Genomic DNA, 101,447 nt, shown 5'->3' with positions numbered 1-101,447 from the left:
TGGGCCGCCGCTCGCCCCGCACCGGCGGCGGGTGCGCGGGGCCCGGCGGGGCGGGCGCCGGGTCGGGCCGGGCCTGCTCGGCGCGGCGCGGCGCGGCCGGCCGGTTGCCATGGCAGCAGCCAGGCGGCGCGGCGGCGCGCGCGGCCGGCGGGGCGCGGCGCGGCGCGGCCCTGGAGCGTACCATGTGCGCCCGGCGGCGGGAGGCGGCGGAGGGGCCACGACGGCGGCGGCTGCTCCTACCCTGCTAGCTCCGCCACGGCGGGCCCGGCGACCAGGAGCCGCTGCGTCAATGTAACGGCGGCGGCGGGGCGGACGGGAGGGTGGGGGGGGCGCCGCTGAGTGGCATTTCCACGCCGCGCGTGGCTGCCAGCCGCGGGGAAGGGGGAGGGGGGGGGCGGGGGGCGGGCGGGAGGCGTTAAAATGGCGGCGCGCAGCCGGCCCCCGCGCTAAACCGGCCCCCGTGGCTCGCCCCGTGCCGCCGCGCGTGGCACGGTGCGGCCGCCCGCTGCCTGCTAGCGCCGCCGCCGCTGAGGTAAGGCCGGGCCCGGCCGCGGGGGGCCGGCTGCCCCCCACCGAGCCGCGCGGCGCCCAGGGACGGGTCTGGCGCGCTCCGGGGAGGGGCGGGGGGGGGGGCGGCGGCGGCGGCGGCTCGTCCCGCGGCCGGGGCTCGGCGGCCGCTGGCGGTTGTCCCGGGAGCGGCGGCGGGCTGGTCCGGGGGTGCCGGCGGGGCTCCTTGGCGGCGCATCGCTCCTTTGTCTGCTGGCGGCGGGCTGGCCGGCCGGCCGCGGCCCTGCTCAGCCGGATGCGGGAGCGTCTGCGGAGGGTGGCTGGCGCGTCGCGGTGCATTGCCAGGGTGTCGTTTCGTTCTTAAAAAACCCCCCAAACCCAAAGCTAAAAAACCCCGCAGCAAAACTAATTTTTGTAGCCGAAAGTGTTCCAGGCGCTGTCTTACCCACGGACGCCTCGTAGCGTAGCGAAATGGACTCAACTCAGACAGGGTTGAAGCGGACTTTTACTTCTGAAAAAGCAGCACAAACTAACTGGAGGACTCCCCTGCCGCTACAGCCATGAGAGAGGGGCCTGAGGGGAGGGGGGATTCCCCCCCCCCGTTTTGGGGGTTTTTTTTTTGGACTCTTATGAAGACATGCGCATTTGTTCATTCTTGCCACCGCACTGGAGTCTGCCTAGAAACAAAGAACACAGCCTGGCGAAGTTGATGCTGGCTCTGAAAGTGTCTGGCTTTCCTCCCCCCCCCCATTTACTTGTACTGTAGTTAAAAGCCTCAAGATATTTCCTTGAATTATTTCCATGTGCCTGCTGATGGACCCCCCCCACTTCCACCCTTGCCCCCCTCGACCCTACCGGGCCAGGTCTACGCATTTCAGAAAGTGCAGCCATGATAGATAGAGCAACTTCTCCCATTTTCACCCAGCCCCGTGGTATGACAGTTTGCAGTAGGTGTGCCTTCTGACGGGGAGCCACCCCCTTGCTGAATCATCGTGGAGCGATGGCCGGACAGCTCGTCCGCTTGGGGAACAAAATATTCCCCTGTGGAGCATGAGGCAGTGGTGAGGCGAGACGCAAGTAAGAGACCTGTTAGCATTCGGCTCAGGCGCGGGCGAACGTTGCAGGGAGAAAACCTTTCCGTTTCATGGCAGCGGGAGCTGCGGATGCGGTTTTGAGCTCAAAGGCAAGACGTGCGCTGCTGTAAGGAACATCCCCTGCCTTTGAGGTAGTGAAACTCCGAGGGCCTGATCCTGCAGCTGTTGCTTCTCTGAAAACTCCTTTCTTGCACGGATAGGCTCTGTGCGAGATCAACACCTGGCTCAGAGAGTGACGTGTGAATTCGTGGTATTGTGGAGCAGTGGTTATTAGCAGTAATCCTGTAATGCATTTGCACAGACAAGCGTGTAAGCAGTAGTGTCGTGTCCGTGCTATTTGCCTAAAACTATTTTTGTTCTGCACTGGTGAAAGTAATTGCCTTTGTTACCGCAAGGAAATAATGACTTTACTTTTGAGGGGCTTGGGGTGCGCGTGTGTCAGATGCTGAAGTGTTGCTAGGTATCCCTGCCTTTATTCAAAGGATGCCAAAAAGTATAGGAGTGAGAGGTGGGATGAGCAATTTTGAGCTGGGGTGTATCAGGCAAGACTAAATTGCAGCAGTTGTTGGACATGTAATGTCATCCTGTAATTAGAGCGAGGTAATAGTCTATACCATGTTGAAACTATCAAGTGTCTGAGTTGGAGCCATCTGATTTAAGCTAGTTCTTCTGGGATTATGCAGAAGCAGAAGTAATGCAGTTAAAGTTTCCATACAGCAGCTTCCATGGGGTTGCAGAGATGTTTTCCCCCTATGGGTCCTCCTTGCGGGTATTTTGCTTTTAAGGTAGTACGTGGAGGCTGCAATGGTGCTGCTCTCCAGGTTGGAGAAATGCCTTACGTGGTACAGTCCTGCTCCTTGGAGCTTTATTTACAAATGAAGGTCCAAATCATGCATCTCAGTCCTGGGGGGGGGGGGGGGGGGGAACTCCTGAAGGAAGGACTTAGGGGTTCAGCTTTGTGCAGAACTGAAGGATTTAAAGGACTCTGTAATTTGGTCTTAAAACTTCCCTGCCCCCACTGCTCTTTATACCCCAAAAAAGATGTGTGTTAGCAAGTGGTCTGGTGGAGAGCCTGCAGGCTGTGGTCTTTCCAGCGCTCCTGCCAGTGGGGCAGGATCCTCATGGGGCTCTCGAGCTGCTCTGGTTTGCTGTAGGGTTGTACTAGTGCGGAGCCATGGCGGTACAAAGCTGGGAGGCTGTGCAGAGTTACGATGTGTGGGCACCAGCCCTTCTCACAGATGCTAATTTCCCCTGGTGTGTGCATGTGTATATATATAGACATGATACATACTTAAATTAAGTCATTTTAAAGTAGTGATGGCCCAGAAAAGTTTGAGAGCTATTTCAGTGTTTGAGTGTTTCTCTTTGAAAGACAATGGACTCTGCAGAAGCTTCTAGGTATATGGGATGTGCTTACAGCAGGAGAAGGTGCAGACTGCTCTTGGGGGCAGTCAGCCTTCCCAGAAGCGGCCGAGTTTTACGTATGCACCTGGTTCAGCCTGTATACAGCTATATGTCTGTAGCGGGTCTGGGCTGTCTTCCAGGCAGTCTGGGATATACTGTCAGGGGCCCAAAGCAGACCTGGTGGTCAGCGAGGAAATTAGCCCCTTGGTGCTGTAACCTCTGTGCTGCTCAGCCTCCTGCAGCATCTGGCCAGGTCAGGAGAAGTCAGGGTGCCACATCCTTCCCACCGCTGTGGGGGAGTGAGGGATCCCCATGGAGAAAGAGGGAGTGGATCTGGGGCTGCCATTCCTCCCTTCCAGTGCTGCTCACGTATTGCAGGAAGGTTACTGACAAGTAGGGATGCTGGGCAGTTGTTCATCTGAGGTGCTGGGGTGTCGCATCCACACAGAGGATTTTCTAGTGGTTTTCGTGCCCAGTTCCACTTCACGAGCAGCAGTGGCCTGCTCTGCCTCCTCCTTCTCTGTTGGGGAATGGCTGGCATGAGGCTTAAATGTTATTCTTAGATTTTTACAGAGCTAGAAGTTTTCTCCTGGGCTTGCCCCATCTTAACAAGATGAATACATGGAACTTAGAGTTTTGCACTTATGCTGCCACCAGAAGTGAGGTTTTGAGAGGCTGTTCTGCGCGTTTAAGGGAATCTCAAAGTGGGACTTAAAAACTTGTGATTGCAAAGGGGGGGAGGTTGGCTTTCTTACCTTTTGCAGTATAGCTTGCAAATCAGTTTTGAAGCTGGTACTGTGGTGGAAAAAGTGGTCCTGCTTCCAGCCCTTTGCTCCAGTCTTTTCATCATCCTTGTGGATTAAGAATAACCTTGCAGAATAACAAGAAAGAAAGCGATGCTCATTTTAGCCATCACTCCTTCCTTGGTTCGCTTCTCCATGTGGCCATGTTGGCACAAGGACCTGGGGTGCACAGGCAGGACAGGATGAGGCTGGACTGCTGCTTTCATTAGCAGCACTGGCTTATGCTGAGTTAAACTGATGGCAAAACTGCATTGCTAGTGTCTTGCAAAGGTATCTTTCTTCACGCACAAGTCAAACCATGGCTTAACTAGTCACCGGTGCCTGCAGCTTAGTCAGGAGCCTGAAAGCAAACGAAGATTTTCTTTGTGGCTAGTGCAGGCACAGGTGATGATGATGAATCTGCAGTCAGGATTTGGTGACTGATGCCTGCAGCGGGACACCCCTGCCGTGCTGGTGGTGAGAGCTTGGCTTTGGCAGTGGAGCAAACCATTGTGTGACTCAGACGTGTTGGGAAAGAGTACGCAGCCTTCATAGGAGCAGGCTTTTCTGACCATGAACGTACTAGAAGTCACGTGTGGAAACTAAAATGAGTACTAGAAACATGAGGCTGCTCACTGAGAGGGAGGCTGTGCATTGAAAAGCAGAGTTTGCTTAGATTTCGGTTTCCAAAGGTAGTCATAGGAGCTGTGGCTCTCTTGCTGTGCTCTGAAAACAGAGTGCAAACATCCAACCAAAGAAGAACTGCCACCACAGACAGACATGGCACTGCACATTTGGGTTACCCTGGTCCAGCCTCCAAGCACCCAGCAGGAAAAACGTGAGAAAAATCTTTTGCAACATGATAGAAACACTTAGTTGGGGAGTGATCGCAGCCTGAAAGCGGAGGGGAGAGAATGTCTTTATTGAACAGTGTGTGTTTGCTCTTAAAATCCCTTAAAAGCTCTGAAGCTCAAGCTTGCTTGATTTGTTGTGTTTGCCATATGTAATATTACAGTGAGAAGCTTCAATTCAGTGTGGATGAGTTGATGCAGGAGTTGTTCCCTTTTAGGTGATAGGGAACCAGTTACTCTTGTGTAATGCACTGGTTTGCTTGTTAGACTGTTTTGTGAGTTTCTTTTTAATCAGTGTATTCCAGACCTCTGGGCAGTGCATGCATCCTTCTCTAGGGCAATGCTCAGGTCCTAATTTGCCATATGATTTAAGTACAGACTTGTCTCTCTTGCTGAAGTGCAGTCTTTAAGCCGGAGCACTTATAATAACAAAACATTTTGTAATTCTCTGTTCACCTTTAATGCAGCATCACAGGTACCCCAGACGTTGTATGCATGTCTGCTCCTGGAATGGAGTTCCTCGTTGTGTCCCCTAAGTATAGAAATGGGATAATTGATCCTTTTAGTTTGTTTTCTCTAGGTTCCCATGTGTGTGTAAATTGCTGCTCCGGGATGGATGGTTTGCCTGAATTTGTGCTTGTAATGCTTTTGCAGTTGGGCACCTCTTGCCTGCTAAGCTGTGGCAGTGTGTGTTGTTCTTTTAAAAGGTGTGCATCCTCCCCTTTTTCCATGACATCTTCCAGGAAGCATTGTCTACCCAGAGCGATGTTATCTTCCCCCATTTTAAATGGTGTCAGCAGATACTTATTTTTTCCCTTCTCCCGTCCCGATGCTAAGTACCCACCATGGGAATGAGTTGTCTTGTATTACTCACATGGAGCAAATCTGTGGCTTGGCCTCCAAATTACATGGCCCTGCTCAGCAAGGGTGAGGTCCTCTGGAGCCCAAGTAAAGGTGCCAGCATCTCTTCGCCTGCTTTTTTTTTTTTTGTGAAACACGTAGGCCGATAGCAAGCTGAAAAACTGGTGGCCTTCAGAGCTGGGTATTTTATGTTGAAGCCTTCTGAATACATAAAATCAGAGAGAATGTGTCTGTGTAATCCGATCTGCTCTTGAAAGCCTCGCGGAGGGCTGCATGCTGCAGACATAAGCTGTGTCAATAAGAACTCTATTCACCCTCAGAAAACAGCCTCGTGATCGGGTTTGACTGGCAGGCTTCCTAAGGGAGGGCCTTTTTTTGGGAAAGAGCTCCGATTTTTTGGCGGCACTTCTGACTGCCTTTTCGGACTCCGACTTATTGTTCTTTCCTTGGCGTGATAGACTTGGATTTTTTTGCTGGGAGGTTGCTGGGGTACAGGGAGGACTTCATGCAGCATGATAACGGGGGTGCGGGGGGAAGTTTCCTCTCTCGCAGTGCAACCCATCCGCCAAAGCAGCATTTAGGAGCGTGAAGGTGATGGATTTAAAAGAATGTGAGGTAGGACTGGAGGTCGCTGTGTGCAGGAGAGGGTACTCATGGGCATGCGCAGGGTACTTTCTTGCAAAACAGTGGCACAAAATACTTGTCCTTGTAAAAGTCTTGGATGGTAATGCACAAAATGTGTGGTTGTGCACGTTTATGTGCTTTTTTTCCACTCGGTTCTGCAGATGTCTGTATTACCCAGAAGTGGTGTTGGGTGAAATTCTGCTTTCCGTAATGCTGGCATAAATCTGCTGCGAAGGCAGTGTTGTACTAATGGCTGTAATTTGCTGGTTGCTATTATTTTTTTAAAAAAATTCACACAAATCTTATTCTGCTTTATGATGAAGTATTCTACATCTGGCATGTAATCTTTTAAAATCTTGTAGGAAAAATCTGCCTGAGCTAGTAAAAATGATGCTTATAAGATTTCCTGAAAGCAGAGTTCTAATCAAAATATCAGGTTCTGAGCTGCTGCTTAGTGTATAGCATTTGTGTAAATGGCATTTTCTGCTGCATTACTTGTGTGATACTCAGTGTTTGCTCTGCTAAGGTCTTAAAGCCATTCTCTTTGACATTGAGTTACCAGTTTTAACAAAAGAGATGCCGGACTGTCAGTTTTGCATGTTTCTTTTTTCTTGCAGGTCCCTTGGTCTATCTGTCACTTTTTTTAAAGCTCCAGCTCCTTACTCAAGTGATGATTTGAAAATTAGCTCATCTGTATGTCTTTCTGGGTTATTCCTGTAGCTGCAAATGAAAGATTGAAAATATAATTAGGATGTAATATGCACAAGCTCAAAAAAAACCCAACCCGACAAAAAACAAAGTAATGCAAAGCTATTATTTAAAAGAAATGCAATTATGTTTTGAGCCAATTGAGGCTTGACTTAATTTCTCAGGGTTTGCTGGTGATGATGCGGTGAAACCAAAATTAACTCCTGAAATATGCCTGTCCTGAGTCAGGAGTTTGGCTGGTTAAAATCAAGAGAGCCACGGAAAGAAGGGGAATCCCCTTACAGGGGAGCCTGGCCCTGTGCGGTTTGCAAGTGGGTGCAGCATTTGGGGTGATTCCTGCAGTCCCCATTTCTGTGGCTCTCCCCAGCTGATTCCCCTTCAATAAAGGCCTGATCTTGCCTGCGAGAGCTTTAATAACAAACTCTGACTGGTTTAGGTGGGATTGGCCCCTGGGCAAACGGCGTGCAGACCCGGGCGGCTGTGGACCAGCGAGCGTGGGCAGGAAACACTGGTTTCGCTGCTGCTGCTGCTTGCTGCTCATAACGCGGGAGGCCGCAGCTGGGTAATTTGTTTTTACTTCCTGTTCCCAATCTGTTTGGGTCAAAAGCAGCGGTGTTTTTCCATATTAAGGTGTTTGGCTTCGTTCTGCAAGGCAGCAATAAATTTCACACCACGCACAACATGTTTCTTTTATTTCAGAGACTCTTTATTGCTGCCTTTGACTTTTAATTTGGATGGTGAAACCTTTATTAGTACCTTTTTTGTTGCATAGACCTGCTTTTCAAGGAAAACAGAAAGCTTTTTTTTCCCCTTTCTTTCTGTTTTGGAAAGGGCCTTTGAAATAGCTCGCAGGTCTGTAGCTGAGCAGAGGGAGCCGGCAGGTCTGGCTGCCATGGCTGGCTCCTTGGCAGGCTCATGGGGAGATGGGGACACCTCAGCCTGCTTCTGTGCTCCTTGGTCACGAGGAGATAATGCTGCCGGAGTTAATTGGGATGCTGGGACTTAACTCATTAATGTTTGTGAAGCGTTTGGCCGTCTTTTGATGGAAGGTCCTGGGACTGCAGGGCAGGGGGTGGTGGTTGTGCTGCGCAGGGCTGTGATGCCAGGAGGGATGTGTGTGGGTTGATGGACTGGTCGTTAAAGTGGTCCTAAAGGTTGGAATGGTGATCTGCCAAACGTCCCTGGCTCGCTGATGGGGAAACCTGCCCTGTAAAGGAAAACCGGCTCCTGCAAAAGAGCATCGCCCACTCTGAGCCATGGCTGGCTGCTGGGCTGCCGCTAGGAGTTGTTCTCCTGAGCACTGGGTTAGTCCACAGCATGCAAAGTGTTACTACAGGCCACAAGATACAAAACTGATGGAGAAGAGAGGGTTGGGTCCTTCCCTGGCCTGGCTGGGCAGCAAAAGGGCATCGGGTTTCTTTCCCCAAAATCTGGTCAAAACTCTTCATCAGTGCTGTTCACTCTTCTTAATCAAGCCGCTCAGTTGTAGGATCTCCTACCCTGTCTACAGCCAGCAAGTCAGGATGGATAGATCTTTTTATAGCCTTACCAGGTATCAGCAGGATCCTTTTAAATACAGTCTGAATGTTTTTAAATAAATGGTAATGAGCAGTGCTGGCCCAGGGGGCTTATGTTGCATCTTCAGATACATTTCAGTAAAGTTATTTTTGAGGTACAAAAAAGAAACAGTAGCATGGAGCCATCCATAGGGTTACAGGTGGTCTATCCTTCTTTCTTTGAAGTCTCCAGATGCTGGCATTGTATCAGACCGAGGAAGCCAGAGCGCAGAGGTATCTTGTGAAGTGCCTCCATGCCCTTGGACAGACTGCCCAGGTTTTGGCACTGGCATCTCCACCTTGTCTTTGCTGCACTTGACTCCCGGATCCACAACCGAATGCCTCCATCCTAGGTCCTTGGCTTTTCTCCAGATCAAATCTACCACCTGTGAATTTGGCTTGACTTAATTAACTCAGTGAAGTGCTTGGTGTGACAACCCTGTTGCCCTTCGTTGAGCATAGCCGTGGTAACGAGTTAACGTCGGCTGTGCCCCGAGTGCCCAGGCATGATCTGGCTAATGCAGTAGCACCTTTCACGCGGTGCTTGAGGAAGCTACGCTACAGGTCATGTAAATGAGGCCAACCAGAGTGGGCTCTGCAGGAGGAACAACGAGCCCCTTCCCTCCTGCATATCTGCAGTGAGGTGACACCTCCCCTTCTGGATGCAACCAGCCTCCTCCACCTTGCTCAGAAGTGCAGGCAGGCTGTCCCCACTCCTCCCCTGCCTGTTCTGCGCACCCCCTTGGACCAGTCTGCCTAGGGCAGCTGGCTTGGGTGGCTCTCACCCGGGACTGACCTCCTTCACTATGATTTTCAGGGACTCCAGAGCATGTGGGTTGAATAGCTGTGATCCACATTTCTTCTGAGACTGAGGAAATGAGTAGGGCACGTGGGGCGGATTCTGCATGAGGTTGTATCAGCCTTGCTGAAGGGAGAGACCTGCTGGGTTGGGGACTTTCCAGCTCTGGTGACTGTGTTGTAGTATGACGCATTCAGTAGCTGATGCTTAGATACCAAGGTTGGAATGAGGATGCTGCTGCTGAAAGGCAAATTCATTCTGTGTCCTATGTTAGGTGGAAGGTTATCCTTCTGACAAGACCCTGAGATCCATTCATAAGGTACAGGGAAGTTTCTGGTGTGTCTAACAACAGATTTATTCATTTTCTGTACAGTGCCACCATCTTGTTCCTCTAGAGATACCAGGATTTGTAAATTCAGCCCAGCTGTAGAGTGTGTCCTAGATGCCCTTAGTTGGGCGATTACACCATTTTGCATGCCAACTTACATGAGAAACAGTTTCTCCCCCAGGTCTTGGAGCATCTCCACCTGCTCAGGCAACCTGGGGGATGCAGTACCTGGTGACTTCTGGATGGGAAGAGCGTTTACTTGCACAATGCTGCGGGATTCATCCCTATCATAGGGTCTGCACCCAGTTCTTCCTGTGTGTTTATAATGTATATGACTTTCAGTGTACACAAGGAGAGGAGCAAACTTGTGGGGAATGTGTGTATTTGGGGGAATTGTGGATGCCTCTTGAGAGAGGGGCATTGCTGAGGCAGAGCCGTTGGCTGCTCAAGCTCCTCGGCTGTGCTGAGTGCCCTTGGCCTCCATGGGTGCCATGAGGAGCTGAGCCTGCTGTTTCATGCCCTTCAGATGTGTTTTGGCACTGAAAGGTGCACTCTCTTTCCTCCTTGCTGCTGTCCTCATTCCTCTGCCTTGTGCTCGGTCTCATGAATGCTTGTCCTGGCTGAGGGAGAGGGCAGGAACGAGGCCTGGGACCCATGGGAGGGCAGAGCTGGCCTGGCCGATGCAGCCTGTACTTGGGTCAGCTGGAAATGGTGGTGAAAGCTGAGCTGCAGGATGCCCAGGCCTGCAGGAGAGCGTCTGCATGGGTGGAGCTGAGCTGGTCACTGATGGCCGTTTACAAGGTGCTGGGTTTTTTTTAATTCAATAAAATGCTAACTATTATAGTTATGTACTGGTTAATAAGAGTAATGCTTAATACAGCCATTGCATAAGACCGTTAGCTAAGGCAGGTGCCTTTTACCAGCAGTAACTCCCTTTTTGAAACAAAAGGACTGGACAGTTGAGATGGACTGATCCCATGCTACAGTAATTCACCACAAACTACATTTCAAATAACTGCCCGCCGATTCCTGCTGTGTAGGCTTGGGGATGTGTTGGCTTGCCCTCCTGCTGTGGGGACCAGGAGAGCAAACAAGGAGGGCTGGAGCTCGGGGCCACAGCCCAGCCAAGCACTGCAGATTTGGGGCTGACAGGCAGGGATTTGCAGTTTGTTTGCTGCGGAGCTCCCTTTCTTTCAGTAAAATGTAGATGCAAACGTGTGAGAAGCTTTTAGCTCGAACATTCATGATGTTCAGCAGCAAACACGTGGCTGGTGATTTGCTTGACTGAAGGCTTTCTTTTAAGTATCCTTAGATACTTGTTTGGCAATAGAACATTTGGGGGGAGGAATCCTACAGCTGAACTGTAACTTTTAAATTTCAAAAGGAGTTTTTCCTCCTGAAAGTAAACCTGTGGCTGACTTCGCTCCTATTACTGTGCTCCATCTTCAGTTTGTTGGCGCTGGCTTTAAAACCATTAAATTCATAGAGGGGTAGTGCAGAGCAATGTCTTCAGTTTGAGTCCAAATGTTAGTGAGGCGCAACCCAAATTCAAAATCGAGTTTTGGTCACCAGCAGCAGACACTTTTTGTTGGTCCCCTTTGCCTGTGATGTGGGCTGGTGCTGTGGTGTGGCCAGGCTGGAGAGCGCTGTCGGCTCCCTTTCCTCGGCAGAGCCCTGGGCTGAGTGGCACCCGCTCCTTCTGCAGGACTAACGCTGCTGCGTGAGTGAGACTTTCCCTTGCCTGTTGATAGGCAAAAAAGCCATTAGGACCGCAGAACTTGTTCGCAGAGTTATGCAGCAATTACTTAAAAAAAACCCGGAAGATAGGATGCTTGCTAAATTAACACTACAAATGCTTCTTTTTTTTTTTTTTAAGACGCCTAGTACAACAAAACTGCCGAGGGGCAGAAGTCCATTATGCTGATTATAGTCCAAATATAACATCCTTGTGATAGGCAGAAAGTGAAGCTGACTACAAATGGGAATGATATGGGGAGGAAGGTAAAAAACTTAATATTCTGAATGATAGAAGAATGAATTTAAATTCATTTAATGTCAGTAATCTTTGTATTATTAGCCGTAATCTGCTTCTGAGAAGCATACAGGCTTGACTTTTTTTTTTTCCCCCTCCTCTCCATAGAGCTGCATTAATAAGAACAAAGTGTTTCTCCTGACCTCTGCCTTTAGACTATGAGCTCCCAAGAGCACAAATTTTTCTTCTGTATTTTTGGACAGCATCTGCAGGTAGTGAAAGCTGCCACAAATAAATAGCAATGCGGGGAGCATGTTACTGCAGTCCCAGATCACTTAGCAAGGGTCTAATCCTGCATGATGCTTACAGGAGGGTGGAACTAGGGCTACAGTCTGATATTGAGTGTGTGGGTGTTTTTAGGATGGTCTTAAACTTGTATGTTGCCAAAGTGGTTCTCAGCAGGGTGATATCGGGAGGAAGCTCACTGAGCTGGGAGAGCGAGAGGGGCTGCTGGCTGCTGTATTTTTGGATGTACATCTTTCTGGGGGGTGTACCGGAGGGGAGATATGAATGCAACAGTATTGATGTACTTGATATACTATTGTTAGCTGTATTGCGGAGACAAAGAGATGAGACTGGCCTTAGGATTGTTGTTTTGAGCCTTTAATGTGGGGAGAGAGTGCTGTGGCACAGCGGCAGCATCCGACACCTTTGGGTGGGAGGTTATCACGATCAACTTCGTGCACCTCCCTGTTCTGAGAGAGAGAGAGCTGGTGCGCACGGGTTTGCTTAGGTTTCTGAGAGAATGTGACGTTGCTCATCCTGGAGATTCAGGCAACCGAAACGAGAGAGAGAGAGAGAATTAACGCATGAGATCTACTTGCTCATGACCTGAATCCCCTAATCACAGCCTCACATAAGTGAAGGTCTTAGGCTGGGTTGAGGGCATCTCCACACAAGAAAATGTACATCTGCCCTCCGCCTCCCAGAATTAGAGCTTACTCGTGATGAAATATAGTTGTAAGGACCTTAAACCTTGCCTTAAACCGGACCCGCTGTGTGTGACATTGCTTCCCCTGTGACAGGCACGCAGTAGGCGCCTTGGTGAAAATAGGTCTGTGCTACCTGAGCTCCCCGTCCCCAGGAAACTTCTTCTGGGTGCCAGAAGCACATCCCGGTGAGTCCATGCCTTTTGGAAGCCGTCCTTAATTTGATGGATTTGGATTAGAGCCTTAGTTGTATTTAATTTAAGCTTTGTGCTGCAACTTTCTGTCCTTTAATCTGGGAAGTAACATTGTGGCGGTTCCAGCAACAGTGTCGCCACTTTCACTGACCCTGTAATTTGCTTTTGACCATAGAAGTTTTTCGTAGGGTGCCTCACTAATGCCAAGCCAGTGGTAATCCCACGCTTTCAGCTTCGTTTTCGGTTTGTTCCAGGTTGTAAGACTGGAGCCAGCAATGTAAGTCTAGCTGTTTTTTCACGTAGGTGACGAAACTGAAAAATCAATTTAAAAAAAAAAAAAAAGAATTTATTCCACTTTGGGTGGCTTCAACAAAAAAAACTGAAAAAATTGTCATCCTGTTTTTGACATGGAGGTGAAAGGAAGAGCTTTTTTTGGTGGAAAGATACATAGCTTGTTTATTTATTAGATGAGAGGTAGAGAGGTTTCTGCTGAGGGGTGGAGGAAAAAAAGAAAAGAAAAACAAGGAGGGAAGAAGCCCAATGCTCCTTGCCTTTTGTAAAGAAATGCTTCAGTTTTTCTTTTGAAGTAGTCTGGAAATTCAGGTTAGTCACTGTAAAACTGAATAAATAATTTCTCACAAAAGCACTGCCTAGCTTGCAATCATAGCAGATAGAAAGGCAGATTAAAATATTTCATAAAAGGCACCTTTGGCTCAAATCCGTAGTAGTGTAACTGAGGGAGCATCTCTGATTTTTCTGTTACCTGAGGATCTGGCTTTTATCTTGTTTTTAATCTGTTTTCTTCTCCCTCCCCTCCTCCTCCCACGCTATGAAAGGTGCGTCTGTATGGAGGATTTCTTGCAGCACACATTCAAGGACTGTTTCGGAGCTCAGAGAATTTGATCCAGAGGCTCCTCCGAGCCTTGGTGGGGTTTTGTTTTTACAGCGCCTGTGAACCAGGAGAGTATTGGTTCAGCATCGGGTCAGATACAGATAAATCAGGGTTTTGAACATTGCTCGCAAACACTTAAAGAAAAAACTGTGCAAATGTCTTTGAGAGCCAAGAAACACCTGTGTTGTTGTCTGAAGGTTGAATCCACAGCTAGCTGCCTTCTTGGAATAAGCTGATAACAGATTAGTTGCTAATATCTCGTTCACGAGTTGATATTTCCACTGCTGCTGTTGATATGTGACCGGGGTCGAGGTTTTTGGGTCACAAGGTGGAGTGCATGAGCCAGATCCTACTTGGTCTTGATACCCTGTTTATATGTTGTGTTTGGGCAAGACAGGACAAGCTGTTGTCTGTTCATCTCCAGCCTGTGACTCCTGCGTGTTGGCCACATGGGGTGGGGACAGCAAGGAACGTGCCAAGTGTGACATACTGGAAGAGCCATAAGCTAGCTCTTACTTTGACCGTATCATTGCAGCAAGTCACTTGGCTCTGCCTGGTGAGGTACTGTTGGAGGGTGACATGGCAGCTGGTTGAAGTCCTTCGTCTTCAATTAGTGTCCTGTATTGATGTTTTGTGTTTCTGCTGAAGGATGAGTAAGTGCTCAAGGCCAGGTTGGACGGGGCTTTGAGCAACTCGATCTAGTGGAAGGTATTCCTGCCCATGGCAGGGGGGGTTGGAACTAGATGATTTTTAAAGGTCCCTTCCAACCCGAACTATTCTGTTCTAGCCTTTAGATGAAGCTGGATGTATCAATCATGGATATGGTTTTGGTGCAAGGCCAGGGCTGCATCTGAGAAAACTTCGGGGACTGTTGATTGAAGGTTTGTGTCCTGTTGGGTGAGCTCTGGAGTAGGGGTTTACCTTGCAGAACATAAAGCGCGTTTCGCATTTGCTTTTTGGCTCTTGAACGTATGTGTGTTTTTGAAGAACATGCAGTTCTGAGGGAGCCTCCCGTCAATAATCATTAGCGTTTGTGCAGCATGATCAAAAGAGTCTCCTTGCTCTGCAGGCTGAAGGGGAGACTGAGTGTAGACAGGCCCACGTTGGAGTCCCTGTGTGTTCACTGTGCCATTAAGGTAAAGAATTAAGCTTGCAGAAGAGGAACGAGGTCAGGTCTAGACCAAGAAGTAGACTCTGGAATCCAGCCAAGAGTGTAAGTAAGGTTTTTCCTGTAACAGCATCCTAGATGTGGCAGTTGTGGATGACTTGGCTGAAACGAGGCTGACATCTGTAGGTCAGGCCTGATTAAAAGGGAAGGAGGGTAGAGAATAGCTCTGTGGAGTAAAGAGGATTTAAAGATAACGGCGGGGGGAGACGTGTGGCCCTTACTTGCAGAATTTGGTTTGGCCTTGGGAATCTCGCCCTGCCTGGGAGCAGGGAGAACCTGGTCCCTGGGTTCTTTGTTAGCCCCCAGAACACTGTGGCTGCTGCTCCCTTCTTCCCCGGTTCATGCACGTCTTCTGACCGATCCCGTCACCCTAAGTCTGACTTTTTTGATAGAAGTCTGACTTAAGCTTTCCTATTCTGCTGTTCAAGGGAAGCCTTCCACACAAGTCTTTGGCTTGCTGTGAAATGCTACCATGAAGACAACACCCAGCCCTCCCTTTGTTGTGTTACAGGGTTAAGTGTCCAGGTCTCTTGCTTGGTGCAGATGAAAGGTGCTGTATTGCTGAGCCGTGCTGTGTTGCTGAGTGTTATGTGTTGGAGGCTGCTTCAGAAAATGTTTCTGTGTTCCTTTTGACATCTGTTGCATCTTCCTGTCCCACCCGCAGTTGTGCTGGTGGCTGAGGATGCTGGAGACTCTCTCTTTGCTGAGAGAGGAGGAAAGAGGAAGATGATAGCACTTCAGAAGCAATAACCCCTGTGCTTTAGTAGAGCAGCATATTGTGTCCAAAACTGTGGTTCACGACCAGTAGCTGCTGCTTAACTTACACATTGAGCATGTTGCTCTCAGAAGTGCTTTGACACCAAAGATCCCCATTGTTTGGGATGGGTGACCTGAGGCACAGAGGGGTGAGGTGACACTGCAAACAGTAGTATGAAGGAGCATGCCGCCGCCACAGTCAGGAGTGCAATTTATCTGTACTTCTTGCTTGGAGACCTGCAGGGGCTGGTCTGCTGTTCTGATTTTTCCATGATGATTCCTTTCAGTGGAAAAATGGCTTGTTTGATTAGATGAAAACTTCTGTGGTAAAAATCTGAAAGGAAAAGGGTGCTTGGCTTCTCCCTGAAGCAGGAGTTTTAGTTTCTAAATGAAAAATTTTTTTAACAAGATAAAAATAGAGAATTACTTTGTTGGGAAAGTACTTCCCTACCAGCTCTGCTGGGCGGCCTTCAGCTGTGAGGAAGTGGGGAAATTACCCTCAGCTCCCTTGGACCACAACCAGCCCTGGTGGTTTTCCAGTGAAGTAATTAGAGTTTACTTTACCAGGGCTGCGCTTTGGCCCTTGAAATTTAAGGGGTATATGAATCTGTATGAAAACTTAATTTTAAATCCTGCCAGACACGGCTTCCCTCCCTGTAGGACCTGCCACCTGCACGGCACTGCATCGTGAAGCGCATACCATGTTGCATGGCATGGTTCTTCACATTCAGGTGCTCAGTCCAGCTAAGCAGCACTGACAGCTGTGATGACCGCTCACATCAATCCATTAATAACTTTTTTACTCAGGGAAATAACAGCATAAGCACTAGTGCCCTTGCATAGAGTTCTGGGTATCTCTGTCAGGAGACTGGCAATTATTTGATGATTTTGTAGAAAATAAATTATCTCGGCTTTCACTGTAGTCCCTAAATTCATTTTCAGCTGTGACAAGAGCCAGGATTTAAGCCTGGGTCCCCAAAAGTAAAATGCAGTTAATTAGCCCACTCCATCATGTAGCCGTTCTCAGTTAACAAAGGCAGTACGTTCAGCCAGACAGTTCCTGCTCACAAGTGATGCTAACCTTTTGAGCTGCATGTATGGCAGAGTGTGCTTGCTCAAAGCCTGAAGCCCTTGTTTGCATCCCTTTTCAGCAGTGCTTCTTAACCCCTCTGCGCAGCCCCATTGTAATGCTGCCTGTCTCCAGTTGAGAGACTTCTGGCACCAGTATGTGTGTTAAGCTTGAATGATGGTTTGTGTTACGGCAATGGCTGTGGGGTCCTACCAGGGTCAGAGTCTGCTGCACAATAAAGGGGGAGAGAGTTTCTACCCTGAGGAGCTTGTAGTCCTCAGGGCAAATACTCATGGTGATGTGACATTAGTGTTATTAACTGTAACTTATGAACAGGGCTCAAGCAATGTCAGAGGGGCAAAGTGAGATAGCCGAAACCGCTTGATTTCTGGGCTGGAATAAGGATGTGTGAGCCCTCGTCTGGAGTCCTGGCTTGCTGTTCCCACCAGACCAGATCTCCTCGCTGGCTGGAAGCTTGTTTGCATCAGACACTGATAAGCAAGAGCTTGGCACTGAATGCCGCTGCGGTGGATCAGGTGTGGTGAGGTGTAGCTTGAAATAAACCAGCAAGAAAGAAGAACTGCTGTCACGGGGGGACTCTGCTGCACTGCTCCTGGCAGATCAGGGGAGGTGTTGGACATTTTTGCTTGCAATCTCTCCATTGATTTGGATTTAGAGGCTGGGGCAAGGCAGCATGCTTCCTGAGCAAGGCAGGCTGTTGTGAAGTTTTCCTACCTGGTCACTGACCTCAGGTAGGTCACTTAACTCTGTTCTTCTGCAAAGGGACTGCTTGGGTTAAAGTTTCTTGACGGTTGAGTCCTTTGCAGTATCATGATGTTGTACAGTTTCAAAATACTATTTTTCTTCCTTGTGCAAATATCTAAATTTGACTGTTGCCCCTGCAATGTCATGAGATTTAGTAAACTGGGGAGAGGGACAGTCCTTAGTCTAGGTATAACCATTGGCTGTAGTCTGTAAGAATGTGTCTGCAGTTTAAAAAGCATAGGGCCTTATTTTCAGACCCTGTCATCTATTTAGATCCAGGCTGTTCAGTACTTGGCTGCTTCCTGAAATCTACACTTGCTGGTATTGTAATCCAGAGCTTCTGTGTGCAGGCAGTGCCATTTGGTTGAATGCAGTCCTTGCAGAAAAAATCATCTGTATGTAGATACTAGAATGTGAACAGCGACGGCTGTGTGAGTGGATAGTGGGTCAAGACCCCCTGAAAATAGAAACATATTGATGTTGTTAGCAAAAGCTGTGGAGCGTGTTTTCCTTGAAAATTGTTATTCAATATTGTCCTTGGTGTCTTTTGAATTAAACATACCGTAAGAGTCTGTTTGCTGGAATTTTGGCTGTTCTGGAGGATTAGATATTGGGTAGTCATTATCAACAGCCAGAGAAGGTAGCATGACCTACTGAACAGACAGCAAGATGCATAGGCACTAGCAGCAGGGAAATCTATGACAAGAGAACGCATGGAAAAAATATGTACAATACTTGTACAGCCAGCCCTTATGCAGCAAATAAAGCAAGGTCTTGCTGACCTTGGCAGCTATACAGGGCAGCCCTTGCATAAGAATGACTTGTGCTTAATATACTAGAGAAATTATTCAGGGACAAATATTCCTGTTTTCTGCGGCACTGGGGAAGCTATCTTCTTCCATCTCCAGTTGCAACACAGAAACACAAATGCATTGCAGACAGGATAAGAGGAGCATCCGACACTCCTCAAGCACTTCCAGTTCTGCTTCCCATGGCCTGGAGAAGGAAATCTGGTACTGTCCTCCTGGCAAAGCTGGACGCTTCCAGCAGCCACCTTTGAGAGTTGGCAGTGGCTGGATATAAAGGCAGCATGATGGGTGCCTTCCTTAATTAGTCCGTGCAGTTTGTGTCTGCTAATAAGAGATGTGCTAGACTCAAGGATCAGAGGAGTGCTTTGCTCTCCATGTTGTGCTGCGGTGAGGCAAGCAGAGGGACCTAGACCTGCAGGCTGGTTAAATGCTGGGAAATACTGAGCTGGTAAAGCTTTGCTTTCCCTGATAGACCTGTCAGCATTTGCCGTGCCCCAGTGCTTGTGTGCAGCTCTTGGACAGGCCAACCCCAGCTCACCTGCTGCTCAGCGTGGGCAGGAGTTGCGATGAAGCCTATACACGGTGGCTCCTCGCATCAGAGCCCAGTCTTCCTCCAGCCGAGATGGAGGTGGGACAGATGGATGGCAAGCTGGCTGGAGTCTCCGCTCCCCGTGTCCTGGGGCCAGGCCAGTCCTCGTGCCACCACCAGGGTCAGGTCTGCGCCTGTGCATCTCTGCCGGTGGCGTTGCTTACTAAACCTTGCTACTTACTCAGTACCACTGTTTTTCATGGGTTTTCCTTTCTTTTCCTGTTCCACTGGAGAGATCAGCCCTGTAAACGCCTGTGTTCAAGAGCAAAGCTATCTTGAGAGTTTTGGCAGAGCAAGGTCTCCGAGGTCTCCCTATCAGGAGAGGGCCAGAGATGGTGTTTGTTGATTTTGATCATGGGAAATGTAATTAATGCGGGTATAAAGTGTTAAATGTTAAATTAAAATGGGAGATTTAAAAGCAGTCAATAGATCAATTCTGAGGCTGGGATGAAATGCTCAGACTTTCAAACAATAATCAGTTTTCCGATAAAATCTCCACTGTGTGTAATTAAAGGGGTTGAAATATTAAATCAGGTGTTAAGGCAGTGATATTTAGATGATGTTGAAAGAACAAAGATCCAGACAAAAAGAGCCCTCCTGTCTGCAGGCAGAGCCCCCGGCTGGGCAGAAATGGTGTGGAGCTCGGGGGATGTACTGAACTAGCGACTAAAACTACAAAAAGAGGAGAATGATGGGACAACTGGAAAAATCCATACTGCAGTGCTGAATATCTGCCTGGATGGAGATGAGACCATTCGGACGTGATAGCTCCCCAGTAGTCTGATAGCGCTTCTAAGACCTTGGTCCATCCATGTGTACAAACATCTGCACCTGACGTCCTCTTATTGGCGAGTCAGCCTTCCAGAGGAGTGAGGACAGCATGTTAAAACCCACCCCAGCAGGAAGTACTGCCCTAGGAAAGACTTAGAGTTAAAAATACTAATTACCAACTGCTACCATGTTTCAGTGATATCCCAGCTAATCAATAAGAGCAAAGGCATGCAATTGATGTTTTGTTGAGAGGCAGAGTAGCAATTAAGGAGAGGGGTAAAGTTAGGCTCAGCGCTACTGCCGGTGGGATATATGGGGTGTCCTAGGGCACGTGGCATTTCCAGGACATTTCTTTGAAGTTTGTGTTTTTCCCTTGCCCTATAATCCATAAAGAAATAAGCAGAAAAGGCTCCAGAGTAGCAATTCCCTAGCTTAACTGGCCTATGAGTAATGATACCAAACAAGTTCTGCTTTAGAGGCAGCATCAGGCTTCGTTCTTCCAGTCAGCTTAATTTTCTGATGCTGCGTGCTGTGCAGGAGGTTGTAGGAAGCATCCATTCCCCGAATATGTATCTTTGCTGTCATCCCTAAAGGGATAATTCAGAATATGGGACAGACATAATATTTACTGCGGGCACTGCACCTGTCAAGGTAACATTACCATGGGATGGAGGGTAAAAAACACTTCTCTGCTAGATAAGATGAATAAACTGGCTCATTAGCTCTGCGCACTTATTTGCTAACCTTGTCCTGTACCTGTGATGTGATTATCTGTGAAGATGTAGCTGTAAGGCTCTCCAGAGCCTTGAAAGATGCATGTTTTAAGAGTATGTTCTCATTTTGTTTTATAATCCCGGTGGCAGCCTCTGCTGTGCAGTTCCTGAGGTTTAAATGCTGATTAGGTTAATGGATTGTAATGTAACCCCACCCAGTTGGTCATCAGTCCCTTGAAAATGCCTTGTGATTGTGATCATTATTGCTTAATTGCAAGCCCTGCCTTACCCATGGATTGAGCCAGGCTTGAGCTTACCTTGCTCCTTGCAGAGCAAGGGTGAAGAGCGGGCAGGGAGGTGTCTGCAGAGGAGCACTCTTGGAGATTTTATATAAAGGTCTCTAAAGTTTCCACGGTGGCATAGCTGGGCAAACGTAACCTGATCTTTGGAAAAGTGCCTTTGTGCTGTAGCCTACAGAAGAGCTTCTTTATTAACAAAGCCTGAATGTGGGTTAGTTAAATTGTAGCCCTTGTATTCAAGGTCACTTTTAACTTTTTTTAATTGTGAGCTTTCTCGCAAGTCTGGGGTTGCAAATTAGACTTGCTGCGTCGAGCTCCCAGGAAGGGTTGGAAATTGTGGCATTTCATCTCGCAGTTACTCTGTGTCACCCCGACCCTCCCCTTTATCTAAGAGGAAAATAAGCTTTGTAAACTGCCATACGTAGATTTTAACTTCATCGCTGATACTAGAAGTCTGTAAAAGGATGTGTCTCTGGGAAGAGACTGATGCTCAGTCTGCAGCATATCATAAAACCAACCGGGGGGAGGCAGGGAGATAAGGGCATGATTGTGGCCAAGGACTCCAAAGGAGATCTTCCTCCTTCATGTGAGACATGGTGGACCTGTGGAGGTCCTTGCCAAAGGGTGTTGTGGGCACATGAAGCTTGCCCAAGTGCTGAGGAGACTGGGCAAGTACTAAGTGAGGAGGTGATTGGGGAATAGTGAGCAGGCAAACCATAGCAAGCTCAGGAAGTCCTCAGAGTTAGAAATAGTGGGATGCCGGAGAGCATTGGGGTGGGAGATCATGCATGTCTGCCTTGCTGTTACTCTTGGGCATCTGTGGGTGCTGCTGGCTCATTGTCTTCAGCTGGGCTTCAGGTGGAAGGAGGGTCGTTCCTCCACTGTCCTGGTGCTTGGGGGGGGCTTGCCCTCTCTGCCCGCACCTGCCTGCGGACAGGAGCAGAGGAAGGACTCGCAGGCAGCATACCACTCTGAAACATCGTGTTTGAGGACTTGCATGCTGGAGGGGAAGTCCAGCCTCCCGTGACTGCCTGTCAAGGAGCATTTTCTTGCCCTCCCTGAACCATTCCTGTGGTTCTGGTTCCAGGCTGCTGGGTTGTTTCCACCTACATCTTCAGCAGAAGTAGGAGACCTGCAGCTCTGGGCAGCACAGGAGGGGTGAAAGGGTGCTTTGCACCTTGTCCTGCACACTTTCCCCCTACTTAGCCTTCCCTTACTCCTTTCTTAGAGAGAATATCAAGGAGCAAAGCAGAGATGCTAGCCTCTGGACTTGTTGGATGCCTTGATGTTCCCTAAACTATACCCCCACCAGATATTCCCCTGGGTTAACTCTGTCCTTGCAGATTTTAAGGTGAAACTCCTTGCAGTCTCATTCCTAGCGGGCAGAGTTGGAATCTTGAGCTCTGGTGATCCTGGCAGAGCAACGTGTACATGGTGCCTGTGTCTAGTCCCAGTCCTGTTTTTCCTGACCTGAATGTATGGAACAGCTTGTTCTCTGCTGTCTGTTAACCCTTACAAAAGATGCTTCCTCTTGTTCTCCTTTGTTCTGCTTTGGCTGTGCTTGACAGGGTCAGCTCTGCGCTCCGGGTTTAGGGGCAGAGCCTGCGAGGGAGTTAATTGCTGAGTGATGATGGCTCTCCCTAGCTGAAGATCTGCTCCCATGAGCTATTTAAGTCTCTGTTTCTTGTATCTCTGTGCCAATCAGATTAGCTGGTGCCAGGAAACAGACCACGGCCTGCTTGCTCCTGAATGCACCCTTTTTCCTCCTTACCTGTTTATCCCAGTCAAGCCACTTCCCTTCTCCGCCTTGCTTCTTTTATTTAGCTTTGTTCCTTCCTTTTCATTTTCACAGCCTTACTTTGGCCCATCTCTCCTTTCCCCGAGGCTGTCTCGCTGGGTTTTGACATCCAGCCTCAACAACAGAGTAAATCCCGTTCCCTGTCGTACTGCTGGCTGCTCCCTTTGCAGCGCTGTGTGCTCCCCTGCGTTGCTGCATCAGGCTTTTCTTGCTCTTGATTCCCTCCACAATGCTTACCCTGTTGTAACTTGGATTCCCTTTAATGTGCAGAATTAGAGAGATCTCAAGTTTAGCGGAGCTGCTGAAGGCACTCATCTTCCCAGGAAAGGAAAACAGGTTAAGGAGGGGAGCATGGCTAAGAGCTGCCCAGCTGCAATCAGTCCCCGGGGCTGCTGCTGCCTGTGCTGTCTGTGCGCCCCCAGGCATCGCTCTGCTCTTCTTCCAGCCAGACCCTTCCACTCTCTTGCTGCTGATTTCGGCAAGGGATTCACTGCTGCAAAAATAAGCTCAAAACCCCCTCAAGCTCACAGGACCAAGCGTTCCAGCCTGGCCATGTGTGCCAAAACAGGCCCGTCCCCTGCCTCTTGCAAGGCCCCACCTTTATCCTTATTCTAAAAATAAAATGCAAGGACATTCCTTCCTAGTTACTCTGTTCTGTTATTCTGACCTCATTAGACTTTCCCAATAGAAAATTTCATTGAACTCCTCTATTAGCGGTGAAAACAAACAAGACCATTGGACTTCCTCTGGAAAAAATGCATCTATATCACAGGGAATTGCAGGGAGCCAAATTTCCACTGCTGAGTTTGTGCTGTACGCATATGTTCCCTCGTATGCATTTAGTAAACAAAGTTGTCTTCACACTTAGAAGAATTTAAAACAATTTATCCTTTATATCTGATTTGCCTCCCTGATTTGAAATAAATTGCTTCTGTAATGTTATAAGAAGCAAAGTGCTGTTAGCTGGAGTTGTAAGAACAGCCGCTTTTTTCCAGATCCCCCCAAGCTAAATATATTTTGAGGCTTATATATGTGCATGTACGTAGGAATGATAGCCAGGTGATGGATTGCTAAGCTACATCATAAATTCAGTTTGTTGGACACCTTTGATTACCTCCTCTGCACTCTGCCCGTAATCATTCTCCTTCAAACATCCTTCTAATGTTCTTAACAGCAGCCAATTAAAACAAAGACTCCACTTGCCATCTATCCTCTCTTCCCTCTGCCATCACCCAAGCTCCTTCCCTTGGGTGGGGGGAAATAAGTGCATTGATGGATGGTGGTTCAGATTTGTTTTGGTTTTTTTTGCCTGCTGCTTTAAAAGTCAGCTGGGACAGACACCCAACCAGGCAGGGGTGGGTGCTTGTGTGTTTGCACGTTGCTGGCCATGAGTGGCTAGGGGCTGTGGGGTGGTGGCAGGAAGGACGGGGCACATGGAAGGCACTGTTCATCTGTACATCTGCTCTGGCTAACTAGAGCCCACCTTCTCAGACTCCTGGTTCTGATTCAGTAGTTTCATGCTGAGTCAGATGCCTTCTGGAAGAAAAGCGTGCCACGGGCCTTAAGTGGGAAATTGGAAGTAATTCAGGTCACTAAGACTTCCACATGGGAGAGAAGTTGGAGGCTGTCATGTTACAGATGTAGGAAGGTAAGGAGAGAATTGAAGATCTGAGGACTTCAGCTGGCATCCATGACTCAGGCATCTAAGGGGAACAGAGGATGTTCAGTCCCTGAAAAGTTGATTCATCCACCTGGCAGTGAGATGAAGAGCAATGAATAACAGATTTTGGGGTGTGTGGAAGGCAGGAGAGGCCAACACAGTAACTGAACGGCTTGGGAAGTGCCTCAAGGGCGACTTTGACTTCCCCTTGCCTTTTTTGGGGCTTAGCTGTGTTGGCTTCTCTCCATGTGCATCCCCAATGCCTCTGTGTCCCACAGGGGCACCAGGCAGACAGCCTCTGGCCACTAGCTGAGCGAGTGGCACGTGGTGCCAAAGTATGCTGCCAAAACTGGCCCTTACACCTTCCAGGTGCCTCTTGGCTCGGCTACTCCCCTGCATGTACAGCAGTACCTCCCTTCCATGCTGGGAGGGTGCTTATTGCTGCGCAAGCAAGATTGGAGTTGTTGGACATGCCTTTCATCCTGTTGCAGCCTGCTGGATTAATGGGGCAGATATATTTGTGTTTGCATGCTTTCTGCTCCCTCTCCTGTATCCTATTTCATACTGTAATGACTGTGGGGTCTCAGACAGATCTATTCGTCTAGTGCTTATACAGCCTTTACTATAGTAGTTTCTTAATGCCTGGTTGCCGTTCCTGGGTTTTATCTGCCAGACCTCACTGAGAGATAGGGACGTAATGGCTCCTGTTTGCAGAGGGATTAAGTGACTTGTCACTTGTGGCACCCATGGCAGCAGCACGGTTTGAGCCCCTGTTTCCAGGGTCCCAGTCTGGCACTTACAGACTAGAGCATCTTTCCTGTCTAAGTGGTGACCTGCGGTGGTTACCTGCGTGACAATAATGCCTTTGGGGTTTGGGACTAGGCTGCTCTGGATTTTCACTGGCATATGGAAGTGGAAAATATGCTCTCAGTTTTCGCTATGTTTGCTTTTCCTGATTTCCTGCATGTTCTAACTTCTTTCTTTTAATCCTGAAAGAAATTATCCTAAATACATTGGATGCTTTTGTTACCGGTCTTTCAGTCTCCTTCTGTCATCACGTATTTGATTTGCAACCTGAGGATGCTGTTAGAGGTCTGAGTTGAGGAATAAGTCGAGGCTTCCCTTTTCCCCAAGTCCTGAATCGTTTCACAAATGTTTCTTGAGTACCTTTGGCATGGTATGCCCTTCCGCGTAGTCCATAAATGATAGGTGTTTTCATTATTGTGCATGAGTCCTCATTTTTAACACATCGTGTAATTCAGATGGACTTGAATGTAGTAGCATAAAGACTTTGGAGGCCTGCCCTGTGCAAAGGGGAAAATTACTGTCTGGCCCAGAGCGGTGGCTTTGTGATGATTGCATTGTATTCTGGTGTTCTGTGTTTGTACCAAACTGGTTTGCTGCCAAGTTACTTATGGCTTATCCAAGCGCTCAGTACAAAGAATGTTAAAAGAAAAACTATTTTTGTTTTCTGTGAATTCTTCCAGCTGAGAAAGAATTCAAACCACTGTCCAAATGCTGTCTCCTCGTTCTTCAGGCCTGTGGTCACCAGGTAGGACAGCTAACACGTGAGTGTGTGAACCTATAGTGTGTGTGGGAGCACATATGTGCTTTGAGGAGATGCAGTATGGGACCCAAATGGAAAATGCCTTACTGTTGGAGAAAATCTGTCTCCTTGAGCAGCAGGCTCTGTGATTGAGAAGTCTGAAGTGGGAATTTTCCAGGCACAAATAACGTGCGCATGGGCAGAGGCACCTACGTGGTGCCAGACCTGGGCAGGTCTCCTCTGTGTATGCAGCAAGTCTCCCAAAAGCCCCAGGCCTCCTCTGCAGCACGGTGAATGGCTGAGCTGGGCTCCTATTTCAGTATTTCTGCTTCTTAACGGAGTATATTGCCTGGCTCGAGGGCTGGGGCTGTGCTTGGAGCTTAGGAGAGGCCCGTAGGTTGTTCCTGCCAGCAGAATCCCATGAAGGGCAGTTGGGTAAAGGCATTCCCTCCCCTCAGCTGTCCCCATCGGCCTGCCCAAACATGCGCAGACATTTATCTGATTGGCAAGGACCTTGGGGGTTTCTTGAACACTGAGTAGGATAATCAGATAGATTGTGGGATACATCTGCTTGATCCTATTTCTTACGATTACGTGGTGGGGAACAAGCCTTAATGAGCCTTGGCCTTTCCTGTCTCCTCTGTAAATTAGTTTGACTCAATTGAGCTCTCTTTGTGTGAGACAGCTCTCTTTGTGCTTGGAGATGGAAGCATCTACCTCTGAAGCTGGCTGTGCTTTGAGACGGGGTTTGGATTAGCTGACCTCCAGAGATCCCTGCCAACTTTTTTTTTTCTTTTGTGTTTGCAGCTGGTGTAATTGTGGTCCTAACCCCTCCCAAGCAGTGCTGGCACTGGGAGGGGATTTAGCACCACTTCACAGCCGTGCAGTAGCTGCTTCTGCACCACAGAGGAAATGCTTCTTTTGGGTTAGCCACCCTGCTCTAATGCGGCTCCCTGGCCCTTGGCATCAGGAAGCTGCCTCCCATAGGAGGCTAGAAGGGATTTGCCAGGCAGGTCCCAATAGAAGAGAGCATCCTTCTCCATGTATCTGTAGCTGGGGAGCAATGGGCACTGTGCTGGAGCCTGGCTCAAGCAAAACTCCCACTTGGCTGTCTGATCAGCAGAGCATCCCCCAGGAATGCCCATGTCCCCCAGGTGTGGGATCGCAGTGGATCTCCATCACTCCTAGCAGAGGAATAGGAAAGGGGTCTTGTCCTCTAACTGGTCCTGAATAAGCTGATGGCAGGAAATCAAAAGCCCAAAAGAACAAAAATGTGCGTGTGTGGTTATTCTAACAACAAATCTATTCAGTGAAATGGGGAAGTTCCCTCTGAAGCACCACATGGTGCCCTGGAACACCCTATGGAAAGGTATTTGTTCTGCCAAGGCACGTGCGTGGGTCCAGCACAGCAAGCTTCTGTGACTTTGTTCAAAGACAAACAAACAAACAAAAAAGCTCCTTAAATTGCAATGTTTTTGTAATGTGTTTTTGGCTTAGAAATCCCCAGCAGATAGTGGCAAATAGCTCCCAGCCGTTTGCCTGTGGAAGCATTTTGGAGAAGAGCTAATCCCATAGGAGCAAAGGGGAGAGGAGTTTTGAACTTTGGTGGACAGGAGATGATGGAGGTTGACAAAGAAGGAAAACAGATTGTGAAGATTTCAGGTGGCTGAGGGAATAGGAGCACCATAGTCCACAGTGAAGAATGGTAGATTTCAGAAACAAAGGGTTTTTTTTTTCAAATATTTCCTTAAACTTGGCATTTATTTTTCATGTGATGGTTTGCTGCAGGGTGTAAATGTGGAGAATTGCATGTACGCAAGGGAGGATAGAGTTCCCCAAGTTTATTTGTACTTTTTTTTTCTCTGCAGTGAAGGGCTTCCTTCCCTCACAGTGCTTTATTTTATCTCCCCCGCCGCCCTCCAGTTCCTCAGCTGCACCTCTCCAGGTAAGAGAGGTGCCTAGGTCAGGCTGGGCATGCCAGGGCAGCTAAGAGCAGTGGGGAGCACCCAGAGGCGAGTGATGGACAATCCATTTTCCCCGAGGACGGCAGCACTGCTGTCCCTGCAGAGCACCGCAGCTATCTTCTGGGGTGCCGTAAATCCAGGATCTTTAGCAAGGCAAGCTTCCTAAGAGGTGGGACGCAGTACATGCAACTTCAGCCTTCCTCACTGAAGAGCAGGAGGATTTTTCTTGTGCTGCTCTTTCCACAGAGGTCACAACCAGTAACCCACACTCTGCAAAGTCGCTCTAAGCCAGCAGCATGAGTGAGTGTGGGGGAAGAAGGATGAGCATTAGTGTCTCCTTCAGCATGGAGACGTGTGGTATTTGCATGCCCAAACATCCACCTTGTGCATGCAGCCACTTCTGTAGCAGGTCTGTGTCCTGCCAACAAGGCTTTTCCATTGCAGCAGCATCGGGGGGTTGTTTTATTTGCGCATGTGGCTTCTGGGTTCTGCTGTCCTCTTCTGAACAGACGGCACTCAGGGCTGAGTTGACTCTTTGGCACACGGTGTGATCCCTGGTGATTCACGGCCCCCAACATCTGCGGTTAGACCTTGAACATAAACTTTTCATGCATGGCCATGGTAGAGGAAACCTGCTCCTTTTCTGAGTAACTGGTAAAAGAACAAAAGAAGGTTTATTTTTCCTCTAGCTGTAAAGGTCTACCTTAAATTAAGTAAACTGTTCCCTGAGGGAGAAAGTGTCCAGGTACAGAATGTTCACAAAGGAAATATTCAAAGTGTCTACCATGTCCCTAAAGTGTTTGCTTTAAAGTATGAGGGCCAGAGCAGAAAAATAGAATATTATTTTCTAATTCAAAAGCAAAAATACCTCTTGCAGGTGGCAGAAAATAAATTGACCTCCTTCGGGCTTGATACTGCAGCCCATTAAGCGCACAGGCGATGAGAAGCTATGGAGAAGCTGCCGTTTGCAGAGATGGCTCCTGTCCCAAGTGCACAGCCCGTGTGAGCATGGGGGGTGGGAACCAGCCGATGTCAGAGGCAGCCCCGCTGCGTTCAAACTGTCGGTGTTGCAACAGCAGAGGAATTGGAGTCTATAGGAATCTGAGCGCTGCTGGGTTTTAAGTGATACAGGGTAAGAGCCTTGCTAATTGGGACTTCAGCAATGGAGGATCCATGCCTTGACCTTACGGGTGTTATTTTTGTGCTTTCTTTTGCTGTTGTACAGCCTTGCTAGTTCCCCTTTTGAATGAGTCCCAAGTGAAGCAGAGCTGCCCTGTGATCCGACCATGGCAACACCTAACTTGCCATGGGCTTTTGTGAGGTCCAAAATGAGCTTCTCTAATGTCAGCCAACTGAACTAATGTCATCGTGTTCCTGGCTCGGTGGGCCCTAGATGAAGATTTTTTCTTTTTTTTTCCTCCTCACTGATTCTGAAAGCTCCTCACAAACATGGGTTATCTTTTCTCATGCATTGCTGCCAATAAATATACCAGTATAGCACTCCCCAGTAAAATCTTGCCCTTGACTATACCTTTTTGGTTCCTTTGAAGAGCAAGGATGCAGCCTCATGTGTTCTTCTTTATTACTGCTGTGAAAATGGAGGAGAAAGAAAGGGCTGGGGAAGATGCTCAGACTTGGTTTTCCATGGGAATGTGAAAATTCTGTTGGGGGGTGGTGGTATTCTCCTAAAGACTTTTGTTTCTCTTTCAGAGCAAAACAGTTCAATGTGCTATTTTCAATGTTCCCATTTCTCTTTGCCATGCAGTGTTTCCAGGAACACAGGGTTTATTTGGAAGATTTTTTTGACAGTGGAAACATCTCGCTGCTGTTTGAGTGAGGAGTTCCCCATCCCAGCTTATCAAGGAGGGGGTGGTGGGTGCGCCAAGCTCTTCTGTACTCATTAAGGTGCAATGAAAAGCTGAGGTTACAGAATCATCTCAAAGGTGTAAGGTCTGATGAATAAGAGTGTCATCTGTGCTGCCAGCTGAATTTAGTGCTTTGAGTAAAGGCCATAAAAAAAAAAAGTCTTTTTTTGCTCCAACAATATCTAGACATGCAGAGAACATTGATAGTTCAGGGATGGGATGTAAGTTGTAGTGACAGTTTCTCCATTGCTGTGCCTCTGGGGTATTCGTCCATCCAGGCTGGCTGGGTCTGAGCTTTCATTGACCATAACTTTCAAAACTGGGTAAAGCGTGCTGCAACCTGGCAGTATATGGCTGAACTCAGACTCAGGAGAGCGGGTCCTTGGTTCCTCTGTCACATGCTGGTGGCTCGTGTTGAGGAGAGGAGCATGGACAGCATCATATATGCTAAAGAAGGGGCACGGCTGGAACTTGGCTTTGGGAAAGCCCCAGTGTCCCCTCACTTCAGGCGAAGGCGAATAGCTGCCGTTCTCATTCACTAGGACTGTCACTTAGGGCAACAGGACTTTTGCTTCTCATCTGAGCAGTTGTGACCCGGAAATCCTTGAGGAACAATAAATAAGGAACCCACCTTGCCACTTCTAATGAGTCATTTTTTTCTTCTCAGAAAAACCCCAAACCTCTTTAAATAGCATCATTTACACTTGGGAGCTGCTTGAATCCACCCTGTCACATAAATTACCATTTCTGAACTTGGCTGTCAGGAAGCATCCTCATGAGTTGACATCCATAGGGGGTGTCAGTTGAAGGGGATCAGTTTCATGGAAAAGGAGGAGGAATTCAAGTGTCAAGTGAATACACTCATCCTTGTGTTACCTTATGCAGCGAGGGCATCTCAGTCCCGCCAGAGGTGAGCCCCAGCGTGACCTTCGCTCCTCAGAGTGCCCTTGTTCCCCTTCACTTTGGTAGCTGCAAGGCCGGGTCTGACATCTGGAGCAAGCCACATCCTCCTGCATCTCAGACAATTAGAGCCTGGCCCAGCAAGTGGCCCTGGAGCAGAGGCTTCAGGGATATTATAGTTTTCTTACAGGGATAAAGGCCATGGGCTTTTCTCTCTGCTCTGCCGCTGATGTTGAAACGAGATTGGCCCATCTGGCAGCAGAGGAGATGAGCTTTGCCAGACAGATCTGGCTTGCTGAGCAGCAGCGCTGAGAAGGGTTCAACAGGCAGCACCTACCCTTTATTGTATTTCCTGCATGCTAATGAAGCCTGTGTTTTCTGGAGCTACTTTTTAACCTTGTTGTATGTTGGTTTTGGCATGGATGCTTTTATTCCTCCCATTTGAAATAAGCGGGAGAACAATGTGAATAAAATGCCAGTTCCCCCCCCCCCCCCCCCCCCCCCCAAAAAAAAAAAAAGGGTAATACAAGAGAATTGTAAGGATGCATTGTGGTGAGAATGGTTGCAATTGTTTGCTGCCAGGAGTTGAAACATGGAGAACTGAAGCTTTATAGTGTCAGTGGCAGGTTCCTGTCTGATGTGTGTTACCCTTTGGTGGCGTGCATGGGAGCCTTGCTGCAGCAGTATACAGCACTGGGTGTGATGTCAGCCCTGCGTGCACGTGTTTTCGGCTTTCCCTGTGGCCACATGGAGAGGGAATTTGCAGCAATCCAAACATTGACAGAACTGTATTTGTTGACTTGCAGAAAAGCATAGCTCGTGCTCCTCTGTCTGGGCTGTGATCACGTAAGCTGAAATGCGATGACTGCTGCCTGTGCTTGCTGGCCTCCCAGTGTCGATAAACCTGCAAACCAGATTCATTTATTTAGGCCCTGATTCAGCAAAGCACTTAAGTACATGCTTCAGGCTTTCTTCTTTCCAGTAACATTGTCGGCATGCTCAAAGTTAAGCATGTGCTTAAGTGCTCTCCTTTGCACTCACCACAGCAAACAAGTGATGGGGGCAGTGTGTGCTGCTGCTATGCTCTGCAGGTTGGCATGCAGGCTGCAGAATTGAGGCCTCAGGTATTAACATTTTATTCATTTATTTGTCTCCCCTCAGTACAGGAGCCCTAGTCCCAGGTTCTGAGATGATTTTCTGTCCTTCTGCAGGAAGGTGGGTTGTTTCTGTAGCACAGAATATTCCTTGTGTCCCGCTCTTGTGTGTTGAACAGACGAGTGTGCCCTTCTGCTGGGCATGGGGCAGGGGGTCTCTTCTCATTTTCCATCAGCAGGACATCAGCAAGTATTTCTTCAGAATTTTTTTTCTTTCCCCTAAGAGTTGTAAAAGAATAATATGAGTACCTCTGTGTGTGTGCACCTGTGTGCTCCTGAGCTACACGGGTCAGAGGGTGAATGTTTGGTTTATTATGTTCTTCAGGATTTCTCAAGGTGGAAGGGCTGGGAAGTGGCAGATGTTACTACATTATTTGTGCATCTTGCCGTAACTGCATTAAGTTCAGACCCACCATATTCAGGCCCCAGTGCTAACAGACCCTCACTTCCCCAGCTGTGGAATAGACACTTAATCCACAAGGTGGTTGTATTTCAGTCTGCTCAGAGCAGCTTCTGAGAGAGCATTCTTTCTAATCCCCACCCATATCTGACCTGTTCTAGCTCGTTTTTAAGAGCTGCACCCAGCCAGTCCCTAGCTCCATGCAGAAAGGTTTCTGCACATCTTTTCCTGCTTGCTGAGCTCATTTGGACAGGGAGCCCACACATCAGTGACTGGGATTCCTGTATAAATTTGCCCCGTTTGCAAAATCGGAATTGATTTAGAGCATCTCTGTTCCTTACGAAACCCAGAAGACATGAGTATGGCTACATGTGCTTTTTTTCCTTCCCTTTGAAGTTTAAAACATGCCTAGCAAATCTGATGTTTGTAGTCTCTGTTCCCCACCTGATGTGCAAAATGCAAAGGTCCTTCCAGAAGCATGGGTCAGACTAACTTTTGTGCTGATGCTGCAAGCCGGATTGCAAGGATCTGGGCAGTTTTTGTTAAGAACTTGACTTTAATTAGCCTAGAAAATACTTGCAATGTAGGTTTAACAAATGTTGTTTTTTTTAATGTGAAATAATTTGATCTGTGAATCAAACAGCCTCCGTGCCCCACCCCCTGCTGCTGCTGACAGCCTCTTCCCACACTTCTTCCTTGGTAGCACTGTTTGACTGTTCCAGCCCCAGTAGGTTTCAGTTATTGCAATTACACTGATCAGTAACACACCAATAATAAAAGAGGAATTTAAGCTTCCTTTTCTTGTAGTTGAAGGCTCTTCTCCTGCAAAAGCTTGAAGTCTTAATAGCAGTCACACGAGCAACATCCCGCGCCTGTCAAGTGTTTGCAAAACTGGGCGGCAGTACTTCAGGAAGATAAAGGGCTAGATTTTGGGAACTTGGAAACAGCCCAATCCTATCAGGCGGCATTGGTACAGCTAATATTAGAATGGGAAGCTCTAGGGACGGCTTAACATTTTAGTGGATGCCAAGGAAGCCTTGAATAGGAATGCATTGAAAGTTGCATGTTGTATAACACAAGTTGCTGGAGTTGGAGTAATTCAAGTTGCCTTTAGTCTGGTGGAAAACTACAGCTGTGAGCAATGAGTTAATTTTTTCCGTGTGTGTGTGTGGCTTAGGTTTCCCTGTTGGGTTTGCTTTTAGTTTTGTAGGAGTGACTGTGAACCAGTCGTTTGTCTTCATGTGCCATCCCAGGCTGCTGCTGCAACAGCTCTGCAGCTAGTGATGGGTTAAATAAAACACCTTAAAAATGCAAAGTGGTTATGGGGCTGAGCTGTAGCAGCTCCTGCTTTGTATACAAGAAAGCCACCGGCTGCTCTTCCTGCCTGAACGTTTCCTACAGAAAAGGGGGGGGGGAAGGGCGGTTGGGGGGGGGGGCGGAATTTTGAAAAAGACTAAGGAGCAAAATATCCTTCCCTAGTCTGGGAGGGCTGCTTGGTGGATGCAGTCCACCCCGCGCTGCTGGCACTGCGGGACGCCTTGCCGGGGTGGCCGGGGCATCGCCGGCTACGCGCGGCGCGGCGCCGAGGCTGGACGGAGGCTGGGCTCGGCCCGTCCCCGCCCGGGCCGCCGCGAGTGTCCTCCGGCCTTGGGCCGCCCCGCGGGCCGGGCCGTGGGGCTGAGGCGCTTTTCCGTGCGGCGGGCACAAAACCCAGCGTCTACCAGCCTGGGCCGCTATGAAACGGTCTCTTTTATTGGTCGGCTGCCCGGGCCTGCTGCTGCAACGGTAAACGCCATTGGTCGCTTCCCTCCTCCCATGCGCAGCTTGGTGCGGGAAATGCCCCTGGTATCGACAATGGCTGCCGGGGCCGCGCCGCACCGCCGGGGGCCGGGCAGCCCCGCGCCCGCCTGAGCGGGGGCGACCGTCGGCTCGTGGCTGATTCTATTTCTCTTTTTCCTGCAGGTTGCTGAAAAGTGCCTTTCCTGAAGCCACCGCTGCTTGGATTTCTGTCTAGGGCTGCCTCTCTCTGCCCCTCGCCCCCCTCTCTTTTTAATTCGGCGTTGCTTGCGGTTCGTGCCCTGACGGCAACTCCTCCAGCCTTGCCCTTTTTTTTTTTTTTCTTTCCCTCCCCATTTACACGCAGTTTGCTCAGCCATTTTATTTTTTTTTCCTTCCCCCGAGTATGTAGCAATTATTTAAAAGAAAAGAAAGAGGAAAAAAAAAATCAGACGTCCTTTTGCTCGTTTTGATGCTTGCGAACCGTAATTTTTAGAAGCAAGAACTAGAAGGAAAAAAAAACCCCGAAGTTTTCTCCCCAAGGACCGAGACCATTCCACAAACTGAAGTGCTGCCAGCAGCATATGCTTTTTGCAAGAATAATTGAAACCATTAACTGGAGAGCACAGAATTCTTTTGAAAGTCTGCCAGTTATTTGCAAGTAACTTCGGCAGTGGCACAAAATATAACACTTATATTTTAACTTCTACAATTGCACTTTTAGGAGCTGGCCTCTAATTTGATTTTCAGTTGTTCTGATAAGATTTCTATTTTATGATTGGCTTTATGTTTAATTCTTGTTTAAACAAACACGATTTGACTTAAATGAAAACCTAAGTGCTGATGAATAGGAGTTCTACCAAAGCAACAAGTTAGTTATTTCTTCACGTTTAACTTGAATTCACTTTTTTACCCTTTTTTTAAAAAAAAAAGAAGAAAAAAAAAGATCAGCAGTAAATATTGCCCTGAAGAAGGGTGTGATTGCTTGCATTTTAATTTTTGGTTTTTTTAATATGGCTGTAAACGTTTCCCTTGTTCGTGATACAAAATGGCTGACGTTAGAAGTGTGTCGAGAGTTTCAGAGAGGTACTTGTTCTCGGTCTGATGCAGAGTGCAAGTTCGCCCATCCGTCACGGAGTTGCCATGTGGAAAATGGTCGAGTTATTGCCTGCTTTGACTCCCTAAAGGTGAGGACTGTCTAACGCGTGCATTACCTAAGCTCACTTGCTTTTCTCTCTCTTCCGAATGGCTCGGTGTGCTGGGGTATGGGATGTGCAGAACAACTGTTTATTGCTCTGTTTCTGCAGGGAGGATGCTGCTGGTGCAGGATGTAGCTCCTGAAATCTAGGTTGGGTCTGACATCAAGTGCAGTTGCCTGGAATGCCAGGCATCGCAGGGAGAGAGAGGATTTTATCCAGAGCGTTTTCTGATGGTAGCTCAGGTCTGATATAGCTGTCCTCGAAATGGAGAATGCACGTTGTAGGCAGCAAATGTAACTGAAATGAGAAAAGTAGAGAACTGAAACCCGGTGCTTTGTGTCCAGAGCACGTCGGCTGTGGATTCGGCGCAGGGATCTGAAATGTGCTTTTAATGAGCAGATGTGAAAGCAGCATTTTAAGATAATGAATCAGCTTTATGTGTATTTCCTGGAGACAGAATTGCAGATGCACTCTAACGCCGTCCTGTAGATGAGGAACAGCCAAAATATTTGGAGAGCAGTGCTCTCAGAAAAATGGGCGTTGGGAGAATGCTTTCCACAAGGGACAGGCAAACACGGTGGCTCTGCTAGGCCTGTCCGAGTTACAGCTGAGCCTTCTCGCTAGTGCTTATCTTTGCAGAGTCGATTTTGCAGGCAGTAGATGGCTCTTGGTTGCTTGTTGCTGTTGGATCTCCAGGGGTGACTTTAAAAATTTACCAAATACCCGGGGTCTGAGTCGGGACGGGGAAGGGGCAGAAGGGGAGATGGGCATCTCTGTTCGGGGTCGCTTCACTGCAGTTCTCAGGAAAGGAACATCCACTTCTTTTTTTCTTTTTCCCAAAAGTGTGACTCAAAGGTGTTTTAAATAGGATGGTAAAAACCCTGAGACAAATATGGATAACTGATTGCTTTTGAGAACTCTTGACATTGTGTTTAATGTTTTGATCAGAGTAATTAACCTGTTTGAGTTTCTAGAAGGAATCTGGTAAATTTTACAAGCTTAAAAGTTTTTCCTTGAACTTCAACTGTTGCTTGAAAAGATTTGGGTTTGTTTTTATGAACATAATGAGTAACAGAACTGGTGGAATTATATATGCACAGGTTCAGACCAGGGCTCCATCCGGTCTAACACGGGTTTACCCATTTTATTACTGTTTGTGGTTTCTTCATACTTTCACTTCTGTTCCATTTTACCAAGAAGTTCAAGCTTCCTATTTGCATTCGGTTTTGCTCTTTTTAATGCAATGACTTTTAGTTATACAGTGACTTTCAAATGTTCATTTACATTGCTGGTTTGTTGACAGTGAGAGACAAAAATATTTTTATCAGAGGGGAAAAAAAGTCATGTTCTTTATGCCCTTGAAACTTTTGAATTGTAGCCAGTGGCCGTGCAGATACTTTGAATGAAGAGATTAATATGTTTACATTTTATAGCATTTATTTGTGAACTGAAAGGAGTGCTGTCATACCATGTAGGGTAGTACCATGTCCCTTGCAGAACTTGCCTGGTGTTTGCAGCGTCCTGGGGAGGTGTCCGCTGTGCAGCCACCTAGCTTGGCTCGGCTCTGAGCTGCACTGTAGTCCAGTGTCAGCCAGTGGGTGATGCTTCCCCATGTGTGCTGGTTGGGGTGCAGTGTCTGCAGCACGCCCAGGCTCTCTGTGCTGGCCCTTCTCTGCACAGCTGGGACCGTGAGATGTGCAGGACCAAGTGTATGGGCAGCTGGGGTTCAAATCTCACCCGCTGGCACGAGCGAACACTTCTCCCGCTTCAGCAGTGGGGAATGGGATGGGGAACACCATGTTGAGAAAGCAAAAAATGCCAAAGGAGTAGAGTATGATCTTCTACAGCTCAGTGTGTTTCCTGTGTAGCTGGCTGTTAACTAATGTTCTCGTTGCAGTTTCTTCTTGACACAGTAGCAGATGCCCAGTATGTGCTAGTTAAGTGGCCTGAATTTTCCAGGGAACAGATTTTCCAGATTTTTCAGGCTTATGAAAGCCTCGTGGAGGGCCGACAGCTCTGCCTTTGGGAAGTACACTGGGAGGAGAGGTCAGACTGTGCAGAGCACATGGCCAAGGGTTGATGGTGGGGCTGATTCTGCACCCCACTTCTCAAACAAGAAGTGGGTCTTGAAGCCCTTACTTCCTCCAGCCCTGTGGCTCTGGTTGTTCTCGCTGGGCAGAGCCCCAGTTCTGCTGTACCATGAAGAGGTGCAGTCCCCAACGCCGCAGCCTCTGTGTGTGTGTGTACACCATGCATTTCCCAGTGGAGATAACCGCCCTGGTGACTAAACTCTAGAACAATGGTCTTTCTGTTCTTGGGCTGGAGCTGGGCTTGCAAAGCCCTGTTTGCAATGGTATTGAGGGGCTCGTGGTCATAACGGTGGCCTCCCGTACTGGTGACTAGAGAGATGTTACGTTCTTAGACCTGTTAAAAAGAGGCTTTTCTTGCCCAACCTGTGGACATCTTTGTGCGCTCAGCCGCTGTTTCCCTCCGGCAGCTGTTGAACACTGACCCTCTCTCCTGCGGATGGCTCGATAGCTGCATAGTGCTCCTTTCATCTTTTCACGCCCTGCATTAGCAGAACATCTGTGTTGCTTTATTGGAGACAGGATATAGGATGCTTGCAGCTAATAAGTTTTCCCGTTGTCTTGCAGTTGCCCAGGACTTTGTTCAGAGGTTGCTTATCTGCATCCATTGTGTAGTGCTGTTCCTTGTTTTTTTTCTCACAGACCTCTTAAGCCTGAACAATGCCTTCATACAGGAACTTCTGATAACCCAGTGTACAATGGTTTCACCTCACTGGTCAGGTCATGCACAGCATCTATATGCTTACTGCATCTCACTTTTTTCTTCCCCCCCCCCCAGTCTTATATAGTGGTTCTGCCTCTGTTGCAGTAGTAAGAGCAGTAATGCTTCCAGAAGCAGTCATGCTGCCTCAATGTGGGTTGTTTCACAGGTGAATGTGTGCTACCTGTAAGCTTGTGAAGAACACAGAGGACTCCTGAAGGTAATGGGGGGACTTCACTGATGCTCGGGTGGGGTTCACCAGGGCATGCTCTGCAGGAGCGTTGTGTGGTTGTGCAATGCTTTGGTCATGAAATAGTCTTGATTAGGTTGCAAGTGCAGGGCTGGATCTTGCTGTCCTGAGCTGTGGTTCTTCAAAGGGGGAGTTTGCACATTTTGTAGGCAGCAGAAGGAACCTTTCTCAAGCAGATTGATATGAAACTTAAAAATAGTCCCTTGTGAGAAGCTGTTCACAGATTTGAATTGGATGCCAAGAGAGCTCTCACTCTCTACTCACGCTCGCCCCCTCGTTATTCTGGAAGAACAGTGTTGTCTGAATTAATTTGTGTGAATGGAAGGGCAAGCTGCACTGCTCGGTGGAGGGCAGTCCAGGGGCACAAGAGCCAGCCACCGTTGGGCCACCCCCCTTCCAGAAGTGACCACGAGGGCTGCTGGGCAGCGGCCAATGCTCTGCGGTACCTCCTAGGCAGGCCCCATGGCGCCTCTGAGACGTATTAACTGAAGGATAGGAGTGTTCTGTCATCGCTGTAAACCTAGATGGCCTTTGAGTTCATTCATTGGCTTCTCTCCTGGGCTTGGTGTGCACCGTCCTGTGCGTAGCTGGTGCTTTTTGCAAAGGTCAGAACACGGTTTGCTGGCTTGTGGCAATTCATACAAAGGCTTGGCGTGGCACTGCGATGGGCTGTCTGCAAGCGCTCATCAAGTCATTAACCTTCCTATTCAGGCTGGATCAGGCAGGCGTGGTATGAGCCTGTCTGATTCTTAATTCCCTGGCCAGCAAATCGTTAGTTGTGTTCTTCAGTTTCTAAAGATGGCAGGAAGGAAAAAAAGCACCTTCTTTTGTCACTAGAAACACTAATTGAGCATTAAGCTGAGAGATAGGTATTAGGAGATAGCGATGTATTATATAAAAATATGCAGGTAATGCACACCAGGTGTTCACAGAGGTTGAACCTCAACAGAGGTTGCTGCCAGCTTATACTGCTTGCAGTTTGAGTATCTGCACTATGGACTCATGGTTTAAAAAAAAAAAATTACAAGCCCAGCTTTGTGGGATGTGTTATTGTTTTTTTTAAATTTGCTTTATGAATGTGGATGTTTCCATATGCAAATAAAAGTTTTGAAGAGCATTTTGAAAGACAAAATAGTGTGGTGAAAATTTCAGGGGTATGAATTTTGACTTTGGGAGGTCTAATTTAAAAAACATCGTTAAGCTATTGTATGTTTCAAAGCAGTTCTCTTCTATATAAAAAAAGGCAAGTTGTCTGTGAACAGGCATAAAATCAGGAGTTAAAAGTACAGTTTTGTCTAAATTGTCTGTTTTCTAAAAGAAGTGTTATTATCCGGTAACAGTATTCAAAGTCCCACGGCAATCTAAAAAGTTCACTGTGCTTGGGCAATAAATGTACCATATGATCTTGAAACTGGTGTACCTGAGGCTGTTCCTTATAGTTTTCATGCTAATTTGTACCTGTTTTCTGCTGACTTCACTAGAATTATTTCTGACTGTTACTGGTTTGCAATCAAATCTATTTTTTTAAATTTAAATAAACTCCAAACTAGGAAACAACTAAAAACACCCACTAAACTTAGCATATGGTTACTCTCTTACAGAGGAAGAAGAAAGCAAACAAAGCCATAGAGATATTTTTGGAGGCACTCTGACTGCATGTCTCAGCTCAGTGTAATGGAGATGCAAATAAACCAGATGAACAATGTTGAGCCAAGTCACCTTTGTGAGAAACCTTTACTTTCCATTCATCATTAAGGCACTTACCTGCGTAGCGACAGCATTTGGTGATGAGAAGTAGATTTGCAGCAGCTTTCTGTCTTGTCTGGATGCTCGTGTGTCTTACGGCACATCATAAGGGCTTTTTATAACTACTGAATCAAACATTGAAAAGTGGGGAAAAATGTATTTAGAATTATTTATAAGAACTGTTGCTATTGTATTTCTCTTAAAGTAGAGTGGTACTTCAAGGAGAATAAGAGAGCTTAAATGAAAAAACAATATTTAGGTCTGATCCCTTCTTGTGTATCGGTTACAACAAGCTCCATCTTTTTGCAGCGTAATTTAATTGGCACACATGCTGTGTATACTCTCTGCAATGTCTCCAGAAGGTTTTTGGCACAGCTGTGGGATGGAGACTACTGACGGAGAAGCTCACCTGGTGGTGCCTGTGGCTGAGCATCTCCCAAGCCTGCCCCAGTGTCTGGACTGCAAATGCTCTCTGTTGGGGTCAGGCTAGTAACTTGGATGGTGTGTGACCATGTTCAACTTCCCAGGGAAAGATATACCATGTTGCTTTAATCTGCCTAACTGATCTTTCTGTAGGACAGAAGTCTGTGCAGAGCATGTTTGATTTATTTAGCATTATCCATAGGTTTCTCTCATGTCCCAGCAGTCTCACTTCATTTATCTGTGACTTTTTGACAGCTGAACCATGACAGATGAGCACTGGTGAATCTTGCTATCGTGGTTTAAAAGGTTGCTGCCCTGAGCTGTCCCTTTGTTTCTCCATTGCAGGTTACTGCCTCTACAGCAGGGTTAGCAGGAGGACAGAGTGCCTTAGATGCTGAACATGAAGTCCAATGTCCGAGCTGAAATCCCCTTGGTCCTGGCTCCATGTGGATGTGCTGGGTGATGAATGCATGTAACTGGAAGCAGGCTGGTGTTATCTGGTGACTCTGCTGCAGGGGTAGCAGTAGTCAGCAAGGGACAGGAAATTCTTATTCATTGCAGCTATTTGCAAAGATGTAAGGCAGAGTCCTTGGCAGGAACTCCTTGTCTATGCTATAAAGCAAGCAGGTGATTTTTGAGGCGTGCTGTGGAGGGAGAAAGGATTGGCCTTGTCCTTATTTCCATTAGGTCCTTCTGGTGTTGTCCAGGAGTAACATGGCAAAAAAGACGGGATGTCCATAGGTTTCCTGGTGCATAGTCTAGTTTTGGTGCCACCCTGAAGGGGTGCTCCCTTATTAGCTGATTGCTGGAAGACTGGAGGAAGTCCTGAGAGTACTATGTAGCTCTGATGGAAACTGTGAGAAGTGAGACCCATCCCAGCATAGAGGGCTTCGTGGGGGCTCCTGGAGATATGAGCTGGAGGGGCCACACTGTTACTGCCAGTCAGTGCAGAGATTGCTGCCATCAGTACAGAGGTGGATGTTAAGAGCCTGTGAGAAAGCTTGCAGGGAGTTGTCTGAAAGGGAAATGCCCTCCAAAGCTATCAGTGAGACACTTGTAGTAGTAGCAGTAGTTAAATACTTGGAGTTCACATTTTCCTAATTGATTAGGCTTGGGCAACTTCCTCTTGAAAGTGTTTGTCCCTCATATGCCAGATTGGCCTACCTAACAGACCTCAGACTCTTACTCATGTGGAGGGTGCCTATTAGATGAATTTAGGTATTTGCTTTGCAGTGGGTGCTTGGCAAATCTAAGCGTCTATGTTGCTTTCCCCATGTAAAGCTGTAGGACTTGTTGCACAGGCTTGGTCAATGTGGAGACATTCATCAACTAATATCAGTAACAGTGAAAGTCACTTCTGAGCACTTTTCTCCCTATCCGCCATGTTTTCCTGTGGAGAGGAGTATGTCTCTTCTTGCCACCCTCTCCCACCTCTGGTAGATCTCTTGCATTATCCCACATCTGACTCCTTTGATGGCACAAGGCAATGTGACTCTTCCCCTGCCCAGTGTGTGGCATTGCTGAAGCCAGGCCTGGGACTGAGAGTCTCCAAGGTGGTCTTCTTGCTCTTGGGGTGGCTCTGCCCTGACGAGTATCAAAGCATCAGTGTGGAGGGACCCTGGTGGGTCTTTGGTGCCCATCTTGTGCTGCAAGGTGAATTCATTGGGACTCTTCTTCTGCCCTCCCATGGGTACCGGTAAGTGGAGTGTCTTGGCAGCCCTCCTGGAGTGCCTGAGGGGTGGGCAGCCCCCCCTGAGGCAAGACCAGGGTTTGACTCATCAGGGGGACGCAGAACAGATCTCCTGTCTGTGGCAGTGCACGGTCACAGGGTAACACCAGGTCTGGCTTTGTGTTTGTAGAAATGTCCTCTAAAGGTCTTCTGTTTCTGAACATGGAGAGCACTCTCTGTGCCCCAGACCTCATGACCCCACATATCTCTTGAGGGCTTGCCCGCAAAGGGGCAGATGCCTTTGCTGTTACCCCATGTTTGGGGGTGCCAGTCTCATGCATGGTGTCCCTGGGTCAGGTTCAAGAGGCTGGCAGAGGTGTGGGTGCAGGCTGGCATGTTGGGAGGCACTCTTGGTGCAAGGGGCAGGCACAGGACCACCGTCCTTCTTTTCTTTCTTCCTGCAGCTAATGAATTAATTTATTACAGCTTTTCCTTGAGCCTCAGACTTGTGTGCATTTTCCCTTGAACATGTTGGAAAGCAGAGCAGTGGCTACAAATTTGTCCCGAGACCGCACTTTGGAGGACAGCCTCTTCGGGGAGGCAGGCCAAGCAAATTCAGCAGTGTTGTTTTCCTGCCAGCCTCTCCTCTCCTCACCAGCTAGCCACGGCAATGCAGGGCCTCCGCTCCTGTTTGCAGTTCACATTGCCCCGGTCTTCTCCATGTGGCACGAGCAAACCACCATCCCCAAAAGATAAAGCCAGCAGCATTTACATTATTAATATCAGCCAAAAGTAACCTTGGTTTTCTGGTTGGGAAGATGATGGTAAAGTGCTGACTGCTGCTCACACTTGCCTAAAAAAGCAGGAGAGAAATTCTTTTGGGATGTGACTCTAAACCCTTCCGAGCTGCTGCATGCGCTTAAGCAGATACATTTTGAAACCTTTTATGGGCATATTGCAATGTTGCACGGGCCATGGCATGCCACCTCCTGCTCCTGAGGCTTACTTTCTTTTTTTAAGGGCAGAGCCCTCCAGATTGAGGTTCCAGTTCTGCAAAATACTTAAGCCTGATTTTAAGCACTGTAGAATTCCTGTGGGCAGCAAAGAGCTCCTTGTGCTGAAGTGAGCTGTTGCATCAGGTTTTGAGAGAGGGAAATGGTCCTCAGCTGTTCTCTGAAGGGGGAGAACTGCCTGTGGTTGTCTCCTCTGCCACCTTTGGCTTTCCAGTTTGGGCGAGTTTCTTTGCACGTGCTCAGTGCATGCACCTGGAGCTTGCAGTCCTGCCAAGTCTGCTTGGATCTGCAAGGACAAGCTCTGTGCCTGTGACCCAGTGCAAATGCAATGTGGTGCTCTGCAAGCCCCAAGGGTTTCCTCTGCGCTGGAAGGAGGGAGATGGGGTGCTGAAGCCCAGCTAGCAAGCTGTGGCAGCCCTTGTGTTTACTCTTGCATGGCTGTGAGTCAGAAGTTGGCCCAAGGGAGCATGGAGGGTTGTATGTTTGTACAGTAAGCTCTGGCATCTCAACATGTGCCATGCTCCAAGGTGTGGCACTGCCAGATCCACGTGGGGAAGGAAGTTCAAGCTTTACATCTTCCAGCCCTGATCTATAGCAGTAGCTAACACTGGGATTCAAATAGATGCCCCAAACCTGCAAGTCCCTATCCCTGGACAGAGTTTGGGGCAAAGAAGATCCTTGTAAACGTGGAGCCACACTTGGCCATAGTGTCCTGTCTTGCTGCTGTGTCAATGAAGCTACCTAGCTACTTCTCTTGCTCATGATTGCATTAGCCCAATGAAGCCAGCTGGGGGAGAGGCGGTGGAAGATGCTTGCGAGGAGAATGACTCTGAATGAGCATGTGGAGTTGGTGGATTTCTTCAGCGACATAGCGTCAGTTTGATGTAAGCCCTTTGCTGACAATAGCTTTCTGCCACTTGGTTCACCCATCTGAAGGAGGGTGCAGTAACATGCATTTATGTAATTGAGCTGTTTGGAAGCTTTAAAACAAATATAAACAAGATGTGCCAGGCTTTCTGGAGAGCCCATCATCTGACATCTCCCACAGAGCATTTAAGTAAGTGGTTAGGTTTCCAAGTGAGGAGCTGAGCTCTTTGAAAATCTGCCCCTATAAATATTGTTTTGCTGGCATTAAAATAAATGCTTTGAGGCACTTGGGTGAATGTTGTCCCATACAGGCACAGTTTTACTTATGGCTTATTAATGTTGTTTTATTGCTTTTCATAAAACAGCAGAGAACCAGGCACTGACTTCCTTCTTTGCCCCATGTAGCCTCTCATGCCACGTCTGATGACGGCCTTTTGATTAGAGGAAAGGCCAAGGATTTGGAAAGCCAGCTTTCAAAGCCTTGCGATGATGCAGGCCACTTTAAAGTGTTGTAATGTCAGTCTCTGTGCCTAATTGCACTTTTTGACCTCACAGGAGCAGTACAAAGAAAATGCCTTTGAAGACTGAGTGGAGCTGAGCTACTGTAGTAACAAGACTCTGGGTGTTTTAGACAGATGTCCTAACTGAGTAAGCATTTCAAACCCTGGCTCCTAAATGAATAGCTATCAAACGCAGTTAGTTCTTCTGCAAGTTTATCCGTCTGTTACGAAAGCTCCCTCTCCTGTAATGACAGTGAAAATATTCAGCTTAACCATGGCGAACGTGTTAGGAAAATAAAACCTTTTTGCTGTCCATGCAGTAGAAAGTACATGGCACAAAAGTAATGCTGATCTCTGCTCTCGGCAGCCTTGGCACTTCTGACTATGAACATCTGGTTAGTGTTTGGCCTTGGTTTTGGGTTTCAGTGATGTGGTTACTCAGTGTCCCCACCGTTAGAGGAGTTGGAGGCCGTTGATGCTGGAGTGATGGGTTTTTAACCTCTAACTCTGCTTTTTTACCTCCTCTGTCTAAAGCCAGCACCTGGGCATGGCTCTGCTGTTCTCTGTGTGCTTGAGCTCCAAGCTGGAAAGTTGGGAGCTGGAGGTGCCTTTCTGCAACATTTAGCTTAAAGCTGTGGGGAAGGTGCGTATTCCTGAGGGGGGACAGTTGGCTTGCTGGGACGTGAGTGTACTCAATCCAAGCAATTCCCCAAGTTTGTAGTGAAATGTTATGGCAGATGGCCCGCTTACAATGCGGTATATTATTAGAACCATGATCGGTGCTAATAAGGTCACTGGCAGTGGGGGAGGAGGTCAGTGTCTGATGTTGTTTGAAAGGTGGCAGCCTGCGCTCTGGGGGAGAAGTTTTCTCTTACTGTACTGGAATGTGAATGTTTAATCTGGCTGCACAGTAGACAGAAAGACCCACCGCCCAGCCCAGTGGGGATGCTGCTGGCCCCAACCCCTCACTGAGGTAGGTGTGCAGAGCACTGTTAAAAAGTGGAAACAAATTCTGCTTTAATTAACAATCCCGAGAATGGGAACCAGGAGCAGTTTAGCTAGTCCTACAGACCGGGTATGGTATCACAAGGCATTGCACAGTCAGGTGACTGATTAGTGGTGTGCACTGAGTTTTATCATGCCTCTGAACATACTCTGCATTAACACAGCACTTGCTTTTAGCTGGTCTCTCCTACACAGGTATTAAAAAAAGCCCCAAAACAACTGCTACAGACAGGAGTGTCAGGATCAGCTGAGTTGCATTAGTGATGCCCACATCTCTGCCCAGCAGTACCCACACAAGGTTCTGATGAGGATTTAAGCCGTTAGCCTAAACTGTGCTGCTTTAACTCTATTTGTCTCATTACTTCTGCTTTGAGTAAGCAGCTCTGGGGTGCTGTGAGCAGCTCTGGATGCTTATTGAGAGAAAACAGCTCTCAAACAGAGGGGCAGTTGGGAAAGCACAGAGCATCTAGCTGGGGTGGAGGAGATGGCCAGGAGCAGCACAGACGTGGCGGAGCTGCAGCCAGCCTGCCTGAGAGCACAGCCGTCATTAGATGGTGCTTCCCTAAATCCTTATTATCCGCAGGGGCACGGCTGGTGCTGGGAACAGTCACACGGAGATTAGGTCCTTAAAGAGCCCCACCACAACCGAGCAGTTTGAAAACAAAACCTCAGCGTGTAATCCTAACCATCCTGGCCGATCCTGCTGACCGGCGTTTCTTCCTCTTGCTGTCAGCTCCTGAAGGATCAGAGTGTGAGTAAAGCTTGCTTTCTTGCCATTAAGTGATGCTTGATCCCGCATGGCTGGTTCGTACAGCATTGTGCTGCGTGCAGTGCTTGGGCTCTGCTCCCGGTGTCCCTTCCACGTGGTGCTGCAGATACCAAGTGCTGGATGACTTTGGTAGAAGGAAGCGAGAGCCTCGCAGGCTTGGACATTTCAGCCCATGCAGTAGCGCTTGAGGGGCCAGGGCAGCAGGGAGTTGAAAGCCGGACGTGTAGATTGAGCCTTCAAGGAGGGCTTGGAGGGTCATCCAGATATGGCAGAGATGATGGTGTTTGAGGTCAACTGTAGGAAGGAAAGCACTTTCCTCCCCGTGAGGGAATCTTGTTTCATAAAACAGTGGATTTCCAAGACAGAGAGTTGTCTTTGGAGGGGATGTCGCTCCTTCCCAAATGGTCTAGGGGAAGGTGTTAAAGATGCATCTGGTGCTTTCTGCAGGAGCCCTCCCAAATCTTGCTCCCATGGCGCAAGACTTGCAGCCTCATGCCCTGTTTCTCCTTTCTGCTCTGTTTCCTCCTCTCCCCCAGGCTTGTTTGTCCCCGAGCCCTCCTGCAGCTCCACTGTCCTCTCCGTCCCTGTTGTTAGGTGTGGTGTCTGCGGGGACTGAACAAGGCAACCCGGGAAGTCTCTTGCCCTCCACCTCTCCTGTTGCTTCAGCAGTCATTTTTATTTCTCGGTGCATCTGGTGCGCTTGCAGATGAAGAAGTAATCATCATGGTTACTTCCCCACAGACTTTGGCTCCCCGCTGTGTCAGTCGTGTTGCCTGTAAAGCCTCTGTGGCATGCTGCAGGGTGGGAGCTGGAGCAAGGCAAGTAGGCTGAGTGACTCAGAGGCACTTGGAGGAGGAGCGCCGTCAGGGTTGATAAAAGCAGGACAGAGATGTCTGAAACCTTCACGGAGCTGCAAGAGATGGACCGTGAGGGAAGGAGGTGGGGGTGACTCCAGGGAGGAGCAGAGCGGCTCCCCGGGGCACTCTCCCATGGGACAGGGAAGCTTGGGGATGTGGCAGGGCCCCCTGCTACCCATCACTGTCGGCTTTATCAGCATCTGCTGGCTGGTGCAGCGCAGCGGGGCGCAGATTACCCCGCAGCACCAGCACAGCCTCCCTGCCAGCTCTGCGTCATGCTTCGGTCTCCGGAGCCCACTCAGACTGCTCCTGCGCCACAGCTGGGAGAGTTGAGGGGTGGGGGAAAGTCCCTTGGGGCCTGAAAGGCAAATGGGCAGGATTGCTTTTAGCTAGCGATACAGAGATGGGAAGGGCAGGCTGCCTGCTGCCAGGAGGCAGGAGCTCAGAAAGCATCAAGGGCATCGCAGCCGCAGCTGCAGCAGTCCGGCACGGAGCGGCTGGCATGCAGTCTCAGTGTGGCTGAGGCTTCCCCTAGCCACCTGGGGTTTTTCCACCAAGTCTGGTGTATTTAGACTGGAAACTCTTCAGGCTGGGACTCTCTCATTCTGTGTTTGGGTAGTAATTGGAGCAGGACCCTGAGCTGTAGCATCGATGAGTATTTGTATTCCCACAGCCAAAAATCCCCTGCTGTGGCCTTGTGCGATAAAGCACAGATTGAATTAAGAGGATTTTCATTGTTGTTGTTTTGTATTTCTCTGTGTGGGTTTTTTTGAAGAGTCCATGGTAATGTAAAATCTTTAGAAGTCTTTACTCAGAGCTCACATTAGCTAGGACAGAAATATCACTGAATTTTTTGTTGTTGTTGTTTTGATTGTGCTAATTCTTAGAGAACGATTTTAAGCATCTTTTCAGAGCTTAGCCCAGCCAGAGGAAAAGTGTTAGCACTTTCCTTAATATTTCTTCTTTCTTTGTATCAGAGGTACTTGCACAAAAGTTTGCGCAGGGATTTCCGCCAGGGCCCTATCAGAAGTCCATCTATCTTGGTTTAAGCCAGTGAGAGCATTTTTTCCAGCCGGGTGTTCGCTGACGTCGGCACTGGTCGTGCTGCATTCCAGACTCACTAATGACACTGGAGCTTCTTTGCAGCTACTCCTCTCACGTGGCTGGAGAGGCTGCAGATGTCCTCAGGAAAGGTCACTCTTCCTTGCAGAAAAAAGTCTATCCTGATCCGGTATGGGCCCATCTCACCTAAAAGCAAATGAATGTTTGCATCGCAGCTGACTCATCCTGGCTGTACCCAATCAGGGCAGTGAAAGGTCTTTTTCTTGTTGCCCTTTTAGGAAGGGATCGTGCTGTGTCTGAAGGTATCTCTTGTCAGTGGCAGAAGTAGAATACATGAGGTCAGGTGTCTGCCTGCCTGCCTAAGGAAGTCATGTTGTCAAGATTGCTTTCTAATAGAAAACAGCCTTTAAAAGCTAATCCTTGCATTCCTCCTCGTCTACAAAAGGTTGAGCATCAGGCGGTCTGTACTGCACTGGTGACCGGGACAAGGATAAGCAGCTCAGAGTAGAAGTTGAACGCAGGAGTTTGGAAAGCAGAGCAGTAATACGGAAAGGGCAGAAAAACTCCACAGTAATTTGATCAGTTTGCTTTTTTTGACTGAAGCCTGAATAAGCAAGTGTGTCCGCATGGATATGCTTTAGTTGCTTCTACCTCCCCCAGCTTTTCTCTCCTGCTCTCAAACCTAAATAAGTGTATCTGGCAGTTATTAAAAACACAGACTGCAAAACCCCAAGCAAATGAAATGAAAGCTGGGACAGACAGACGAACGGACACACATGCGTGCACACACGCGACACATTCCTTTCTTAGCTGTTCTGGCACTTATACCAGTGCCACTCAGAGGAAAATTTAGGTCAGGATTTCTGGCATGGCAAAAGTTGCATCCTGCGGGAGAAAGTGGATACATCCACCCAGTAAGGCTGTACAACCTTTTCAGTGTCCTGTCCTACAGCTCTTGTTACAGGAGAGGGAACAGATCTAATCAGCGGCTACATGGAATTAACCTTTCAGCATCTGAAATAATGGCTTCTACAAAATGCATTATCTGTTAATCCCCATTCCTGGCATTGCGTGGAGAAAACAGAACTTTCTTTCTAGATTTTGGGGTCTTTGGGCTCTACATCACGTAGTGACTCTGAATTCTGGGTCTATAGGTCAGCATGGAGTACAGGGTGAGCAGAAAGCCTCCTTGAGCAGGCTGCCTTGCAGCCTCCGTGTTGACTTATGTCCTGGGAAGGGTTTATTACTTGACTGTACGCAGTTAGGAACAAGAGCACACTTTGGCTGAGCGAGGTAGGGAGTGTGAATCTGCACGGACCCTCACGAGACTCCATAACAGACTGGGGCAACAGGGGTCTGCAAGGAGTGTTGTAATTAGGACAGGTGGAACTTTTGCTCTGGCTGAGGCTGTTTTTATAAATCCGTCATAAAGTAACAGGGTTTCAGGTATTGGCACAGAATTTGGCATCCTGTCCCTTAAGGCTGGCTGCCTGTGTGGTACTTGTGACTAGTGCATGTGAACTGCGGTTAAATATGTCCCACTGCTTGCAGTTTTAGCCCAGAACTGTATTATTGCAAAATTCTCCTTTTGCCCATAGAGATGGCAGCACATTAGCTTTGGCATTGCAAGCCCATCGTGTTTACCTCCATGGAAAAAGGCCTGTCCTATTGCTGCTGCGGCTTATTGCGCTGCTTCGTGGACTCAAATCCTAACAAACATTTACACTGCCTTAACCTCCCTTTCACTTGAGATGGTAGCAAAGATCGGTCACATATCTGTTTTCTAGTGCCAGGCACTTCTTAAAGAGCACTTCTGAAGGTGTTTTCTTAAAAGAAGAATCCCCTCTGAGACTTAAATGTGCATATGTTACTGGCTGTAATAAACAACACGCTAAAATAGATCAGTCTGCAAAAGCTAACTGAGGTGGAATATTTGCCTAGGGCAAGGCAGGCTTTTTCTTTTTGTTTGTTTTTTTCTTTGGTTTTCTTCCTTCCTTTCTCTTCAAACCTTGCTGCCTCCCAGATGAAGGAGGGCTGTGATTCAATGTTGCTTGGCCTGGATGCCCTCTTTGGAAGCCAGGGCCCGTGTGAGATGTGTGGTCCTGGCCTGCTGTGCTTAGCAGGCTGCAAGAGCTCTCTTGAAGGTGCTTTTTGTATCTGCATCTTTAATCCTCTGACCAGCAGCAAGTTCATTATACCATGGGTGTGAAATCTGAGGCCTGGCATGGACCAGAAAGATTTGGGGTCCTTGCTCAGAGACAAGTGAGAGCATGTGGAGTTGATGGCACGCGGTCAGCCCTTCTCCTGGTGGTCTGGTAGCTTCTCCGCTAAGCTGGAGCAAAGGGGAGGTGGGGTGCTGTGCACAAACCTGCCCGGCACGTCTGGCTGAAATAGGAGCACGAGGTCACAGCTTGGTCTTTGGTGGACCTAACTGTAGCCAGAGAGGCACTGCTATGGGAGAAAGTGGCTGGAGGGGTGGGCTTCAATGTGCAGCAGGGAAGAGACGAATGGGAAGCAGTGAAGGGAGCCGAGCAATGGGACAGAGAGGAGTGAGAGTAGGAGAGGAGCTGGGGACATCAGTGGGCAGCCATCAGGGTGAGGAGCAGGGGGAGCTGCCTTTGCTCTCTGTCTCTCTGCTGTTAAGCCAAGAGCAGAAAGGTGTCCTTGCCTTGGAGCATCAGAACCCCGGGCTCTGACGGATGTCTGGGAGCAAATCTTGGCTTGCAGTGGCAAGCAACTGCTCCCCTGCAGTCACCTCCTTCAGTGGCTTAAGCTAATGCACAGAGGGACTATCGCGTCCTGTTCTGACACCTCTTGGTGCTTCCAGCCAAAGGGTGGAAAGCCGGAGTGTCAGTGCCATGGTGTGCCCCAGCAGGAGTCATCAGCATGCTTAGCAGAGCCCCGCCAGCATCCTTTCCTGCTCAGGGTGCTGCTACGTTACCCCCGGCAGCCCCTCAGTAGCTGAGGCTGAAGCACATCCTGCACAGTTATTTTTTCCAGACTGAAGATTTTCCCTGGGAATTGTCAGCCCAGATGGAATTAATTTTTTTAAAGTTTTTTCATTATTTTTTTGAAAACCAGGAATCTGTTTATGCCCATTAAGCTTTTGCTTTCTGAGCAAAGCAACAACACAAACAAAAATTGGACTAATCCTCAGTTGGTAAATTGTTATATTCTGCCAAGTTCTTAAAAAAAAAAAAAAAAAAAAAAAGCAGCCACCCACAAATCTCCTTTTATTTGCAGTTTCATTTTGCTCTCCAAAACGCAGTGAGAATGAGGTTTTCTGAGCATGGCTTTGCCCTCCGCAGGACAGGAGGGAGGGTGTGGGTTGGACACTTAGTTATCAATCTCTGTGCTTCCCTGTTTGCTTTGTCCCTCGTGTAAACTCAAGGAGCGAGGCTGCCAGAGGTGGTCATGCGTCCGATATTTGTATTCATGAACACAGTGCTTTAACATTTATTCTCCTGGGCTTTAATGTACTTTGCTTGGTTCTGTCTACGTGTGGTTTGCCTGCTGCAATTGCAATATTCAACAGACACTGTAGGTAGAGGAAGGTCAGAAGCATCAACTTTCCATATGACCTTGACAGATTCAATCAGCTGGTGAAAGTTGTAGAATTGGATTATGGGATTTGCAATGAAAAAGTGGTTTAAGGGACAAGAGAAATTACACTTGGTATTTTCAAAAGCTGGCCTGGTGTAACAGCAATCAGGAGGGACAGAACTGAGGGAGACGAAAGGTGGAAGACGTATTAGAAGTTTTATTTTGTTTGTTTTTCTGTGGGGTTTTGTGGTGGTTTTTTAATACAGTACTTGTGCAATATTGTTCTAGAGACTGGCATGGTTTTTTGTAATTTATTACAGAAGAAAAATCAATGACATGCCAGTGTTTCTATCTCCCAGGTAGAATCGATTTTTTTTTAACTTACAAATAGTCCCACACTAAAACATTCACCCACAGTAATATTAACGTTGCAGGATGTCACCTGCTTCGCCTCCTACTCTAAATACATGCAGTGATCCCAGGGCTAAACAGGCTTCTAAAGGCACTGTCTTTACCGGGCGCTAAATGCCTGCCTTCGTAATTGTTATCGATCAGTTGCTTGAGCAGGTCTGTGGCCAGGAATGTCTGTAAAAGCTTATTTAGCTTGGAGAGAGCCTGTATTTGATACTGTATTAAAGAAACCTATTTTATTGTGCTTTTAACATTCCTGAACCTGGGAGAGTAGTGGAATAATACTTGGAAGACATTAAAAATGATCAGTTCAGAACTCTAAATTGATGATACTTCTATTCTGTTTTAACCTCATTTCAGATATGTGGTGGTAAGAGACTGATACGGTTCACAAAACGTAGCCTAATCAAAATGTATCGGTGGATACAAAAGAAAAGAACTCGATGAAGTCTTTATTCCTCTCTTTTGTGGAATGAGATTGCTGTTCATTGCAAGTAGTAATCTCTCAGATAAACATGTTTTTCTGTTCTGTGGCTTTACAGCTCATAAAAAATATACTTGAACAGTGCTGTACTCTTTTAATATATATTTCTTAGACTTGGTAAACACTGTCCATTGCTTGGAGCAAGCAAACCAAAAACGTTAAAATCAATACACGTTTTTCATTGAACATAACAGAGCATACCATTGGCCTGAACGAAGAGAGCTTGGCAGGAGAACAGAGCTGGAAAGAGTTGTCAAGATGTAAAAAATATAATGAAGGAGCTACAGGGCTTTTCCCCAACAAAGTAACCGCTCCGAGTTTGTAAGAACCTTCAAGTATAACAAACAGCTTGGAATGAAAATCCTGCGTGAAAGCAGGACAGCCACGACCTCTTTGTGCTGTCCTGGGGAAATTCAGCAGAACATTGCTGTATTCAGCAACGTGCAAAAGTAAAACTTCACTCACAGCAGCTCTCAGCTTCCCTAATTGCCAGGTGAATGAGGATTTGGGAGTTTAGGCTGGTGCCTGTGGCTGCTTAGTCTACTGGACTACAGTAGTTTCATGTCCCCCCTGTTTCTAATTAAAATTAAAAAAAAAAATGGTGGGGTGATGGTACTTGTTTAAATACTTGAGCTCCATGCTAACGAGCCATCCTTTCTGTACGGAGCTGGATTTGCCTGCTGAGTTCAGTGGTTTGAAGTTCTTGGCAATAGCTGTGAGTAACTGTCACTGGTTAAGGTGATACCAAAAAGGGAGACGAGGACGTAGAAACACTGCTGTCTCTGCTTTGCTTTGTTTTTCTGTCCTGCTCCGGTTTGAGCTGTGTAACAAAAACAAGCTTGACAAACGTTTTGAGGCTGCAGACTGTAAGAGTCTCCTAGATAAGCATGTTTGAATCCCAGCAGAGTGCATCTGATCTTGAGAAATGCCCTGTCCAAGTGCTTTGCAGTTTTACACACGCTATTTGAAAGGACTGGCATCTGCAGTAGGATTTGTCCATGCTGTGCGTCTATTTGTTCCCAGCATTTTGCATCTGATGACTGTCTCTTACCCTGGTGCGAGAGAAGCAATGTTATGTGCTCACTGTATTTATTTTTTTTTTTTTTTTTTTTTTTTAATATTGGTGCTGCTGTTCAGCTGCTAAATTGTTTCTGCCACACAATGGGAAGCATGTCCCCTGCTTGGGCAAAGTGCTGCTGTTCCTCACGTAACGCCCGTTGATGGAGACCTGTCCTGTTGTACGATAGGTAGATGACCAAAGCCCTGTCAGCTTGGACATGTGCCACAGCGGGTGTGCGTCTGGTGGCAAGGGGCAGCTTGCTTTCCAGTCCTATGATGGAGGAGAGGGCTTCAGCACAGTGGCACACAGGGGCACAGCCTCTTCAGCCCTCGTTTGTGTCTGTGACAGAGGTTGGCTTTTATAGACAAAGGCCAGAATGACAAAGAGATGGAGGTGTTACAGGTTTCTAGCAGTGTTTGTTCAGCAGTCCCCTCAGCTGGCTGTTGGCAGCTTTTGTCTGGACTCGAATACGTTTGCAAAAATGATGCTGATGTTTTTCTTCCTCCTGTCCTTCCTTCCATCTCCCTGCAAAGCAAAAATATCCTAGCAGGGCAGTCACATGGGTGAGATGGGGAGCCTGAAGAGCAGCACCAATGTGCTAGCCAAGGATTTTTGTGTCTGCTTCCCATTCCTTCTGCATTTTTCTGACTTACTGGGCTGAAGTGGCTGTGTTTGCCCGACTTGCTTTTTTAAGGTTGCAGAGGAATAAAATTTTTTTAAGCCCAAACCCCTACAGTTATTTTTTTACCTCCTGGTTATCCTCCTAAGGCTCTGCCCCACAGCTGTAGGGAGAGGAGAACTGGGCAGACTGGGACTGTGCATAATGCACCAGTCTCACTTCAGCGGGTTGAACACAGCACGTCTGCTTGGTTTGCTCCGAGGGCTTTCTAGCTGCCTTGCACTTGCATGTGCCACTGAGCTTTGCTTTGAGCTTTCAGTTCAAAAGGACCCAAAACTCTTGTTGTAGCTGCCGAATGTTACCTGCTTTCATTTGAAATCATGCAAAACATCAGGGTTCACTCATTTCAGTCAAAATCGAGTCTAGGCTTGCTCAGAAAGGGCTTGACCTGACATTCATTGAAGCCATGAAATTCAGTCGCTGTTTCAGCGACGAGCTGGGGCTGCCTTGAGAGTGCTGGGAGCATTGGTAGCCCTAGGAGCTTGTGATAGATATTCAGGTTTTTCCACTGAAGCTGTGTGGAAAGGCAGGTCTGACTCTTGTCCTCTGTACCCTGACAAAAGACATGTCCCTGTTCGCCTGAGCAGTCCCGGGTTGGAGCTGACACGCTGCTGCCGCAGCTCAGAGCATTGTTCAGAACAGCATAAAATCTGAAGAGGTTTCTCGAACGACTGCAGGGGAGCCGAGTTGGGCCAAAATAACACCTGGGGTGTTTTTAGCAGTTTTCTTCTCATCTGTCTGCGCAGGCTCAGGGAGGTGGCTCTTTGGACCCAGAGGTGGGAAGTTCAAAGAAGTTAGGCAGAGCTCATCCTAGAGATGTTGCAAAACTGTGGTTTGTGCTTTTTATGAGCTGTTTGAATCCTATTTCCAGCAAATTATGTATTCATGAACTGTACTCATTCCTAGGTAGAACATGCATTTCATGGGGTCTATATCATCCATACCTGGAAGCTACCAGATTAACCTTAACTCTAGCATTTTTATCCACATACATTGAAATTGAAACTTCTGTATGATAGGAAGTCTATGTTGCTTCCCTTCCCTTTGAGGCTGATAGCATTACCAGATGGCAAACTAGAAGATACGTTTTGCTTTTTCTTTTCAACTGTGATCTGTTCACAGCAGGATCCACACCATAACAGCAGTCTTTGGGCTCTCTGTAAATGGGTGTTACACCTGCATTTGAAAAATGTCAGCAACTAGCTGTGCTGTATTTTTTTTATTGCTGTTACAAGTAACTTCAGACCTCCGGCTTCTTTGTACCCAACGTTGTGTACAAATGCATGTTTGATGGCAAGTAGGAGTCCTGGCACAGGAAGGGTACAGAGCACTAGCTCTCTAGCATCCCTACAGGTGTCCAGAGAGGAGCAGAAAAAGCAGTAGAACTGGAAAGCCTTTGAGATGGATTATTTCAGAGAGAGAGGGAGGATGGAGTGCTGGCATTGGATTTGGGAGCCTTTGACGTGGCACAAATCAGTTTCCAAACAAGACAGGGAACAAAGCATAGGAGAAACTTCTATGTGACAACCCACAACAGCTTGGAAGACTGAGTTCAGTGGCAGTCTGGAAGCAGTCTTGTGCTTGGCAAGACTGTTCGGTTTGGTTTTGTTTTGTTCTGATGACTTGAATGATGGAATAGAGAGAGTACGCTTGTTAAATTGGTAGGGTGCTCTGAGCTGGGAGGAACTACAGACACTTTAGAGAACCAGATGTGGACTTGCAGATAATCTTGACAGGTTGGAAAAATAGTCCATAAAAAAGGGGTGTGAGTTCAATAAAAGCAGTACAAAATATTGCATTTAAGTGAATCAGCTGCATGATACAGGATGCAGCATAGCTGGGTAGGCAGTAGTTCTGGAAAAGGCTTGTTGAGAGTGAATCAAAAATGTTACACTGTTAGAAGGAAAGAAAATGTCATGCAGGGATGTATAAGCAGCAGTGTCATCTGCAGGACACGTGACAAAAATCTTCGTACATGCACAGCACTGGTAAGGGTTTAGCAGTGCCCCGTGCATGCACACATGTCAGCAGGGGTGCAGGCTGACTGGGGGAGCAGCCTAATGAAAGGCTTGGAGGCCGTGCTCACAAAGTTGAAAGAGCATGGTTTGCATAGTCTAGAGCAGAGAGGTTTGAGGAAGGGGGATAGATGTGACTGCAGCCTTTAAGTATGGGCCCTTCCTCAAAGCAGAAGGGAGTAACTCCTGTTCTGGCCCTCTGGAGTAAGACAAGTTTTAGGCTTTGGTTGCAGGAGGAGCAAAACTGCAGTTGAGAATCAGGAAGAGCTTTATAGCTGCAGGGAGAATGATGTGTTGGAGTCCCTTGTCTGGGAAATACACAAGTAATAGGTACAAAGAAAATAGGTGAAGTTGATCTGTGTAGGCCTAGGGGTGATGTGTCACTTCTCTATATCCTTCTAGGCCTGCTTTTTAGGATCCTTCTAGGTGGGCTAACAGCCTTCCATGAGAACACATTCGAGGAGTGCTTTGTACATAATTACACTTTAAAACCTCTCTGTAAAAGTGAGCTGCTCTAACGCCGTGAGGAGAAAAGCATTGCTATTAAGCAAAAGTTAATCTGAGGTACTGTGCCAGGGTCAATGTTCAAGGGAGGTTGCAAGGTTGTACTTCTCACTGACTCAGTTGGCAGTGTAACTTTTAACATTTCACTAGCCTGTAGAAAAGAATTGCAGATAAGGTATGTACAGAGCTAGGCTTTGAACTGCAGCAAGTGACAGCTTGGCTGCATGAACACCTATCTGAGACATAACACTCGCTAATGATCAGGCTGACTTGTTGGCTCCAACCTCCTTTGTTTTCCAGTTGAAAACATGCTATTTCCATGCTATTTGATGTTGTTTGCTGAGTGGAAGGTGTTTGCTCCAGCAGTGAGATGGACAGCCATCTCCCTTCCTCCCTCCAGCACAGCTCTCTGCCTGTGCAGAAAGAGGAGTGTGGTGCAGCATTGGAGATAGCAGGATGAGCCAGCATGCCAGTTGTTCAGCCCTGGAGCAAATTGCTTAGGGACAAACCGTAACGAGCACGAAACACTTGAGTTGGGGTGGTGGATGGACAGTGTTCCCAACACCCTGGTGGTTTGTTTTCCTGGGAGGTTATCTTTGAAGCTGCAAGTTCCTATAGGGTGGGCGAAGGACTTCAAGCTTGGGCATTACCAGATACCAAGTCTGCCTCCCAGTGTCTCTCTTTTCTTAGAGAGCAGATGACAGTAGGGGTAGACCTGGAGCAGCATGTGCTGCTCAGTACATGTTCTTAGCTGTGCTGCATGGACACAGGGATGAAGCCCAGAGCTCCCCCCTTTCTGCCTCCCACTGTTGCATGGCAATTCATGCTTTGTGGGCAGTTCTGCAGCCTGGTCTCTGTCTGCTGTCCAGATGCAGGGGCAGACACCGTGGTGGCTGAGGTTGTATTGCACATGTGAAAGCCATGCAAGGCTCTGACAGGAGTGAGGATCCCTGGCCAGGAGAAGGCCTCTGTGTGCATGTGCAGCGTGGGATGGAAAGCAGAGAGCGTTCGTGCCTCAGTGCTGGAGCAGCAGGCACTGAGTAAGCAGGGCCAGCACATCTCTGAATGTGCCTCACCACTGAGTTCTTCTTGGAGGGGTGGAAATCTGCTGCTTCATGCAGGGAAAAGTTATGCAGACAAGCTGTGTTTTGGTGCCTGGTTTTGTGCAAAACATGGAAATCCTTTCCTGCCTGGTCTCTTTTCATTCTTTTTGCTGTCAGTCGTTGCACATGTCATCAGTGTCTGTGGAAAAGACAGCATAGTCAGGGCACAAACCTACTGCAGCCTCCAGTGTGTGAAAAGCAATATTAGCTTAAAGATTTTCACATGAGAACTGCTGGTGATTGATGGGACATACAGTGCAGTCATTAAAACCAGAAATACATGTCTGCTCTGGAACCCCTCGCTGGTGTCCAGGATTAAAGAGACTGTAACAAACTGCATTACTGGTGCAAACATGAGCAAGCCGTGGGTTTGTGCTGGAAGCCTTGTTTCTGCAGCACAGTTCAGCTTACTTCAGCAGCCAATGAGAAGAGAATTTGTGCAGCATGCTTAGGGTGGGTTCATCCAGCCTGGTGCAGTACCCGGTGTGCTTTTATTTGCATCCCTCTGAGCTAGGATGCAGATGACAAGGTGCAGCCCAGCAGACTCCAAACAGCCAGGTGTAATGCAGGTTTTTCTACTGGATTTAAGTGTGCTGCCATCAGTGCTGCACTCGAAACAGCTGGCTTTGTTGCACTGCAAGCTGCTGTCACATTAGCTAGTGTCAGATGCCAGCCATTTACAGTATGCGCCATCACAGCATGACTTAAGTTGGCAACACAGAGTCAATCACATGCCAGCAGCCTACTGTAAGGGTGGGGGAGTGTGTGGAAGGAAAGGGGGAGAAGATACTCTTATAAAATCTTTTAATGATTTATTTTTAATATCCATTTTTCAAGCCTTGGGAAGTGCAGTCCATATGCTTTTCCCTCCTGGCTGTAGTTGGCAAAGAAGCTGACGAATATGGTCCTTCAGACTCCTTCCATTTTGCGAGGAGCCAGAAAATATGGCTATATTTAGCACGTTACCAAGGCCAGCAGCAGAGTGTGTTGCTGGGTGGTGATTCCCTGGCTGCAGGCTCGCGTGCCACCCGGGACAAGGTGGCAATGCACCTTCCCTGGAGTCAATACTCATGCTAAATTAACAGCAACAAACTCCTCCAGTTACAACAGGATGGCTACACTGGTCCCAGCAGGCTCAGCACGCTGCTCGCTGACACAGGTCGGTCTCTGAGCACTGTGCCCCTTCCTGACACATGCAGCGACCCGCTGCAGGTGCTAGGATGGTGCTTTTTAGTGCAACGCTCAGCTTGGAGAGTGTCTCTGCAAGGGCACTGGGGCTGTCCTGTGCCCTGTACTGAGCATTGGATGTGCTGGAGCCACAGCTAGTCACTGCAGCAAAACTGGGCCTTTTAGCATAAAGATGCTCACCTGAAACTTAGGGGGCTGACTCCTGTTGTATTTTCTCATATTGTATTCCTAGGCCACCCACGTATAAAATGGAGTTGTCCTTATTTGTCCCCAGCCCAGTATCCACACAGCAGATTTGCTACCAGTTCCCTGTTGTTTTCCCTGCTGTGTTGCAGCTGGTACTGAGAAGTGAATAATGGCAGTTCCTTTGTCCTTCTGGCGGCTTTCGTAGAGCTGAAATTGGTCTTGAAGAGTGTATGTGTTGCTGAGAAGTAGTGAACTGTGGGCATTGTGATAGAAGTGTAGAAGGGATCACCCCTACCAGTGTTGGAGTTCAGAGGATACTAGAGGTGCCCATCACTTCAGAGCAAGACATCTTGAAAGTTGTTTCATAGCTGGATGTCTAAACTGGGAACATTTTGTGTCACCGTCACATCATCAGTTCCTAAAATTCATTGTCTGAGAGATGAAGAACCTACTGTGGTGTTGGAGAGGGCAACCTGACTCAGCTGTGGCTTCTAACCTGTCCTGGTGAAATGCAGTGGTTGATTATGCTCAGGATCAAAATGATGACGAAAATGAGCTAGATTGAAGGTGTGGTTTTGAATCCAAGTGCAGCGGTGATTCATTTAGTCTTCCTGGAGCCCCAGAAGGCCTGACTGACAACCCTGCTGCACTTCACAGCCTTTGCTCTGCAGCAGCATCTGCACAGCTCTCAGTTCCTCGCAAATACATGTCCTCATTGAAACCAGTAGCACTCTGTGTGGGCACTGCTTTCTGCTCACAGCTCTGTCTGCAGGATCAAGGCCTCGTGCTGTATGTGGATTTTTAATAAAAACGTCCTGTTTGTAGAACCCCCTGTTGGAATTAAACAAACTCTGTTTTGAGAAAAAAGTAGAACGAAGCTTCACACCAAGCTGGGGTGGCTAGTATCAATGACATGCAAAATTTCAGTTGGAATAGCAAAGTCCTTTTCAAGTTGAAGAAGGCCCTGTAAGTATTGTTTACAAAAAATAGTAGCTCTTTTTTCATCTTCTCCATTCCTGCAGTGTAGAAACATCTACACAGATTTATTCCAAATTTGGTAGAAATTAGTGTTTTCCCAACCCAAAGCACTTGTGCCAAGTTTCAACCAGGAGGAATTTCTAAGGCTGATGCGTAAGCCCTCGAAGACTGGAGCTTAGAACAGACCAGCTGCCTGGCCATCGGACAACCCGCTGCTCTGCGGGGTCTGCTCCTGGTCTGCAGCAACCTGAGCAGCCCCGCAGAAGTTGTGGAGGTGAGACGCTGCAGATATGCTCTGAGCCTGAATGCTGGACTCTTGTTGGGTCCCAGGTGATGGGAAGGGCTGTGGAGGGACCTGATGCCATGCAGCTGGAAAGATGCCATGAGAAGGATGACCCAAACCTACCTAGCACTGATGAGTCTCCTTCCAGATTAATGCAGTTATTTACCTTGTAGTAGTGCTGGATTGTCTGAGCACCAGCCAGCCGCGTGGTGCCATTTTACCCTCACCTTACACAGATGTAAGAAAGTGTGTGGTGATGAAGATTCATGTGCTCCGGGCCTGTGAGCAGTTAACTCACTGCTGGGGATCTGGGGCTATTAGATTGCTGAGAAGCCAAAACAATAGCATTAAAAAGCCTCTTTCTTTTTGAGTTGGGTTGTCAGGAGCCACTGGGCTCTTCTAGGAGCAGGGCAGAGAGTTTCACTCCGCAAAGGCGGGCTGCTGAAGTTTGGGAGTGTTTTTTCCTGTCCCAGTGGGTTTAGACCATCACTTCTTGCATTTAATTATTTGCCTCTAAATAATAACAGGGAGCCAGGAGTTTTGTTTAGCGCTCTGATCTCCTTGGAGAAGATAAAGGAGCCTGTTTCTCATGATGCCCCATTGTACAGCCCCTTTCACGCCGCAGATGGGCTCTGCAGCCCTTTCCCCAGTGAAGCTGTTATCCTCACCAGGAAAGGGGGCAGAGGAAAGCACACATAAAGCTTGCAGATCTTCGACTGCTCTCCAGTGACCTGCCCCTCTCTTGGCGTGCTGAGGAGCCTGTCTGGGGGTTCAAAAGCAACCCCTGCAGCAGTGTCAGCTTTGTGCAGTGGTACCCAGACTGTCCAGCGATTCCACCTGTACATTTGTACAGGCAGATACAGATCTTAAAAATCCCCAGGGGAGCATCCTGGATGCAGGCAGGGGCCCATCCCAGAGGGTTTCCACCAGTCTGTGCCCTGGGTGCGGTGGTGTGTAATGGGTGTACCTTTGTGGACCTGGTTATGGGATTACAGCTCTGCTGTGTGTGATCCTGCCAACAGGAGCAGGTATGTGGGGTCACCCGATGTGCCCCGTTTTTGAAAGCAAACAATATATTGAGACCGAGAACTCAGTGTCCGGCCCTTGAGGAGAGTGCCAGGGACAGGCTGGGTAATGGATGGTCCTGCTCCTTTGCTGGCTGCAGGAACAATTATTAGTTACCTGTCATGCAACAGCTCTGTGGTCCCCAGGCCTGGCCTTGTTTTATTAGGCTCTGAATAGCTACAGCAGAATTACTTCCTCAAAAAAATTCACCAGAAGTTATTTATAAAATTTACGCATAAAGTTGCATAAAATGTTTCTTGTATTCTGTATGCCTCTGTTTCTTGAGGAGGGAATACACAGAGAAAGGGGGGGGGGGACTATTTTTCAAGAATTATTTCATCTTAACGACAAAATTTGTTACTAGTTTTCTGTGTTCAGTGGACTGTTGGTATTTATCTTCCTACGTCTACTTGCAAACACTGTTAAAGCAAGGCACAGTTTATAGATGTTTTTTAAAAGTGATGGTCTCAGTTGATTTGAGGTGATCTGTAACATTAGTGATCCTTTGCTTTTTAGGAGCCACTGGCTTCCCTAGTGCTTATGTTTATTTGGCGGGGGGGGGGGAGTAGTCAGGGATGCAACATACTGTGGCTTTTAACAAATGAAAGCACAAAGGGGAAATTGTTTCAGTTCTTCCTCCTGTGACTACCAGTTCTCAGCATCTCAGTACATGCATGTTGAAGATCAGAGGTGCTGCTTTACAGAGCTGTCGTCTTAATGTTTTACCCAGCCCAGCTGGGGAAGTGGTGGAGACAGTTTTGTTTCTCGCTGTCTGGTTGTCAGGGCCAATTAAGTGGTCTGGTGTTGGGAGGGAGGGGAAAAACAACCCACACAAGAAAATGGGGAATTTCTGTTGTTGTTTCTGGAGCTGTTGCCACTAACTTCTGAAAATGCTGGTATTTGTGTTAGATTTTTTTTTTTTACAACAATCATTTTAACATCAGGAAGCCTAACTTTTGGGTTTAGCTTGATAGTATTCAGTTAGTGTTAGAGCAGGAGAAGTCATGTTGCTCTTCTCTTCACCTCAGTATTGCACTTCTATAGAAAAATCACAAAAGAGGCACAGTAGCTACTAAACTGCCTCCACCTAGATGTTTGTGTTGTTACAGTAACCCAAACAATCCTTAATTAAATTTCTCTGGCTGCCCTGAGTGTTACATTCAGTGAAATGCTGTTTCATTATGTTTTTTAGGGCCGGTGTACCCGGGAGAACTGCAAATATCTCCACCCTCCCCCGCACTTAAAAACACAACTTGAAATAAATGGACGCAACAACCTGATCCAGCAGAAGACAGCCGCAGCCATGTTTGCTCAGCAAATGCAGTTCATGCTACCAGGCGCGCAGCTACAGCCAATTGTAAGTTACAGCAATGAATCGGGGTCACACTGCTCCACATTTCTTTCCTGTCTCCTCGTGGAGGACCCAGCCCTGTGCTTTGCTCAGGTGGTTGGTTGTGCTGCACGGAGTTGGGCAGCATCTTCCAGAGGGATGTCTGATGCTACCTCTGCATCTTCTTGCAAGCTGTGGCTCCCCTTTCCTCTGACAACTAAGGAGCTGTGAGATTCAGGGCATCAAGTGGAACGGTCTTGCCACCAGGTGGATATTTGACCAGTTAATTCATGTATGTTCCAGAAGTCCCAAGTGGCTCAATTCCAATGGATCCTATTTTGGATAGCTGTTTTACATTGGGGTGAGCATGCTGGAGTTCTTCCACACTGTGGCAAGGGGCCAGTTGTGTCCCTTGGACTAGATGTGTTGTACTGGTGGGCTAAAATTGGGGAAGGTTAATCCTACCCAGACCTTAATACATTTTTATGTCTGGGAGTAAGACCCATTTCACTGCATTTGTCCCAGCAGAGAGTTGTGCTAATGTCACAGCCCTGTCACTTGTTTTTCACAGTAATGCTGTTTTATACTAACAGCAGGAAAGATTTGCTTCTCTTCAGGTAGGGAGGGAAGCCTGTGGGAGACGGGTGTTTGCAGAGCAGGTAGTTCAGAGAAGCCTTCACTGCCTGTCCCTGCTGTAGCCTATCGGTTAAAACAGGTTTTCAGGCTGGAGAACCCTGTTATGCCAGGGAGAGGATGGCTTGTGTCTGCTGGCTGGTGTATCTGGGATGGGGTGACATTTGTCAGCTGAGTTTGAGTCTGTCACTATGTGTATTTTAAGAAATGTCAGAGGTCTTGAAGCAGCTTTTTGGTGCTGACATAAATAAGCTGCACGTTTTTAACCAAGAGCCTAATTAGGAATTCTCCATTTAAAGTCGGGGCTGAATGTCTTTCCTGGGGCAACATGCACTTGATGTGCAGTTGTTGGGTGAGGTTCCCCATGCTGTGCCACACGGGAGGTCTGGCTGGATCCCTAGGACAGACTCTTCCAGCCTGAAGATGTGCAAGTCTGTGTACCAACCTGCACTTGGCCTCTTGGTATCCCACCTACAGCGCCTGGCTCCTCTGCCCAAATGAGGCTTCAGACTCAGTATCCCAGCTTTGACAAGCTGGAGTGTCTCTGGTTTATCCTCACAAGAGACTGGTGGAAGGTTCTTCCTTGCTGGATGCTCTTGTGTTGTTTGGTGTAAGAGCTTGCAACGATGCTGTGTTTCAGGAGGGAAAGCTGGCCAGTGTCCCTCCGTGATGGTGCTCTACCACCATACCGGGGCATTTCCCCAGTCTGGCGTGTTCCTCCTGTCTTGTGAAGGCTCTTCCGTGTTCACCCTCACTCTGGTCATCCTGCGTGTGTGTTAGCAGCTTTATCTTCACCCTGCCATGTATGTTAGGGAAATGCTGTTTATTCTTCCCATTTCGAAGATGGAAAAGTGAGGCAGAAGAGAAAATGGGCCCCAGAAAAAAATCTTTAGTTGCTCTGCGCCTTAAACTCTAATCTGCTGTAATCTTTGCACCTCTTTTTGTGGAGTTCACTTTTCATGAAAGTACGTGCGCATGAGAAGGAAATCCTGAATTCCCACAAAATGTAGCACTGGTTTCCTAGTCCTGTACCAAAAGCAAACCTTTCCTGTTTGGGGTTTTCCTCTGTGGGGAATTCACAGTGGATGCTCTTTGGCTGGCTATTCAAAACATCTTTGGGATTTCCTCTTTGGAAAGTTCCCATCTTCCCATTTTGCAATCTTGCAGGTCCAGTTCACTCCTCCTGCAATTTCACTCCTGCCTTTTAAATTGCCTCTGAGACTGAATCTGTCGGTTTGTCTGGTTAGTACTCTCATTTCAGAGGTAACCTTATCTGATGAGAAAGGTCTCTGGTTTCTAAATTGTGCCATGAGAGAGACATGGGCAAAGAAGAAAAATAAAAATTTGTTCTGCAATGACTGCTCCCTTCCTGCTTTCCCACACTTTGTTCAGAGTAAACGAGCTTTTGGTCTAATTCCTGCTGCCCGACTTGCTCCACACCAATTTCAGGACAAACAAGAGATTGCTCTTTCACCCGCCTTTGATTTCCTGAAGATGCTGCCAGTGGAAGCAGGCTTTGAGAATTTTTTTTCTCTCTAAATGAGAAGGGTGGGGCCTCCTTCTGGCTACACATGAAATTCTTCAAAGCAGAAAGTATTATATCAGATGCAGCAGCAGAACAAATCCCATGTGATCAGAAAGCTGATCAACGGGATGCCTGCTTAATTGGGATGCTTGCCAGAGATGAGATTTGGATCAGCGTGCTTAATAGCTCCAAACAGTAGCTGAATGCTTAGACATTTTAAAGTGCATTTTCACCAGAAAAGCTACGGTGTTTAAAAAAAACAAACAAACAAACAAAACAAAACACCAACAACCAACCAACCAAAAAAAACCCAGCACTTGACATAGCAGCTTTTCACCACGCTTCCTGAAATGGCGTTGAATGTGTCTGTCTATGAGCTTGCATCTAAACATTCACCACCAGATCTTCTTGCACCACCACTGACATCCAGCAAGAGCTAATCTTCCCATTGAACCAAGAGCCAGGACCCTGATGATGGCTGTTTAATGAAGGTGCTGCTTGGAGAAGAACCATGTCCCAGCTGGGCTGCCTGCTGCATGCTGCTCACGGAAGCCTACTAGGTGTGAATTAATGGTTGCTAGTGTGAGCTTATTTCTCTGAAGTCTGTGGTTGCTCTCTGATGTTGCTGCTAACTGTTCGTGCAAAGCTGAGAATCACGTGAATGTTTGGTGCCCGTGATGCAGTTTCAAACAGACTGCTTCGTACAGCACTTTAAAACAAGTCAGGCAAGGACGTGGAGCAGACTATTTGCTCAGCATGGTGTATTTGTCTGGGAGAGACCTTGCAGAGACCATGTCGGTGCCAAGTAGGAAGACTCTACTAGAGCCTTGACTTTTGAAAGTCCAAACTCGCCTTGACTGCTGGCTTTGGTTGAGCTGTGCTGGAAGCTCTCTGCGTTGGTTTTGCGCCTCTGTCTCTGTTAGACTGTGTAAAAGTCAGGTTGAAGCCCCATCCCTGGAAACATTCAAGGTCGGTTGGATGGGGCTCTGAGCGACCTGATCTAGTTGAAGATGTCCCTGCCCACGGCAGGGGGGTTGGACTAGATGACTTTTAAAGGTCCCTTCCAACCCAAACTATTCTGTGATTCTAAGGTGAATAGAGCTGGGCTCTGGCATTGATATGGAGAGCCATTTTGGTCAATGCTGTGTCTGGTTTCTCAGATACAGTCACTTTGAGCCATGTGTGCACCAAAGTAAGACCACCCAAAAAGTGCTGCACCCTGGGCCTGATCCCTACCCTCTCCATTCTGCTTTGTCCCTTTGCAGCAGTGCGAGACAGACTTTTGGAGCTGGCCATGGAGGTGCTTCAGCACCGGCTCTAAATTGACCTGGTGGAGCAAGGCAGTGGCTTGCGTGGTGCTGCCCTGTTAGCTGTGTCTGAACAGGCAGTTGGATAGAGCATGGCAGTGTTGACACACCTGCCTCCGCACTCCTGCCCTGCAGCTGCCTCCGCTGCTGCCCTGGGAAGTTGTTTCCTCTCTCTGAGCTCGCTCTCTTTTCAAGCTCTTAATCTTTTCTTCCTGTCAAGGTCTTCGTAGCCAAGACTGTCTTGACAGCTCTGAGTTACCCATGCTCCTGAAGACAACCCAGACTTTGACCCAGCCCTGTGTCCCCTCCTGGGCCAGCGGGACCCTGCTGCTGCCCCTTGGTGCTGATGGAGGGATTAAAATACAGGGTGACCAACTCACTTGACCAGTGATGCTTGGAACAAGTGCTGGAGCAGATTTCAACAGTGTTTTGGGCATGCATTTGTTCCATGCAGCAAAAAACTGATCTATATCTCAGCCTCTAGTCAAAGGCACACTAGGAATGAATAAACACACGTACCCTGGCCAGCCAGGAGCTGGTGTCTGCCAAGAGACAGTGCTGTGGGGCATTAACACCTGACTTTTACACTACAGTAGCCCACAAATGAGAGATCCTTTGAGCTAGGAGTGTGTCTTTGCGGTCTGACTGGGGAAACGAGCATCTGTGGTGATAGGTAGCTGGATGCTTTGGCCGGTTGGATTCACTCCAGCATGTTCAGCCTTCATGTTAGAGGGGTGGTTTTACAGCCAGCCCCATGCAGTTGCATTGGAGGGGAACACAGGTTTTTGCTTTTTCTGAACAGCATCAATTATGCTTTCAGTATCAGGGTCTTCAGCTTTTTCAGTACAACATCTTTATCTTCTACATTTCTATCACCAGACTAATAAAAGCTACCGCTGTTTTTTGTGTGTTTTCTATGTGTAGCTGCTTAGCAGCGACCTGTCTCCCCTCCTTCATGCCATCAACACCTCTGTATTTATATTGGGTCTCTCATTTTCAGGCTTTCCCTTTTTAGGGTCTGAGGTAACTCAGAATCAACACTTCCTGGCTGAGACAGCACTTGTGTTCGACAAAACACCAGCCGCTCCTCTGCCTTCCTCTTCACACCTACTATGTGTTTCTTCTCTAGCTTTAGTATGATTTCTGCTACTAAGCAAATTGAATGCAACTTCTAGTTTGTTAACAAAATCAGCTGTTCCAGGTTCTCTCACCACCAGTGGTGACAAATGCCCCTCCCTGGGACCATCCCTTCTCTCTGCTCACACCTTTAACCCAGTGGCTCCTGTGCTTGGGGTCTGTGAGGAGCTCAGAGATGTCAGAGTCCTTGGCAGCGCTCCCCCCAGATGTGTTCTCACAACAGCCATTTCAGCTTTTATTTATTTATTTTAATACTCAGTAAACCAGTCTTGTGAGCTGTTACTGGTCTGAACCCCTCTGCTGCTGCACTGTAACCTGTTTCTCTCTGCTCAGGACTTACTGGTAATGTCTGCATGTGCTATGATTAATAAAAGGTAGTTTGCAAGGAAATGTGCCCCTGTATTTCCTGAACTTGCAAGAGCTTAAAGCTCTTGCTTTAAGAGGGGGGGGCAGCAGGCGTAAGTGTTGATACTTTCAATCTGGCTGTTTTGCCCTAGAGCACACCAGCAACTAAGCTGACTTTTCTTTTTAGTGTACAGTCATAATATTGATCTATCAGGTCTCCTGGCTGGATGCGATCACAAGAGGTAGATGAGGAGGCATGTTGAGGAGAGCAGTGCTGTTTGGAGTAAAAATTACAGTTGGGTTCTGGCTGCAAGGAAGAAACTCACTCGAATTCCCTCAGGACAGGCCTGGCACAGGGGACCTGCACAGACGTAAAGGGAGGAGAGATTTGGCTGGCAGCATCTTTATTACTGGTACTGATGCATGAGCCAGACTGGATTTCCCAATCCAAGACAGGCAGTTGGGGCTGGCAATGAGCGCAGCCCATCTTTTCCCCTCATCAGCCACAATAAATACAGAGCTCCCTGATGCCAGCTTACAAAGGAGCAGTTTTCAGTGCGCTTAGCACAGTTCAGACTTAAAAACCCCAGTGCTTCTAGGTTTAACGTGTTGAGCGAGGTCTGCTCGTTTTTTGGCTGTGCATCTGCTGAAAACACCTGTGTGGCTGCCAAGTGTCAGTCCTCTGCCCATGGGCAGGGTGTGGAGCAGAGCTGTCACTTTCAGTCATCGGCACCGGGCAAACAGTTCAGGTGGGCAGAAGAAGCAGTTGTGAAACCTTGGGAACGTGGCAGCAGATGCTAGGGCATGGAAATGGGTGAACAGCCAGCGGCAGTGATAAAAACCCATCCTGCTCCTTCATGCACCCCTCTGCAGGTCTCCAGGATCATGGGTAGATCCTCAATTGCTCTTCATAAACATCCTTCCTCCACTCTTCTTCAGCTTGGGTTCAGATCCCTTAGCCCTTGCCAGTCGTTCCTAGTGAGGAGAGGGATTGCTCTTGAGTGAACAGCCTTGGAGATGGGGACTGTGTTTCAGGGTCAGGACCTGCCTCCCAGTTTGTAGTGGCTTTGGTGGAGGGGCTGGTATATCATTTCTTCGCGAATGTTTTGCACCCCTTCCCACCGGTTTCTGGTGAGTTCACTCAGTGTGAAGCATTGCAAGCCCCTAGCCTTCCTCTCTGGCTGCACAAATGCCCTGGCATCCTCTGCTTGAGCAGTGGGAGGAACATCTCCCCTCCGTCTCAGAAACCAGCTAGGTCCTCGGGCTGGCTCCTGGTTGTGTTCGAGCCCAGGCAGGGGAAGCCTGCCTTAAAGGATCTCCTGAAATTCTGGAGCAATGTCTGTGCCACACCTGCTCTGTCAGGATACCCAGGACTCCTGCCGTATTGGGTGCTGGAAACACATAGGGTAGATTTGCCCGCACATTTGTGCAAGCCCCATGTGCTGCAAGGTTTGGGCTATTATGGGTATACAAAACAAGTGCTGAGAACGTGTGTTGGGCCCCAGCATAACCCTGTGCAGACTGGCCAGGCTGGAGAAACTCCTTAAAATAGCATTTACAGTGTGAATGGTGGCAGAAGTTCAGCAGATGCCACTGTAATTACTAGTGCTCACACAAAAGAAAACAGTCTAATGGATGCTGCCTTCTCACTAAAGTGTTCAGGGAGTCACAGCATTTGAAGATCCTTAAAGAACTTTTCTAGCAGCAAAAGGTGTAAAATGTCTGGGAGCCACAGAGAATTGAAAGAGAGAAGAAAATGATTTAATAAAGGGCCGTGGACTGGAGGATCTCTGGGTTTAATGGTTAAAGTCTCCCATCAGCTGAAGTGGGGCTTGACTTAGACTCAAAAGAAGGAAAATTGGAAATCCCTCCCAGAGGATTATCTGGTTCTGCTACACTTAAAGCACCAAGTGCCGCTGATTCAGGAGGCCATGTCTCCTTGTTGTGGAGGAAAGTGGGACGTATGCTGGCAGTGACCTGTCATCCCCTTTCCCATCAGCTCAGGAGCTGCTTGCTGTTACTCTGACCTTAGGAAGGGGGTATCATTAAGTTAAATATAGGTTAGGACAGCTTGGCTGGTGTTACTGTGGCTAGCTTCTTCCAGATCACAAGCAGCAAAGTGTTTCCTAGCTTATGAAAGTACTGGGATGAAGATGCTGTCGAGAAACACACTGTCCATGTGTGATTTCTTTTAGAAACCCACAGGACTAAAGGTACAAAAGTAAAAGCAAGGAGGGGATGAGGTGTGTAGCCAAAAAAATGCCCCAGGCCATTTTATAAGCACACTTGCATTTATTGCCGAGTAGAGGCTCTAGCTACCGAGGACGGCATCACGTACGCCTGCAAATGTGAGCAACTTTAACTGTAACCAGGAGTTCACAGTGGAGCAGGTGACAGAAGGGAAAATAAAAATAGTTGCAAGTCACAGGCTCCTTTCCCCAGGGGCTGCTTGAGCCCCTGCTACAGGAGCAGGAGTGCTGCCTTGCAGGCTCTGGTCTTCGGGGTGGGCAGGGGGGATTTTTCATCAGCTGGAATTGGTTTCATTCCCAAACGCACCTCAGATCTGGTGCTTTAAAGTCTCACAAACTCCCTGGCTGCAGAGGCTATTCACAGACTTTAAACTAAGCACGTGCTTAGGAGCTTTGTGTGATCTCGCCTGCCTGGCAGAACGGCAGCTCCTTTCCCAGACCGGTGCTGCTGGAGCACTTCAGGCCAGGGAGCTGCTCTGGCCACCGGCGCTGAAGCTCTGCTGCGCTTGCAGGGCCTGCCGAATGCGATTTAGGGATCAGAAGCAGTCAACATCTTTACGGCTCATTGTTCTGTCTCCTCATGGGACATCACTCCTCACAGCATAGCTGGGGTCCTGGACCTCTTGCTGGCCTACCTGGGCCATCTCATCTGGTACGATCTGTCCATGGCTCTTCCAAGCCCACGACCCACCTGCTCTTGGCAAAGCCATGAGGTCTGGCACGTTGTAAAACTAGTGAGTTTGGTGTCTTCTTGCTGCCATTCACGTGGAGCGTAGGCTCGGGATACTCCTGCAAAATTGCTTTTGCCTGAAGACTGTTGGCAGTCTGAAACAAACCCCAGGTGTGCAGAATGCTAGACCTCCAAGCATACTGTAGTAGAGATGCCTCGCCTGACTCTAAATGATCCCATTTGTCTAGCTGAGCCACACTAGCCACGATAACGTGGAGCTCAGTGCAGGCTGATAGTGAATTCAACCACGTAGCTAATGGAGTTACGTGCTTCCAGGTCCTGAAGCTGCAGCTTACCTTGAGGTCTCTGTACAGCATTGCGGTGTAGACATACAGAAGCTGAGACATTTATTTGGGAATGAAAGTCTGTTTAATTTGGGCCTGCCCTAATTGCTGGCATGAAATCCTTAATTGTGTCATTAAACTATAAAGATCATCAATATGCTTTGATCTGGCAAATAAAGATGCCTTGTGTTCAGGATGAGTCACAAATCTGTGAGTCAGGAGAAGCGAATGGATCGCAAGAAAATGGCGATAAATGAATAGATTGGAAAGCACAGCATTTTGATGTTGCTAATCAAATTGTCTAAAAGGATTGAAGTGCTGCAAGGCTTTGATGGGTAATCCATGACAGAGCTTTTTAACTAATACTTTGTTTTTCCTCTTTCTATATACAGACAACGTTTCCTGTGACTCCATCGCTTGCAACAAGCCCCACGATGGCTTTTAGTCCCTACCTGAGTCATGTTTCTCCTGGGATGGGCTTGGTTCCTGCAGAGCTTTTACCAAATACTCCTGTCCTGGTTTCTGGAAATCCTACTGTTACAGTACCAGGAGGCTCTGCTGGGCAGAAACTGATGCGTACGGATAAACTGGAGGTATTTGGACATCTGATACGATACTGCTGACGGGAATGAACAGGGCATGTGGGCCCAGCTGTTGCTCTCTGCTAGAATGACCTGATGTAGCACAGTGCAGAGTTTAACCTGCAGCTTTCCTAACACAGGGCTGCTGTTTGCTTGAGCAGACTCTCACGTGGGGCCTGATCCCAAATCCTTGGAAGTCACTGGAAATTTGGGAGCAGTCACTCTTCTGATTTCAGTGGGTGTTCGAGCAGGGCTGGGATTGTTGTTCTGTGTGTGTGATCTGTCACGCTTAAAAAATGCAAGTGGATGGTCTGCCATTTAATTTAGTTGAGTGGGAGATGTTTTGGAAGTAACAGACACTTCCCTTGTCTTGAGGTGGGCTTATTGAGTTTTTACAGAAAGCTTTAAGCATTACACTGTTGGGAATGCTGGGTACGGGGCATTGGAAAAACATCTCCTCCCCCCCCAGTTGGCTGGGCACGCTGTGACTTAGCGTTGGAGGAGTTTTAAATGTCTTTCAAACCCTAAGCAGAGGCTCTGCAGGAGATGAGGGCTGAGGACCTGAATTCAGAGGCCCCTGCAGGTGTAAATTGTAACACAGGAAGGTAGTGGAGAAGGGTGTAATTTCAAAACGCATTGTTTTGTGTTATGTACTTTATATTGCCTTGCTGATTGCTTCCATTCTCGCATGACCTCTCACCTTTCCCCACACTCAGTCTGATAGTGCGCTGGTACGTGATCTACACCACCAGCTATAGTCCTCAACAATTTCTCTTAGTTCCTCAGACAAGGAAACCTTGCAGATCCGTTTTGTGAAACCTTTTTCTCTGCCTTTGATGTGCTCATAACTTACGAGGATCTGCAAGATCTTTGTAAAGCTAGCAGTTTTGGTAACACCTTAAGAACACATTACAGTGTAATCAAACACACTGTCATGTAACCCCAGGGTCGGAGTTTTGTTGTGGAGGGCAGTGAGACTATGTGAAAGAGGCTCCTCATATTTAAGAAAAGGTACTTGTTGCAAATAACAGCAGCATGCAACATTTAGAATTAAATGTCCTATCCAAGAGTGTGCTCCATAACAAATAGATAATCCAGCTGAGATACAAATGGCAGTTTTTAACATTTAAGCTTTAGAGGCAGGGGAGGAATCTTGAGCTCCAAAAGTTTTGGCAAAATGACATTGACTTCCTGGGGTCACTTTCCATTCTGCACAAATTCTGTACTTCACTTGCATTTGGTAACGTTGTGGGGTTTTTTCATACCCTGAACTAGTTGTGAGTCGCACCACTTGTCTTTGTGACTGTTGGTATATGTGCTACCCAAGATGAGCATGGATTTAGAATACACACATAGTTTAATGTGGCCAACTGAACTGATATTCTGCGTTCAAAATACTGAATGAAGAGTAACTTGATGTCCTGCTCAACAATGTGACTTTCTTTTAAGGTTTGTCGAGAGTTTCAGCGAGGAAATTGCACACGTGGTGAGAATGATTGCCGCTATGCTCACCCTATAGATATTGCAATGATAGACACAAATGAAAATACTGTTACAGTTTGCATGGATTACATCAAAGGTCGATGCTCTAGGGAGAAATGCAAGTACTTTCATCCCCCTGCACACCTGCAAGCCAAAATCAAGGCAGCTCAACACCAGGTGAACCAGACAGCTGCAGCTGCAATGGTAAGTAGAGCTCTTCTCAAGCTGTATTTCCATTGCTAAGAGATTTCATTTGTGTCATACGTGTCGTTTGTGGAAAAGTAGAGTGCTTTGTAAATGGCTGACTAGAGAGCTGAGAGCATGTGCAATATGAATCCCATCTCTTCATCCTTTCTATGTGCTCACCACAGCATGAAGACCTGAGTGGCGTGGTACATCTCACCAGTTAAGGACAGGGTGGCGAACCCTGTGATTTTCTGTTGTGACTTCATGAGGTGACATGAATGCAAATACAGCAGCAAACACCTTCCGTGGCTAAGTCATAGGTGTCAGTTTAGCTTCCTCAGTACACAGTGAAAGCAAAGAATGCCCATCCCGTAATACATCCTTTGCAGGGAGATCCTGGCCTGTTGAGGTCAGTAGCAAAATTTCCACTGACTTCAAAGCAGACACAGACAAGGTATCAGTTGTTGAAGCATAGCAAACTGAGCAGCCTTGTGCCTGATACCTTTGCTAAGGTTTAGTGAAATGACAAGACTCAGTCCAAAGGTGACTCCTGATCTGTTTGATAACTTAGGACCTGGTAGAGATGGTCCCACCTGCATTTTAATTTGAATTGTGATTTCTACTACCTACAATTTAAAAAAGAGCCAAGGAAGACTTACCAGTTCAAATTCCTAGCTGGAGTAAATGTTTGCCAGTCTGTTGAATTCAATTTAATGGCACCTGTTTATTCCAGAGATGAGAGAGCTGGAGCTGTTCAACCTGGGGAGGGAAGAAGAGGCTCAGGGATCTTACCCATGTGTATAAATTCCTGCTGGGGAAGTAAAGAAGATGGAGGCAGACTCTTCCCTATGGTGCCCAGTGAAAGACAAGAGGCAATGGGGCATAAAATGAAATAGAGGAAATTCCATTTAAACATAAGAAAAAACTTCTTTACCATGAGGGTGGTCAAACACTGCAACGGGTTCCTCCATCCTTGGAGATGTTCGGAACCTGCCTGGACACAATCCTGAGCAAGCTGCTCTCGTTGACCCTGCTTTGAGCAAGGTGTTGGACTAGATGATTTCCAGAGGTCCCTCCCAACATCATCCATTCTGTGATTTTTTTTTTTTTTTTTTTTGGTATAACTAATATTAAAAAGGTTCTTGTCTCCTTTTTGATTTACAAGTAAGACTACTAAAATTTTTATAAATATCTTTTTTTTAAAGACAGTAAAAGAGTTTGTTTTTTATTCCTGGTGAAATGTAATGCAAAAACAAGAAGATTCTAGAAATTAAACAACTGCCCTCCTTGTAGCATCAGTATTACCTGAAAGGTAATTTGAAGAACCAGTTTATACTGCAGTATTTAGTTGTCCTGCACAGTTTGTTTATTAGATTTCTTACTATTTTTATTATTGTTGAAACAACAGCCCAGGTCTGTTGAAAAAGAACCTTCTGAAATGAAACTCTTTGGTTTTTTACAATTGAATCTTTACTTTTTCACTAATTATCTAGGACACTGCTACTTAACCAAAGCCAGTGCATGTTTTATTCATGCTGCTGGCTTCTCTTAAAAATGTAATTAACCTTACTTGTATGCTGTTAACTAGAACCTTTAAAATATTTATTGATGGCTTGTTGCATCACCCCTGCTACCAAAACAGCTTACATTATTCATTGACTTTTCAAGGTTTGATGCATTTACTATACCTGTTGAGGAATAAGACTTTAATAAAGGGAAGAATGGTGCCCAGTTTTCTTGGATCAAAAAACATATGCTAGACCAATGGGTGTACCTTCTAAAATAGATTTGGAATGACTTGAAATCTAAATTCAGAAGGTATTTCTGAGGCACCCAATCTTGCAGTTACTTGACATGCACAAGTAGTAGCTTTACTCACTCCTGCTTGGCTGAAGCCTGTGCAGCACAGTCAGATGAACTGGGTCAGGCTCAGTCCCCAGTTCAGGATGGCACTTAAGCATGTGCTTGAACCTCCCTTCTTTACCGGTGGTCCTTCCCTTGCCACGAGCGCTCCTGCTGACCTCCGCATGGCGTGTAGCTGCAGAATTAGGGCTAAAGCCCAGCGCAAGTCCACCTGCAGGTGGTAATCCCCAAGCGCTCCTCATCTGCTGTGCCAGCCGCAGTGAAGATGCTCTAGAGCATATGTCCCATGATGATATTTCTTTACTTTGAAAATTTACTGAGGCAAAATAGCTGACTAGCCGCTAGGCCAGGTAATTACTCAGCCGCCCCATGTTGTGCATGCCTCGTCTTTTTAATATATTGTATAATGCATTCTTTTTTTTTTTTTTTTTTTTTTTTTCTCTTCTCTTCGCTTCCCCCAAATGTTGCTCTTTTGACACGCCTCTGCTTGCTGTTTTTGTCACTGTGCTTGATCCCCCTCCCCGGCCCATTGCCATCATGTGCTCGCTGCCTGCTAATTAAGACTCAGCCAGCTGTCAGATCACTGAAGCGACCGCTCGAGGCAACCTTTGACCTGGTACTTGGACCTTTCACCTTCTCGCTTTGCATGTAACCATCTTAGTCTGCATGAAAGCCTTCCGCACTTGGTCTGTTGTGTTAGTGCCTGGGGAGACTGCCCATCCCGGCCAGAAATGTTGCAGTGTCCATTCAGACATGCCAATTCTGCACCCTGCACACCATCCATTAACCATCTGAGCTTTGCCTCCTGAAACCCGGATGCGTTTTGGAGGCAGTGAATAATCTTGTGGGGAGGCAGTGCTGGGTTTTGAGGTGTTTTTCCAAACAGCAGCAGCTTTGGAGTCGTGAGACATGATGTTTCGGTGAGAATTGAACTCATTAGGTCTGCAGTGTGTTGGATATGCCAGAGGACTGGGTGGTGCAGGACAGATCCAGCAACTTTTTGTGGTATGCCCAACAGCACAGCCGTGCCTGGCAGTGTCATGCTGGTACTGCCCTGCAAAATGGTGTTCTGTGCAATGGGCACAGCACAGATTTAGGACCTCTCCAGTCCTGGCGGTTCCTGACATTAAGAGAAGCAGAGGGAGAGAGCTAAGCAGCACCCATAGAGATCTGTGCTGGGAGCTGAAGCGGGTGCAGTGCAGGACTTTGGTCGCGTGTTCAGTAAGCTGGGAAGATGACTGCCACTGCAGCTGGCGCTGTCTCTGGTTCCTCCCCCCATACCACAGTGGGACAGTGTGTCAGCAAAGGCACCTCGCTGTGCGTGCTTTTTGCTTCAGGCACAGGGTCTGCTCCCCAGGCTTCTGTCTGCAAGCCATCTTCATATAAGCTACCTTTGATTATTTTCTGAGTCTCAAACATGTTTTACCTGTCTTCATGACACTCATAGTGAGGCAAAAGCCATCCTCCCAGTCTGCTGTCAGTCCTGGCTCCATAGAAGACAACTCTTTCCCGTTCACCCCAAATAATGAGGGATCCCATACATCCTACAGAAAAATGGCTCCTGTTGCCCAGCTATAGGGGGGAGTAGGAAGAGTGGACTCGGGAGCCCTGAAGCCTTCAAGTGTTGCTCCCCATTCCCGGAGCTGGGAAGCAGAAGCTGATCTGCTCCCCTTCCCCTCTGAAACCTTGGTTTTGGGTTTTTTAAGTAGTCAAGAGGCTTCCCTGTTGGAGCTTTAGACAGCAGCAGTAGGAAAGCTTGCCTAGGGACCAGCTTCTGCCAGCAGTCATGGAATTACGCTGTAAATGACATGACAGCCTCTCCCTGACACTCGTGGCTGCCACAGCCGCATCCCCAAAGCCAGTGTAGGCAGTGACCTGCGCAGTGCCTCACTGCCCTCTCTGAGGGGACGTGGTCTGGCAGAGGATGGGAAGGCCCTTTAACTCCCCTACCCTCCGGACCTACCCTACTGAACAAAACCCCATTAGATAAGTTACTTTTAATAGTCTTCCTGCTCTGAAACATCTGAAGGTTTGCAACTGTGTTGCTGGAATATGTCACCTCCTCGGAACCCTTTGGGAAGGCTGCACCAGAGCAGGATTCACAGTGGTGATAAAAGCGTGTATAATCTTCAGAGGAAACTGCTCAGATTGCTTCTGCTGCTTGCCAGGGAATGGGCGCTACCGCTGCCCTCTCTCAGATCATTTTGTATTTGTCATGCCTTAGACTGAAGCAGTGAGCCAGGTGCAGACCCAGCCCCTCTTTGCTAAGTGCAGAGGGGTGAAAGTGTGATCTGCTCCCAGGAGATAGCGATCTGAGGGGAACTTTGAGGTGCAATTAAACTGTTTGTTGCAAAGATTTAATCCAGTTCTTGTCTTGCAAAAAATAACAAGAGAGGGTTGTTAACCAGCATGTGGGAAATTTTGGCTTTGGCATGCAGTGCGTTTTTATCTGTCAGTCATGCTGAAAGATTGCTTTCCATGCCATGCAGAGAAGTGGCACAAACCTCTCTGTTCAGATGCTTCTGTTCCAGCAGAAATGTGGCTTTCCCAGCCCAAAAATGGGAGGGTGCCTGGCATTTTTGTAGTGGGAATTGTTTATTGGGATCAGTGCAGGCTCTCACATGGATACTAAAGTGAATTAACCCTTTCACCAGTGCAGATGGTCTGATCATGTTGCATAGGTTGCATACCCATGTGCGCACACAAACACACGGGCAAAAAAGAAAGTCGGAAAAGATTACTGTCAAAGGTTACTGCTACGTCTGTGATGGTCAGAGCTTGTCCAGACAGAAACTGCAAGCAGCAGGATGAGGTAAACTCACCAAGTAAGTTCTTTGCTACAAGGATTTAGACTAGCTCCTGTCCTGCAGCGGGGAGGCACTTGCTACAGAATTCAGTAATGTCAGAATGTGGCGAGGAGTCTCCCGTTGCCTTTTGTAGGTGCTGCAGGACACACTTGGGGGATTCCTTCAGAACAAGGACATGGTGCAAGACAGAAATGTCTCCCTGTGAGCTGTTACAATTCCTGCAGGTCCTGAGACCGTTACAGAAATGCTGGCCCATTTCAAATGAGACACACTTGTTTGCTCCAGTGTCCCTGCCAGATCCCTCCAGATGCAGGAGTCCTGTTGGCCCAACTTCATCACGTGCAATTTTAGACACCTCTCCCAGGCATTTGTAGATAGACCTTTCAGTGAGTGTGCTCCTGACTTGGGGCTCTTACCTCAATGCAAGGGCTGAAGAAGTGGTGAAGCCAGATTCTTCTGTCCCCCTGGGCCCTCTTGCCCCTTGATATCTGAAATTAGACAGGTTGGCAACAGGAGGAGCACATCTTCAGGGCATGCTCCTGTATGGATGCTCCCCCAGCTGCTGGGATGGGAGAGGTGATCCACAAGGCTGTGTCAAACCAGAAGCAGACCAAGACGGACTCCTGGCTCCTGTGCCCACAGGAAGGCAGAGCTGGCCTTTAGGTTGCACAACAGCTGCTGCAGTGTGCTTGTTTCTTTAGAATACTCTGGAAATGTTGCATTTATTTGTGTTTCTCCACCCAGCTGCTGTTCAGGGAGCAGTAGTGGGACTGCCCATAGCTCCTTTCCCTTGCTCCCAAGGGGCTGTAGCAGGGTACGAGGAAGGGTGATGTTAGAGAGACGATGGGGTAGACCATTGTGCCTTGACATACCTATGGCCTATTGGTGTTTGTATGCTCCCTCTGACTGCAACACTGGGCTCAGGAATTGTCCTGTAAAGAGACAGGACATCACGGCGAGGTCTCAAAGCCTTCAGCTGTTCTGCTTTTGGCACTGCCATTATGGAATAATGGGCATTTTGGGGTGGTGACAGCCTTTGGCCAAGAAGCAAGGAGTCAAAAGTCCATTATGTGCCTGGCACAGTTGCTTTGCTATAATTAATAATTTTTTTTCTGAGGCAGATTTTGGAAGCATCTGAAAAAGAATGTTTTGCAATCATGCACAGTAGGGAGCATGAATTTAAGCAGCAAGTTCTTCAGTTACTGTAAATCTGTAAAACACCTCTGATGTAAGTGGAGCTACTCCAGTCTCTACAAGCTGCAAATCTGTCCCGTGCCTGGGGGAACATTCATGTAGCCATCATTAAATAGGCGAGATGTAGATACAGTCAGATTTAACATAGATATCAATGAGGGCTTCCCTAGAAATGGAAACACTTAGATCTTTACCTAAAAGATCTCATCCTAAAATACAGATCTTAAGCGAAAGATTTTGGTGTCTGTGTCTGAGAATGTTGTCCCATGTTCGACTGCTGTTTTTTGGTACTAGCCAGAAGAGATCTGGAAAGATTGAGTCCTAATGCTGGCACTGGATGCCTGCTAGCATTAGCAGAGGATGTGTGCATGTCTGAGGGCAGTTTTGCAAATGCAATTTCTTCTTCTAATTTTCTTTTTTTAGTATTAAAACCACCCAAAAGCCACCATGTGAATAGAGATAGGATGGAGTAATGTTTTGCCTGGAAGTATCTTGCTTAACATTTCTCAGATGAGCAGTCTCCTATAGCAAATTAAATTTAAAGTGAAAGCTGTTTCTAGATGGTGACAAACTGTTGCAAGCTTTCACTTATATTCGGTTGTGTGTTGATCTTCATAATGCTTTAAAATCTCTTTACTTGTGTCCTTTCTTCCAAGTACTGTGTGTTTGTAGCCTTAATCCTTCATTAGCTAAACCTCCTCCATTACCTACCCTTCACTGCCACCTATTAAAAAAAGAGAAGAGTAATAACCCTATTTTTCAGCCATTGCTTTGCTACATGATATAGAATAACACAACTAGGCAGAAATGACCCGATTCTGCATGACTTCCACGTGCGTAAATCTCATTGACGTCAATGGGAGCGTTATGTGCAAAAGGACTGCAGGGCGTAATTAAAAAGGACCCTTTTCTATCACAATGTGGAGAGAAAAATGTGGTTTCTACTTGGGTACAATGAAAAGCTGTAAATCATTAGAAACATTCCTGTCTCCTAAGAACCTGACATACTACTTTGATGTTGAGACATGCTTGGGTGAATGATGAGTAACACTGAGAAAAGTTCCTGAGTTGGGTTAATGCTTTTTACCAAGTCTGATCATGAAACAGGTTTGACAGGCTGGAAGAAGCCTGGTGGTGTGATAGAACAAAAAGAGAGGATTTGCCTGATAGCAAGGCCCACCCAAATCTTGTTCGAACACTGGATTTGTCAATGGCTTTTTCCATTGTTAATAACGAGTGAGCAGTATTTAACTGTTGGAGGCCACCTTTTAGAAATTGGGAGCAAGTCCAAATCTGCTGGTGGTGAGCTGTGCCACTGCTGCAAGTGGTGAAGAATCGGGCCTGTTCTTGACCAGGTTGCTCAGCCTCTCTACTAACAAGTGGAAATGCATTTTACTATGAATGTAACTTTATGCGTGTAATTGGCAACAGCTACAGCTTTATCACCTGGACACATGGGTCGGCTGCACACAAGCGTGCACGTTTCCACACGTGCGCACATACACGTAGGCAGGTATTGAAACAGGCGAAGACAAGCATCCCTTTTTTTCCATGGCATTTGTTGTTTATGCTAATCTTCTTGGTTTTAGATAGTCATCTACTATATTTCTCTTACCTGGTATTTTTTTTTTAAATGCTTGTTGCCTGCAACTGCTCTTCGTAGTATCCTGTCCAGGTGATCACCTCTCCCCTTCCTTCTTCTCTTGCTTTTTTTTCCTGTGTGCCCAAGTCAGCCCTGCTGAAAAGCTCCCTTAGCATCCCTCCTCCTTCTGGACTCTGCCCCTGGTACATTTACTAACTGCTTACCTAGTGAAGTTGTGGTTTCACCTACTACTTCTACTGTGATTTAGCTGCTCTTCTCTTTCCTGTCTCTCCAAGTTGATACAGTTGCAGGTGATTTGCAGCCAAGACCCCCTATTATTTATTGCATGCTTGATCTACATCTGGGCCCCTTTCTTTACTCCACTTGTCTTTAATGACTCCCTTATCCACAGGCCCTGCCGCCTGGTGCACTTCAACCTTTACCAAAGAGGCCAGCACTTGAAAAAAACAATGGTGCCACCACAGTCTTTAACCCAAGCGTTTTCCACTACCAACAGGCTCTAGCCAACATGCAGTTGCAACAGCCTACATTCATCCCTACAGGTAAGTGTCTCCTTGCTTTCCCCAGCATTGTAGTTGTCTTTTTAATGACCTAGGCATTGAGCTAATGAGATTTGTAATAGTCCTTAGCAAAAGCATATCAGTGTGTAGTCTCCTGTTAAAAATGGATGAAAAGTTAATGTTTGTTGTTTGACTTCTTTTTCCTTCACCTACTGCAATTCAGAGCTTTTCACTTGTAAAGATTCCTTCTTAGCCTTTTTTGTTTGGTTTTGGGGTTTTTTAAGCAGTCCAACTAAGAAAAATGTCTGCATGTTTCTTGAATTCGTACTTTCTGTTTCTCCTCCTTATGGTTCAACTGGTTAATCCCAAATTAATTCTTTGACTCTTGCGTAGCACTCTACGGACTCATGTTAAAATGTCTTGTGGACCTCTGTGCCTGCTCACTTGAGGCTGCAGGTATCTTTCTGAGCTTCTATCTCAGTGACCTACATATTCCAGCAGCCATGATGTTTATAGAGGGAATGGCTCGTTTTTAGTAAATACAAATTACATAATCCTCTTTAAAGGCATATATTCCCTCTTGCTTGTCTTTTGACCAGTATGATAGCCTAAGCTTTTTAAAAGCAATTTAACTCCCAACTTTTATTGTACCTTTAAGGTCTCAGAGTAAAATTGAAAGATGCAGTTCAGTAATTCATATAGGACTCAAAATATTGATGTGGCAGATGCAACTGCTGACCAGCCAATTAACCTCTATTCACTGCAGCCAAATGAAAAACAAAACCTGCTTAGAGTAGTAAGTATTATAAGTGGCTGAATTAGGAATATTCCAGGGTTGATAGCTCATTTTTTAGTATCATTATTATCATTGCAGAGCATCATAACAAAACGAAGGCCCGATGTTTTTAATGTTTAATGCTGTATTCACTTGCCAGATGATATTTACAAAAATACACAAAGTGTTTCTCTGTGCTGGCCCCTCGAGGTGAACACGCAGCGGACCTGGACCTTGGCCTTACCGTTCCTTGGGGTCAGGGGAAAAGCTTTAGAGACAGTCCTATACTGAGACCAAACTGTCTCAGGTGTGAGTGTGGGTCCAGAGAGCTGGGACCTAAACCCTGTGCTCGCGTGGCCTTTCTGTTATGAGAGCACTTGGAGACACTCAGAACTCAGCAGCTGCCAAGATGTCTTCCAGGGAAGTAGAGTCTTGTATGGAGAGACGGAGGGAGGGACTCCAGTAGTAGCCTCCCCCCTTGTGCTCTGCAAAGTGCTCTTGGAGGGGATGGGCTGAGCTGACCTTACCACAACTGTTAGGTGCCAAGTGAAATACTTCTTCAAGAAACACTGACACCTTTGAGAATGCCAAGTCCCCCAGCTGGCTACACGCTCCTCTTCCTCAAGGTCGCAGTTGCCAAAGTTGACATAAGGACATGCATTTCTGATGCAAGCACCATAAATTAGCTTTTACCCACCACTTTCACTGTGCTGTTGTGCCCTGTCTCATGGCAATGAAATTACGCACAGGGCTGATGCGTAACAGGTCTATTTGCTGGCACCTGCTCTTGTCTGAGGACATTAATGCTGGGCAGAGCAGCAAATTTCCAGCCAGAGGACGGATCTCTGATGAATTTACGTTACGCATCCCCATTTTCCCTTATGCATCAGTCTGCAGATCTGGTCTCAGCCTTTGCAGCGCTCTGGAAAGCGAAGCAGGGAAGTGGCACGTAGCAGCTCACACCATGGGGAGGGGAAGCGAGCTGTTGCTTTTCTTAGTTTCTCCTGTTCAGTTATTGAGAGATCAACATCATGGGTTGCCATGGGGGGGAAAGTCAGGGTGTCTATTGAAAATGGCATCATCACTACAATTGTTTCAAGTCCAGAAAAAAACTGCCTCTTTCAGCTTAAACTAGAGACTTTGAATCCCGGTTCCTGTTTGCAGGAGTAAATTGCTTTTGGAAAATCGGTTTTAACATGAGTGTGACATTCCTCTAAGGGCAATTTGTTTTCTGCTGACATGATCAGAAAGAAATCAACACACCTGATACCAAAAAAACCCCCAAACAACCCTGATTTCTAGGATAGATCATATAATTTAATACCAGGGTGGGAGAAGAAATATATTCTCTACTACCCAAGAATTCAAGAATTAATTTGGTTTGCTATGATCTCTTAAAACTGAGTTTAAACTATTTATGTACGAATATGCAGAATCTGTTTGCATGTGCTTAAATACTGAATGCTGCAAAGAGAATACCTGCTTTTTAGTTAAAGTGATTTCTAACACTGAAGCTTCACTAATGAAATATCCCTTCTGTTCATCTTTCCACGCTTCAATGCATGGTGTGCAGGGTCAGTTCTGTGCATGACACCCACTGCAAGCGTTGGTAGGTTTTTCTACACAAACTTCTCAACTTTTCCTAATCTGAAAGAGACAGCAAGTTAGTATGCATCAGTGAGAACCTGGGTGGCTGAGTGGTGTGACTGTCTATCCGCTGTCTTCTTTGAGGCTTAAATGGTTGTATCCCTTTTAATTTCTGTGCAGTGCACTGTTTCGTGTGACTAATAAGAGAACACAAGATGATGTGTTCCCACCCCTATTTAGTTCCACTGCAGAGACAAAAATTTGTCACTTATATGTCTTTACAACCCATTTAAGTCATCTAACAAAAGGAAATAGCAATGGGAGGATCCTGTTGGTTTATTTTTTTTGTATCAGGCATCAGGTGGATTAGAGTTTGGATTTTCGGTTGTCCTTCTGAGGACATTTTAGGAGACTGGTTTAATAAAGGCGCTAAGGAGGAACACATCTGGCATCAGCCCCTCTGCCAGAGCAGGGCGCTGCTTGTACAGCAAGAGAAGCAGGGCTTAGACCGTGGACTGGCTAAAGATTCATCTCTTTAGTGAAGTGTCAGCTGTGCAGGTACAAGGGACTGTAGGGAGGTACTGCTGATGGTGCATATGGGATGCAGTGAGGCGGCAGGGCTGAGTACATGCTCGTTGCTGCTGCAGGGATCCAGTATGTTCAGGCTCAGCATCTGGGTCTTACGGGGAACCTGTGCAGGTCTTTGAGGGACCTTTCCCTCTGTCTACAGCTGCTGGGTAGACAGGTACACAGCACGGTGGGTGAAAGCTGAGCTTTCATCCTCCAGCCAAGGTTATACAAGACTACTAGCATCCAGGTGTGTGCCTGCTTCAGCCAGAGGGAGAGAGGCAGGAGCCCTGGGGAGGGTGCAGGGCTTTCAGGGAGTAGGTCTGAAAGCTTTGGCAGGAATGGCTAAGCACTCTGCTCTCAAACCTCCCCATCCCTATAGCGCAGGGAGGACACACCGCTTGCATGACGGGGAGCTGAGCCCTTCAAACACACCTCTGCCTGTAGGAAACCCCAACCCACATGCTCCAATGTTCCGTGGCTGGAGCGTGCCCAGCCTGCAAGCACGCACACTCCCCACCAGGGCCGGCCGTGTCTGCTGGGGTGGAGGGGAAGGCAAGTCTGCTTCCCCGCCACATGTTTGCGGGGATGGCCGGGCCTTCCCACAGGCTCCCCAGCCCCACAAACGCCCCCCTGGGTTTGGGGGATGCCTGGGTGTGCCCCGGAGCATCCCCTCCAGCACTGTGCTCTGCGGCACGCGCAGCTTCAGGAGACTGCCAAGCTCCCTGCTGCTGAGTTGTCCTTTCAGATGCTCTTTCTGCAAATTGTAGCTGTTCAGATGCATTTGTGTATTTTTTCCCTCTCAGCCCCCTCCGCTCTCCACCCCCCCCCACCCCACAAGAGGGGAGTTTTGCCAAATCCTCTAGCATTAGGGTGGAAAGGAAGCACGCTGAATTTGTACAGAGAGAGCTCGGGCTGCCAGCTGCTCATTTGCCGTGCCTCCAGCTCTGTCCCATGCCGAAACATCGTCCCCGCTAGAGAGAGGCAAGAAAACCCGGTGAAAGGGCTGCGGCAGCCGCTGCAAAGTGCATCATGTACCTCTGGTTGCTGGCGGGGATGGGGCGGGGAGGGAAGGGGACAAGCTTTCCCAGGTGGGCGGGAGGGTGCGCTTGCCAAAATGTCCCCACCCAAAGGAACGTGCACTGGCTGTGTCTAACTCCCCACAGGAGCGAGCTGACGTGGGCTTTTGCTAGCACACCCGCCCTCTCCCCCCTTTGGAAATTTGGCCCTCGGAGTCTAATACATCATTGTTCTGCTTATAAATGTACTAAGTGTTGAGAATGTTTTGGTTTTTTCCTTAATTATAATTGTAATTGGCTTTTCCCCTTCTCTCTTGTTTATTTTTTTTCCCAACGCTGTCTTGCTTTGCACTGTGATTGCATGCTGCGCCCCGATGTGTCCTTCATGACGATGTCACATGGCTTGTTGCTGTGATTCCTGCCACGCCCCCAAATCCACCACATGTTGCCATGGTTACATAAAAAACAAACAAAAAAAATATATATACGCTCCACCCTCCCGTATGTCGCTTCCATGGTTCCCTTCCGAAAGTGCCCATGATGCACGGTGCTACGCCCACCACTGTGTCTGCAGCAACAACTCCTGCCACCAGCGTCCCCTTCGCTGCAACAGCTACCGCCAATCAGGTTTGGCCCTTTCAATGGCTTTCTTTCACGTGTTCAGATCTCGAGGACTGGGCGAGGGCCGGATCCTGCGCGGGGCCGAGCGCCTTCCCGACCCACTCGGCTCAGCGCAGGCTCGGGCGCGCAGAGGCAGCGTGTGTGTGTGTGTATGTGTCTGGGGATTGGTGAGGGGGCACCGGCCGGTCCTGCCATGTGCGGGATGGACGGCAAGCCCGGCCGGAGTGTAGGGATGGGCGATTGGCAGGGGTGCAGGCGCTTCTCCAAAAACAGCACCCCCCCCGGGTCCTGAAAAACTGGGCTGTAAAACTCCTGACCATGCTGTCGCGCAAGACCTGCAGCACTTCTGCTTTCAGTCTCAAGCAGAAATACCACCCCGAGCATCCTTCCCTGTGGTATTTTGGCATGTCCTCTCCTGGCTGGAAAGTGGAAGTGAGAAAACAAAGCGGCCTCCCCCCACTGCAAGATTGGACTCTAAAAACAACCAAAGAAAACCCCAAACCAACCAAAACCCAAAAAATCAGGGGAGAGGCTATGAAGTCTGAAGCTTATTCACACCAGTAACATCACCCATCCCTACAGAAATGACTCTGGATGTGCAGTATGTGCCATTGTAGCACTGCCATAAGTGTACAGGATTTCATGCATGTCTGCCGAGCCATAATTCTCTCCAAAACTTTCCTCTGAAGATACTGAGTTGTGATGGCTGCTTCCGCACCAGTCCTGAACTGTATATGCACAACCTGTCCTAGTGATGCTTCCTGATAATTTGGTGTGCCACAACTTTTCCCAGTTAGACCAGAGACATTTCAAACTTTTTTTTTCCCCCCCCAATACTAATTTTAGTATTTTTATTTGTCATGCTCTCAGGTTTAGAGCTATTGCAAAGAAAACGGGGTGTCACTTTGTTCTGTAGGAGGCTGTTAGCCATGCCAAATGTCAGTAATATCTCAGGGGGCATCCTCTAGTCTTTTGCTAGTGCGAGGTCACGAGGCTTTCAGTAGAAGTATTGCCTGCATAAGTCCTAGGCAGTGTTTTACTGCTCGCAGTAGGGATTGCTAGTCTTTTTCTGGGCTTTGTTGTTATTTTCAGGTAGAGCAGGTCTTACTCATACTTGTATTGGTCATGAGAAGAAAGCAGAAATTCCTGTGCAGCGTTGCTCTGTGGCTGTATGAGTCCTGTTTCAGCCAGATAGTTTTAGGGCATTTCTTGTCTTACTTGTAGTCTATGGAGTTAAAATCCCAGTACAATCACCACATACTCCACGAGGCATCAGTAGTGATGCAGCTACGTTGTACTTAATGTGTGGCAAAATAAAGACATATGGGGAATGGATCCTGTTCTATAAGACACTGATGTACTTACTAACCTGATACTGAAGACAGAATGAGCAGCCTGATCTCAAGACAATGTTTTAATGTGTTGTGTTCTTTGTTTTTTTTGCTGTAGATATCCCAGTTATCAGTAGATGAACTGAGTAGCAGCATGTTTGTTTCACAGATGTAGAAGTTCTCGATAGAACAGTAAGTTCCTTTTCAGTATTTCTCTTTATGGTGGATTGCTTTGTACAAGGGCACTGCATCCCCCAAAAGGGGGGCTGACTCGGGCAGAGGGGCCAAGCCTGCGGGACCCCAGTGACTTCACGCTCTGCCAACTCAACAGAAATTCAGCAGCTGCAGCACAGATACGGACCAGCCCTGTGGTTTATAACAAGCTGTGTTTCCTTGTGTCTCAAATACCTGTTTTACCGTGTTCGCAGCCTCCCTTCTTGCATCCCCCTGAGTCTGACGGCTGTGTTTACAGGTTACTCTTGCTCTGCACGGCTCCCAGCTGCCTGCAGATGCCTCAGGGATTTGCGCTATTGATGGCAAAGACTGCTCTGGTAATGAGTCAGCTGAAAAGGTGTAACTTCTCTTTTGCTGTTAGTGGCATATTTCCTTTCCTGGGGTAAGCAGGATTGGGTCATCATCAGCTGCTGTGCATCTGCAAGGCTGGCTTGGTCTGAGCAGAGATCTGCTGTTCAGCTGCAGTGGGGGCCTGGCTCCTGGTGGGTTTCTTCAGAGGCCCTTGTATGTGTTTAAGACCAGGATGAATGCCACAAGCAACATATCCTTCACCCTACCTGCAGATCCTGGGCTTCTCTAGGCTGCTAGGTTTCTCTGAGTGGGAATGATGGAGGAGTTTGTCCTTTTTTTTGACTTACAGAGTATTATTTCACAGCTGTAGCAGCAGTGTCATTTTTCCATTGCTTTTCTTTGTGAGTGTTAGCTGATGTTCATGAGAGAAAATCCCTTGAGGGTTTCAGTTCATCACTGTATTTTTTTACCCCAAGAGAGTAAAGAGCAGTTCAGCCAATTCAACAAGAGGTCACCAGATTTTCCCAATGCAGGCCATTTAGTATACACAGATATGCAACCTGTTTCTTCCTTAGGTCACGTATTACAGGCAAGTGCTTAAATGCTGGAAATTAATTTGGCAAGCAATTCTCTAATTATATCTTTAGCAATCGACAGAAGTTACTCATCTTGGTGGTGGCCCTTATCTCTGCTGACTTTATTAAAGTACTGTAAATATAAATGACCCACTAACTGTGGCCATGGACTCCTGTTCATGTAGGGGTGAACACCAAGCTATCCCTGTTAGTGAAAATGTGCTACATTAGACAGTGTACTGCTCTTCCAAACAAAAGACAGAGACAGACGTGACACCTGACATGTTAGCCCATTTCCATAACACATGCAAAACAGCGTGTTCCAGTGGAAGGAGATCATTTGCATTGGAAGAGCCTCATTCTTGAACTCTTTGAGATTGTTTTCAGCATTTATTTCAGGAAACTTCTTTTTTGTGAATCCTTTTCACTTTTGCGTGTGTGTGTGCGCTTAAACTCACACTGTCAATAGTTAGTGATTTCAGACTAGGCGAGGACATTCCGTGGGATATATTTCTTTAGTAAGTAGGGAGCACGGCACAGTCTGTCGAACAAAGCATCGTCCGTGCTGTTAAGGACCATGAAAAACCTTTGCTTGAAAGAAGTAGGGTCAACATATTGAATTTGATGGGATTTCTTGGGGATCAGGCTACTGGGCATGGAGAGGGTCTGGGTCAGACAAGTCGCCTGTTCTTCACGAGGGCAGTGTGAGCACATGCGTGAGCCACCGCTCTGCCAGAAGCACTTCTCCTCTTAACACCTCGCAGCTGCGGGACATAAACCACCTTCGGAGGCTGGTAGAAAAGGGCTATGTCCCCCAGCATCCCCAGTGCTCACAGACCCACCAGCGGCCATTTGCATGCAGCAGCATGCATGTTTTGATCCCATTCCTGGGTTGTTAACCTCCGTGTCTGTGCATAAACTAAAGGTGAGCAAATCTCTCGGGGACACATCGTTTCATGCTACCACCCAAGCATGTGAAATTGCATGTGCTCAAATGTTTTGCCAGACAAGGACCTTGGTTGGCACTCTGCAGTGCTGAGGGGCAATTCCCAAAGCTGCTCTGAGTGGGAGTTGGATAACTGAAACACTTGCTGCTCTGGCAGACGTTTTTCTTTTCCTCCATGGGTGACAAGGTCCTGGTAGCCAGTCTGGCTAGCCTAGCTCTGCAGGAGACAAGTGTTGGGTCCTTCAGGGGAGGATTTTCACGAGTACATCCGAAGAGAGGCGATTTGCTCCCAGAAGAGGGTCCCCTGAGCACAGGGTTTCTGTGTCTGTGTTTTGGCTCTGGGCCCGATTCGCCTTTGGCTCGTGGCCCCTTAGGATCAGATTTTAATGTGACTATCTGTGGCGCTCTCCGAAGGAAACAGGGAGCTAGCAGGGGTCAGGGATTCCTTTGGCCCTCTCCTTAGTCACTTTCTACCTGCCATCCTGTCAAAAAATAAGACTATTATTCGCCCACCTCCCTCTTTCACTAGTTGTCTTGTCAGTGTGTGTGAAGCGCACTGGAAATGGAAAGCCGTAAGTGCAGATTAAAGAGGATGCCAAGTGTGTTATTAGCAATTTCACCCTAGGTCAGAAAATTAAGGGAATAAAATGTTTTCTCTCTGCAACATACTAATGGCAACCTCTTGGGCAGTGCGGTGAGGATGTAAATGTATCTTATTAGAGTGACTTTTATTAAAATATAGATGTATCTCTCTCTAACTTCTCACTCTTTCTTTGTTGTTGTTTTTTCTTTCCCCTGCAGCAGACCATGTTGAAATTCTGAACAGTAAAATTATGGAGCACCAGGACTTCTTGGTGGGAAGCTGCGCATGGCCTTTCTGTATATATCCCCTCTTCCCTCTATCGTTCTCTACCACCTCTACAGTAAGCCTGTTGCAGCCTACATGTTAACCAAAAACTGATCAATGGGAATGTCAAAAAAAAAAAAAAAAGCACTATAGAAACAATTAACAAACAGCGCTCTGTTATATGAGATATACAAGTAGAAAATTATAATAGACTTTTATAACACATTACTTTAACACACTTAATCATTTTATGACTACCATCCTGATAAGTGCATCTGCACAGCGGACTGTTGGTTTACTGTATACTATCGATGGATAAATGTTTGTCTCGTTTTTAAAGTGTTATCTTACTGTTTTGTTTACATCTTAGTCTATTGATTTGTTTTAAAGTGTACATCATTATCAACTATACTCAATACCATTTTTTCATTATTGTTATGTCTTAAGTTTTCATATACTGTAGGTTTTATGGGTTTTTGTTCGTTTTTTACTAAAAATGTTATTGTGGGAAACAGGAATTATGTGCTTGAAAAACACGACACAGGAATGTTCTGCCCTTTGCTGGATTTTGCTGTTAATGTCAGCTAAAATTGCTTGTGTTAAATGCTCCTTTTATCTTTTAAAATTTGCCTTCAGATAGAGTCTCCAAATTCTTAGTACAAGTGATATGAAAGGACAGCTGTCATTTTAGTCCAGTTCAGGGTATTTCTTTCAATACAATGAGCTGATTCTGGAAACTTTTGGGAAAAAACCCACAAAAGCCCAGGCTCAGTAGGGGGACAGGAACGATTTGCTCAGACGATGGTAAGCATCAAGGGATTTCTGCAGTTCTGTTGTCCATTGAAGTGCATTCTCAGCTGCAAACGGCGCACAATCTCTCTTGCTGTTCTCATGGTGCAGTCAAAACAAAAAAAAAAAAGGTGGTGAAGTGAGACAGCTTCAGTTGGGCAAAGACTCACTGCGTTGGAGAGGAGTAAATGCTAACCGTTAGCTGGAGTGGGCCCATAGCCATGACTTAGCCCAAGCTGGGTAATACTGTGCCCGGGGGCTTGTCTCCACTAAGCACGCTGAAACATTTCGGCCTGAAATCTTACGTGGCTCTTCTTGAAATTTTGTCAGCACGCACCAATTATTTAATCACCATTTTCCATAAGTGGATTATTTTTTTCCCCATCATCTCTGGCCCTTTAAAGCAAACACAGCAGTAACAAAGCAGGAAAAAGCTCAGCATAAGCTTTCTACCGTAGATAAACATTCATCTTAATGGAGCTCCTGTAGGTCAGTGGATTTATTTTGGCACCTTCTACTTGATCAAGAGCAATGTTTGCCGCACAACAAGGGCTAGTTCTCAATACCTCCTTTTCATACGCACGAATAAAATGATTTCCAGCCTGTGCACCCTGGACAGCCCAGCCTGTCGTTACACTGCGTTAATGAACAATCTGGCTGCAGAATGCATTTTGGTTGAGGATACAGTCAAATTCATCCCTGTCATAGCTCTACAGTATCATTGGCATTATGGAAGAGATGGATTTGCTGCTGTAAATCCACGAACTCCATACAAGGAGAAAGAGAATCATTATTGAAACGAAGCAAGAGGCCAGCTCCCAGTGTCTGGAGCACTGGCCACCCCGAGCTCACAGTGGTCCTGTAGGGTGCCAAATTCTGACAACCATGTTTTGTTTTCTTTTCCAAGTACCTTGGCCTTGGTAAGAGACTTTCCTTGCCCCCTCTCCTCCAGTGTGAGCACAGATAGTTTGCTAGATGTGTATCTCTATGGACCAGAAGTGATGGAGGGGCATCTAGGGCACAGCCGGTACGTCCCAGAGCAGGCTCTGACCATCTGCCCGTGGAGAATCATTCATAGCAAGAACCTTTGAAGGGCCCAGCTCAAAAAGGCCTTGAGCCAGAAGGAATCTCTCCATTCATTCAGCAGGCTTTGAACCAAACCCTGAGAAAGGGAAGAAAACATCCCCCCTCCCCTCCTTTATGAACCCCGTGTTTTGACAGTCGCTTGTGTCCATAGATGTTCCCCAGCCATCAGTGTTCACAAGCAGCAGCATTGCCTGAAATCAGCGACTCATTTATATTGGCGACCGCATACCTGTTCTTTTCACCACTGAGTTTCTGTTTCCCAAAACCATAACATTGTTAGTGGAAAAAGTGGATTTGAGTACTTCCTGTTTGAAATTATTTGTGTATCAAAAATGGGTTTTGCACAACCTGTGCCAGTGCCTCAACAAAGAACAGAGCTGATCTTCTTAAGCCAGAAAGGATGCATTCAAGCTTGTATGGCTTTATGAGTTCAAGGAGGTTGGAATTTTTTCAGTGCTAAATGGATTTTTGTATATCTTGACACTTTGATGTAACCTCCTATTTTATTTATCGACTTAAACATCTGGCATAGATGTGCATAGAATGTAAACCTAGAATACAGCTGTTTTCATGTCACATTTAAAGCACTGAAAAAAAAAAGTTTAAGGATTATTTTTTATTAAAGAGGTCCAATGAGGGATGTTCAGGGTAGTTATATTAGGTGCCACAACAGTTTTTATATTGCTGGCAAATTTAGAGTTAATTTGTAAATGAGTTTAAGGAAAGAAAAGCTTGAAGCACTAAACTTCACCAAATTCAAAACAATCTCGGCAAAAATGCCATTTTGAGGTAGCACTATTTAAACTAGTTGTGCAATGACTTGCTCTAATTTTCTTTGTTCAAGAAAGAAAAGAAAAAAAAAACAGTCGCCAGACTATAAATTTCCTAAATAGACTATTACAAAGTCACCGAGCTAGTTAGTGACTCTAAACAAATGTCATAAAAGCATGAATATCATCCTTTATTTGACAAGAGATGTATGTAAGTTTGTTTAAATCGATATAATTTTAGTGACATTTTTATAAGCTTCCCACTTTCCATGAACCTATATTTTTTATTTATCCAAAGTTATTTCTCTTTGTCCATTTCTCTCAGCCTTATGCAAACAATATGCAAGAAATGCTGAAACTTGGATAAAACGGGTCATGCAGAGGGAAAATGAAAGCTGAGATTGATCATTTTCACGAAAAAAGGTTGTTAGTAGTTTCAATAAAAAGTACTACTACTAAACTGTAACATAAGCAGACAATAAAAGAGGGATTTAAAATAAAATGGATTCATAAAACTATTAAGATTATTTTTGTTAAATACAGTGTTTTTAGTAATTTGGAACATGATTTCACAATCAGCCATGTTTTTTAGTTGGAAATTTCTAGCTGATGATTTTTGACTGTGTATTTTTGCATCGCGATGTTCTAGTAAACCGTTACCTCCCTGGCCAGCCCGCGCCGGCCCCCTTCCCGAGCACTCCGAAGCGCTTTGTCTCTCTGCCATCCATCCTTGCCGTCTCGCACCAGGCTCGGAGTGTTCCTGAACGGCGGCACTGTCGGGCTGGCCGCCAGCCGCAGCCGCACCGGCGCGCCGGGTTCCCATGGTGGGGTCCTCCCGGTGTGCCGGTGGCGGCGGACGTCCCGCCGGAGCTGGGCCACCACCGTCGAGGCGGCGATGGAGATGGGTATGTGTCTTGTGGGTGCAGCTGGCCAGAGGAGGAGACGCGTGTGCCTGGCGAGACGTCTTCTCCACCTCGCGGGCTGCTGGCTGGCGCGGTAGAGTAGCTCTAGGACACGCGGGTACACAATGATTGAGAAACTGGAGTCCTCGTTTTGTTTATCCCTTGTACATTTCACAGACATGAAAATTGAAAAAGGTGAAATTTATGAGGAAAATCTAATTTCCCATTCCTGTTGAATGGATTTAGTTTGATACTGACCTGATTTTACCACGTGCCTGTTGAAGGCCTTAGAGTATATACTGTATGTTAAAGACTGTAATAACTTTAAAAAAAAAAAATAGTTGATAGCCTAATCCAAATGTAAATAGAGCTACAACGCATTGTTACTAGGCTACAACGCATTAATTCATGTCATGTATTTTCATTTCTCTACCATTAGTTTTTAAGGTTTTCATTATTGCTTTTTTTGATATCTTTAGTAACTAATGAATTTGATTTTGAAGGAGAGTTAGAGAAAGTTTAAAATTTTTAATACATGTATTCAGCCCATTTAGTTATATTCTAAACCAACACTGAAGCATGGTAAGGTATAGAATACAGTCCATAACTAGTTTGTATAGTTTACAGTTTAAGAACAAAATTAACTTTGTATGTAACTCCTACAATGATAGATTCATTGTTAACTAATTATATTAAGTTGTTGTTGCTATGGCAACAAAACTACAACATGGCTACCTTTGTATACATTATTTGTGAAATTTTCACATGTAAATTTAAAGTGATGTGTAACAGTATGAGCTTGTTAAAGGTACAGTTCGATACTGTCAGATAAAGATATGATTGAATATTTTTAAAATCCCAAAGTCCCATGTGAACGCTGAATTTGTGTCTTTAAGGTCACTTTTTCAGTCAAGAAGTTTACAACACATGGATTTAGAGTCAGGTTTTATAGCTTGTAGAAATTGTTGTGTGGCAAGGGTTATTCCACAGTATTTTCACTTCGAAAACACGACAGCCTGTATTTACGACGTAGTGACCGGTCTTGCTTTCATTTCACGTTCATTCACACGGTGGGAATCCAGAATTAATCCGTTTCAGTACTGTAGCTCTGCCTGCAATTTTCTTTTCTCCAGAAATTGAGCACTCACGCGATTACGTTACGATCAGGGCTAAATAATTAAGCATATAACTATTTTAATACTAATTTATATTAGCAAAAACTGTACATAAGAAAAAAAAATATTGTGGAATGACCCCGTAACAGTGTTGAAGATACAAATATGCTGCAGTTAAACTGATTCAGTTAGTGTACGAATGTGTGAGACACACCTTTTTTGCACTTATGTACATAGTCCACGAAAGAAATCCTTGGAACTTATTTTGAATATAAAAAGTCTGTAATAATACAGGAAAAGTTTGTAAAAGAGATAGGTATTACTAAGGCTTTGAAAAGGAGGAGTTTTTTGCTATAAAACTTATCTGAAAGCATGATGTTGCTTTGCTGTTGTAAAAGCTTTGTAGTTTGCCATAGCTTATTATACAGCAGACTGATAACAGGTCAGCTCCAACCTGCAGCACAGAGAAATGGGAAACAGTGCTTAATTAATTAGTAAGGTCACTAGCAAAGATTTGAATTACTTTTTTTCTTTTTTAATCGGCCTACATTTTCAAACACACCCTAGGTCATGTTTCTGATAGGTTGTGTTCTCGGTGAATCCTATTAGGACTGATAGGTCCGTGGCGGCATACACACATTTTTCCTAGCACCTAATCCTATTTCTAGCTGGAAGTGTTTATCTGTTAAGAGGTGACTGTCATTGCAGCGAGTGTTTTAAATCCCAGAGGGAATTTGAAATGTTGCGACTTGCTGATTTTTTTTTTTTTTTTTTTTTTTTTTTTACCGTTTTGGGGCAAGGTAACAAAATGGAAGGGACTGATGAGCAGTGGAAGGACAGGGGTGGTTTTGGATTGTCTTGGGCCAGTTTCCTCTGCTGTACGACAGCCGTGGTGTTCATTTGAGAGAGCTACGTGGCAGCGCTGCCTGCTGTGCTGCTGGACGGGTGTTGGGGCAGGGAGGTGGGGCTGGTCGTGGCAGCGTGGCCAGCTTGGTGCTTCTGGCTGGGGTTAACAAGCCCCATTGAGTTGCCACCGAAGAAGAGCACAGCCGTGGTCCCCCAGCCTGCTGAGCAGCCTCTCGGTTCCCTTTCCACTGTGTTGGTGGTGCTGCCAGAGCTCTGCAGTACCGGGGGGATTCTGGAGAAGCTGAAGCACCTGTGTTGACCCATTTATTTTTCATGAGAACAAGTATTTTTTTTTGCAAAACCCAAGCCCTAGATTTGCTTCAGAAAGGTCGCTGGTTTTGCCGTGAGGCTGGTCCCAACTCAAGCGATGAGTCGAGCACCCCAGAGCAGAACCGGTGGGTTGTGGCACTCGATGTTGCCGTCTCCCTTTCCTGCCCATTCCGGGGTTGGGGGCTGTGGTGTCACTGCCGAGTGCAAGACCTGCTCTTTGGCCACCGCTGCTGGCACCTCGGAGGTTTCCGACTCCTCGCGATGGCAGTGAGTGCCCAGCCAGCCCGCATTGCACCACAGGGTTTGTTCAAGCGGGTGGTTTGCTGAATCGGAGCTGTAGTGTCGTGCAGTGCCAGCATCTTTAAAGCAGGGGGAAAAAATCAGATGTTGCCTCTCTCCATGGGTGTTAAAATAACCTAGATTTTAATACAAAATAATCAGCTGATTCTAGCCACCACGCTATTAAGGCTTCCCTTTGCTGTAATCAATTTTTGTAATCGAGCTCTTTCTCATTTCAAGGATTGCGAGAGAAAAATATTTTGCACTATGTGAAATGAATCGTAGCTGGTCAAACTTCTTCCATTGGGGTATGAGCATGATCATGACAACACTGCTAAAATCTTTGCTAGTGATCTTTACTGACATACTCTATCATCAAAAATAACTCTATATGCCTCTCAAATGAGATATTTAAACTTGCAAAAATAACACAACTATTAAATAAAATGAAGTTATTTTTCCAAACACACAACAGCGAGAATTACCTGACGCCGAATTACAAGGTTCCAGTTCTTTATTACTGTACACAGATGCTATTTGATAGTGGTGGAAGCCAAATGATTTTGTTGCCATGGCTTTTGTATCCTAGCAGATGAGGGGATGATAAGACCATTCTTAGATTGGATTATGGGATTATTTTTTTTCCTTTTCAATTAGCTTTGTTTTAACTATATTTTTATTTTAAATCATGAAAACGAACCGAGACTCCCCACGCTCTTTATTATACCACCTGACAACTGATCACTTTTTTTTTTTATAATAGAGAATTGTATTTTAGGCAATCACTAAAATCAAAGAGAGAATGTTCTCCTAAATTGTAAATTTTTAATTTAAATATATAAAAACATTTATACTGTACTGTGTAAAGTAGATCTTTGAAGCACATTCTTCTTTTCATAGGCATTTCTGGTAAAACAAAGTAAGGGAAACATTAGATATCAGTTTAATGGTATAGTTTAGAAAATATATACAAACGATTACAGTTAGCCCTGTGGAATTGTAAGAAATTAAAATATCATCGGATCCGGACAGGCGTAGGCTAATGCAATATTTCAGTTCCATAACACGATAGTTCATTCCCTCAACTGCTACCAACAGGGTGTACGCTTCGAATTTATTTTTCTTTTTGCCACGTTATATTGCTGTAGTGCTTGTACGTGCTTTAGAAATGTGCATAATGCTACTCATTTTAGTATGTTACTTCTATATTGTTATTGTTTATTTTTTGATCTTTTAATAAAGTGTATAAAATTCTTGGTTATGTTTTTTATGGATCCATATCTACACATTAATAGGAGTTTACTTTAAAAACTTTTCAAGTTCCAGTTTATTAGTCCCAAACTTTAAAGGTTCTGATGTAAAAATAATAACAAGTGAATTTGATTCAATGTTATATCTAAAGTGTAGAACAACAGAATAAATTTCTTTCCAGAAAATACCTTCAGTATTTTGAATTCTGTAGCCAGTGCCTCCTTTTTATCGGATGCATTCGGCCTATCATATTGAAGTTACTAACACAAGAAAGACATTTGTATTTTAGAAAAATAAAAAGTAAAACTTTCCAGATGCTGCCTATTGGTTTCTCTTGTGCCTTAGACCTTCTGAGACACATGTGATGTGGTATGCTTGGTTTGTATTTTTCCATGCTTCCTTTCTGACCCTATCTGTGATGTGATTAGAGAGGAGATCAGAGCTGTGCGTTTGAAGATACCCATGAAGAATAAATTGACTATCGTTCAAAGGCCTGCAGCTTTTGTAGCACAGTGATGTGTGTATTAATTTTTCTTTTTCAGCATTTGTGTCAGATACCGTTTTGAACGTCCCAGTGCAATAATACAACAGTAAGCTCCTTTTGGCAGCGGCCTGGATTCCCCAGCTCTCCTCCAGGTGCCCAGCTCATCCCCAGGCTGCTTTGCCAGGCTCACGCCTCCGGCCGGCGCAGGCTGCGGATGCCTCTCGCCGTGGCCCAGAGCAACTGCGGCTAAGCTTGGTCTAGACTTCTGCAAGAGAAAATTGCTTCTTGCCAAGTTTGTTTGTCCCTTCTGTAATGTTGCATAGATTTAGAGGTAAGAAAATCGCTCAGTGGTGTTGCCACCTTGGTCGCCACCTGCGTGCCAACAGCGTTGCTGTAAAAGGGGACTTTTACCCTTAAACTGGCTTGAGATCACTGCTTGCTCCCTAAAAGCTTTAGCTTTTACCGGCGGGTCTCAACACATGTTGGGTCCAGCTGGAGGCACCAAGCCAGGGAGCGTGGCTGTGCCGGGCTGCAGCATCGCTCATCTCATGGGCAGCAGCAGAAGACGACATGAGGAAGCCCCTGAAGATGTGAGTAACTTACCTCTGCTAACGTCTGAGTGGTGCTCTGGCCTCGGCACCCAGGCTGCTGCAACACAGGGGACACCAAGGTGACAGGCGAGCCCAGATGGTGCAACAGGAGGGGTTTGATGCCCACACGAGAGAGGGGAGCGCAGCACAGGAGGGATCATTGGCCATTTTCCCAAGGGAGTTCAAGAATCTGACTCCAGGGAAAAATAGGAGTTTGAAAATAAGTATTTCAGGGGATACGGGTCCGCTAGAGCTGCTCGGGGGCAGGAGTGGTGTGGCGAGGAGGCACTGGTCCTCCCCATCACCTGTAGTAGGACAAGCCGCTGACTTTGAGAAAGGACAGACAGAGCCCAGGACGAATTATATAAGTGTTTCTTTTTCATCAGCCTGTTTCCCTGACTTCTCCTTGCAGGTTAATTGACTCCATTTGTGTGTCAAGGCCACTTACGGCTTTTTTATATAAATGACTCCTGCCTCATCTGATGGCACAATTAAATGACTGAATTGTTTCTAAAGCCAAAAAAGAGGGAGAACTGAAACTTTTCTAAGCGGTGTATGTTGTGGAAGGATGGGATCCTTCCTGAACGGTTACTCACGGGTTTTTATTGCTAGCTTTCCTCTGGTTCTCTTCCTCTGTGGGAAGGGGACAGGAGCTTGCAAGGAATGCTTTCCTCGGAGCTCTGGGAAGGGCTGAGCCTTGGCTGCTTGGAGACACCAGCTCCACTCGGGAGAAGCATCCCCCGCAGGCAGGGGTGGGCATGGGAGTCCCGCACTAGCGCTGAAATTCAAGGGTGGCCCATTAACACGAGACTTCAACTTGTGTTTCAAGACTGAACAGCATCCCTGGGCCATGTGGGATGGAATCCCCTGGCTGTGGGATTTTACCCAGGGCCCATTTGCAGAAGTCGCAGGAGGAGCTGCAGCAAACCTCTTTATAGATGAAGTTGGATTAAAGGGTCTGAGCAAACTATACATGATATTGTATTTACAGCATGTGTCATTTGGAAATATTACAGCACCTAGCCTGTCTATCTTCCTCTCCACTGGGGCACGTTTGTGCAGGAAAGCCAAGTTTAATAAAAATCTCCATTTAGCTTTGAAGCTTCAGTGGGAAACATGGGGGGAAAAAATCTATTTTTCAAGGCTTGTCCCATATTCAGGTGGGCCTCTGTGGTCCAAAGCCAGTTTTTATTCAGTCTGGACTTGGTGCTGGATAAATAGATCACTTGATCTATTTATTATGAGAAAAAGGAGACTGGAGAAAGAAATGTTTGGCTAATCCCCGATGAGTTGTGGATCTAAAATATCCTCTCCAATGCAAGCAGCCGGTTAACCCTTCCCAGGAGAGGTCACGTCAGAGCGTGTTGCAGCACGAGGAATAGCCCGTCCCCTCTCGCTTGTGCTCTGAGCTGTTACTGAAGATGATGGACCACCTTCCAGCCCAGGTGGGACCCTGCCTCGAGTACATCTCTGAAATGGCAGCACATCCCAAAAAGCAATCCCTGTGAAGGGTCTGGAAGTCCTCTGGGGTGTCTGCGGGCAGAGGGACCTGCACAGAGTTGGAAAGAGCCACAGCCTGAAAGCCAAAGGGAAGGGCTTGGAGGAGCAGGCACCTAGCAAGCCAGCTCTGACAAGGTCCTGGCCAGGCTTGGCTCGGCTGGAAGATGTTTGCTGCAAATGCCTTTGCCCTTTTCTCCTCATTTTGCCTTTTTCAGGGTGGCTCTGCCAGTCCATTTAGCAGCAGCGTGCTCCGTCCTCTCCCTGGCTGTTCCCACTGCCCTTGCCCTGGATCTGAAGGTGTAAATCCAGCCCTGAGGCGACAGCACTGCGACACCCGTGCCGGCTGCTGCAGCGAGGATCACCGCGGCCAGGCAGGAGGCCGCGGTATGATGCTGCCGCACCGTTTATCTCCTCGCAGCTGCAGCTGCGTTGCGCAGAGGTATTTCTGCTTTGCTCCACCGTGCATGTAAATTATTTGCTCATAAATGTTATCTGCGCCTTCCCAAGGGAGCTGCTGCCTTTCTCCCCTCTGCAGCCATCGCGTGCTCGAAGCCTGAGTTTATAATTGATGTGGCTTCTGCTTTAATGCTTTACGCCACCGTAATTCAGCTGATCTCCGTGGCGGCAGGTCCTGCATGCACCTCCAGCTGGCGGAGGGCTTTGCGGCCATGTCCTTGCCAGCGGCCCCGCTAGCCCCACAGCCCCGCCAGCCTTCCGTTCCTGCCCCCATGCCTGCAGTGCGGCGGCACCCAGATGCTTGGAAGGGCTCCTGCTGGCAAGCAGCTCCTGGTGATCGCACCGGGGTGTCAAGGGGCGCTGGGTGGTGTTTTGGGGTGAGCATGTCTGTGCCAAAGCAAAGGTGCTCGCAGGTATTTTGCAAGGCTTGCGGAAAACTCCCATTGAAGAAAAATACTGTTTGCTTTCCCCTGCAGAAACACAAGCTTGACTCAAAGCCATCGGCCATCTTGCCCTGCTGGGTGAGCCTGCCCAAGGGTCACACTCTGCCACTCCCTTAAGGAGACACGGGACGTTGCCCATTAAACCATCGCTGTTCTCAGAGACGGTGTGCGGCAGCACCAGGGCAGGGGTAATGCAAAGGTAAGTCCATATATTTGCTGGGCTGCAGGGCACTGGCGGCCACCCCAGCCCCGTGACATCGGGGTGTGCGGGAGAGGCAGGTGCTGGCTCGGCAGCTCCCCTGCTCCGAGCATCCTTTGGGCTTTGAGACCTGGGTGTGCCTGGTCCTACTCCTCCAGCCCCATTGTGCCCCGCAGCGGGGGGTCAGGACGGGCAGGGGCGGGCAGGGCCCCAGCAGTGCCTGCAGCGGGAGAATGGGGGTGACGCAGGGAGGCAGGAACTTGTATGTGGCGATGCTACTTGTGCTATTGCATAAATCAAGGGGATTTTGGAGAGGATAACGAGGGCAACTTGGGGCTCTGGGCTGGGCAAGATGAGGCCTTGGAAGTCTTTTTAATTCCCCACATCACACAGTCCAAGGGTGGGGGCTGTGGCCAGATTTGGACCAGCGGGGTTTGGCAGAGCGTGGCCTGTGCTGGGGAGGGAGGTGGGCTGCAGCTCCCCCGCCAGGCTCTTGCCCCTCTGCCAGCTTTGCTCAATTATGGGAAATCCTTTAAGCTTTTGCATTAGTGCTGTATTTAGGTCTGCACTGTATTAGGGCTTGGCATGGGGAGCGGAGTCAGATATCTCACTTAATAAAGAGTGTTTTAAAGGCATTTGTCATTGCGGG

General features: G+C 47.2%; 1 protein-coding gene across 4 annotated transcripts; it reads left to right on the top strand.

Moving 5' to 3' along the window:
• The first annotated feature begins 217 nt into the window (after nucleotides 1-217).
• Nucleotides 218-97,439, top strand: MBNL3 (muscleblind like splicing regulator 3). 4 transcript variants are annotated; one of them, XM_076346907.1, is made up of 10 exons: nucleotides 218-291; nucleotides 33,750-34,750; nucleotides 62,402-62,566; nucleotides 71,142-71,342; nucleotides 72,780-73,016; nucleotides 80,857-81,007; nucleotides 83,314-83,349; nucleotides 85,446-85,540; nucleotides 86,984-87,057; nucleotides 89,713-97,439. In XM_076346907.1, the coding sequence occupies exons 2-9, from the start codon at nucleotides 34,577-34,579 to the stop codon at nucleotides 87,038-87,040; spliced, it is 1,116 nt and encodes a 371-aa protein (XP_076203022.1). In that variant the 5' UTR covers nucleotides 218-291; nucleotides 33,750-34,576; the 3' UTR covers nucleotides 87,041-87,057; nucleotides 89,713-97,439. The 4 variants fall into 4 exon arrangements, 3 of the variants coding, with proteins under 3 accessions (XP_076203022.1, XP_076203024.1, XP_076203023.1); XM_076346908.1 differs by lacking the exon at nucleotides 218-291 and adding an exon at nucleotides 472-532; XM_076346909.1 differs by lacking the exon at nucleotides 83,314-83,349 and having other exon boundaries at nucleotides 219-291.
• Nucleotides 97,440-101,447: the final 4,008 nt, after the last annotated feature.

The sequence above is a fragment of the Aptenodytes patagonicus genome, chromosome 9 (assembly GCF_965638725.1).
Source record: "Aptenodytes patagonicus chromosome 9, bAptPat1.pri.cur, whole genome shotgun sequence".
Taxonomy (NCBI): domain Eukaryota; kingdom Metazoa; phylum Chordata; class Aves; order Sphenisciformes; family Spheniscidae; genus Aptenodytes; species Aptenodytes patagonicus.
Note: the sequence above shows the minus strand (reverse complement) of the source record. Positions and strands in the feature narration are given on the sequence as shown.

Coding starts and splice junctions, on each gene's coding strand:
- MBNL3 (XM_076346907.1), top strand. CDS start 34,577: ATGGCTGTAAACGTTTCCCTTGTTCGTGATACAAAATGGCTGACGTTA. Junction 73,017..80,856: donor AGACAGCTGCAGCTGCAATG/GTAAGTAGAGCT, acceptor CCTTATCCACAG/GCCCTGCCGCCTGGTGCACT. Junction 81,008..83,313: donor GCCTACATTCATCCCTACAG/GTAAGTGTCTCC, acceptor CATGGTGTGCAG/GGTCAGTTCTGTGCATGACA.